This window comes from Oncorhynchus masou, chromosome 1, assembly GCF_036934945.1.
Source record: "Oncorhynchus masou masou isolate Uvic2021 chromosome 1, UVic_Omas_1.1, whole genome shotgun sequence".
Lineage (NCBI taxonomy): Eukaryota > Metazoa > Chordata > Actinopteri > Salmoniformes > Salmonidae > Oncorhynchus > Oncorhynchus masou.
Window position 1 is genome coordinate 64,865,004 of NC_088212.1, and position 110,386 is coordinate 64,975,389.

The window sequence follows — 110,386 nt, forward strand, 5'->3', positions numbered from 1 at the left end:
AGATGTCTAGCTGTTGGTAACAGATTCCTTCATACAGTATATCTCTCTCTCACTAGGGCTCATCCCTGCTTCCTGTGATGATGAATCTACTCCATCGGGAACAAGCAGGCGTGACCTCCCCCGCCTCTACCTCCCAGAATGCCATTACCCAGGATGCCGTTGGTCACATGGCCTGCCTGCCCTCGTTACTATCGCATAATTTGGCCAGCTGTCAGTAGATAGTGTACTGCTGCGACATCATCATGGTTGGCCTGGCGGAGAGGAATCCGTGATGACTCAGGGATCAGCACACAATTACACAGATCCCATAGGCCACTAGTCCTGTGTTTTGTAGCTACGCCATACTGACCCCCCCCCCCCCCCACCCCAATGTGTAACTAAGTGCCACATCTCATATTAAGAAGCAGACTATGTTAGACATCCTAAAAATGACCGGAAGACATGTTATCTCATTCCATTCACATTCACTCAAAATCAATTTTAATCCCTCAAATCTGTGCATGTGTCCAACATGGCATAAAACAAGACCCTTTGTAGAGCAGCCAGGACAAAATGAGATGTTCTGAGACTGGAGGACAAACCACAAATGACTTTAACATGCCTACTCTGAATGTATGATAACAGTCTAAAACTTTCCACAGACATTCCTTGTGGATGACAAGGGAAAATTGAAAGCAACAAAATGCTCAGACCGCTAACAATGTTCCATGACTGCTTACTGTATGTAAAGCAAGATGAGAAGCGATGGCTGTTAAGTGAGGACAATGTCAATTATGAGAATGACGTTTTTCTTTTTCACATAGATACACAATGTAAAATCCCCTCAAGGTGATTTGTTACTCTGTCATTGTTATGCTGCAGCCTCTGAGTCTGTAATGCCATCATGTCATCCATCACTCTTATCTGGGATGACATGGGCAAGAAGTAAATAGGCCTTTCCTCTATATTTAGCATCCACCATCATTAGTAGAAAGTCCTAAAAAGCCAAAGAATAGAGGATTGATTGCAGAGAATAATGCATCAACAATCCACAAAGGTAGAGAGCAAAGTAAATTACAACCCACAATTGAGTTTATTGTCCTAACCTTCATAAAAGTGACAAAGTGGCAGGGAGAAAAGCAACAAAAATGCTTAGAGTACAGGCTGCATTCTTTAGGTTGTTGTTGTTCTGAGAGGTTTATCTGTATTGGAACAGTGTACTGTACTGTACTGTAGGTGTAAGCAGAGTTTTTGCTGCATGGATAGATATAGTGTTGCTGTAACAAAGTCCCTGAAGCAGCCAGAGGGTTCATCTTTCAGGACAGAGGGTCCCGGGAGAAGAACAGAACGGCATGTTGGGGTATCAGGAACCCAGAGCGGCTCACTGAATTCTGGAACGCTCCCAAACTCCCAACAGATTGTTTCTCGACTTGGAGTGGATACTGAGATAGCCCTCTCCCCCAACTCTTATAGAACCCTGCAGCCTCTTTAGCTACCGCACTGTATGAAGGTGCTACAACCATATTGCTACAGTATGTGGGGTTGTTGAGCTGCACTGCCACTTAGACATACAATAGCGATGCATATTAAGTAGCTTGAAGACAATGCTTGAAGAGGACAGTAATGCTGCCATGACCTGTGTTGAGCTTGGCGTTCGGTTAGCTCATATGGTTGAGACGATTACCCTTTCAGGGTTCATTTCTCCATGGTGAAAACCACGCATGACACTGTGCTGGCCCCTTTTAAACACCTATCACACGAAGACAGCCGTTCCACATAGCATCCATGCTTTCCTCTGGTGCAGCTTTCATGCAATTGGCAGCAGGTCAATATTTTGAGACATGCGGAAGAAGTCTGGAGTTTCACCCGTTCCCCTGTGAGGAGGACTGAACTAATTGCATCATCCACCACAGCCAGCTGTCACAGCCACAGAAAAAAATACAGAATGAAAACAAAACAGAGATGAGACCTGAGATATACAAATGAAATGACCTGACATTCCCTATCTTTAATTTTGTTTTCCCCCTATGCATTTGGCAGAGGAGATAAGAAGGAAGGGGTGATGTGGAGGAATACCAATCACCAGCTGTGTTTATTCATTACTCTACCCATTGTGATAATCTAATGTTTATCTGATAAACAAAGCTGTGGGCATAGGTGTTCCACAGGGGAAGTAAACTGGGTTTTTTGGAAGGGAAAAATACAGTGGCCTGTCTGTACATCTGCATAAAAGTCCCCCCCTACTTCCTTAGCCTCCTGCACACACACTGAAGCCTAATCTTTTATTTAACAACCTGAATATCACAAACGAGTTTGTGCATCTTTATTTGTAACACTCAAAGGGACCAATCATTATCTTTTAATTACCACTACCCAATATTGGGAGCCATTATAGGAAGATAATTAATCTTCCACCATGGCAAACTACAGAGAGTGGGAGGGGGATTTGCACAACTGAAAGAGGAGTGGTGAGGCCCCGGTGCACAACTGAGCAAGAGGACAAGTACATTAGAGTGTCTAGTTTGAGAAATAGATGCCTCACAAGTCCTCAACTGGCAGCTTCATTAAATAGTACCCGCAAAGCATCAGTCTCAACATCAACAGTGAAGAGGTGACCCCGGGATACTGTTCTTCTAGGCAGATATGCAAAGAAAAAGTCATATCTTAGACTGGCCAATAAAAATAAAAGATTTAGAACACAGACACTGGACAGAGGAACTCTGCCTAGAAGGCCAGCATCCTGGAGTCACCTCTTCACATTGAGACTGGTGTTCTGCATGTACTATTTAATGAAGCTGCCAGTTTAGGACTTGTAAGGCATCTGTTTCTCAAACTAGACACTCTAATGTACTTGTCCGCTTGCAAAGTTGTGTACTACGACCTCCCACCAGAGCCAGTTTGCCTCCAGACGTGACGCTTGGCATTCAGACCAAATTGTTTTTATTTAACTAGGCAAGTCAGTTATTTACAATGACAGCCTACCCCAGGCCAAACCCGGTCCAATTGTGCACTGCCCTGTGTAACTCATAATCACAGCCAGATGTGATACAGCCTGGATTTGAACCAGGGACTGTAGAGACACCTCTTGCACTGAGATGCAGTGCCTTAGACCACTGCACCACTCGCAAGCCCTAAGAGTTCCATCTTGGTGTCATCAGACCAGAGAATATTGTTTCTCATGGTCAGAGTTTTTAGGTGGCTTTTGGCAAACTCCAAGGGGACTGTCATGTGCATTTTTCTGAGGAATGGCTTCCGTCTGGCCACTCTACCTTAAAATGCCTGATTGGTGGAGTGCTGCAGAGGTGGTTGTCCTTCTGGAAGGTTCTCCCATCTCCACATAGGAACTATAGAGCTCTCTCAGAGTAAACATCTGGTTCTTGCTCACCTCCTTGACCAAGGCCCTTCTGCCCTGCTTGCTCAATTTGGCCAGGTGGCCAGTTCTAGGAAGAGTCTTGTTGGTTCCAAACTTCTTTAATTTAAGAATGATGGAGGCCACTGTGTTCTTGGGGACCGTCAATGCTGCAGAAATGTTTTGGTACCCTTCCCCAGATCTGTGCCTCAACACAAACCTGTCCCGGAGCTCTACGGACAATTCCTTCGACCTCATGGCTTGGTTTTTGCTCTGACATGCACTGTCAACTGTGGAACCTTATATAGATATTTCCAAATCATGTCCAATCAATTGAATTTACGACAGGTGGACTCCAATCAAGTTGTAAAAACATCTCAAGAATGATCAGTGGAAACAGGACGCACCTGAGCTCAATTTTGAGTTTCATAGCAAAGAGTCTGAAAACTTACAGTGGGGCAAAAAAAGTATTTAGTCAGCCACCAATTGTGAAAGTTCTCCCACTTAAAAAGATGAGAGAGGCCTGTAATTTTCATCATAGGTACACTTTAACTATGACAGACAAAATGAGGGAAAACCCCCCAGAAAATCACACTGTAGGATTTTTTATGATTTTATTTGCAAATTATGGTGGAAAATAAGTATTTGGTCACCTACAAACAAGCAAGATTTCTGGCTCTCACAGATCTGTAACTTCTTCTTTAAGAGGCTCCTCTGTTCTCCACTCGTTACCTGTATTAATGGCACCTGTTTGAACTTGTTATCAGTATAAAAGCCACCTGTCCACAACCTCAAACAGTCACACTCCAAACTCCACTATGGCCAAGACCAAAGAGCTGTCAAAGGACACCAGAAACAAAATTGTAGACCTGCACCAGGCTGGGAAGACTGAATCTGCAATAGGTAAGCAGCTTGGTTTGAAGAAATCAACTGTGGGAGCAATTATTAGGAAATGGAAGACATACAAGACCACTGATAATCTCCCTCGATCTGGGGCTCCACGCAAGGTCTCACCCCGTGGGGTCAAAATGATCACAAGAACAGTGAGCAAAAATCCCAGAACCACACGGGGGGACCTAGTGAATGACCTGCAGAGAGCTGGGATCAAAGTAACAAAGCCTACCATCAGTAACACACTACGCCGTCAGGTACTCAAATCCTGCAGTGCCAAACGTGTCCCCCTGCTTAAGAACCTCTTAGAGATCGGGCTACTTTTTTCAACATTCTGTTAAAAATCGCGCAACATTTCAACGTCCTGCTACTCATGCCAGGAATATAGTATATGCATATGATTAGTATGTGTGCATAGAAAACACTCTGAAGTTTCTAGAACTGGTTCAATGGTGTCTGTGACTATAACAGAACGAGTTCCGTGGTCAAAATCGCAAGGAAACCTGATCACAAAATCGACAAAGAAAAAATCCATCCGCCAGTCTCGGTATTGTCTATGGCTTGCCATAAATGATGGGACTGGGCTTGCAATTCCTACAGCTTCCACACGATGTCGCCAGTGTTGTGATTACCAGAGCCCTTTATCCTTGGTCAGATTAGTCAATGGCACATCCTGTCTTCAGGTGCGCAGCTGGAAAAAATGTCAGTGAGAAAATGGACTTAATTTTGAAAACTTCTATCTATTGAATACAGATCGCTCCGTGATCAATTTGATCGTTTATTAATGTTTACTAATACCTAAAGTTGGATTACAGAAGCAGTTTGAAGTGTCTTGTCAAAGTTTATAGGCAACTTTTTTAATTAAAAAAAATAACGTTGCGTTTAAAAACAGTGTTTTTCCTGGATCTGACGATCTTCATAAATGGACATTTTGGGTATACAAGGACCGATTTAATTGAACAAAAGACCCAATTGTGATGTTTATGGGACATATAGGAGTGCCAACAAAGAAGCTCGTCAAAGGTAATGAATGTTTTATATTTTATTTCTGCGTTTTGTGTAGCGCCGGCTACGCTAATTCCTTTGTTTATGTCCCCTTCTGGTATTTCGGGGTGTTGCATGCTATCAGATAATAGCTTCTCATGCTTTCGCCGAAAAGCATTTTACAAATCTGAGTCGTTGGCTAGATTCACAACGAGTGTAGCTTGAACTGAGTACCCTGCATGTGAGTTTTAATGAACGTTTGAGTTTTAACGAGTGCTATTAGCATTTGGCGTAGCGCATTTGCATTTATTGTTGGCAAGGTGGGGCGATTGCGTCTCGGGTGGGCCAGAGAGGTTAAGCCAGTACATGTCCAGCCCCGTCTGAAGTTTGCTAGAGAGCATTTGGATGATCCAGAAGAAGATTGGGAGAATGTCATATGGTCAGATGAAACCAAAATATTACTTTTTGGTAAAAACTCACCTCTTCGTGTTTGGAGGACAAAGAATGCTGAGTTAAATCCAAAGAACACCATACCTACTGTGAGGCATGGGGGTGGAAACATCATGCTTTGGGGCTGTTTTTCTGCAAAGGGACCAGGACGTCTGACCGTGTAAAGGAAAGAATGAATGGGGCCATGTATCGTGAGATTTTGAGTGAAAACCTTCCATCAGCAAGGGCATTGAAGATGAAACTTGGCTGGGTCTTTCAGCATGACAATGATCCCAAACACACCGCCCGGGCAACGAAAGAGTGGCTTCGTAAGAAGCATTTCAAGGTCCTGGAGTGGCCTAGCCAGTCTCCAGATCTCAACCCCATAGAAAATCTTTGGAGGGAGTTGAAAGTCCGTGTTGCCCAACAACAGCCCCAAAACATCACTGCTCTAGAGGAGATCTGCATGGAGGAATGGGCCAAAATACCAGCAACTGTGTGTGAAAACCTTGTGAAGACTTACAGAAAACGTTTGACCTCTGTCATTGCCAACAAAGGGTATATAACAAAGTATTGAGAAACCTTTGTTATTGACCAAATACTTATTTTCCACCATAATTTGCAAATAAATTCTTTAAAAATCCTACAATGTGATTTTCTGGAATTTTTAATTTTGTCTGTTATAGTTGAAGTGTACCTATGATGAAAATTACAGGCCTCTCTCATCTTTTTAAGTGGGAGAACTTGCACAATTGGTGGCTGACTAAATACTTTTTTTGCCCACTCTATGTAAATAAGGTTTTTCTGTTTTTTTATATTTAATGAATTTGCAAAAACGTCAAAAAAACTGTTTTCGCTTTGTCATTATGGGGTATTATGTGTAGATTGGTGAAGATTTTTTATTTTTTTTATCAATTTTAGAATAAGGCTATAACGCAACAAAATATATTTGAATAGCTAATTGGCATTTTCTGAGAACTTTCCTTTTTCACCTCAGTGCAGGACATAAAAGGTATCATTTCTTTTGGAAAAGACAACAGCACTGAAAACAAATGGGCAAGATGCGGGATGACACTAGAGGCAAATGGTTTGAGGTTTGACAGCCCTGTGGCAGTTTGTCAGTGTCATTTTCCACAAGCGTCTCTATGCTGTCCCCACAAACATTTCATACAGGAAATAATTCATCTGCATCCAGAAGAAAGGGCGAGAGAGCGCCATCGCTGAATTAGCTATGAGATATCTCCTCAATAACTTCTAATCAGACTGCTGCCGTTTCCTCCACTGTAAACAAAAGTAATTACAGTAGATGTGATGGAGGGAGAGAAGGAGACAGCTTCTGCATGCTCAGGACCAGTGTCGAGCTAGCTAGCTAGCTGGCACTGTAGAGCGGAACACTTTAATTAGGGCCAGACTATCCCAGCACTACTGAATGAGCCTGACAATAGCACACGCTACACTTTCTAAAATAAGGCCTGCTGTGCTGCAGTTGCTAATTTTTTTCTCAATTTGTCGCCCACCAATATTGGTCTTAAGATTCACTTCAACGAAAATGCAGAAACACTGTTTGAGGAAAATCCTGTGTGTTACCTGGTTTCATGTGATCATGATTAAGATGAACTCAAAAAAAGAAATGTCCTCTCACTGTCAACTGCATTTATTTTCAGCAAACTTAAATATTTGTACAAACATAACAAGATTAAAAAACTGAGACATGAACAAGTTTTTATTTATTTTATTTTTATTTAACCAGGCAAGTCAGTTAAGAACAAATTCTTATTTTCAATGACGGCCTAGGAACAGTGGGTTAACTGCCTGTTCAGGGGCAGAACAACAGATTTGTACCTTTTCAGCTTGGGGGTTTGAACTTGCAACCTTCCGGTTACTAGTCCAACGCTCTAACCACTAGGCCACCCTTCCACAGACGTGACTAAAAGAACTGGACTAATGTGTTCCTGAACAGGGGGGGGGGGGCAAAATCAAAAGTAGGAAATCACGCACAGAACGAGCAGTATGGCTGGTGGCATTGTCATGCTGAAGGGTCATGTCAGGATGAGCCTGCAGGAAGGGTACCACATGAGGGAGGAGGATGTCTTCCCTGTAACGCACAGCGTTGAGATTGCCTGCAATGACAGCAAACTCAGTCCAATGATGCTGTGACACACCGCCCCCAGACCATGACGGACCCTCCACCTCCAAATCGATCCCGCTCCAGAGTACAGGGCTCAGTGTAACGGTCATTCCTTCGACGATAAACGTGAATCCAAACATCACCACTGGTGAGACAAAACAGTGACTCGTCAGTGAAGAGCACTTTTTGCCAGTCCTATCTGGTCCAGCGACCATGCTAATATATGCTAATATATGCATATTATTATTAGTATTGGATAGAAAATACTCTGAAGTTTCTAAAACTGTTTGAATGATGTCTGTGAGCATAACAGAACTCATATGGCATGCAAAAACCTGAGAAAATTCCAACCAGGAAGTGGGACATCTGAGGTTTGTAGTTTTTCAAAGCTTGGCCTACCGAATACACATTGAGATATGGATACAGTTCCTACGGTTTCCACTAGATGTCATCCGTCTTTAGAATCTTGAATGAGGATTCTACTATAAAGGAGGGGCTCATGAGACCTCTTTGAGTCAGTGGTCTGGCAGAGAGCCTCGGTCTCCTGACGCACGCTCCCGACAGAGTTACCTCTCGTTCCAATGCTTTTCTGAAGCCAAAAGAATTCTCCGGATTGAAAATTATTGATGTTTTATGTTAAAAACATCCTAACGATTGATTCCATACATCGTTTGACATGTTTCTAAAGGACTGTAACGGAACTTTTCGAGTTTTTGTCTGGACCAAATGCTCACGCCTCATGAAGATGGATTACTGGGCTGAACACGCTAACAACAAGTGGCTATTTGGACATAAATGATGGACTTTATGGAACAAATCAGTCATTTATTGTCGAACTGGGATTCCTGGGAGTGCCTTCTGATGAAGATCATCAAAGGTAAGTGAATATTTATGGTGCAATTTCTGACTTTAACTTCTTTTGGATAAAAAAAACGTTCCCGATTTAAACAAGATATTTTGTCATGAAAAGATGCTCGACTATGCATGTAATTGACAGCTTTGGAAAGAAAACACTCTGTCATTTCCAAAACTGCAAAGATATTATCTGTGAGTGCCCCAGAACTAATGCTACAGGCGAAACCAAGATTAAATTTCATACAGGAAATGGCCCAGATTTTGAATGCGCCAGGAATGAGCCTGCACTTTCTGTCGTTTCCCCAATGTGTCTGCAGCATTGTGACGTATTTGTAGACATATCATTGGAAGATTTACCATAAGAGACTACATTTACCAGGTGTCCGCTCGGTGTCCTCCGTCAAAGCGCGTTTCCATTTTCTTCAGAGGAGAAAGGCAACTGCCACGAATGATTTATCATCGATAGATATGTGAAAAACACCTTCAGGATTGATTCTAAACAACGTTTGCCATATCTATATTTCTGCTTTTTGTGACTCCTATCTTTGGCTGGAAAAATGGCTGTGTTTTTTTGACTTGGCTATGACTTAACATAATCATATGTTGTGCTTTCACTGTAAAGCATTTTTTTAATCGGACATGATGGGTAGATTAACAAGATGTTTATCTTTCATTTGCTCTGTTGGACTTGTTAATGTGTGAAAGTTACATATTTCAAAAAAATATTTTTGAATTTCGTGCACTGCCTTTTCAGCGGAATGTTGTCAAGCCTGCGCTAGAAAGATTAACAATTGACCACAGTGGGTAACCAATGTGTACAGCTGTCCCGGCGCTCTGTCTAACTACATCTAACCGTGTCTAATCACCGAGTGCAATACAATTTCGGGAACATCGAAAAGTCTACTTTCATGTCACTGCAATGCACTTCCAGAGCTAATAGAAACTTGCGAGGGAACAAAAAAAAACTGTGGGCTCGAAGTTGTTACACAAAAAACATCGGTGGAAATCTGTGGTAAAACAGCTAACAGTAAGTCTATCTTTTGTATTTGGAAAGTTATTTTTGGATGATTAATTAAGTTAGGTAGAGTGTTCAAGGTTTCCAAAAACGTATCACAATCAACGATCAATTCTTTAGAGATAGAGCATTTCAAACTTGAATGATCACATCAGGTATTCAAAAAGGATGTAGAATGACTCCAATGCTGTAGCATTTGGAGTTAAGAGAAGGGCTAGACACATGCATAGAGTACAACACACTAGCCACTTATGCTTACTTTCACGTTACATAGTCAGTCAGACAGGTAATGGAACAGCTAGACAGGCCTAAAACCCCAAGTTGACGTATTTGTAGACTGGCTAGTTGTTTTCCAAACAAAAATGTATAGGAGTCATAATGGACTGAACATTTTGATCAATTGCAATGGCTTCTTTTCTCCATTTCAGGATGTAATGCATCATTCTCAGTGATGCTGTGTCTCCACTAAAGATCTTAGTAACACAAAGAAATTGGTCTCTGAATAGGATGTGTGTTGTATTCATCTTCAGCTGAGTACTCCCTACTCACACTGGAGCCATCTGTTCACCCACCACCTCTAAACTGGTTCAACTACAGTAGCCTCAAGTCAACTTCAACTCACTGGTCCTCCCTATTTGAACAATGACCAATCATATTGTTCCTAATTCAACTTGCTTTTTGTTTGTAAATGTTCTGTTTTGTTATTTTATTGTTGTTTGAACTGAATTAGTAAGTAATAGTAATTAGTACCAACTAAACTTAGCAAAAAAAACAAACGTCCCTTTTTCAGGACCCTGTCTTTCAAAGATAATTCGTAAAAATCCAAATATGTCACGACTTCCGTTGAAGTTGGTGCCTCTCCTAGTTCGCTCGGCGGTCGTCGAAACCGGCTTTCTAGCTGCCAATGATCCATGTTTCTTTTTCCATTTGTAATGTATTGATTGTACACACCTGGTTCCCATTACATTATTATTATTTCCCTATTTAACACTCTGGTTCTCATTATGTTTTGTGCGTGATTGTTCCAGGTTCTGTGTTAGGCTGTTGTATTAGGGTTTGTGATCCCTGCGTGGATTTATTTTTGCAGATTATTTTTCCTGATTAAAAGTACGTTATTTTACCCAGTTCTGTGTCCTGTGCCTGACTCCGTTCTCACCTCTGCACAACTAACACATGCCAAAATAACTTCAGATCTTCATTGTAAAGGGTTTAACCTTTTCATTGTAAAGGGGTTCCGCTGCACAACATTCCGCTGAAAAGGCAGTGTGCGAAATTCTAAAATATTTTTTTAGAAATATGTAACTTTCACACATTAACTACAAACCTCAGATGTCCCACTTTCTGGTTGGATTTTCCTCAGGTTTTCGCCTGCCATATGAGTTCTGTTATACTCACAGACATCATTCAAACAGTTTTAGAAACTACATAGTATTTTCTATCCAATACTAATAATAATATGCATATAATAGCATCTGGGACAGAGTAGGAGGCAGTTCACTCTGGGCACGCTATTCATCCAAAAGTGAAAAGGCTGCCCCCTATCCCAAAAAGGTTAAACTGAGAATTCTATGGTTATATGGCTTGTGTTCTCAAGAGCTGGCATGTTCCTAAGAAGACAGCCTACTTACCAGGATCCAGGGTGAGCTCTGTCCTGACTCTCTAGTCCACCAGCCCAAGCAGGTTGCAATGTTCCTAGATGGTGACCAAAATAATATTAATAAACACAAAATAAAACAAAAAGGAAATCCATAGCAATCAAACAAATAAGGTAAGACCCTATTGGGACAGAAGGCTCCTCAATCCACCTCTCCCTCAGCCATCACCTGCCAATCCCTACTCTCTCTAGACAGATGTGCCTCCCACAATGTACCAATCTGCCGGTTTGCATGTCACTGATTTATCCGCTTGTTGCCCAAATCCCCTGAACACAAAATAGTAGCCAGGAAAATGAAGATCACAGAGGTTATTTTTAATGAGTGCATTCTGCAAATGGCTGGTTTGCATCATCTACCTTCACTAAAACAACGCAAAGAACACCTGCAAACTTTGGTTGTGAATTGCAGTGTTCTGGCATGTCTGCCTCGTGATTTGTTGGGGGAGTTGTCTGTCTGAAGAGGACCTCCCCCGGATTTTTTTTGCCCCCTTCAAAGTTACCAAGAGTCTGTCATTAATCCCAGACCCTAGTCACTGCTGTTGCCTAGGGTCTGGATTTCAGAGACTTGCCAATCCCCAACACATGAACAATCATCATGTCCTGGCTATCAAATCAATTCAAATTGTATTTGTCACATGCACTGAATACAACAGGTGTAGTAGACCTTACATTCAAATGCTTACATACAAGCCCTTAACCACAATGCAGTTTTAAGAAAATACCCCAAAAAAGTGAAAGATAAGAATAACAATAATTAAAGAGCAGAAGTAAATAACAATAGTGAGGCTATATACAGGGGTTACTGGTACAGAGTCAATGTGTCAATGTGCGGAGGCACCAGTGTCGAGGTAATTGAGGTAATTACATTCATGTAGGTAGAGTTATTAAAATGGCTATGCATAGATATAATAGAGAATAGCAGCAGCGTGGTGGGGGTGGGGGGGCAATGTAAATAGTTTGGGTAGCCATTTGATTAGCTGTTCAGGAGTCTTATGGCTTGGGGGTTTAGAAGCCCCTTGGACGTAGACTTGGCGCTCCGGTACTGCTTGCCGTGCGGTAGCAGAGAGAACAGTCTATGACTAGGGTGGCTGGAGTCTTTGACCATTATTAGCGCCTTTCTCTGACACCTCCATGGTTTCTGGTTGGGGTATGTACTTACTGTCACTGTGGGGACGATGTCCTTGATGCACTTATTGATAAAGCTAGTGACTGATATGGTGTACTCCTCAATGCCATCGAAAGAATCCCGGAACATATTCCAGTCTGTGCTAGCAAAATTCCTGCAGTTTAGCTTCTGCTTCATCTGACCACTTTTTTATAGACCGAGTCACTGGTGCTTCCTGCTTTAATTTTTGCTTGTAAGCAGGAATCAGGAGGATAGAGTTATGGTCAGATTTGCCAAATGGAGGGCGAGGGAGAGCTTTGTACGCGTCTCTGTGTGGGGAGTAAAGGTGGTCTAGAATTTGTTTCCCTCTGGTTGCACATTTAACATAGTGATAGAAATGAGGTAAAACTGATTTAACTTTCCCTGCATTAAAGTCCTCGGCCACTAGGAGCGCCACCTCTGGATGAGCGTTTTCCTGTTTGCTTATGGCGGAATACAGCTCATTGAGTGCGGTTTTAGTTCCAGCCTCGGTCTGTGGTGGTATGTAGACAGCTACGAAAAGTACAGATGAAAACTCTCTTGGTAGATAGTGTGGTCTACAGCTTGAGATACCTCAGGCAAGCAAAACCTTGAGACTTCCTTAGATATTGTGCATCAGCTATTGTTTATTAATTTGCATAGGCCCCCGACCCCATGTCTTACCAGAGGCTAATGTTCTGTCCTGCTGATAAAGTGTATAACCCGCCAGCGGTATGTTTTTAATGTCATTGTTCAGCCACGACTCGGTGAAACATAAGATATCACAATTTTTAATGTCCCGTTGGTAGGATATAGAATATGGGATTTCAGTTTGTCCCATTTATTTTCCAGTGATTGAATGTTAGCTAGCAGAACGGAAGGCAAGGGCAGATTAGCCACTCGTCGCCTGATCCTCACAAGGCATCCTGATCTCTTTCCGCAAAACCTATGTTTCCTTTACCTGCAAATCACTGGGATCTGGGCCTGGTCGGGTGTCTGTAGTATATCCCTCGCGTCCGACTGAACTCCTCATCCAATTTAAGTTGAGTAATCCCAGTTCTGATGTCCATAAGCTCTTTTCGGTCATAAGAGACGGTAGCAGCAACATTATGTACATAACAAGTTTAGAAAATTGTGAAAAAACTAACAAAATAGCATGGCTGGTTAAGACCCAATGAGACGGAAGCCCTCACCTTTGCTGCCATCTTGTACAGTCTCTCTAGACAGATGTCTCAGCACCTGACCAGGTAGCTGCTGCCCCCTTGGGATGGGAGGTGTTCAGTGGTCTACTTAGGGTCTTCAATACTTACTGCCTCTCTATCTCCGTGTGGTGTGAATAACTCAGTTTTATCAGGATCAACCATCCTTTAATATCTTACATAAAGACTTAGAAACAGTCACAGAATGTCTGGTATGGTTCTGGCATTGTGAAACTGATGAAGTTGTTGTTGGACATAGTGACAAGAAAACAAAGGCATCAAATAAAACCAAAGCTTTTGATCTTTACATTTACTGTTATTGAGAGGGACAGTAAAAACACATGACATAAAATCATACACTTAAAAGGATTTCTCATGGGTGTACTGCTTGGCAGCTAGAGCCAAGTGAAAGTAATACATTATTTTGATGCCAGATGAAATTGTATGCTTGACTCAATTATGATATGACATATCAACAGTAAAACATCTAGGAAAAGCTTTGATGCATTTATAAAAATGGGGGGAAGAAGATACATCAAAGGGAAATAAAGACAAGCAAATCATCCTATGACTTTATCCATGACATGCAATGTGCATTGATAAGGAGTCAAAGTTGCCGTATGTCGGCCTTTATAAATATGACTTTGTGCCCCAGGTCGTGCCCCTAATGTGACATATCTACAAACCTTTATGTCGAAACATGAATAAGCTCTTATTTCCTTAGAAGCCAAACATGCTCAATGGAACATGGGCCTATTTTACAAATTAGCTGATGCAATTGTTTGAAGTTCAAATATATATGAGGGTTTTTAAATGTAGAAAAAACACGTATGCATGAGTACAGATTCAGAACAAGTGAGACACATTTCATATGAACCCGATATTTAGTGGCCAACTGGAAACAGTATAACGTGTTCATTGGCATAGTTTTTTGCTGAGCATCATGTAAAACCCCTGACAGCTGAAATCTGTCACTGAACTCCCTCTCAGAATGGCTGTCTTTACAGAGACAAAGCCTTTGGAACATGAATGCCACAACAAATCGGGACATTATTACGATTCCACATCTTTGGCAGAGAGCAAATGCTGCATTTCACAATACTCTTAGATTAAAATGCCAAATCAAATTAAATAATGGCAGTTTTGCCTCTTTTTATAATTGTAATCTCTGTGGCACTTCTTCAGTCCATCCCTGTCCTCTAAAAGCGAGGCTCTGTCATCTGTCTTCTGTAAAGCCTCGTGTCAACAGTACACGTCCAGTAAGCCTGCTTACCATTCAGAGGGGAACAGAGTAGTGTTAGCGATTCACAGGTGCTTTCAAACTTTTTTTCCTTCCCAGCATGATTACATACTGATGAGGAATATTTATCTGAGCCTCTATTGAAACTGTTTTGTCCTTCAAGATATACCGGCCCGGAGGTAAAACACTATGAAAGAACAAACTTTCCCTTTTGAAAATGGAAGCCTCTCTTCTCTGTGAGCATTTGGTAAACTGTGGAGTACCAATCTCTCCCTTGTGTGACCTGATCACCTTTCAAATGACAACAACATTGATCTACTCTGACAGTACAATTCAGGGGGAAGCGTTGTAACATAAACATGCTTTCAAACCTTGTTTTCATGTTTTGATTGATGAGCAGCGTGTTCGATTCGGTATTTTTGCCCATCTCTTCCTCAGATCTGTCAATGTCTTGACAATCCTGACCGTTTTCTCCATGTTTACTTATTTCCTAAAAAATGTAGAGGTCCAAAGGATGTTGATGGGTACTGTTTTCCCTTTTAAATTCCCATTACAAAGTTTTAATAAATGGGCCTCTCTGTCATGAATAATTACCCAGAAAATCAAAAGTATCAAATCAAATTAAATCATAACTATTAAGTCAGTTCAAAAACTATGCTGGATAGTCAAGATTGGCTTTTGGAAATGAATCTTCACAAATAGTTGAATCGTGTGTTTTTCTCTGTCTAGCGGTGGGTATAACACCCTGGAGGATGGCTGCTACCAGTAGTTCTTCATCTATTATTGACTATATTGCGCTTTTTAAGCACCATGTGCTAAAGTTTCAAAGACACTTCTCTCGTCCCTTGGTTACCAACAGCTGTTTTATTGATTGCTTTCTTTCTCCATACTAAATACACAACTCAATCCCCCTGGTGAGAGGAGAACTATACAGTTTCAAATGTCGGCTGTGAGTTTTTCTCCATTGCTCAACAAACTGTGACATTCAGGTTAACTTTCCACTTATTCCTAACAACACAATAGAACAAAAAATCTGGCTACCTACTCCGGACTCTAGAAAAGCACTTGATGCAAATATGTTTACAGTGAGTAATTTTGATTTGAAAGTGTCTCTACAGTACAGTACACACTGGGCACAGACATCCGTTCAATGTCTAACTTTGATTTGCATTTGGTTGAGTTGTTAACTAACGGGAATTCAGTGTGAAATCAACAACAAAAAATTTCATTCTATTTTGGTAAAAAATTGGGTTATGTGATGACTTTTTGCAAATCTAATTAGTTTTCCACGTTGATTCAAAGTCATCAGATGGATTTTTTTTAGGTTAAAATGACATGGAAACAATGTTGATTCAACCAGTGTTTGCCCTGTGGGGTAGCTTCTCTGTTGGCACATTCAAAGAAACCTACTTCCCAATGAAAAGAGGCCAGACTCTGACATGATGAGTTATATACTTGAGGAGTGACTGAGAATCCACCTCAATATGAAGGGAAGTGGATAATTTATAGGGCTAACAAGCCATTCTGATTTGCCAAAAATCACAGAACCTACAGAGTGGAAGTGAAAGTGATTTGAAATTACAGCATTGTGCTATGTGTGACAGTCTTCCAAATGAATGAGGGCTCGGCGTTTGGTCCACTTGTCTCGCTAGAATGATTTTTCAATCTCAAGGTGCAACAACAGTGTCTAAAGAAGCACTCAGTGACAGGACCAGTCATTGAGTCTGGTGTAGAGTTCATGCTCCATCTACGCTTGATGGAATTGATGGGAGAAGGCCAAACTTACAGAGACATTGAAGTCTGAAGACGTTTGTATGAAATAAATAAATAAAAATGTATGAGTTTTGGTTTCCGTGTCCCCTGTTCGTTACTCATTCTAGCACAGTAATCACCACATGCCATCTGCCCCCTATTCCTCACCTGTAAGATTTAGAACTCCTTGCAGACATCCTGAATTTAGGGAGGCCAGGCAACATAGAATAGACTTTGAAGTAGAAGCTGTTTCAAGGCTGGCATTTTCTTTCTTAAATCCCATGACATTTCCTCAATGCTCCTGAATGGGAGAATGAGAGTGACACAGAGAGGGGGCAACCAAATAAACCCTTCCAAGGAGCTGAAGCCACTAATCTGTAATTTAATTTCAAGCGGGTGTCTGGGCCATGAGGACACATGGCAAGGTCAAGGGCTACTGTACAGAGAGCGAGAGAGAGATGTGGATTTGGAAGCACAGCCTTCGGTTTGAGCAACAGCTTCATCCAGCTTAGAAGGAATAGTGATGGGTTTGGGGGGGGGGCTTCCTTTCCTACCTCTCAGAGACAGCCAGCCTGTCTGTTCCACCAGCCCAACCGCAGCCACTTATTTCACACACGGCAGTAGCAAATACTCCTGGAGGAAATTCATTATTCAAACAACTAAGATGTTTGGGATGAATAAGCATCTGCAAGTCCCTAAGAACGTGAGAGCGTAACTGGCAATTTAACACGTCCGGCTAGATCCACATGTAAATGAAAGATTTGTATTACTTTTCACCATTATTCTTGTTTTCCTCATTATGTAGAGGAGTGTCGTCTGCAGATAAATCAGCTCTAATGGAGAAGTGGAGGTATGAATTGTGAGCAGTGTGGCTAATCCCATGGGTAAGGAGATATGTGTAATAGAGTGGACCTTGTTCTCCATGAACACACATGCAGTGGCCCTGGAAATGGACGCAATAATTACCAGTGACCGCTCGGGAACATTTTCACCATGTCTCTTTAATGCGAATCGGCACTGGGTTCTTTTATGGACGGCTTTGGCATTTATACGCACATTAACATTTGGCACAAGGACCTGCTCGAGTACCTGTATACTGTAACAGAACTTATACAATCACCCACCCAGCCTTCCAGCCTCCATCTTGAATTCATAAAACATTCCACCTTGGCAGTCAAGAGTAGCTGAGAAGAGTCCATGTTCATTAAAAACCTTACATATAACGCTGCTGTCAGGTCACTGAGAGAACCAGGGTGTATCCCATGCACCATTTGCAGTTTGTTCGAGCTTAGCTGGCATTCAATTTCAATTCCCCCAAGTTACTGAATATACGAGAGCGGTAGACACTGACAGGTACAAGTTACTCCACGGGCAACCATTAATTAGTGAGTCGAGGAGTAAATGGAGAGTTACACAGCTACACTCTGTCTCTGGCAGGTAGGCAGCTAGGGAGACGCAGATGGCAGCCTCAGCTTGGTCATCTCTTAAGCTGTTCACTTCCTATTAGAAATGAGATTCTGGGCCTCTCAAACTTCCTACCTCGATACATAGTGAAGAGAAAATGTTGTCCAGGTTCGAGACAGGGAGTCTGTCAAATCCAATGGCCTTCAAGTGGAGCTTCTCTTTAGCCTATTACATAGAAATGAATATGACTCCACACCCGCGTTCATATACTTTGTTAATCGAAGGAGTAGCAGGGGAAGGGAAATGTAGAGTGCTGTAATAGGACATGATGGGTTTATGTCTTTTTGGAAGCCCAGGAGGAAGTGGTCCTGTAGGGATGGGTATGATGGACTCATTGTCAGCTCAGTAAGGACTGGAAACTGTGTGGGTAGGAGACAGTGGAACCAGTCTCTCCGTTGATGGATAGGTGTAGTGGGATTAAATATAAGACTCATCGCTGTCTCACCGTCTGCCTCCTCACTGCTGAAAAAAAAAATGTAAAAAATATTGTGTTAGAGAGAGGGAGGTTGTCAGACCAAAACCTTATAGGGATTTGTGCTGTGGAGAAAAAACATTAGCGAGACACTTTCTTATTCCAACAGGACAATATTATGGTTTGTTCCTTTTGATGACTGCAACATCCCAGTCTTTATCCACTTTACCTGTTTTCCATATTACAGGTAACTCTTCTAAACTTTTAATGTAGTTTACCCACTCCGGTCTCAATAGACCCCTCCACACCACTGCTAATGCTACCACAGCAAATTAAACTGCTCTCCCTGAATCATTAAACTGGTTCGAGAATTAACTCAGACACACATGGTTTATAATGGGGCGGCAGGTAGACTAGCGGTTAGAGTGTTGAGCCAGTAACTGAAAGGTTGCTAGATTGAAACCCCGAGCTGACAAGGTAAAAATCTGTCGTTCTGCCCCTGAACAAGGTAGTTGACCCACTGTTCCTAGGCCGTTAAATAAAGGATAAATAAATAAAATAATGTCACACGTGAAGCTCTCCTAGTTTCAGATTTTAAAAAGCAATACAGCAGGGTATAACCGCAGAGGTTCAGTTTAGATATGTAATTAGAGTGGAATACCCAGAACTACCTTAAACATACTGCTCTGGATTTCCAATTGAAAAGAAAAGATTTCAAAAAAATTATAATTTGTTTACATTTTTCAGTAAAATTATAATTTAAAGATGAACATGAAAGGAAATATATATATATATATATATATATATATTTAAAAAATCAAAGTTTGAGGAAGAGGAATACTTAATGCATTATGACATTTTGCAATAGCCTACATGCTCTTTGTTCCAGAAAGGCCTCATCTCTACTTCCTGTCCAAACCTGTCATGCTTATAAAGCTCCTTTTGATTCTGATCTGTCTGGAAGGACTGAGATTGCAGACCATCAGCAGATGTAATACTCTTACGCTTGTAGTGTATGCTGTCTTGGTCACTTTGTCTGGAAAAATGGCTGCTGCCACTGTTTGGAAACGTCTCTATCACTTCTTAATCATTACATATTTTCCCCTGACTGTATCTGTGGCACGTAATATATCTCTATGAAGTGGCGAAACTGTAAATAAAACAACAGAGATGACTTGATGAATTATACAAGTCAAAAGAAGTCCGACTGTTGACATCTGAGTCCTGCCAGTTTCCTAGAGGTCTCTGTAAACTCGGTGGCTCTGGATATCCATATATATTAAACAGTAGCTCTCCATTTGAAAACTCACTCCAGTTCCCACTTTCCTTGCCTCCTCTCAGAGGGCAGTGCAGCTAGCCTCCTCTCAGAGGGCAGTGCAGCTTGCCTCCTCTCAGAGGGCAGTGCAGCTTGCCTCCTCTCAGAGGGCAGTGCAGCTTGCCTCCTCTCAGAGGGCAGTGCAGCTTGCCTCCTCTCAGACGGCAGTGCAGCTTGCCTCCTCTCAGAGGGCAGTGCAGCTTGCCTCCTCTCATAGGGCAATGCAGCTTGCCTCCTCTCTGAGGGCAGTGCAGCTTGCCTCCTCTCAGACGGCAGTGCAGCTTGCCTCCTCTCAGAGGGCAGTGCAGCTTGCCTCCTCTCAGAAGGCAGTGCAGCTTGCCTCCTCTCAGACGGCAGTGCAGCTTGCCTCCTCTCAGAGGGCAGTGCAGCTTGCCTCCTCTCAGAGGGCAGTGCAGCTTGCCTCCTCTCTGAGGGCAGTGCAGCTTGCCTCCTCTCAGAGGGCAGTGCAGCTTGCCTCCTCTCAGAGGGCAGTGCAGCTTGCCTCCTCTCAGAGGGCAGTGCAGATTGCCTCCTCTCAGAGGGCAGTGCAGATTGCCTCCTCTCAGAGGGCAGTGCAGATTGCTCCTCTCAGAGGGCAGTGCAGCTTGCCTCCTCTCAGAGGGCAGTGCAGCTTGCTCCTCTCAGAGGGCAGTGCAGCTTGCCTCCTCTCAGAGGGCAGTGCAGATTGCCTCCTCTCAGAGGGCAGTGCAGCTTGCCTCCTAATCCATCATAAAAATGAACACAACACAATATTTTCACACCTGCATGTTCTCATCGGATTCAAATCTACTTTTAGATATTCCCCCTTTGGAAATGCATGATGTGTGTGTTCAAACAGGGGGTCATTCTTATTGAGTCCAGGACAGCAGCATCCTGAAATGAATTTCAGAAATGAAAGACCACCCCAGACCTTTACCAAAGATTGTTTGGCTGTATATGCGACACGAGCATACACTAAAAAACTCTCATATCTTCACGTCAGACTCCTGACTGAATAGACTAGGAAGTTAACACAGACTATCCAAACTTGAAGAAAACTTTCTCTCTATCCAAGAGCTCCAGCAGACAGACATCAGGAGGACAGAACCATCCTATCCCACTTCTTCTTAGCAGGTTGAGACGCTGCATGCTGACGGACAGTTTCATTTACAGCCAGTGCAGGGGATTGCACACTAATTTACTCAGGCTATAGGAGACTGTTCACTTAAAGCAGCAGCGTGCTGGGTCCATTCTAATGAACCACTGTAAATCCACACTGCACTCATTTCAGTCCTCATTTGCATTGAAATGGAAGTGCCATATTTCATCCTCTTCCTTGGTAACCTTCCACCACGTATTTATATATTTGGAGAACCCTGTACAGGGAGCCACGGGCACGCTGTTTTCAGACATTGATGTAAATGACAACAATCTGAGTCATTATCAGAGAACAACTCCAGCTGGGGTGTTCTGACATAAACACAGACGTTTCCAGAAGTCAATATGCAGCTTTGGAGAGATCTTACAACGGACAAGGCAAGACAGGTTGTCCATAAGGCCTTATGAAATACAGAGTGTCCTTATAAAGATGTATTGAACACTTCATTTGTATACTTTGTATACATTTGTATAAATGCACTTGCTGGTGGTAAGCACACCACAATGAAATATTACAGACAATGATAAACAATGCTCAGAGTAAACCGTTCCGTCATACATACCCTCCAAGACGTCGCAGTCGCAGCTTCACTGACCGTCACCTCAACGCAGCCTCGCACACGCCAAATAAACGTCATATGTGCCTTTGCCCGTATTTTATTATGTGGTGCGATTTCCCCCTCCAATTTCCTCCAAGCCCCCCCTGGTGTTAATTATTAGGCTTCTTTCCCCTAGAGCAGCACAGAGCTGTGGAAGTGCATTAATCTTGATTCTCCACTCCAGTACAAAGCCTTGTTTGAAGAGACTCCTGTGGTAAGCCCCAACGGCGGAGTGATTCAGACTCAGAAGAAGAGAGGAGAGGGAGAAAAGAAAAGAGTCGCGGATCGCTCTGTGTTTACACTGGGAAACCTGGCCGCCTGGCAAAGCAGCATGCAAACCATTCGTCCCCTTCTTCCTCAGTGTTATAATCATCATCTGTATGATGAATATCAAGCTGTGCATCTGTGATGACATCAGAAGGGACCATGGGCTGTTATGGTTTATTGATTTGGTCTGTGGTGGAGTAATGAGGTCACTTTCATGTCATCATCCCATTCCCACTCAGTGGACTGATGGCTGCTGAGTGGACCTGTCGGTGTTCTGGGGACTAACTAGGAGCTCTACAATTACATCTGACCCATTTCTATGTTCCAAAATTGTCTCTCCAGCCATGTAATTTAATGGTCTGCTCACATTGCTTTAGTGTAATTACAAGGTTTTCAAAACATGTTCCTTCGTTAAAAATGTAGTATATAGTGAGCCTTGTCCATAGATCCTGTGTAGCTAGTAATTGGCGGCGAATCAATGTTAGTGAATTTTTGAGGCTACTATACTGTTCTGTAGCTGCTGGTCTGCTGCTGGCTGGTCACTCTGCTCGCTCTCATCTAATATGTTATCCACATCACTGCACAGATACAGACAGAAGCACACTCTCTGACAGACACGTCTACCGCCCTCACCTAGGATTTTATCTTTAATTAACACAGGTCATTCCAGATATTTCCACCAATGGAAAGACAGATATTGTATTACGATTTTCATTTAAGCCTGTGTCGGGTCAAATAATCATTAATTGCACTGTCATCACTGTGGCTGAGTGACAGAATTCATGAGAGCTCATTCATTTAAACAATCATAGTGTCTAGGTTGAGGAAGGTGATCCCTTTTGAAACATTCTAGAACTGGAAATCAGAGGGCTTTTAATAGCAAAAAATATTATGCCCTTGATTTCTTGTAAATCGTTAGTCCTCAGTTCTAGAATAGATTCTCATTATGAAATATAGTTCTACAGTATTGAGGCACTAAGCCCAGTTTGTCAACACAGTGATACACATCTTTCAGCTCTGACGCCTTTCATTTGGAGCCATGTATTTTCTCCCTGAGATTTATAACACTGACTCACATAAAAATATATCTTAGGCTGCATTTACACAGGCAACCCAATTCTGATTTTTTTTCTCACTAATTGGTATTTTGACTAGTCAGAGCAGCTCTGGAAAAAGATCTGATGTGAAAAGATCTGATGTGATTGGTCAAAAGACCAATTAGTGGAAATAATATCAGAATTGGGCTGACTGTAAACGCAGCCTCACAGTCTACAAATCCAGCATATTTGTGCCTATTCCCATTTGGGTATGCTAACTACTCTATTTACATTTCTGCCTTCTGTAATTCTCTTGATGTTCTCAACACACACCTTTCCTTTTCTGACAATAGTTTAGCAGTATGTATTTCATTTAACCAAATTAAAAGAACAGTGTTTCAACATAATTATACCAGCTCATATTTGAGATGACATTTGTAAAAACTGTAAAAATGTCTGAAGGTGTGTGCTACTGTGTACTGTATGCCAGTGGAGGCCTATATAAAAGTCCCAACCCCAGTAGGACACCTCATGTGGCCAATGAGAGAAGAGACAACAGTGCAGGTGCCAGGCTCCCGGCCCTCTGCCCCAGCGGGGGTGATGGAGGACGTGATGAATGCTCTGGAGGAGTATCTCTCCATCCATGTAATGCAAGAGGGATTGGACAGTCAGGCCAGGGGCATCAGGACAGCAGCAACGACCAAAGTGTTGCTGACAGCCAGGTGACACCAGAGCTCTGTGTTGTGTTGACTGCACACGACTCAGTACCATGTCACCATGATGGAGTGATAAACAGCCTTCTGGATCCATAGATCACCTGAGACGCTCCATATGTCATGTATATATGTGCCGCTGCATGCATACCGCAGCCCACCGCACTGCACTGTCACGGGGCCCAAAGGCATGTAGTGAGGGAGGAGGGAAGGTGAGTGGTCTCCATGCTGTGTACTACATACCCAGGCTCTCATCTGCATTATGAGTAATCTATGCTAGTTAATTAAATGAAGCCTCCTGTATTTTTTGGGTGCAAAATAGAAGAAAAATATCTCTCAGAGGAGCGGGGCTCTCTGTCGAGAGGCAAACAGAGCAGAACTCCTGCCGTGTTCATTAGCTGTCATTGATCAGTGATTCAGTCCCCACACTCCCGCTGCCTGCCACTGCACACTGATATTACGAGTTTCTTGTCATGAAAATCGTTATTAAGGTCCAAAAAAAAGTACAGCCAGCCCAGCAACTTTGGTCCTTGTATTTTATTTTTCACTGCACTATTATCTCCACTATTCTGACGCGTATGGCTCCGCGCCAATCTTCTACAAAATACTATGCAGTCAGTGATATTTTGAGCAGCACAACTATCCATCCTAGACCATCCTCCAATATCAATATGATGCAGTTTTCTGCACATCTCTTTATTGGCTTTTCCTCAGTGGTCATCATCAGGTATCTGGTGCTTGACACTTGGAGAAATGTACAGTACAGTATTATGCGCTTGCAGAGTCATTATCCTGATAAATGGCTGAGACAATAAGCTAAATAATGCACAGATGTGAGGATGAGGAGAGCGAGTCGGAGAGGGTGATTCCATAGCCAACACCTCCCAGGAGAGCTCTAGCCCAGCGTAAGTGTCCTGTCTGACATCATCAACATCAGACGAGCCTCGCCGCGGCGCTGAGACAACAGTAACCTGAGGAGCCGCGTCGCCGCCTGGCGCCTGCCCTCTCCCCAGAAACACCCAAAGGTCACACCGACACGCCAAGCGAAGCTTATTCCTCACCTCACGCCAGCTCTCTTGCTCTCGCTGTCTCTCTCACTCTCAACGACGAGCCACGGCACAGCAGCTATACTTGAAATGCTCCAGGAACCATTTCCCATTTTTATATCTCACTGTATTTCTTCGCCTAGTTATCTCTTCCTCATTCTTATAAAAAGGGAAGAGTGCGGCTCCTCAAAGTGATGTGTCGTCTCTGCTCCCTAAAACAGGACAGAGACAGAATAAGCCCCTTGGCCAACACTGTAAAACATAACAATGAGATAGATTCTTAGAGTGACAGTCCAGAGTTTAAGTAGATATACAGGGGAGAATTAAATCAATATTTTAGAGCTCTAGTAGAAAAGAAGGTTGAGAGGGCCATTATCTAGAGCTAATTGTACCTATAGGGCCTGTCCTACTAGACGTATTAATATCTACTCTCTCATTGGAATTCATTTGTGGTACTGGCTGTTGCTGGATGACGAGGCCATATCTGTCTCTCTGCCTCCTCTCGCACATTCACACTCACTGGATTTCCTTTATTCGCTTTGTGTCTGGCCTTGACAATTCATCCTCCTTCCATTGGCAGATATAATATCAGGGCATGTGTGCTGCAGCTCCCAGTACAATGGGATTCTGAAGTTCTCTTTGCATGACTCATTTGGAGTGATATGTCCTCCTGATTAACATGGATCATTAAATTGTGTCAAACGTACACGTTTATACTGCATATCTCACCATGCTATAGCCGATAACAAACGCAATCAGGCTGTCTATTAGCATTTTCTGGTAAAAGCCTACTAGCAGACAAGGTGAGTCTCCACAATGAATGCCACTTCTCTCAAGGACACACAGTCCTCTGTGAGGAATTACAGGAGATGCTTCACCATTGTTCAATGTTTCAGGGAGCACTCACTACGGCTAATTACTAACCATGGCAACAGCTCTCGATGTGAACACAGTATGGACACGCAAGGTGAGTGAATTCCATACCCAGTGGCCTGCAGTTGTTGTATGAAATATAAGAATGAAGCATAGAAAATAATAATGAATCACATACAAACAGATATATCAAAAAGGTGGTAAAAGGTTTTATGAAAACAAAAATGTCCCATGACACTAAAGCAAGATAATCAGATGCACTGAACTTACGTTATTTAATAAGACATGCTGCACTATGCATATATGAGATAATCTATAAAAAAATGGCCACAAAAATATTTAAATAATTGATTGGTGGTGATTCTGCAGGAGAATATGGTTTACAGGAAATTGGCCTGCGACAGTGATAGGACTGAACGTGCGGGCCCCAGACTGGGCACCCTCGTTGCGGGCCCCAGACTGGGCACTCTCGTTGCGGGCCCCAGACGGGGCACCCTCATTGCGGGCCCCAGACGGGGCACCCTTGTTGCGGGCCCCAGACTGGGCACCCTCGTTGCGGGCCCCGGGCTGGGCACCCATGGAGCAGGCACCGGACTGGCCCATGGAGCAGGCAACGGACTGGGCACCCTCGCTGCGGGCCCCGGACTGGGCACCCTTGCCATGGAGCAGGCACCGGACTCAAATCTACTGGAGGCCTGGTCCGTGGAGGAGGCACGGGATGAACCAGGCTGGGGAGAGCTACTGGAGGCCTGGTCCGTGGAGGAAGCACAGGATAGACCAGGCTGGGGAGACCTACTGGAGGCCTGGTCCGTGGAGGAGGCACAGGATAGACCGGGCTGTGGGGGAACACTGGAGATCTGGTGCGTAGCCTTGGCACCACTCTTCCAGGCTGAATGCCCACTTTAGCCCGGCATGTGCGGGGAGCTGGTGAACTGGGGAAACCGTGCGTAGAGCCGGCACAGAACTCACCGGGCTGTGGAGGCACACCGGAGGTCTGGGGCCAAGCTGGCACAAGACGTGCAGGGCTGGGGAGGCGCACAGGAGGCCTGGTGCGTGAGGCTGGCACAGTCTTCACCAGACGGCTAGCACGCACCTCAGGACGAGTATGGAGAGCTGACTCAGGTGACATCAACCCGAGGACACGCTCCGTGGGGCAAATGTCGTGCCTCATGCACCAACACAGCAGCTCTCTAATAGCTCTCTCCTCCAATCTCCCCATCAACTCCTTCACTATCTCTGCTTCACCTTCCATTCGCTCCCCTCCAATTTCACCCGACTGGCTCTGGTTCCGTCCTCGGCTCCGCCGACCATCCCTTGTGCCCCCGCCCAAAAGTTTTTTTTGGCTGCCTCTCCTGGCCACGCTGCTTGGTCCTTTGGTGGTGGGAAGTTCTGTCATGGGCATCGTAAGAAGTGGACCAAAGTGCAGCGTGGTGAGAGTACATTTTCCTTTTATTTAAAATGTTGCCAACAAAACAACAAACGAAGACACAACCGTGAAGCTTACAGGGCTATAGTGCCACTAACAAAAGTCAACTACGCACACTGAAAGGAGGGAAAAAGGGCAACCTAAGTATGATTCCCAATCAGAGACAACGATAGACAGCTGTCCCTGATTGAGAATCATACCCGGCCAAAACATAGAACTAAAGAAACATAGAAAACAAAACATAGAATACCCACACAAATCACACCCTGACCAACCCAAAATAGAGACATAAAAAGCTCTCTAAGGTCAGGGCGTGACATTGGCCCTCTCAGCAATTATTATTTTTTTGACCTGATCCAATCACTGTATGAATAAAAACATACTATGACCGTATATATACTGTCACGCTCTGACCTTTATTTCCTTTGTTTTGTCATTATTTAGTATGGTCAGGGCGTGAGTTGAGGTGGGCAGTCTATGTTTGTTTTTCTATAATTTTGGGATTTCTATGTTTCGGCCTAGTATGGTTCTCAATCAGAGGCAGGTGTCATTAGTTGTCTCTGATTTGAGAATCATACTTAGGTAGCCTGGGTTTCACTGTTTGTGGGTGATTGTCTATGTTAGTTGCTTGTGTCAGCACAGTTCTCATTATAGCTTCACGGTCGTTATTCATTTATTGTTTTTGTATAGTTTGTATTCAGTGTTCAGTGCTTTCTTTTATTTTAAAAATCATAATGAACACATACCACGCTGCATTTTGGTCCGCTTCATACGACGATCGTGACATATACGCACAATAAAGATATTGATATCACTGTCTTGACCCCAAATAACTTTGCTTTGCGTTTTTACAGCAAGAGAAACATCTGTATTATTTGCATAATAACATAATATGTGTGCATTGACAAAGCATGTGTCACCTGAAATGCAGTGTCAGCTCCTTCACTCCAGCTGGCCCTTGTGATTATTCTCCAAATGTGATGAATATAATTATAGGGAAACTATCCCATCATCTTATTAACAGATCCATGTCTTGAACCCCTAAACCTGCCCTATGAAATCCAGCTATTTTATGGATGGAAGGAAAATAAAGAGGAAGCTCTCACACTGCATTCGTTGCTTCCTTTAATGTGACAGGTTCAATCTTAGTTGGGTCAAAATTGATGGAAAGCTTCTGAAAAGCCTCTAAAAATATACATGAGCAATATCAAACATGCTCGTCATAATGAAAGAGGAAAATATAGATTTCACAGAAAACGCTGTTATAACAAAAACGTGCTTGGCATTCATAACCTCCCTCTGTCAGCTAGTGAAGCTTTCCTAAAATAGTCAGAACACGGTACCCAAGCTGGGCTTCCTGGCCTGGGCAGTCCTCTCCTTCAGGCCTAGGCAGGACCAAGGGAGTGAGGTGGAGCCTGACACAGCCTCCCAATGCTTGGCCTGCCGATGGGCCAGCCCATCCCTCTCTAAAGACAGGCAGCAGACCAGGGGCCACACAGGCCAGGCTCCAGTCACTGGGTGATGGATGAGGCCTCACAGTCTGCCACTGCATTACTGGTGTGATCTGTGGATGGTCCACCTGACCCTCACTACAGAGAGACAGGCAGACAGACAGATAGATAGACAGAGAGTATACTGCACTGGGCTGTTCTGTTCTGGGAGAGGAAATACACCACACCACACCATCCAGACACTCCATAAGTCTCTCTGGACAGTGTTGTTACACAGCTGCATGGTAGATAACCATACTGTACATCCTCTTCAGATACCAAGCTGAATACTATAAACTGAACATCAGAGATATTTCTCTAATAGTTAGATAGCTAGCTATTTAGCGGCTTGCTTTTTGAGGAGTGTGTATGTCTACATGGCAGGCAGGGTTGGGTAGGTTACTTTCTAAATGTAATCCGTTAGTGTTACTATTTACCTGTCCAAAATTGTAATCAGAAAAGTACATTTTGGATTACCCAAACTCAGTAGTATAATCAGATTACTTTCAGTTACTTTTGAATTACTTTCCCCTTAAGAGACATTACAAGAAGACAAACAGGATCCATAAAACGCATTTGGTGTGTCCTCATAGTGGTCTCTGGCTTGTGGTCAGAGAAAAAAATTAAACGTGCGTCTTTTCTCAATACTGAATTGAATGTCATAAAACTGAAAGGTGTCATAATGTATTTTTATTTATTTTCGCAAGATCCTTTCTGGATTTCAACATAATCCAATAAGTAATTCTCTAGTTTTTCAAAAGTATCTATAATCTAATTACTGTTTAGAGTAACAGTTTTTTTGTGTAATCAGATTACATGTAACTGATTACATGTAATCAGCAGTTACTCCCCAGCCCTGAAGGTAGTGTACTGTACTATAGGTTGGTGGGCTGAGCCGACAAGCATCATCCCTATAAATGATTTAAGCAGTCAAATTCCTCTCACTTTCTTTTAATGTGTTAGATAAATACAGTGTGCAAAAGATTGGCATAGTCGAATTCACTAAAAGGAGCACATAAACTGTAAGAAACAGGTTATAAATAGGCTGACTTGTTGAGGTCACGGAGACTATTATCAACACCTACGTGTCTGTCTGGCTGGGAGAGAGAGAACGAGCGAGAGAACGAGAGAGACAGAGAGAAAAAGAAAGTTGATGCTTCTCACTTTACAACCAGCATTTCTATTTTTAACTTCTTCGATATAGGGGGCGCTCTTTTAATTTTTGGATAAAAAATTGTTCCCGTTTTAAGCAAGATATTTTGTCACGAAAAGATGCTCGACTATGCATATAATTGACAGCTTTGGAAAGAAAACACTCTGACATTTCCAAAACTGCAAAGATCTTGTCTGTGAGTGCCACAGAACTAATGCTACAGGCGAAACCAAGATGACATTTCATACAAATGCCCCAGATTTTGAATACGCTGCCGGGTTGGAGCGAGCGGTCGCATCTACACTTCGGTGCGCAGGTAGTATAACTTTTCATTACATTTCATTATAGTACAACGGTTTGATTTGTCTAACCTTAGCAATTTCTTCTTAGCTAGCTACATAGCCATCTTTGTATCAAAGATAATTGCGTAATTATCGTATTTCGTCGTCCTAACGTAGTCTACACTGCTATCTGCCCAGCAGCTAGCTAACGTCCACCGTCTACCGAATACCAGCACTGTAGTAACTATTACACTCAACTGAACGACTTGATTAGTGTAGTGTTAGCTAGCTACATAGTTGTCTTTGCTGTCTTCGTATCCAAGATAATTGTGTAGTTTAGAGTGTGTAGACTTAGAGTGATTATCTTAATTTACCGAGGTTAGCTAGCCAGCTATTTGTCGTCCTTAACGTAGGAGATACTGCTAGCTAGCTAGCCAACAGCTAGCCAACGTCTACCGAATAGAACGTCAACAACCCGGTCAACATTCCGCTTCGCTCCACAGGTAGTATCACATTTTCATTTCACTTCATTACAGTACAACGGTTTGATTTGTTTGATCGTAGCTAGCTAGCTACATAGCCGTCTTTGTATCAAAGACAATTGTGTAGTCTAGAGCGATTTTCTAGGTTAGCTAGCCAGCTATTGTCGTTCTTTTAACGTAACGTAACGTAATCAACACTGCTAGCTAGCCAGCTAGCCCCCGAATAGCAGCACTGTAGAAACTATTACACTCAACGGAACGACTTGATTAGTGTAGTGTCAACAACGCAGCCACTGCCAGCTAGCCTACAAAGTCAACAACGCAGCCACTGCCAGCTAGCCTACTCCAGCAGTACTGTATCATTTCAATCATTTTAGTCAATAAGATTCTTGCTACGTAAGCTTAACTTTCTGAACATTCGAGACGTGTAGTCCACTTGTCATTCCAATCTCCTTTGCATTAGCGTAGCCTCTTCTGTAGCCTGTCAACTATGAGTCTATCTATCCCTGTTCTCTCCTCTCTGCACAGACCATACAAACGCTCCACACCGCGTGGCCGCGGCCACCCTAATCTGGTGGTCCCAGCGCGCACGACCCACGTGGAGTTCCAGGCCGATCTGCGGCCAACAAAGCAGAGTTCATCTCAGCCTATGCCTCCCTCCAGTCCCTCGACTTCTTGGCACTGACGGAAACATGGATCACCACAGATAACACGGCTACTCCTACTGCTCTCTCTTCGTCCGCCCACGTGTTCTCGCACACCCCGAAAGCTTCTGGTCAGCGGGGTGGTGGCACCGGGATCCTCATCTCTCCCAAGTGGTCATTCTCTCTTTCTCCCCTTACCCATCTGTCTATCGCCTCCTTTGAATTCCATGCTGTCACAGTTACCAGCCCTTTCAAGCTTAACATCCTTATCATTTAGCGCCCTCCAGGTTCCCTCGGAGAGTTCATCAATGAGCTTGATGCCTTGATAAGCTCCTTTCCTGAGGACGGCTCACCTCTCACAGTCCTGGGCGACTTTAACCTCCCCACGTCTACCTTTGACTCATTCCTCTCTGCCTCCTTCTTTCCACTCCTCTCCTCTTTTGACCTCACCCTCTCACCTTCCCCCCCTACTCACAAGGCAGGCAATACGCTCGACCTCATCTTTACTAAATGCTGTTCTTCCACTAACCTCATTGCAACTCCCCTCCAAGTCTCCGACCACTACCTTGTATCCTTTTCCCTCTCGCTCTCATCCAACACTTCCCACACTGCCCCTACTCGGATGGTATCGCGCCGTCCCAACCTTCGCTCTCTCTCCCCCGCTACTCTCTCCTCTTCCATCCTATCATCTCTTCCCTCTGCTCAAACCTTCTCCAACCTATCTCCTGATTCTGCCTCCTCAACCCTCCTCTCTTCCCTTTCTGCATCCTTTGACTCTCTATGTCCCCTATCCTCCAGGCCGGCTCGGTCCTCCCCTCCCGCTCCGTGGCTCGACGACTCATTGCGAGCTCACAGAACAGGGCTCCGGGCAGCCGAGCGGAAATGGAGGAAAACTCGCCTCCCTGCGGACCTGGCATCCTTTCACTCCCTCCTCTCTACATTTTCCTCCTCTGTCTCTGCTGCTAAAGCCACTTTCTACCACTCTAAATTCCAAGCATCTGCCTCTAACCCTAGGAAGCTCTTTTCCACCTTCTCCTCCCTCCTGAATCCTCCTCCCCTCCCCCCCTCCTCCCTCTCTGCAGATGACTTCGTCAACCATTTTGAAAAGAAGGTCGACGACATCCGATCCTCGTTTGCTAAGTCAAACGACACCGCTGGTTCTGCTCACACTGCCCTACCCTGTGCTCTGACCTCTTTCTTCCCTCTCTCTCCAGATGAAATCTCGCTTCTTGTGACGGCCGGCCGCCCAACAACCTGCCCGCTTGACCCTATCCCCTCCTCTCTTCTCCAGACCATTTCCGGAGACCTTCTCCCTTACCTCACCTCGCTCATCAACTCATCCCTGACCGCTGGCTACGTCCCTTCCGTCTTCAAGAGAGCGAGAGTTGCACCCCTTCTGAAAAAACCTACACTCGATCCCTCCGATGTCAACAACTACAGACCAGTATCCCTTCTTTCTTTTCTCTCCAAAACTCTTGAACGTGCCGTCCTTGGCCAGCTCTCCCGCTATCTCTCTCAGAATGACCTTCTTGATCCAAATCAGTCAGGTTTCAAGACTAGTCATTCAACTGAGACTGCTCTTCTCTGTATCACGGAGGCGCTCCGCACTGCTAAAGCTAACTCTCTCTCCTCTGCTCTCATCCTTCTAGACCTATCGGCTGCCTTCGATACTGTGAACCATCAGATCCTCCTCTCCACCCTCTCCGAGTTGGGCATCTCCGGCGCGGCCCATGCTTGGATTGCGTCCTACCTGACAGGTCGCTCCTACCAGGTGGCGTGGCGAGAATCTGTCTCCTCACCACGCGCTCTCACCACTGGTGTCCCCCAGGGCTCTGTTCTAGGCCCTCTCCTATTCTCGCTATACACCAAGTCACTTGGCTCTGTCATAACCTCACATGGTCTCTCCTATCATTGCTATGCAGACGACACACAATTCATCTTCTCCTTTCCGCCTTCTGATGACCAGGTGGCGAATCGCATCTCTGCATGTCTGGCAGACATATCAGTGTGGATGACGGATCACCACCTCAAGCTGAACCTCGGCAAGACGGAGCTGCTCTTCCTCCCAGGGAAGGACTGCCCGTTCCATGATCTCGCCATCACGGTTGACAACTCCATTGTGTCCTCCTCCCAGAGCGCTAAGAACCTTGGCGTGATCCTGGACAACACCCTGTCGTTCTCAACTAACATCAAGGTGGTGGCCCGTTCCTGTAGGTTCATGCTCTACAACATCCGCAGAGTACGACCCTGCCTCACACAGGAAGCGGCGCAGGTCCTAATCCAGGCACTTGTCATCTCCCTTCTGGATTACTGCAACTCGCTGTTGGCTGGGCTCCCTGCCATTGCCATTAAACCCCTACAACTCATCCAGAACGCCGCAGCCCATCTGGTGTTCAACCTTCCCAAGTTCTCTCACGTCACCCCGCTCCTCCGCTCTCTCCACTGGCTTCCAGTTGAAGCTCGCATCCGCTACAAGACCATGGTGCTTGCCTACGGAGCTGTGAGGGGAACGGCACCGCAGTACCTCCAGGCTCTGATCAGGCCCTACACCCAAACAAGGGCACTGCGTTCATCCACCTCTGGCCTGCTCGCCTCCCTACCACTGAGGAAGTACAGTTCCCGCTCAGCCCAGTCAAAACTGTTCGCTGCTCTGGCCCCCAATGGTGGAACAAACTCCCTCACGACGCCAGGACAGCGGAGTCAATCACCACCTTCCGGAGACACCTGAAACCCCACCTCTTTAAGGAATACCTAGGATAGGATAAAGTAATCCTTCTCACCCCCCCCCTTAAATGATTTAGATGCACTATTGTAAAGTGGCTGTTCCACTGGATGTCATAAGGTGAATTCACCAATTTGTAAGTCGCTCTGGATAAGAGCGTCTGCCAAATGACTTAAATGTAAATGTCTCCTTATATGGCTGTGAATGTGCCAGGAATGAGCCTACACTTTCTGTTGTTTCCCCAAGGTGTCTGCAGCATTGTGACGTATTTGTAGGCATATCATTGAAAGATTGACCATAAGAGACTACATTTACCAGGTGTCCGCTTGGTGTCCTCCGTCGAAATTATTGCGCAATCTCCAGCTGCGTCCACTTTTCCATTTGGTTCAGAGGAGAAAGGCAACTGCCAGGAATGATTTATCATCGAATAGATATGTGAAAAACACCTTGAGGATTGATTCTAAACAACGTTTGCCATGTTTCTGTCGATATTATGGAGTTAATTTGGAAAAAAGTTTGGCGTTGTAATGACTGAATTTTCTTTTTTTTTTCTTAGCCAAACGTGGTGAACAAAACGGAGCGATTTCTACACAAATAATCTTTTTGGAAAAACTGAACATTTTGTCACGTTCTGACCATCGTTCGTGTGTGTTTTCCTTGTTTTAGTGTTGGTCAGGACGTGAGCTGGGTGGGCATTCTATGTTGTGTGTCTGGTTTGTCCATTTCTATGTTAGGCCTGATATGGTTCTCAATCAGAGGCAGGTGTTAGTCATTGTCTCTGATTGGGAACCATATTTAGGTAGCCTGTTTTGTGTTGGGTTTTGTGGGTGATTGTTCCTGTCTTTGTGTTTGTGGCACCAGATAGGACTGTTTTGGTTTTTGCACGTTTCTTGTTTTGTAGATTGTCGTACTTTCATCTTTATTAAAGATGCCCAAAACTAACCACGCTGCATTTTGGTCCACCTCTCTTTCCCCACAAGAAAACCATTACACATTTGCTATCTAACTGAGAGTCTCCTCATTGAAAACATCCGAAGTTCTTCAAAGGTAAATTATTTTATTTGAATGCTTTTCTTGTTTTTTTTTAAAAATGTTGCCTGCTGAATGCTAGGCTTAATGCTATGCTAGCTATCAATACTCTTACACAAATGCTTGTCTAGCTATGGTTGAAAAGCATATTTTGAAAATCTGAGATGACAGTGTTGTTAACAAAAGGCTAAGCTTGTGAGCCAATATATTTATTTAATTTCCTTTGCGATTTTCATGAATAGTTAACGTTGCGTTATGCTAATGAGCTTGAGGCTATGATTATGCTCCCGGATACGGGATTGATCGACGCTAGTAGAGGTTAACTTCCTCCTGTATTCTTGTGTCACTCACGTCTCCCACAGACACACAAACACACCTGGTGCTGGCAGGTTAATGAGTCATCGCTACAATGGTTATAGGTCCAATGCAGCCTCAATCTCAATATCAAATCATAACATGCTATAATTGAGAAAAATCACGTGTTTCACATTAATTGGGCTTTAAGGGGGGTTAGGAACGAGCTGGAATATTCAAAACCCACTTCTAATGACATTGCACAGAAATACATTTGTCATGGCAACCAATGACCCTGTGATTTTGAGAATCAAAATATCAAGACTTTTCCCAAATTCCTGATTGTCCTTCACAGAATGAATGCAGCCTGAGGCTCATTACAGAAGCAGTTACCCACAGCCTCTGCAGACCTTGGGGCCTCGAGAGCACATACTGCCTCCTGAAAATACATTGCAATCGCTGGAGGGGGAATTGAAATGCAAAGACAACCTGATATGACACACACACACAGACACACACATGAAGGGTGTGTAATGACGTCGTCGTATGTGATTCTTACCTGTGTTCTTTTGTCTTTAGCTTTTCAGGGGGGTCATGGCTGAAAGACAGAACAACAGAGGAATATAAGCTTCGTAATGCCAGTAAGACAATTAGGATGATAGAACAATACAACATTATACAGTAAAACTGTTGGCTAATAGCAGCAGAAAGTGGTTCCCAGTAGCATGGGATGTGAACATGTATGTAGCCAGCCTTCATACCTTCTTTGTAATCTGTGGGTAGGGATGTTGTGGTGCCTGTATTACCGCCACACATGAGCCATGTGACTGTTGAGTCTCGGTAATCTCCTTTTATGCACTCTGGACATGCACTAGTAGTACCCAACTTGCTAACGACCATCAGGTCGCTAATGGCCTGGTACTCAGGGCTCTATTGTCCCTCTAACCACTCTGACATTAATGCAAATTAAATAGAAAATCCCATCAAACACATCATCAAAACAGAACGTGCTTTTAAAACCTCACCTCACAATCACCTCACTGTGATTGATCAATTTGAAGAAAGAAGTTCAACAACAGGTTGAAACTGAGTGGAAAACATGGTCATTGTGGATGTTGTTTCAAAGCCTAACACAATTAAATGGGCAGTGCTTTGTAAGGTGATGATTAATTCAAAACACCAATATGCATATTAGAGTTTATGCATACGCATAGGCCTGTGAGCCGAACCCAGCCCCGCCCCCCAAAAAACGGAATTAAAAGAATGATTGTGCCGTTTCTAGTCATTGCCTTCGAGTGTGGACAGTATTACTATGCATACTGGATGAACTAGTTACCTTATGCTAAGCACCAATCTTTCTATCCATGAATCAGGGAGAGAACGTACAGGCCTAGGTGACGCTGTTGGTTAATTGATTGTGCAGGACGGCTTACAGAGTTAGCCTACAATTATAGTGAATTTGTATTCGATTTTGAATAGCCTAGTAATAGGGCATTTTTAATATCTAATTAATAGGCTTTACTTTTAGCTACAGAATAATTCACCACCGTGCATTTCCACCTCCTCTTCTCTCTCCTTCATTCCTTTATCCATCACGCAGAGAGAGGGGCTGTCAACAGTTTAATGAAATGAGTTTTGGTGTGAATACATGTTATTATCGATATTCCTGATCCGATTTCACTAGGTTTCCCAAATGAAACACTTGGTAGTTGTAGGAACAGGGTTGGAGAGAGCATGGCATACAGAGTTTGGGCAGAATATCCCCTGTCGCGCAGCGAGAGGCTGCATGCTCCTCAAACAGTGTGTTGATGCATGGAGTGAAATTACCACAGTAGCCTGAAAAACGAACCAGCGGGAAAACGGCCTCCATTTGTTATTAAAACCTTTTGTGACTAGGGGGCAGTATTTTCATTTTTGGAAAAATAACGTTCCCGTAGTAAATGGGATATTTTGTCAGGACAAGATGCTAGAATATGCATATAATTGTCAGCTTAGGATAGAAAACACTCTAAAGTTTCCAAAACTGTAAAAATATTGTCTGTGAGTATAACAGAACTGATATTGCAGGCGAATGCCTGAGAAAAATATAATTCGGAAGTGACTCATCTTTTGAAAGCTCTGCGTTCCAATGTGTCCCTATTGAGCAGTGAATGGGCTATCAACCAGATTACTTTTTCTCCGTATTCCCCAAGGTGTCTACAGTATTGTGACGTAGTTTTACGCATTTACGTTGAAGAATACCCGTAAGCGGCTACATTGCGCAACTGGTCACCTGATGGCTCCCAGAGTGATTCTCGCGTAAAATACAATTGTCCCGGTGGATATATTATTGAATAGATATTTGAAAAACACCTTGAAGATTGATTATAAACAACGTTTGCCATGTTTCTGTCGATATTATGGAGCTAATTTGAAATATTTTTCGCCGTTTTCGTGACTGCAATTTCCGGGCGATTTCTCAGCCAAACGTGAAGAACAAACGGAGCTATTTCGCCTACAAAAATAATATTTTGGGAAAAAAGGAACATTGGCTATCTAACTGGGAGTCTCGTGAGTGAAAACATCCGAAGCTCATCAAAGGTAAACGATTTAATTTGATTGCTTTTCTGATTTCCGTGACCAAGTTACCTGCTGCTAGCTGGACAAAATGCTATGCTAGGCTATCGATAAACTTACACAAATGCTTGTCTAGCTTTGGCTGTAAAGCAGATTTTGAAAATCTGAGATGACAGGGTAATTAACAAAAGGCTAAACTGTGTCTCAATATATTTCACTTCATGAATAGGAATATTTATGTCCGTTGCGGTATGCTAATTAGTGTCAGTCGATGATTACGCTCCCTCATGAGGGATGGGGAGTTACTAGAGGTTAAAGTGCATATGGATGACCTGAACAGAGCGCAAGCCTTCTTTGCTACTTTCTCAAACATCAATAGCCTATAGTCAGTCGTATAATGCAGCGCCATATTTGATTTGATTTCTAAGACATTCTAAGGTTTATATCATTCACAACTAAAGTTGCCAAATAACTCTAAATCTAGTGTATCTGACCTGTTTCAAATCACTTTTATGCTCAACATAGCCACTTCATATGCGGACACTCGCTCCAGAATGGGAAAAATATCCTTTCTATTTTATTCAGCTAAGTGAAATTATATTATTCTTACTATACAAATATATAATATAAAATAATGGCACAGGACTTATCAGCATATCTTGTCTGCTAGCCAGATAACATACAGTAGTCCAACTGTTCACAGTGTTTCTTTAGACCTGCATAAATAACGGATTTATTGTGATGGTGTATATTCAATTTATTTTAGATTTGTTTTCATGAAGATGTTCCAAGAGCCACATCAGTGGCTCGGATGCATGGAGGCCTGGAGATGGTAAAAGTGTTTATGTTAATTAGAGGTCAATTACCATGAGACCAGCAGACTTTTGCATGACAATAACCGGCAGACAAAATGTCATGAGCGCCACAGTCCTATCTGTGGGGTTATAGGTCCAAAACATCAGACCACTCTGGAGGCTCTCACATTACTTTAGAGTATTTAGCCAACCTTATCATGACTCTCCCTAATGACCGAATGAGGAGGGATTACAATATAACGGTTGTCTCTCTCTTTAACCCCCACCGCCCCGGGCCACCGTCCCTCCCTCTCTCCTCTCCTCTCCTGTGTGTGTGTGCACCAACCTTGCCCAAGCTAACAGGAAGCAGAGGGCACAGTGCTTTATTTAATTAGCCACTGCAGCGGAGTGCTCATGTGGAACCGACGCGTGGCGCACTCTGGAACACGAAGGGGAGGCAGATCAGGGGAGATGGATAGACCACGCGTCGCCTCCCCCCATGGGCGCTTCACTGGGCTGCAGGGGTACGGGTCACATGACAGGGAAGGGCCAGATGACGTCTGTGGACAGGAATTCTTGTGACTTCTAATGCTTGTTGCTGTCCCCTAAAACCCTGCTTTACTAATGTAGAGCCCTGCCCCTTGATGTACTGTACACCTCTCTCCTCTTCTCCCAAAGACACATCCGATCTAGCACGCTCTATGAAATTACTTTAATATTACCCTAATATTCTGATCAGCGCTACATGCCCTCAATGGGCCTCCATGTTGTTGTGATGCAGAATGCTGCTGACTGCTTTCATTAGGTCTGACAGTGCTCATTATTCCATATGATTTAGGAGCAGCTATCCCTCCGTTATCTCTCTCATAGTGTGACAATGGCCTTCTCTTCCCCGGACCAACAGATAACCCTTGAGAAGAGGCTAAACCCTGCTCAGTATGCAAAACACACACCATTAATAGTTCAAAGAGGAGTGAGGGAAATCCTCTAGCAACACACTACCTAACAGGAGCTGGCCCAGTAGTACGGTAATATATGAAAAGCCAATGAAAAATCCAACACTATAGGGACACAATTAGCAGAGTCAGGTGCTGGTCTTCTCAAGTATTTTGATTATAGGAAAGGTCCCACCCACAAATTATTATTTTATCTTTATTTAATTAGGCAAGTCAGTTCAGAACAAATTCTTATTTCAATGACTGCCTACCTGGGAACAGTTGGTCAACTGCCTTGTTCAGGGGCAGAACGACAGATTTTTACTTTGTCAGCTCAGAGATTTGATCCAGCAACCCTTCGGGTACTAACCCAAACGCTCTAACCACTAGGCTACCTGTCGCCCCAATTATGCATGGAAGTAGGACAGAATATTTACAGTCCTCATTCCGATGCAATCGTCTTTTGACACCAAAACCCTATTCCCAGGAAGCAGGTTGATAGTGTTGAAGTAAGCACCCTCTTGAGGAAGGAGTGTACTGTACTGTATTAAACCAGAGAGGAACACAAGCAGAAGCACACAAGTTATGCAGAGGAACACTTAGCCATAGAGCACAGGGACGTCTGTTAATTAGCTCTCCTGAAGTTCTTCTGTGGCCCACATCCACTAATGAAGGAATCATAACGACTGTATTTACATATCTTTAAGAAGTAATATGTGACCACTGGGACAGCACATGAGAAGAGGAGCACCACAGACTACACCGGCTGCAGTGGCTGTTTAAAGAGAGGCCTGTCGGGTTTGACTGGGGCTGGGGACAGAGGCTGGGTCTGGGTTTGGGGAGAGAAGTGGGGACTGGGGAGAGAGACTTAGGCTGGGGAGAGAAGCGTGAGCTGGGGAGAGAGGCTGGGATTTGGGAGAGAGACAGGCTGGGGAGAGAGGGTGGGGCTGGGTAGAGAGGTTGGGGCTGGGGAGAGGGTGGGACTGGGGAGAGAAGCTGGGGAGAGAGGCTGGGAAGAGGGCTGGGGAGAGATGGGCTGGGGAGGGGCTGGGGAGAGAGTCTGGGGCTGGGGAGAGAGGATGAGTGTGGGGAGAGAGGCTGGGGCTGGGGAGAGAGGATGAGTGTGGGGAGAGAGGCTGGGGCTGGGGAGAGAGACTTAGGCTGGGGAAAGAAGTGGAGGCTGGGGAGAGAGGCTGGGGCGAGAGGTTGGGACTGGGGAGAGATGCTGGGGCTAGGGCAGGGGTTGGGGCTGGGGAGAGGGTGGGCCTGGGGAGAGAGGGTGGGGCTGGGGAGAGAGACTTAGGCTGGGGAGAGAAGTGGAGGCTGGGGAGAGAGGCTGGGGCGAGAGGTTGGGACTGGGGAGAGATGCTGGGGCTAGGGCAGGGGTTGGGGCTGGGGAGAGAGGGTGGGCCTGTGGAGAGATGCTGGGGCTAGGGGAGGGGTTGGGGCTGGGGAGAGGGTGGGCCTGGGGAGAGAGGGTGGGGCTGGGGAGAGAGGGTGGGGCTGGGGAGAGAGGGTGGGGCTGGGGAGAGAGGGTGGGGCTAGGGCAGGGGTTGGGGCTGGGGAGAGGGTGGGCCTGGGGAGAGAGGGTGGGGCTGGGGAGAGAGGGTGGGGCTGGGGAGAGAGGGTGGGGCTGGGGAGAGAGGGTGGGGCTGGGGAGAGAGGGTGGGGCTGGGGAGAGAGGCTGGGACTGGGGAGAGAGGGTGGGGCTGGGGAGAGAGGGTGGGGCTGGGGTGAGAGGGGGGCTGGCTCTCCTCTAGACTCCTCTCACCTTCTCCTCATCAGTATTACTGAGTACATCAGTGAGGATTGCAGCTGGACTCCAGGGTTGAGCTGATGTGTGTTATAGGATACAGGGCTTCATTTTCATGACTTTGTCGTTCTCCTAATACCCATGGTCATGGGAATGTGACTATTTCATGAAAGGACACAAAACAATGTGCAATCTTGGTTCCCTGAGGAAAGGGAGGGAGATGTAAGCCTAACGTGAGAGATGGAGATGTGAGAGTTTCTCTAGAAATCTTGTGTTCATGCCTTTTCCCTTTCGTGACGTGGTCGTTGAACTTTACTTTTCAGGTTTGTCATGGTTGAAGAGATTAAACAGCTATCCCACTGAATTGTGGAGGCTCTTACAAACACTGCTATGGGAATACACCAACTGTGATGTGACTGAGTCTGAGGCAGCTGCCCTAGCCGTTTCCTGTGCAGTGTATTAAAATCATCAAGATATTTAGGTTGATGAGCTATTACACCTGACGATCTAATGCGATTCAAGCGACTGTCATCCATCTTTCAGCTGTTGCCTTGGAGGATGCGTGACGTGGTCTCACTCCATGGTATCAGCATTATGGAGCATAACATTAGCTTGTCTTCAACCTTGATGGCAGGTAGACTAGCGGTTAGAGGGTTGGGCCAGAACCAAAAGGTTGCTGAATCGAATCCCCGAGCTGACAAGGTAAAAATCTTTCGTTCTGCCTCTGAACAAGGCAGTTTAACCCACTGTTCCCCGATAGGCCGTCAATGTAAATAAGAATTTGTTCTGAACTGACTTGCCTAGTCAAAATAAAAGGTTAAATTGACAGCAACTTGTCTCAGCAAGCCAGGTAGGAAGGTTAGTTCACCTCACAAACCAGAGACCATTTTCACATCTCTCAGCCTCTTCCTGATGATGCTTCCCTCATGAAAGAACTGGGTCACGACGACGCACTCTCTGCCAGTGCCCTGTTGCTAGGGCCTAGGCTAACTCCACAGAGCCCAGGATGCAGAGAGAGCAGAGCAGAGAGACAGACAGGGGCTAGTGGTGCAAAGAGAGAGATTGCAGCCCACTCCGAACAGTGTGCTGCTCTGGGATTACTGCAGCTAACTCTAAACTGCGCATCACGCTGAGATTACAAAACTCATTTCAGAAAAGAGGTGGGGGTTGGGGAATGTGTGTGTGTGTACTGTATGTGTGTGTGGAAGTAGAGGAGGGGGAATGGGTGTTGTTGGCTCTTCCAGCTGCAAGCATATCAAGGATTTCAGGCCAAGCATCTTGTTTGTAAAGCGGTACCCTTCTAGCTAGCTGCTCTAACAACGGTGAGGGGAACGCCTCGCCTTCCAAACGCAGAAGCCCAGGATGAGTCCAGGCTCCCAGTTATCACTGGTTATTGTTCCAATCAGGCTGGCTTTGAAAAGGGAGGCACGCTCTCCTCCGGACAGCTCATTAAGATAACACACAAATGCAGCTCCCCCATCATTCTGCATTTATTAAAGTGGGCTTCATTTCAGCTCCTTTGTCTCACACAGGAACCTCTCCCTTTGTCAGCACAATTGGAGCCAGATGGCAAAACAAAGCCGCTGTCTGGAGTGTTTTAAAGAGGTACCTCAGACGACAGAAGAATGAGCTGCTGAGCTCCTCTTCAGCTCACGCCCACCACCGCACGCATGGTGCACCACCACCCGCACAGGTGTGGCTTTTGAGTAAAAGGTGAGGGAGTTGTTGAGGGGTCAGGACAAAACAGTGGGTTGAGGTGGAGGGTCTTGGAGATCTTCCTGCTCCTAGCCAGGAAGGCAGCTGTAGGTATGGTGACCCTTCCAATGGCTGCAGAGTTCACTTTGAAACATTCATGAGACATGCATTAGGAAAAGGAGCCATTGTCTCCCTCCACTCTGCCCAGAGACCTTCCTTCATCTCTCAGCTTATTAAAATCACATAGTATTAACTGTGGCGTTCACAGGGAGGCTAAATAATTCAACCACACTAAAGAAGGAGTCAAATTAATAACTTTAAAGACATTATCGCTGGAGGGAGAGTCGTTCAGACCTGAGCTTGGTATCCACCATGGCCTTGACACAGAGCACAGAACTTGCTCTGCTTGCTAATTAAAACATTTATTCAGGACACAATAATACATATTATCTCACTACCGTGCTGAAAAACGTGCTTGGTGCTCAAACATTAGTACTGCATTTAGATATTGCACCGGAAGAAGCAGAAATCCCTTCCATGTACGTTCTTGGCAATTTCTGAATTGAATTAGAATGGGGTATGCAGGAGTAATGAGGAGTAATTAGCCTCTATGTGTATGGTGTAAAAATGCGGTGATGGTTGTTCCAGATGTGCCTTGGCTGACCTGTCTTAGACTGCTCCTCTTCCTGCAGCTCTTTGGCCTCTTCAAGCTCCTTGGCTGTGGAGAGAGAAGCCATCAGACCATTAAACACACAGATACACACACCGGGGAAAACACACAGGCACGCAATGCACTGTTCCTCTGGCTTTCATAAGGCAGCAGCTCATTTAAACCTATGGTGTGCTCATCTTTCACGGCTCAGTCGGAGGCTGAGGCTGCATGGAGCACTGGACCACAGCTGCCCCCCTGGCCTGGCCCACTCACAAAGACAGTAATCACATTAAGCTATGGCCACTGGCTCTTCTCTCTGTAAACATACTGTCAACTGGGCCAGGTTGACAGGAAGCACAGTGAAGATGGGCACACGGACGCAGACACAAACGTGCTCACACACACACACACACACACACACACACACACACACACACACACACACACACACACACACACACACACACACACACACACACAAGCACACAAGCACACCTACACACATGCACACACACTCCAAAAATCGACCAGAAACAGAGGAACCAGAGGACGGCTGATTTGAATTTTCTGACACCATCCTCATCCTCCATTGTGTTTGAGAGAGAGACGGCATTTTGTGTCAGACACTTACTGCACGACCCAGATTCAACTGATCATTGGTTCAAATTAAACACGAAGGCAACAATATTGTCTCTGAGGTTTTTTTGTACGTCTGCTGCAATTTACAAGACTGACGGAGAGAGAAAATCCTTGCAAAATCACAAAATCCCCATAATTGCAGCAGTAAAAAGATTGCCATGTTTCATTTAAATATATATGCTGCTTCTATTGTAATGCCCACAGTCCTTCATACATCGCACTATTCCATTTCCGTTCCACATTCCTTCAAGTCTATTTTGTATTCGCATTTTGAAAACACCACACTCAGAGAGTATGTGTATGCCCACAGGTTATAATTTCTCAGAGTGATTCATTCAAATCTCCAGCTTTTCAAGTGAGTTGTTTTCCCCCTTTCTTCGCATGGCACAGCTACCTATTTCTGGATCCCTCCTCAGAATGATTATCTGGGAGGATTTCACAGGAATCCATTTGAGAAGGTCACATATTTGAGCAGCTGCCCTCCTCTAAATTCTGGTGCCAAGAAGACATTTAGTCTAAACAAACATTCACTAGAAACTTTTACAGCATATGGGTTTTTTATAATGAAGACAGAGGGAATAGAATCACCGACCTCCTATCTCTCTCTCTCTCCCTTTATCTCAGCACTATGACATCACACTCTAGCTCTAAAAGTTGGTTAGAAAATATCAATAATGAATGTGGAGTGTAAATGTTCTGTGAGAGACCTTGAGCCGCCTCTCCTCAGTTAACAGCCAACACTTCCTGTCCTGACGGAACAACCTCTGACACTATGAGAAGAGCAGCCTCAAGGGACACTTCTACAGTACCAGGATGAAACAGGCCTTTCAGAGACGCCTCTATGTCAAAGTCAAAATGGTGGCTGCCATCCACTGAGTTTGAGTGAAATTTGCTCTGGCAAGGGGAAGCGGCCATCGTAAAACACTGAGATGGATTTCAGAGTTTAGGTCCAATATAAGAAGGTTATTTAAGTGATTAGTTACATCCCATACGCATGCAGGGATAAAAACAAGTGAGTGCAGCAACTGGATGAAGCACCTGGAAGATGGAAGCTCACAGAGGACAGATATCCCCTGTACCCAGGGGAGTGATCTGAATCATCCATGTCCCCACGATGACCTTCATCTATCACAGAGGGCCATTCGTCCCATGTCACCGACACATAACACACTCCACATAGCACACTCCACATAACACACTCCGAGGGTATGTCTGATTAAATCACACGCTCATTTGAATGTAAAATGAGCTTCAGGAATATGGTACACTGGTCCATTTACAGCATATGTTGGACATGTATGGTATACACATTCATTATGCAAGAAAGGAAGGAAGGAAGGAAGGAAGGAAGGAAGGAAGGAAGGAAGGAAGGAAGGAAGGAAGGAAGGAAGGAAGGAAGGAAGGAAGGAAGGAAGGAAGGAAGGAAAAAGGGAAGAAAAGTAAAAAGGAAGGAAGAAAGATGTGTACTGCAACAAATACTAGAATAAATTGAGCTTTCATCTCCCAGACTCCAATCCCACTTGCTGCTCTGCCCGGTTAGGATACACATCCACTGCTCCATATACATTATGACAGGGAAGAAAAATGACTTACTATGTTTTGGACTATTTTTGACCCCTCTACCCTCACTACCCAGAGTTTCAGAGGAGAGCGTCAACTTCAATCTGGCCAAACCCAAGAACACCATTAAAAGATAAGACAGCCTCAATTAGGTTGCGCTTTCCTTCTTCCTGCAGTTCCAGCAGCTGTGAATGTGCACTTCAACACATCTCCACATCTGTATTCATAAGGTATCAATTTATATGGGTGTGCGAGTCTGCGTGCTACGTGAAGAAGTCAGTGTATGTTACTCTTCAACTCGGCAAACAGGGATCATGAAGAACTTGGAAACATCCACAGACAGAGAACAGAATGAGACTTAACCTCTCATTTAGTTGAGTGGTGCACCACCAGTTTATCAACCCTCTCTCTCTACTACTACTGGAGGAGCAGCCTGCTCCTTCTGGTTACTGGAGAACAGGTCTGCGACCCCACAAGACCTTTTGCTCATGGTATGGAATCAGTGTTTCCCCTAGGATTCTTTTCAGCAGCAGAGTGGGGGGTTAGCGGCCATGAAATTAATATCAGGGAAACACTGGGAATGTATTGTAATACTCTATCCCTCTCTCTTTCCGTTTCATTTTGATTTCATATGTTCCATCGAGCTATAATTATTCTTGCTTCTGAGTGTGTGTCAGTTCCAGATGTATTGTTAAACCCCAGGGACCAGTGCAGACACGGGCTGACCTTTATTTAAACATCTCCTTCACACGGGGCACATCTCATTACAGCCAGGCCACCGGCTCCCCACCATACATTCTCTCAGTCAGTCCCTGCTCTGCCTGCAAGCCGTCCCCAGCTATTCAGTAGCGCTAATTATCAGACTCTTCTAAATGAACTTCCTGCAGACAGACGGGGTCACAGCATCCCTTCACGGCAGCAGCTAATCTCATATACATACAAACACTGTCTGGGTGTTAAGGTTCTGAACCAGTTGTCCAAGACACTGGCACCTCATGTTAACATGTCATCCCTGCTAACCACCACTCTCCTCCCGCTGTCATCCCTGGTAACCACCACTCTCGTCCCGTTGTTATCCCTGGTAACCACCACTCTTATCCCGCTGTCATCCCTGGTAACCACCACTCTCCTCCCGCTGTCATCCCTGGTAACCACCACTCTTATCCCGCTGTCATCCCTGGTAACCACCACTCTCCTCCCGCTGTCATCCCTGGTAACCACCACTCTCATCCCGCTGTCATCCCTGGTAACCACCACTCTCCTCCCGCTGTCATCCCTGGTAACCACCACTCTCCTCCCGCTGTCATCCCTGGTAACCACCACTCTCCTCCTGCTGTCATCCCTGGTACCCATCACTCTCCTCCCGCTGTCATCTCTGGTAACCACCACTCTCCTCCCGCTGTCATCCCTAGTAACCACCACTCTCCTCCCGCTGTCATCCCTGGTACTCATCACTCTCCTCCCGCTGACATCCCTGGTAACCACCACTCTTATCCCGCTGTCATCCCTGGTAACCACCACTCTTATCCCGCTGTCATCCCTGGTAACCACCACTCTCCTCCCGCTGTCATCCCTGGTAACCACCACTCTCCTCCCGCTGTCATCCCTGGTAACCACCACTCTCCTCTTGCTGTCATCCCTGGTACTCATCACTCTCCTCCCGCTGTCATCCCTGGTAACCACCACTCTTATCCCGCTGTCATCCCTGGTAACCACCACTCTCCTCCTGCTGTCATCCCTGGTAACCGTCACTCTCCTCCCGCTGTCATCTCTGGTAACCACCACTCTCCTCCCGCTGTCATCCCTGGTAACCACCACTCTCCTCCCGCTGTGTCTTCCACATAATTTGGGCGCCAGTTTCACTATTATATAGGTCATCTGCAGGCCTACTCTGTGAGGGTTTGGGAAAATCATTGGCAGTCATTTTGCATTTGAACTAGTGTCCTCAGAAGGGTCTGAAAGCAGGACGGGTCTGTACATTATTCACCTCATCAACTCTACACACAATAGAAAAAAGAAAAGAAAACTCTAATAACTCTATAATAATCTCTATTTTAATGTCCAGGGGTATTATATCATCAATGTTTCTCTCTCAATTTCATCACTTTTGGCTCTAATAAAGTTTTCTCTAATCTTCATACTGTTATGCTTGTGCAAAGACGAAAGAAAGCACCCAATCACACCCTTCTTTAACCTTGGAAGATTCATGTGGGATTTTAGGAGTTGTGAGGCCGCCCAACTATCTCCATTGAAATGGGTGTTCAAGTGTAGTCTCTGCGTGTGTTTATGGAACGGCTCAGTGTGTTCCTGTGAAAAGTGTTGTTCAGAAAGACAACAGAGCGGTGCTGTTGAGACAGACTGCAGAGTTGAGTGGGCCTGCTCTGTCCTCCTCACAGTTGTTCAGACAGACAGACATACAGACAGGTACCTGCTCTGTCCTCCTCACAGCTCTCCTTGATCTTCCTACGGCAGACTGCAGCCAGGGCGATGAGCAGACCCAGCAGACACACAGCCAGGCCCACCGTCACCCACAGAGCCACCGGGGGAAACACCATGTTCTGACCTGGGAGAGGGGGAGCGAGAGAGCGAGAAATGGGGAGGGAGGGAGATAGAGAAAAGGAGACTGTTACAGTTAGTAGAGAGGAGGGCACGCAACATGGTCATCACCATGACTACCACCACCATCATCTTCACCAGTGCTATGGCTGCCTATCACCATCCCTATAACCATCACCATCTTATGTGCCCTAACCATATCATTATTGTCACTATATTACAGATTATCATCATCATCATCATCACCCTCATATCATGCCTGTATCCTCTGTGCTTCAGGGAACATTTTCTTTATTTGAAATGAACAAGAGGTGGTGATTCATCAAGATCCCTTTAACAAACACTGGAGTGTTAAAAACATGGCCAGATGGCAGAGATATCTCAGCAGTACTTTGTGTTGTCTTTTTTTTTGCCCACCTCCTCTCTCTCTACCCAACAGCCTTGGCACTGCGAAAGAGGATGTGGGCACTAGGTATCCTCATGCCTTCTGCTGCGTTCACTATCTGTCATCTGGAGTAATGATGCCCAATGACATCACTCAGTTTTATCCTGTTAATCATAAATATAAATAAAATATGACGTTACATATGTATAATTCTGATGTTACACTGCCAACGTAAAAAGAAAAACAGAGGCAGAGCATTTCTCTGACGGTTGCGAGGATGACTGTCTATCAGACAGCTTAGCGCATAATTCACTCTAGAGAGACAATTAAATATCAAAGCGAGAGACAGCATCTTGACAAGATAAAACCGACAACAAACTGGTCAGCAAGACAAAGATATTGCAGACATCCCCACATTTCCCCAGGGCATTCCAATGTAACAGAATAAAGTTGAGATGGAAAAACAGCTTGAGACACTAAATAGCTTGAAGGCTGGCTATAATACAAACTGGCCTCCTTCAGAGAACCCACTCTGGGAAAATAATTGTAAAAAGTGTTGAAATTGACTAGCGTTGGGATGGAGAAATGACCAAGCATCTGTAAGGACTTGGCAGAGGACAGACGGAGAGGACAGAGACACACTATTGCACAGCCAGGATGGAGGTCAATAGAAAGTCTCGTTCCTATTGAGGGAGAGAGAGAGAGAGAGAGAGAGACAGAGAGAGAGAGACAGAGAGAGAGAGACAGAGAGAGACAGAGAGAGACAGAGAGACAGAGAGCGAGAGAGAGAGAGAGACAGAGAGAGACAGAGAGAGACAGAGGCAGAGACAGATACAGAGAGAGAGAGAGAGAGAGAGAGACAGAGAGAGAGAGAGAGAGAGAGAGGGAGAGACAGAGAGGGAGAGACAGAGAGAGAGAGAGGGAGAGAGAGAGAGAGAGAGAGAGACAGAGACAGAGACAGATACAGAGCCAGAGAGAGAGAGACAGAGAGGGAGAGACAGAGAGAGAGAGAGAGAGAGAGGGGACTGCTGTCCATTGCAGTGGATGAGGAGGGCCAGGAATGTGTCATAATGGTAGATGAGACAGGATGCAGAGAAATGGAGAGCTCTAGGGGGGGCAGTAGGGGGGGCATTCTCTGAGTAAGACAGAAAGGGTTCTTTTCACTGAATTTCACCTCCTATCTGTTTGTTTACCTTTATTTGGCCAAGTAAGTTGAGTGTTTGAATCAAAACATGTTTTGACAGTATGTGGCCATGAGAGCCTTCATAAGTATGTGATTATTGGAACACATTATGGGAAGCAAGATTATGCTTAACCACGTAATCCTATTTATGATTAACCATATTACATGGCTATTGTATGATATGCCATGAAGAATCATAGGATATACACAATATATATTTTTGGCATATATTTATATATATGATGCGATCCTGGTGCAATATCCAATCAAAAACAATCAGAGTGACTGATATTGTTTAATATAAGGATGTTTGGGTGGACCATAATCATCATTGAAATTTGATGTAAATGTCTTTGCTGGATGTATAACTACAGACTGGCTTCTATTATCCCCTGTTCAGTCCAAACCCATATCAACAGCAACATGTCATATAGAGAAAGGAGAAAACCTAGATAGTCCATCTTGTCATTTTGACAAAGCAGTATATAGTTCCTTGGGCCAACCATGACTGATGGACTCCACTGCCTCTCTGTAGAGCTCTTTGCTCTGTGCTATTTAAAAAGATGACCACTGTATCCATGTTAATACCAAATGCAAAGGCCAAATTACAGATGAATGCTAGGTAGTACCATGCTCTGCTCGCTGTACTCTCTGATTCGTGCATGAAGTGTCCACATAGAGCTATAATAAGACAGAGAAGTAATGAACGTGTCTGGCACTTTGAAGCAGAGCGGAGCTGTGCTCTCAGCTTCTCCCTCTCTCTCACCCCACGCTCCATTCTCTCAATCCCTAAGGGCAGGCTGATCAAGACAAATGTCGTAGTCGGCTATCATTTCAGCGCTGGGGCCCCAAAGGGCTGAGGGATCATATTTTTCTTTTTCTCTTGTTTGATGATGTGATTTTGTTTTCTTCAGAAAGAGATTTGTCCCTAATGGCTCTGTTTACCTATCGTCTCCTTCCCCTCCTCCAATTCCTTCTCTGCTGGGGTGAGGATGGAGTGTTTTGGGCTGCCTGTCACATCATTGAATGTCGGGAGATTGCACAGCTGCAGTAATAGGGCCACAGAGGTGCAACTTCTGGGCTCTGCATTGAACTCAACACATACAGTTTATAGAAGCAAAACACAGGTCTATTTATGGAAACATCACTTTACAGCAATTAAGCAATTACAGTGAGATGAGACTTGGAGTTTGGACCGGTCTACAGCCCTTAAATATTATCAGGTAGGTCGACTTGGGTGTAGGTGTCGAAAGGAAGTGAAGGCATAAGGTAAAAATATATTTTTTTTATGGGAGTGAATGGTAGTATGATTAAACACCACCTAGATATGGACTCTTAATAGAAGGCCTGCATGACCAAGAAATACATTTAACTCCCCATTCATTCAATAAGACACACAGGGGGCCTGACGCAGGCCAAGCTGAAGGTAAAAGCCCAGATTGACATTCATTTTCCTGGAGCCAGAGTGTTTTAAGTTCAGCCAGTGCCTACAGTGGAATAAAGTGCTCAGTCCTGGCCTGTCGTCTCAGATTGTCTCAGTTCTACAACGTCATGACAGACGAAGGATCAAAGCTGCTTTCTCTATCTGCGGGTGTCAGCTGAGTTTTACATGCTCAGGACAAAAAACACCTTCTTAACTGGGACCGAAGGAGAATAATGTCCCCTGACAGACAGACAGACAGATAGACACCCCACCACAGGCTAACAGGAGCCCCAGGGCTCATTCCAGGCAGGCTGGGGAATGAGGAGGAGCATAGAGGGGGTCAATAAGCTTGTTCTTTCATTGTGAGGCTAAACCAAAGGCCTGGCAGCCCTGGCCTTCAGAGCTGCTCAGGGCTGGTGTGATGTGTGAGGATCAGGGGGCTGCAGACAGACAGTGGTTCAGTGGGGATCACAGGGAGGCAGGGTGGACTGGGGGATAGCCCTAGGGTGGAGGGACACTGAGGCCCACCCCTGCTGGAGGGCCTAAATACCCCAAGGGCCCAAAAAAAGAAGTCAAGGCCACACTACAGAGAGGAAGAGCAGGCATGAGAGAATGGAAAGAGAGTGCGAGAGAGAGAGAGAGCTCTACAGGACTGTTAAAAAGCATTCTGCATCTCTACAATGATGAGTGATGAGTCAGTTAAAGGGGCAGGAGAAATTCATTGCGTGATTACACAGTATAACACAAGAGACAATGAAGCCGTCGAAACGAACGCACGTAAAACCCATTGGGACAGTAGCAGCTAGTCGACCTAAATCACATTCACAACCCAGTCTGCTGTGAATAATGTTCACACCTCGCTGGGAACAACAGCTCTGCAGTCACCAATCAACAATCAATCCATCAACAATAAGCTGTCTGGTGATTTAAAGCTTTATTTCCTTCCCTACATTTAGAAGTTGCGAGATCTGGGAGGACTGTGATAGACTGGCAGTGATAATAACAACACTGAAGGAAACAAGGAGCCAGAGCAGTGTCAGAGGTCAAGGCTCGGCCAGACCAGAAGACAGACAGAGAGAAGACAACATGATTTCCTTTTTTATATTATCTGGGGGAATCATTTAATTTAATGCCCGACTTTGAGTTTGTTTCAGACTCACACCCATTGTCACAGTTCATCACGGTCAGAGAAGGTGATCAAAACATTGCCATTACAGCATGAAAGGGCTAGCTGCTCGAGGTAGCGCTGCCTCTCTGCCGCCTGTCCTCTGACTGTCCCCGGGTGCATATCTCACAGAAAGGGAGGACAAGGAGGAGCTCACCTCACCGGGAGAGGAAAAACTTGGCAAACTGAGATGGATGAGCACAGCTTTCTGTCCTGTCAGCATCTTTGCACTGAGCATTCTCCTCCTTTTCTTGCATTTCAATGAATTGCTTTTCGGGCTAGATACCACAGAGCTGTCTTATTGGCATGCAGGGAGGGTAACCACCCCCTCTCTAGAACAACCCAGCTCACATTTACTTACACAATTTGTCTGACATTATTGCCCTGATTTGATGCCGTGGTCTTGTGGAAAACACAAAAATATGACGCGCATTTTGGAAGAATGTTTTCAAACACCACTGGACGTGTCGGGCGGTGTTTCGTGTGTGTGTGTGTGCATGTGTGTATGTGTTTGCCTCTGTGCATGTGTGTGTGGTGGGTGTGAGTGACTGGGCTGGAATAGGAATAAGGCCTGCATGCAGTACCATTAGCCCACTCTCAAACTCTAAGCTGTCTTTCATGCACATCAGGAAGTAGCTTGTGACCTTTCTCCTAGGATGTATGCTTGGCTCTAGGTTCCCTGCCTTTACTTCAACATTTAGCACAACTCTGCAGAGAATTTAGAATAGTGAGTTGCAGTGGGAGGTCACCTCCTCGCCGCAATGAGTTTGACTACTGATGTGATCGATCCAGAAGTGAATACCAGTCCAGTGGCCCTCCGACCCACCCTGCTGCCTTGCACCTCAATGGTCACATTCCCTTCAGACAGCCTGGATTGAACATGGAATGGCTGTGTTTGGGTTACAATTGTTTGATATTGCCTGTACTGAGGTAGACCTAGTCTCCATGTGTAGGCAAGTCACACATATTGAGACATTGTCCCCATGGGCCTCCAGATTAACTTCTCACTAAGACACTAGTGGCTCACCCTGCATAAAGACTAACCTACAGACAGTCAGAGCACTCATAATAATGAAAATGTACTTTCATCTCCCATCCGTTTCACTATAATTCAATACAATCTCTTTAAAAAATCCCTCCAGATAAATATCCAAAATGTCTGACTGTGCTATAAAACATTGCTTACAAATATAAAAAAAATAGGGCCATAAAGAAATTCCCAATCTTATCTAGCGCCTAGTGAAAACAAACTGTCGGCATCAGAGGTTTTGGTTTAATACTCTCACAGCTAGGAATGATTTTCAGTGTAACACATCCATATAAATACTGGTTTGGCCGGTGCATTTAATCAGTGCGTGGGGAATCTAATCCTCAGGTCAATTCAGTGGGGTGATTTAAAATCTCATTCCAGCAAGGTTAACATAATTTTATCATTTACCATGTACTAGAATCAGACTATATACAAGGTAGGATGGCTAATGAAGCATATTGACATCCTAAGCATGTTCCAGACTGAGGGAGGGAGTGAATGTGTGGCGGTGGAGTTGACAAACACAAGCCTAGTATGAGAAGAACTGGGTCGACCAGCCCTAGCTCCTCACAGGTAGCCTAGCGGTTAGAGCGTTGGGTCAGTAACCGAAAGGTTGCTAGACCGAATCCCCGAGCTGCCAAGGTAAAAAATATATATATGCCGTTCTGCTCCTGAACAAGGCAGTTAACCCACTGTTCCTAGGCTGTCATTGTAAATAAGAATTTGTTCTGAACTGGCTTGCCTAGCTAAATAAAGGTAAAATAAAAACAGCTCCTCACTGCTTGTCAGCTCTGCCGAGACCTCCATTAAAAGCTCCTCTGACATCTCTTGCAGCTGACAGAGACTCCATCACGTCAGCATGCCCTCCTCTCAGGAGAGACTGGCATTAAGATGTCGGAAGAGGCAGAGTGGACTATCGATTTTTCACCACTTCCATTTCGTGCCTCCTTCGGCCGTAACAGCTGAGGCAAACTTTAGGTTGCAATAATCAGTTTAACAAGTCTTGTTCTCTACATTTTTAATTTGTTTTTCAAACAAGGGTCTGACTGACTACAAGAGGGCGGAAGATGTGTAGGAGGGAATCGCTAGTGACAGCTATCAGCACCTCTGCCGACAATCTGCCGGGCTGATCGTGTCTGAGATGAGTGGATAGGCAGAGAGCAAATAGACAAGGCCGCACTGCAGAGAGGAAGAGGAGGCAGGAGAGAGAGGGAGACCATTTGAATGGCTACTGTCAAGTACAGCCCTACACCTAACCCTATAGCCTCAATGTTTTGCAGGAATAAACACTACCAAAAGCCACTCTGATTGGCTCTTCGGGCATGCAAGTTCTTTACCAGGATCTATTTAAAGGTGTGAGAGTTAACACACGACAAGGTGACACCCCAGAGAATATCATCATCATCACAGACTCCACTATCTGATATAGTATAGCATGAAAGGTTGATGTGTTTACCCCCCCGCCACTCAGCAATATCAACATTTGTAGACACCCACAACATTAAAGATGTTCTTGCATCCATCCTAAACCCTCAGTTGAGTGAGTTTGTTCTTTAGTATGCCTTCTCCTCTCTGCAGTATCACTAGGAGAATATATAATGACAGGATTTCTTAAAAAGACATGCCTCTGTATATCTTTGCCTAAGGCTCTCATTATAAAACAACATTTCTCATTTTGCTCTGCTGCAGTCTTTGGTGGTTACTGAAGAGATGAATATTCTCAGAGCACTCAGCAGTAGCTGGCTACGACCCTGCCACTGCCTCTGTATCAGGCCAGCTCTGTCTCTACCAACCACACAGCTGCACATCTCGAGGAAACAGCTACTTATTCTCACATTCACAATAAAAACAGTCTTAATAAGAATGATTTGAACCCAAACATAGTGGTGCAATCGGTTGTTTCTTGTTTCCATAGAAATGCAAAGCAATGCATTGGAGTAAAAGATGCTAATTGGTGACTTCTTCTACTGCATGACTAATTTCCTAGTCTTAAATACAGACTTTTGGGTGGGTGGTGATAATATGGATGTTTTCCTCAGCTGACAGGGACATAAGGTCCAAAAAAGGTAGATAACAGAAGCCTTAGTTTGTCAAATGTACTTAAATTCAATTTGTATGTGCGTATGAGAGAGAGAGAGGAAGAGAGGAAGAGAGGAAGGGAGAGGGGGAGAGAGAGAGGGAGAGGGGGAGAGAGAGAGAGAGAGAGAGAGAGAGAGAGAAGAGAGAGGAAGAGAGAGGAAGAGAGAGAGAGAGAGAGAGAGAGAGAGAGAGAGAGAGAGAGAGAGAGAGAGGGAGAGGGAGGGAGAGAGGAAGATAGAGGGAGAGGGAGAGGGAGAGGGAGAGGGAGAGAGGAAGATAGAGAGAGGGAGAGCGAGAGAGACTTGAACTGCTTGGCAATTGACATGCAGTTTGGCTGTGGATGTGACTTCCTTGAGCCTCCGCTCCACTGAGATGGCAGAATAAGGTGGAGGAGGTCTGTAACCTCCACTTCCACTCAGAGCATTACTACACTCACTTCTTCCTTCACCCTTCACTTAAAGAGCATGATGCTCCTGGCTGCTGCATTAGAAGAGACCACAGTATGAATACCAATGTCAAGCTAAATGTATTTTAACACTCTCCAACATTTCAACTTTAAGACTGTATGCCATGAGACTACCCTGGTTTACATCGTGTAAAAATGTTGTCCGTCAGCCGTCCACCAGCGGGTGGTCTCTAAAACACAGCGTGCCGAACGATTGGCAGACGAACACCAGATCAACATATGGTGCGATGTGTGCGATCCTTAATTCTCTGTCATGCTGAACAAGAACCAATACTTTAATTCGAGGACAGACATTAGTAGCATACGGAAATATGGCAATGTGAAATCTGCTCAACACATAATCCCATTGACCATTATATTATGACCATAATGGTGAAATCTTTTTTTTTTTTTACCTTTATTTAACCAGGCAAGTCAGTTAAGAACAAATTCTTATTTTCAATGACAGCCTAGGAACAGTGGGTTAACTGCCTGTTCAGTAGCATAATGACAGATTTGTACCTTGTCAGCTTGGGGGTTTGAACTTGCAACCTTCCGGTTACTAGTCCAACGCTCTAGCCACTAGGCTACCCTGCCGAATGGTGAATTGTTGATTAATTCATGGTGATAAGTATGCCAATAAAAGGAGTAATCCTAACCTAACTGTTCAGACTGATGCTGTTCTGAAATGTTTTTCAGGGCCATAACAACCAATCATATTGCTGAGGCTTACAATGTGTGGGCTAATCTTAAATAGTGTGTTACTGCTATTTTTCAGCACCATTACCACAGTGTCTGATCATTAGGCTACTGTACGGCTTCTGGGAATCAGGGCCCCAGGCCTTTGAAGCCACTGGGAGGTGTTGTTGTTCTCTCTCTCTCTCTCTGCACTTCTCTAAATAGAAATTAACTGTGTCTTATGCGATGTTCCATCTTAAACACATGCCCTCCAAATCCTTCATTAGCTATATAAATAGCACACTGCTCCCTACTGTTGCATTAACTACAAAATATACAAGTATGATCTATTACCATACCCAGGGGCGCAACTTTCACTGGGGATGGGGGGGGGTCATGTCCCCCCTTCATTCTGAATTTTGGACCGTGGACACCACAGAGTGGGCTAACAGGCTGTGTGAAAGTAACGCTTCTGGAAGGCTGGCTGGCTGGACCAGCACGGGAGAGTTGAGCATAGTTCAGTGTGTAAGTGTTGTGCTGTTTCATCGAGTTGTGAAAGCAAGCAGAGTAGAAACGGTCTACTCTTTAGTGTACTGATGTAGCTGGCAAGGTAAACTGAATACCATGCACTCCTAAATGTAATTCCTCTGCTGGAGGTGTAAAACACAAAAAGGGACATATTTGCCTATGTGTTTGTCTTGTGAAGGCTGGCTAATTTCTGGTATGTACTTTTATTTCAGCCTGTCTACAGATTCGCCCTTCACTCCTGTTTTTGTTTGCTTGTAAATGTTGATACTGGTGACTAATATCTGTAGAAACTGTGTAACGAAGCTGTGTGGCTCAGTTGGTAGAGCATGGTGCGTGCCACGCCAGGGTTGTGGATTGGATTCCCATGGGGAACCAGTACAGAGAAGAAAGAAAACAAGTATGAACATGTGTTCACTTGCTACTTACTGTAAGTCGCTCTGGATAAGAGTGTCTATAAAACATGTATAGATGCTAAGAAATTCATTGGAAGGTTGGTTATCCTCCCACGATGTCAAGTTATCTATCACCAGATTTGATTTATTACAAGATTAAAGGTATACTGGGCAACTTTCATAAGGTCGGGATGCCTTATATGGTATACAATATGACTAAAGGTGTCTGTATTGAAAACATGCCCACGTCTGGGGAGATACTTATTTAGGCAATCCTTAGCTACTGGGTTGCTCAGTCCTGGCCCTCAGGGTCTGCCATCCTGGGAGTTGTCATTCTGGCCTTTTACGTAACACACACAAAACCAATCAATTCATGTTTCACTAATATCCAAAAGCTGAGTGGGGTGTGTTGGTTTGGGGTGCTGCAGGGCCGTAGACCCCTAGGGACAGCTATATTGTTTGCAAGTAAAAAAGAGCTTTACAGTACCATTAGGCCCATGATATTAATTATATGGAGGATTTGCGGTTTCTGTGTGTTAATGTATATTTGAGGTGTACAGTATGTGTTTTTTGTTGACTCCAAACCTTTCCCTTGGGAATTAAAAAAAATAAAGGTGGGAACTGGGAAGGACATTGTGTTGGGAGAGAGTTGAGTTATTGACTAGACTGGTGGTGTCGTGCGTGCAGGCAACTTGGGCTGGCTGGGCTGTCTGGCTGAAATTTGATATAGTGGATGTCTTAATATAGACAATCAAAAGTCTTAGTTTTGTTAGGCTATTGTTTAAAGGTGGAACACAATATGTATTATTGAATTAACTTTGATCTCGTTCAGGCTTATTAATCATTGAAACATATTTAATAATGATCTCTTACCTAGCTTGTGTAAAAATGCAGGAAATGAGCTTCAGATGCACCCAAAAAAATTCTGTGGGAGGACCCCTGCCAGGTTATGTCCCTTCCCCCACTTCTAAAACCAAAGTGGCCCCCCTGACCATACCCCTCAAGTAATTTTGAATCAAAAGGAAATGGAAACATTTCCAAGTTAGTATAGCACAGCCATACTATAACTATCACAGTCTCCGGCAATATCATGGTTGCAGACGCATGATATGATGCATTTGACTCCTGAAGGAAGAAGTGTATCACCACTGCAACCAGGACCTTCACCAAGACCACACTGAGTGTACAAAACATTAAGAACACCTGCTCTTTCCATGACAAATACTGACCAGGTGAATCCAGGTGAAGGCTTTGATCCCTTATTGATATCACTTGTTAAATCCACTTCAATCAGGGAGGAGACAGGTTAAAGATGGATTTTCAGCCTTAAAACAATTGACATGGATTGTGTATGTGTGCCATTCAGAGGGTGAACGGGCCAGACAAAAGATTGAAGTGCCTTTGAACGGAGTATGGTAGTAGGTGTCAGGTGCACCGGTTTGTGTCAAGAACTGCAACACTGCTCTTTTTATTTTTTTACACAACAGTTTCCTGTGTGTATCAAGAATGGTCCTCTACCCAAAGGACATTCAGCTTACTTGATACAACTGTGGGAAGCATTGGGTATCAACATGGGCCAGCATCCCTGTGGAACGCTTTCGACACCTTGTAGAGTCCATGCCCCGAAATTGAGGCTTTTCTGAGGGCAAAGGGGGGGATACAACTCAATATTAGGAAGGCGTTCCTAATGTTTGGTATACTCAGTATATGTGGCCATAATGTTGTATGTGCTTCCATGTGCTGTGATATAATGAACAGAGGGCCTCAGTCTTTACCTAGAAGTAATTTAGCAGAGGTGTAACTAATCACTACCAGTCATTTATCTCATCCCCATCTCTATAGCCAGCCAGCCAGCAGGCCAGCCAAGAGTCTAACAGAAGGCACAGCCTATGGCTAAAGCGCAGAAGACTTGACTTGGTAGGCATTTAGCTCAGTTGGCATAGGGCTCAGATATATACCGGTTGCTCTGGAAAGTCTATCCGGAAATTGTCATGCTCTCTGTGTCTAATGTAGGATCATGCTGGAGCAGCAGTTTGAAATTCAAATGAAGTTGCATTAGTCCTTAAGCCTTGGGTTGGTTATTTTTCGTTAACAAAGATATTAAAACTATCTATCTTATTATGGATTTCAATATCATTTCGCTAGAATCTCTTTAATTTTACCTTGATATTTCTCTCAAAGCCATTTTTGCTACGGATGCCCGCGGTAATGTTTTTAAGGAAAACATAATGGAATTGCATCTTATTTGATAACGAGGGATGTCTACCGTACACGGTTGAGGCCCCAAATAACCACAGACATAACAGAGCCATTGGAGGCAACAATGACACGAACAACGGCATCAGAAACCTTCACTACCGCAGTAGACTACAGCTTTGCTGCTCATCCCCCAGCAGTACAGTAAATGGCTGGAAGTAGGCAGACAGATACATTATAGATATGACAGGCAGTATAAGTCGTCATTTCCCTGTGGACAGTTTCTCTGTAATGAGGTGCAGGTTGTCATGCAGGCGTTTAGAGGCGTGGGGTTGGGGAGGGAGTCAGAGACGAAGGCAAGCATGGCTAAAGAGGACCAGCCAGACCAGCAGGAAGGAGATGTTAATGTGACCTGAAGGCGATCACTCACAGCTTCCCTCTTTCCACACCGGTCACATTTGGCTATGTCAAAGATGGCTGCCATGTTCTAATCAATGCTTTCATCACAAATGTACAAGCATAATATTTGGTTTCGAGAGTTAAAGGGCTGTGATGACACAGTCCCTGCAGAAGAAGGCAGATGACTGCAGTACTAAATGTTGAGTCTACTTGAGTCATTTCAATCACATTTACAGACAGTAAACAAACTCGTTTGAGTGGTTTAAGTCCATGCTGCAGGGTGGGAAGTAAGAAAAGTCCTGGGCCAGTAACACACCTCTACAGGGAGACGGACACACTAGCTCCATGCTTAACTTTCATTCATTTCACACTTTGTAATCAATTACTGGTCTCTAGAGCTATCAGTGAGGTGAGCTACCTTTTCCAGGAACGGGCCCAAGTCTCTCAGCGCCTCCTAATTCAAAAGACATTACAACGCTAGACAATACTCTTTGTGTATGGGTGGCCATTGATTTGGACTGTTTCAAGGCACCAGAACAAAGCGATTTACGGAGGTTGCAAACATATTTTGTGGGACAACAATGCATGGTCTTATCTGGTGTAGAGTTTAAGCATAAAAGAAATGGATATGAATAATTAAACGACCAAGCCTTTGAAGGTATGCCCAACCGTTTTCTCTGGGCTATTCTCTGCCCAATGTCTCTCAAAAGGCTGCACCTAATATGATTTGAAATCGTAAAGCAGAGGCTGACGCCAGGCCTCCAGAAACCAATCCCTCTTACAGGATAAAACAGCAACTGTGTGAAATGTACACTGCAGGCCCCTTGGCTCAACCCCACTGATAGTCAGTCCCCCCTCACTGTGACTCTGGGAGGGAAATAAAAAATGAGCCTGATCAATGACAAAATAGGGCCTTTGCCCTTTTACTGCAGCCATAAATATAATCTGTCTTGAAGAAGAAAGAAAGCAGGAGAGGAGTACAGGGCGTAAAGAGACAGGTTCCCTTCAGGCTCTGGGCAGGCATAAAGATGTCACAGTACTCCACAGTGTGGAGAGGAGAGGAGAGGAGAGGAGAGGAGAGGAGAGGAGAGGAGAGGAGAGGAGGACGTGCCCAATGTCATGCCATGGTGGCCTGGGACTGGGGCCGTGGACACTTATAGAGTCATGTACTGGTGATGGCTCCCCTGTGGTGAGGGGGACCACACAGCAGGCCCAAGCCCCCACACGCACATAGACTACCAGACAGCCACTCACAGCAGAGGTAGTCAGGCCGCAACGCTCCAACATTGTATTTTCAACTGCAGACATAAAATACATTTTGACATTCAGCCATCGCAAAGACCTTTTATGCCAAAAGGAGAGAGTGAAGACGACAACAGTGAACAGGAACAGGAACACATAAATCTCCAACACAATGAGAGGGAGCTCATTTTATCTCTGTGATTGTTGAGATGCTACAAGAGCAATGCAGTGAGCAGGAACTGGCCCGGCCCTAATCCCTCATTCAACCCAACAATCCCTCAGAGCTGCAAACGACAAGACTGAGAGCATGCCAAATAATACTGTGAAGCCATAATACAGGGATAAAACGTCCCCATGTTGAAGGCAAGGGAGGGAGGAAAACATTCAAACAACTTAACAACTCAACATGGCAGTGACAGGAGCAAGTGGCCCTTGTTCATAATCCTGAGAGGAAATAATGTCCTTACAAAGACTGCCATTGGCCTACCTGCATTTGTTTTAGACTGCTCCCCCCATTACTCCATCTGGTTGTTGTTGTGCTAGGGGGTCGTGATAAGATAGTGTATATTAAGGGAGGGAGGGAGAGAGAAAGAGAGAGAGAGAGGCTGAGAGAGATGGAAAGGCTGCTCCCCTCGCTGCTCTGCTGACAACGGATTCATTCAAACTGCTGTTTTCCTCCTTTTCCAAAGGCTTCGTTAATTTCATTTAAATTAGCCCTGTAAAAAAGTTGAGTCGAGAACAAGGTGTAATACAGTGTTTTGTTTTTAGCTTGCTTTCGTTTGCTTACTTGTTTTTTTTAGGCTTGCGTAAGCTTGGCAAGCAGGGCACTGGCAGGTACCAATTTAGACGGCAACATATGTCAGGAACAAGCACCCAGAACAGGTAATAACACAGTCAGGGAAAAAGGGAAGAGGCTAGCACAAATGTAATGAAGGAAAAACACAGCAAAGCTTTATGCTGTCTGCTGCAAATGGAAAGGCTGTGCTAGGACTGCCCATTAGCACCTGTGTGACACTGTCTCTTCTGCCTATTAAGAGTAATGTTGGAGTGTGCATGGAGCTACTGAGGCGTGGATGTGAGTGTGAAAGGGAGCGAGGTGTAAAAGTGTGTGTTTGAGAAAGAGGAAGAGATAAAAACAGGGGGAGAGAGAAAACGTGAGAGAGAGAAACAGGGAGAGAGAGAGAGAGAGAGGCTGAGAGAGAGGGAGAGGCTGTGAGAGAGAGAAACATGGAGAGAGAAACAGTGAGAGAGAGAGAGAGAGAGAGAGAGACTGAGAGAGAGGGAGAGGCTGTGAGAGAGAGAAACATGGAGAGAGAAACAGTGAGAGAGAGAGAGAGGCTGAGAGAGAGGGAGAGGCTGTGAGAGAGAGAAACATGGAGAGAGAAACAGTGAGAGAGAGAGAGGCTGAGAGAGAGGGAGAGGCTGTGAGAGAGAGAAACATGGAGAGAGAAACAGTGAGAGAGAGAGAGAGAGAGGCTGAGAGAGAGGGAGAGGCTGTGAGAGAGAAACATGGAGAGCGAGAGCGAGCGAAACAGTGGGGGAGGGAGCGATAGAGAGAGAGAGAGAGAGAGGATGAGAGAGAGGGAGAGGCTGTGAGAGAGAGAAACAGTGGGGGAGGGAGCGATAGAGAGAGAGGGAGAGGCTGAGAGAGAGAGAAACAGTGGGGGAGGGAGCGATAGAGAGAGAGGGAGAGGCTGAGAGAGAGGGAGAGGCTGTGAGAGAGAGAAACAGTGGGGGAGGGAGTGATAGAGAGAGAGAGAGAGAGAGAGAGAGAGGCTGAGAGAGAGGGAGAGGCTGTGACAGAGAAACAATGGGGGAGGGAGCGATAGAGAGAGAGAGAGGCTGAGAGAGAGGGAGAGGCTGTGAGAGAGAGAAACAGTGGGGGAGGGAGCGATAGAGAGAGAGAGGCTGAGAGAGAGGGAGAAACATGGAGAGCAAGAGAGAGAGAGTATTGCACTGTAATTCTGGTGGAGAGTTGGTTCTTTCGGAGCAGGGGATGAGGCCTCCCATGAAGTTGATGGAGCTGGCCAATCCTCTGGAGAGCAGAGCAAAGCAGATTGGACGAGCTCAGCAGCACAGCTTGGGCGATCTCCCTCTCTCCCTCTGTCTCCCTCCCTTCACCCATTTACATTACATTTACATTTGAGTCATTTAGCAGACGTTCCTATGCAGAGCAACTTGGAGTAAGTGCATTCATCTTGAGATAGCTAGGTGGGATAACCACATATCTCAGTCATAGTAAGTCAGTTTCTTCTCAATAAAGTAGCTATCAGCAAAGTCAGAGCTAGTAAGGGGAAAAAGTCAAGTGAGAGTGTTTGTCCCTCCCTCCCTGTCAGTGACTCCATCTCCCTGCCTGCCTGTCAGGCCCTGGTGCCACGTCTCAGAGCTTAGCAAACACTCTCTGCTCTCGTCTCCATCTCCCTCTCTGTCATCAGCCCAAACCTCACTCCCCCTCTCTCCTCCCCTCTCTATCTCGATCTTATCCTGCTGCTGGGAGCTGCGGAGAGACAATGGTGCTCTCATCCGCTGAGCAGAGACAGAGGACTTGGGCAGTGACAGGCCTAAACCCCCCACCGCCACCACAGCCATACTGCCATCTCTCAGCTCCCACAGTAGGGATACATATCTAAAGCTCTGCGTTCTGCCAGCGGCGCTAAAAATGATATTAGTCAGACAGCATGTCCATAAAGCTCAAAGGGCATTATTATTTTTTGAGGATAGCAAAGTGGCAGAAAGGGTGGGCAGGGAGGGGGAGCAGAGGTGGGATTTAGTCTGTCTTAGACTGAGCTGCTCAAACTGCCTCTGCTGCTTTCAGCCAGGAGGATGGTAGTATAGCCGAGCAGGCTGGGGAGGCAGTGGAGGGAGAGGAGGCTGAGGAGGGAGAGAGGAGGCTGAGGAGGGAGATGAGGGAGAGGAGGCTGAGGAGGCAGAGAGGAGGCTGAGGAGGGAGAGGAGGCTGAGGAGGGAGAGAGGAGGCTGAGGAGGGAGATGAGGGAGAGGAGGCAGAGAGGAGGCTGAGGAGGGAGAGAGGAGGCTGAGGAGGGAGATGAGGGAGAGGAGGCAGAGAGGAGGCTGAGGAGGGAGAGAGGAAGCTGAGGAGGGAGATGAGGGAGAGGAGGCTGAGGAGGCAGAGAGGAGGCTGAGGAGGGAGATGAGGGAGGGGAGGCTGAGGAGGGAGAGAGGAGGCTGAGGAGGGAGATGAGGGAGAGGAGGCAGAGAGGAGGCTGAGGAGGCAGAGAGGAGGCTGAGGAGGGAGATGAGGGAGAGGAGGCAGAGAGGAGGCTGAGGAGGCAGAGAGGAGGCTGAGGAGGGAGATGAGGGAGGGGAGGCTGAGGAGGCAGAGAGGAGGCTGAGGAGGGAGAGGAGGCTGAGGAGGGAGAGAGGAGGCTGAGGAGGGAGATGAGGGAGAGGAGGCTGAGGAGGCAGAGAGGAGGCTGAGGAGGGAGATGAGGGAGGGGAGGCTGAGGAGGGAGAGAGGAGGCTGAGGAGGGAGATGAGGGAGAGGAGGCAGAGAGGAGGCTGAGGAGGCAGAGAGGAGGCTGAGGAGGGAGATGAGGGAGGGGAGGCTGAGGAGGCAGAGAGGAGGCTGAGGAGGGAGATGAGGGAGGGAGGCTGAGGAGGCAGAGGAGGCTGAGGAGGGAGATGAGGGAGGGAGGCTGAGGAGGCAGAGAGGAGGCTGGGGGGAGGGAGATGAGGGAGAGGAGGCTGAGGAGGCAGAGAGGAGGCTGAGGAGGGAGGTGAGGGAGGGGAGGCTGAGGAGGCAGAGAGGAGGCTGAGGAGGGAGATGAGGGAGGGGAGTCTGAGGAGGCAGAGAGGAGGCTGGGGAGGGAGGTGAGGGAGGGGAGGCTGAGGAGGCAGAGAGAAGGCTGAGGAGGGAGATGAGGGAGGGGAGGCTGAGGAGGCAGGGGAGGCAGAGGAGGGAGAGGAGGCTGAGGAGGGAGATGAGGGAGAGGAAGGGGAAGGAGGCAGAGAGGAGGCTGAGGAGGGAGAGGAGGCTGAGGAGGGAGAGAGGAGGCTGAGGAGGGAGATGAGGGAGAGGAGGCAGAGAGGAGGCAGAGAGGAGGCTGAGGAGGGAGAGAGGAGGCTGAGGAGGGAGATGAGGGAGAGGAGGCTGAGGAGGCAGAGAGGAGGCTGAGGAGGGAGATGAGGGAGGGGAGGCTGAGGAGGGAGAGAGGAGGCTGAGGAGGGAGATGAGGGAGAGGAGGCAGAGAGGAGGCTGAGGAGGCAGAGTGGAGGCTGAGGAGGGAGATGAGGGAGAGGAGGCAGAGAGGAGGCTGAGGAGGCAGAGGAGGCTGAGGAGGGAGATGAGGGAGGGGAGGCTGAGGAGGCAGAGAGGAGGCTGAGGAGGGAGATGAGGGAGGGGAGGCTGAGGAGGCAGAGAGGAGGCTGAGGAGGGAGATGAGGGAGGGGAGGCTGAGGAGGCAGAGAGGAGGCTGGGGAGGGAGATGAGGGAGAGGAGGCTGAGGAGGCAGAGAGGAGGCTGAGGAGGGAGGTGAGGGAGGGGAGGCTGAGGAGGCAGAGAGGAGGCTGAGGAGGGAGATGAGGGAGGGGAGTCTGAGGAGGCAGAGAGGAGGCTGGGGAGGGAGGTGAGGGAGGGGAGGCTGAGGAGGCAGAGAGAAGGCTGAGGAGGGAGATGAGGGAGAGGAGGCTGAGGAGGCAGAGAGGAGGCTGAGGAGGGAGATGAGGGAGAGGAGGCTGAGGAGGCAGAGAGGAGGCTGAGGAGGGAGAGGAGGCTGAGGAGGGAGAGAGGAGGCTGAGGAGGGAGATGAGGGAGAGGAGGCAGAGAGGAGGCTGAGGAGGGAGAGAGGAGGCTGAGGAGGGAGATGAGGGAGAGGAGGCAGAGAGGAGGCTGAGGAGGGAGAGAGGAGGCTGAGGAGGGAGATGAGGGAGAGGAGGCTGAGGAGGCAGAGAGGAGGCTGAGGAGGGAGATGAGGGAGGGGAGGCTGAGGAGGCAGAGAGGAGGCTGAGGAGGGAGAGGAGGCTGAGGAGGGAGAGAGGAGGCTGAGGAGGGAGATGAGGGAGAGGAGGCAGAGAGGAGGCTGAGGAGGGAGAGAGGAGGCTGAGGAGGGAGATGAGGGAGAGGAGGCAGAGAGGAGGCTGAGGAGGGAGAGAGGAGGCTGAGGAGGGAGATGAGGGAGAGGAGGCTGAGGAGGCAGAGAGGAGGCTGAGGAGGGAGATGAGGGAGGGGAGGCTGAGGAGGGAGAGAGGAGGCTGAGGAGGGAGATGAGGGAGAGGAGGCAGAGAGGAGGCTGAGGAGGCAGAGAGGAGGCTGAGGAGGGAGATGAGGGAGAGGAGGCAGAGAGGAGGCTGAGGAGGCAGAGGAGGCTGAGGAGGGAGATGAGGGAGGGGAGGCTGAAGAGGCAGAGAGGAGGCTGAGGAGGGAGAGGAGGCTGAGGAGGGAGAGAGGAGGCTGAGGAGGGAGATGAGGGAGAGGAGGCTGAGGAGGCAGAGAGGAGGCTGAGGAGGGAGATGAGGGAGGGGAGGCTGAGGAGGGAGAGAGGAGGCTGAGGAGGGAGATGAGGGAGAGGAGGCAGAGAGGAGGCTGAGGAGGCAGAGAGGAGGCTGAGGAGGGAGATGAGGGAGGGGAGGCTGAGGAGGCAGAGAGGAGGCTGAGGAGGGAGATGAGGGAGGGGAGGCTGAGGAGGCAGAGAGGAGGCTGAGGAGGGAGATGAGGGAGGGGAGGCTGAGGAGGCAGAGAGGAGGCTGGGGAGGGAGATGAGGGAGAGGAGGCTGAGGAGGCAGAGAGGAGGCTGAGGAGGGAGGTGAGGGAGGGGAGGCTGAGGAGGCAGAGAGGAGGCTGAGGAGGGAGATGAGGGAGGGGAGTCTGAGGAGGCAGAGAGGAGGCTGGGGAGGGAGGTGAGGGAGGGGAGGCTGAGGAGGCAGAGAGAAGGCTGAGGAGGGAGATGAGGGAGGGGAGGCTGAGGAGGCAGGGGAGGCAGAGGAGGGAGAGGAGGCTGAGGAGGGAGATGAGGGAGAGGAAGGGGAAGGAGGCAGAGAGGAGGCTGAGGAGGGAGATGAGGGAGGGGAGGCAGAGAGGAGGCTGAGGAGGGAGATGAGGGAGGGGAGGCAGAGGAGGCAGGGGAGGCAGAGGAGGGAGAGGAGGCTGAGGAGGGAGATGAGAGAGAGGAAGGGGAAGGAGGCAGAGAGGAGGCTGAGGAGGGAGATGAGGGAGGGGAGGCAGAGAGGAGGCTGAGGAGGGAGATGAGGGAGGGGAGGCAGAGAGGAGGCTGAGGAGGGAGGCAGAGAGGAGGCTGAGGAGGGAGAGAGGAGGCTGAGGAGGGAGAGAGGAGGCTGAGGAGGGAGGCAGAGAGGAGGCTGAGGAGGGAGAGAGGAGGCTGAGGAGGGAGAGAGGAGGCTGAGGAGGGAGGCAGCCTGCCAGCCTGCCTGGGTTCATACAAGGACTGCTGCAGCTGCTGCCTCTTGTCTCGTCCATGGACGCTGGATGCCAGGCATCTCTTTGTGTCTGTTCCAAGTTGGATCCTACTGTATCCTGCTGCTACATCCATCAATATCCTACTACCAACACACATTGTGGTCTCTCTCCCAACAGCTGTTGAATCAACACATGATACGGTCAGTCAGGGCTCAAGCGGGACATGACCTCTTCTAACCTGCACCGAGATAGTTCAGTTGCAAATGGCAGTATTGTGTATGCAGTATTTAGCCAGGCAGGTGTTGTGTCCTGGGGGAGGTATTACTATTGACAGTGGTGCTAATGATGATGGCGTGGTTCACAAGCATAACTTCTTAACCCATACCGTCTCAACACATGGCTCCACACGCACCCCACACACTGTTCCGTACAGTTAGAGGTTCATTGTCTCCAAATTAACCTTGTCAATCTATTTATTTTCCCAGGGGAGAGTTGTATTACTATTGTAATTTTTCAATCAGAGATTGAGGAAAGTGTGAAATTTTCATGTGCTTGTTCTCCCTCCCTCCCCTCTCTCTCTTTCTCTCTCTCTCTCTCCTATTGGGTAGGGAATAGTCCATTTGGAATCTTAAGGAGATTTCACCCCTCCCTATAATAGGATTCTCAGCCTGCCTCAGTCTGGTGTGCGGTGGGTGCAGTGCTGTGATTATCCAGTATATTTACTATATAAACTCTGCTCAGCACACACTCCAGAAGAGTTCTGCTAGGTCAAAATTAATTACAGAAGTTGTTAAGCATACAGCAGCTGTTGTAAACAAATGCAAATACATTTTCATATCAAACAAGCCCCTTGTATCCCGGCACACCAAAAATAAATCTGCCACTTGTTTACTAACAAGTTAGGCCATCATCAAGCTGTGCTGGTTAGAGTGAGATAAATTAATATTCTCCAACTAGCCCCAGAGCGCTCAGATCCTGGCCACTCCATGGCTTTAATCAAAAGCTTTGCAGCTTTGTCTCTGGGTTTGTTCCATCCTTTCTCTCTTTCGATCTCTCATTTTCTCTCTCATCCCTCGGTCTCTCTTTCTTCTTGGCTGGTCTATTCCCTTTCATAGGTTGGCTGTGTTATTCTCCGTAGCCTTGCCTGGTTTTTCTCTAGGACAACTTCAGAGCGTGGGTAATTCCTTCCTTTCCACTGAGCTGAACAGATCACTTTTTGTTATCAGCAGGTTTCTGCGCTCGACACAAACTGCCTCTCTGTGGAGAACAAAGGCTTTCCACTAGTCTAACAGAACAGGTGCTCTGCTGGGTTTCAGGTTGGATGAGGAACAACTGCTCAGTCTGAGAGGAACTCTTCCTTGACACACCGACTGACGAAGATCACAACCATACCTCGTTCTCAGTCCTTTCATACTGCTTCAGATCATCGCTCCTATGTCCATTTCCTCCTCTGCTCTGTCAGGATTCACCTCTATCTTCCCCATCACCTCTACAGATCTGGACCACTGAAATAACTCTATGATCTGAACCAGTTCACCGCCTGAGGCAACGTCTAGAATGCCTTAGACAGGCACCTAGTCAGCCTTACGTCCTCTCTCAACAGAGAGAACATATCTATGTCCTTTACTAAAACTACAAGATGCAACCGTCTCCAGTAGTTCCATTTTTATAAAGTCTATTGCAACATGTAAACAGTAATCATACTATGGTCTTAACGGCCATAGTTGTTGACTTGTTTGTTGTTGACTTGTTGACTTCTTCATGTCATGTCTCTTCCTACTGTGGATTTAGCTACATTGTAATACCCCGGAGGCCTTGTCATGACTGTAGAATGTGGAGCTGTGGAATAGGCCATCAGGCTCAGGGCCCTGTCGGCCCCAGCAGCACGGGAACAGCAGTCATTTCCCAGCCCAGTGGAGCGGCACTTACTGACCTGACACACACAGCACACAGACAAACACACACGACACACACACTCCCTGACCTGGGCGTAGGGTGACCTCCCCCTCCCCAGCTCTGCTCCAGCCCACAGAGCAGGTTCCGGCCACCTCTTCTTATTTATGAGCCATTTCACACAGCACTGCTCCCATTAGAGAGCCAGCCTTGGCTGGTCAGACACACACTAAACACTCCAAACGCTAAACATTACGTACACCAGTAAGGCAGCCTGGGGACAGGGGGACAGGGACTGGGGATGGGACAGAGAAGATTCCAGGTCCACCACACAAAGCCACCACTCACACAGTCCAGGAAGAGAATACACCACTCACCCCAAAAGAGCAATGTAAACATATTGACCCACTTCCTGGTTGGCAGACATTGACTGTAGCTTCAGCTGAGAGACAGGCTAGAGCTGGGAGTCTGCTCTGTAGGCTGTACAGCTGCTGCACCACCATTATTATTACTTCCATTTAGCTCTAATATTATTGTATATCCTTTATCACCTTCTAGCATTACCAAATGTCAGATGAGTAGTTATTTTTGTTTCATAGGAATCATCTGGGAAATAATTACCCACTGATGTGATTTAACGATGTGTGGAAACTGATGGTTAGGCTTATTGGAGCATAATTGAACATTTCATTATTTCCCTTCAGTTCTGTGGCGCTCTGAACAGCGAGCTGAAAATTCAAGGCATAACATTTGACTGACGGATTGATTTACAAATGCATACAAGACTTTAATAGGCAGCTGTGCTCCTGTGTGACTGAAAACAAGATTATCCTGAACTGGCAACATTAAAACACTGTGGGAAGTCTCTGAATGTTAGCTTGTCAACTTTCCAGAAAGTAGGCTCGGGCCTTTGTTAGGGGAAGAAGGACAGCAATGGGACACACAGATACGCATAGACACACTAACACACACACACACACACACACCTGTGATGGTGACGGAGGCGTGGCCGTCCTCGCCCAATAATGGGTTGGTCAGTCTGCAGCTGTAAGTGCTATTGGGCTCCAGGGTGACAGTCAGGACACTGAGCATGCTGAACAGCCCCTCCTCATTGGCCACCAGGGAGGTGGTGACGTTGTCTGTCAGGTTGTGCCCGCCCCCGTCCTGCCACAGTACGTCAGCCTCAGGGTAGCCACCGTACGCCACGCAGGTCAGCGCCACCTCGTCACCCGGCCGCAGGTTGGAGTCTGGCTCCAGGGTCACCAGAGGCTTGGAGTAGGGGGCTGAGGGGGGATAGAAGAGGGGACAAGAACAGACACACACAAAGTTTTAAGCCAAGTCGCCAGAAGCTTGGAGTAGGGGGCTGGAGGGGGGGGGGGGGCAGAGACATACAGAGTTTTAGCCAGATTATCACCAGTGAGGGACACCCAGGGAACTGTTTGACATGATTCCCATTAAATTGTTAATTACATTTAGGGAGCTTAGCATAACATCGAGCTTAAGATCCCAGAGACATCATTTGCAGCATATCCTGGTGCTCCCTTCTGTCCTCCTTCATCTCCTCCCTGAAGAGAGCCACGGCTCTGAGCCAAGCCGCCTCACAATACAACGCAACCACCACAGCCTGGCCCGGCCCGGATGGCGGGCCTGGGGGAAATAGGCACGGCTCCGAGAATCTGGGACTGCTGTGCTCTGTTCAGGGGTTTGGCAGGAGGGGGCGTGCGGTGAGGAGGTGAGGGGGGTGAATCCTCAGCCTGGAATGAATTCACGGCTCTCCAATCCCCTGAGCTAAAACACAACCAGAGAGGTGGCGGGCAGAGAGAAGAGGCTGTATTCCCTGAGCCAATCATAACACAGCAAACAATGGGGAGGACAGGGAGGGAGAAGAAGGAGATTAAATAACTTCATGCGAGTTGCCTTTTGAAAAGTGGACTCTCTCGCTCTCTCTCTCTCAGCACTAAGACGGAATGTCAGCCTGCCACTAACCTCCCTGGCTATCCATTTGACTGACAGGCAGATTTCCACAGAGACCCATCATTTTCTCAGAGCACTGTGGGAAGGGAGCTCTATGATGTTGTAAATGCCAGCTAAAAATAATACATCTACGAATCGAATGCATGAATAGGGGACAATTTGTCACTGTTTGAGCTACTGTGTCATTGTTTATCTTTTCTCTACCCAGACTAGCCAGCCAAAAGGAAACCTGTTGAACGTTAACACTGCTGAATGCAAATACATCCTTAGAGGAAAGGACCAATTTAACAACAAAACTTGGAAATTAGTTGTGAGGGAGGGAGGAGTTCACCAACACTGTGTGTGAAGCCATGAAGAATAATTATAAATAAAAGTGCAATCAGTTGAGATGATGGTCCTCTGATGGAACAACCACCTTCATCACCGAGCTGTTAGTAACAATCAATCTTGGCAGGAACTAAAATCAAAGCCAGTGATTGACCACAACCAGAGGACCACAATCAGGAAGTATCGACCAATCATGTTATCGTACATCCCTGATGGAACTAAGTGTTTCATGACCAATTTCTGAGTTGTGTTAGGCATCGATCCTAAAGGTCTCGCATGATTACCAAAGAAGGGCCTGTGATGTGTGATCAAATTGCCCTCTAGTGGCCTCATGCATGGAATTATTGAATCATTTAATAATTGATAAACATGAATAAAAAATTAAAATATTAAAACGAAAATCCGGTGTTTCTATGTCAAACGGTTTTGTTATAATTCAGTCTTCTGTGACGTAAACTCAGAAAAAAAACAAAAGTCCCCTTTTCATCCCCTGACTTCACAGATCTTCATTGTAAAGGGTTTAGACACTGTTTCCAATGCTTGGTCAATGAACCATAAACAATTTATGGACATGTACCGGTGGAACAGTCGTTAAGACACTAACAGCTTACAGACGGTAGGCAATTAAGGTCACAGTTATGAAAACTTAGGACACTAAAGAGGACTTTCTACTGACTCTGACAAACACCAAAAGAAAGATGCCAAGGGTCCCTGCTCATCTGCGTGAACGGGCCTTAGGCATGCTGCAAGGAGGCATGAGGACTGCAGATGTAGCCAGGGCAGTATATTGCAATGTCCGTACTGTAAGACGCCTAAACAGTGCTACAGGGAGACAGGACGGACAGCTGGTCGTCCTCGCAGTGGCAAACCACGTGTAACAACACCTGCATAGGATAGGTACTTCCAAACATCACACCTGCGGGACAGGCACAGGATGGCAACAACAACTGCCCGAGTTACACCAGGAACACATAATGCCTCCATCAGTGCCCAGACTGTCCGCAATAGGCTGAGAGGGGCTAGACTGAGGGCTTGTAGGCCTGTTGTAAGGCAGGTTCTCACCAGACATCAAGGGCAACAACGTCACCTATGGGCACAAACCCACCATCGCTGGACCAGACAGGACTGGCAAAAAGTGTCTTCACTGATGAGTCACGGTGTTGTCTCACCATGGGTGATGGTCGGATTTGCGTTTATCTTCAAAGGAATGAGAGTTACAACGAGGCCTGTACTCTGGAGCAGGATCGATTTGGAGGTGGAGGGTCCGTCACGGTCTGGGGCGTTGTGTCACAGCATCCTTGGACTGAGCTTGTTGTCATTGCAAGCAATTTCAACGCTGTGCGTTACAGGGAAGACATCCTCCTCCCTCATGTGGTACCCTCCTGCAGGCTCATCCTGACATGACCCTCCAGCATGACAATGCCACCAGCCATACTGCTCATTCTGTGTGTGATTTCCTGCAAGACAGGAATGTCAGTGTTCTGCCATGGCCATGGCCAATTCCATTGAGCACGTCTGGGACATGTTGGATCGGAGGGTGAGGGCTAGGGCCATATTCCCCCCCCAGAAATGTTCGGGAACTTGCAGGTGCCTTGGTGGAAGAGTGAGGTGACATCTCACAGCAAGAACTGGCAAATCTGGTGCAGTCCATGAGGAGGAGATGCACTGCAGTACTTAATGCAGCTGGTGGCCACACCAGATACTGACTGTAACTTTTGATTTTGACCCCCCTTTGTTCAGGGACACATTATTCAATTTCTGTTTGTCACATGTCTGTGGAATTTGTTCAGTTTGTGACTCAGTTGTTGAATCTTGTTATGTTTATACAAATATTTACACATGTTAAGTTTGCTGAAAATAAACACAGTTGACAGTGAGAGGACGTTTCTTTTTTACTGAGTTTAAATAAAGTGTAATATTGGGATGCAAACTAAAAATGGAATACATTTCAACTCTATATCTGACATGGTACAAGTGTCTTCTTTTTTTGTTGTTGCTGCCGATAACCATGTGTGAGAGGTGTATACTTTTGTTTCAAAGTAGATTTGTTTAAGACTTACCAAGAAACACTCTGCGTGACCCTGATTTATCCCACTGCAGTAAAAGGTTAAAGAGGGGACTCTACTTCCTGTATGTGAAGCCCTTGAGGTGTCTCCTTCTCCTCACCTCCTTTTCAACCGTATTGGAAGAGACGATCCACGGTCCTCATCCTCTGACCTTCTTCTCCAATATGTTTTGAGACAGGATTCGAGGAAAGATGTATCGAGAAAGATGTGGGAGCTATAGGCCAAGCATTGGTCCGGCTTTACCAGTCTGAGGTCGTTATTGTAAAACTTAAAAAAGAATGTGTTCTCAATGACTTACCTTGTTAAATAAAGATAATAAATGAACAGACTCACCTGCTACCTGGAGCAGTAGGGCTGCACTTCCGTAGTCCTTCACCCTGACGAAGCAGGTGTAGCTACCCTCATCGGCCACCCGGACCCCTCTCAAGAGGAGCGAAGCGTTGCCCTCGCCCAGCTGAGAGGGGTACAGGCTGGTGCGGTTGGCGTAGTGCTCTACCTGGTCTGCCAGCTGGTCCTGGCTAGCCCAGTAGCTGTGCACACTGCGCTTGGTGTCCGTCAGCTGCCAGAAGACACTGAGGTCAGACAGGTTGAAGGGAGAGGCGTGGCTGAAGGAACAGTTGAGGGTGGTGTCCATGCCATACAGCGCCACCACTGGCAGCTCTGGGACATACACTTCCAGGACAGCTAGATAGGAGAGAGAGGAGAGAGAGCGAGTATGTCAACAACAGCAAACATAGACCTATGTGTTTAGCCATGTAGTGGAGAGAGATGTCTAAATAAGCTTTAGGGGGATGAATGAACTGCAATAAAGATGTAGCTCCTAAATATCCACTTGGAGACAGTGGTGAGTTAATAATCTAGATAGTGGCCTGTCTGGTGAGAAAGAACACTCTCCATCTCTCTCCAGTGTTGTGTCTCCCTCAACAGAACACTGGGCTAAGTTGCTCAATGTTGAGTGTGATTTGTATTGTTTTAAAGCGGAAACCCTCCTTAAGGCATCTGATCTCCAGACTGTCTAGACTGGATGCTTCTGTTCTCTCCTCTTCTCTCTTCTTCTGTTCTCTCCTCTTCTCTTCTCTCCTCTCCTCTTCTCTCCTCCCCTCCCCTGTCCTCCCCTGTCCTCTCTGCAGCCAAGAGCAGGCTCTGCATAATCATTCTGGCTTAGTAGCCATCTCAGACACCACAGAGAGAGGAGGCTACAGCTAAACCATTCTCAATTTATTCCTGTCTCCACTTCTACAGGTCTGATTGTGTGATGAACATCAGGACAGAAAAAGCCATTCCAACCCCTGAAATCCCCCTGAATCTAGTGTGATGCAGCCTGTACTTGACTGCTGCTATTCTTTATGAGAATCGCTTCTGTACTCATGTCTTTCAGATTTAATAACAATCACACACTTTTGCATGAAATAGTTGTGATTGAGGTGTAACAATTGATTTCCCCATTATCAACAAACAACACTTTCCTCCGAGTGCAATCCGTGGATGAGGATGCTCAGTCAAGGCAAAGATATTTTGGTAGACACCAAACCTCACAGGAGAGAGACCCCACATTCACCAATATCCCCCTGCACATCTATAGGCACACTGCCACCTGCTGGATCCTCATGTAACTACAGGCCAAAGGAAAACTTGGCAAACCATCCACCACATCCAGAAAACCATGGATACAGAAGAACAACAATCCCCAGTAACTAACTAATACGAGAATGTCATTCTAGGTGATGCACTACAGTTCCTCCCAACCCCTGTGAAAATCACAAAGCAGCTGTTAATTTACTGACATTAACACAGTGGTGTGATGTTTTTCTATAGCCCCATAATGTGACTACACTTCCTCTGCCGTGCCACAGCACAGTCGACAATCCAATGCAGTAATAATGGCATACTATTACAGTAGCAGGGTTTATTGTAGGGCGGTATGGCTGTCTACTAGACTAACGTTCCAGTAGTTTGTGTGTGTGTGTTTTTGTAGTGCTTTCTGGGTAATGAATAGGCAACAGGCACTTTGGTAGGACTCTAGTGGAAGTGATGGCCCCCACAGAGGCATGCACACAGAGGAGGGAGGAGACACAGCAATTAGATCACTTCCGGAGCAGACCGGAATGACTCACTCCAATGGGTTCACAGAGGAGGAGAGAGAGGTGAGAGGGAGGTAGGGGGAGAGAATTGGAGAGGGGGAGAGAGGGAAGAGAGGTGGGAAATGATGGAAGAGAGGGGAGAGGAAGGAGAGTGAGAGGGCAGCTTTGAGCGTGCACTTAAAGATAATATCAGGAAACAAGCCAGGAGGGGAGAGCACTGCAGCCCATCGCTAATCCCCTAACTCAGGACAGGGCCCAAGTCAGGCAAGAGATAGGTACTCATCCCTCTCTCCTTCAATCTATTTCTCCCTCTAACCAGTGACCCTTTTCCTGGTACCGGTCTGGTAAGGGTGCGCAGGACACTGGGGCAGCATGTTAACACACTGACAGACATTCACAGACAGACTGAGAGCAGCAGGAGAGCACAGTGTTTCACACCCACTTCACTGCACCCAGGGGGGAGGGGCTTTTAGCTCTGATGTCATGGAAACTGTGAGTAAGCATCTGATGTCCTGGGTTGGGCAAACTGGTATTGTTTCTGCTTTTAACTTCTAGAAATCTCCAACAAACACAAAACAGTTAGCACAAATACTGTAGTATTTGTGATAACTGCTTTGGGGGCGGCAGGCAGCTTAGTGGTTAGAGCGTTAGGCCAGTAACCGAAAGGAAGTTGGATCGAATCCCCGAGCTGACAAGGTAAAGATCTGTCGTTCTACCCCTGAGCAAGGCAGTTAACCCACTGTTCCCCGGTTAGGCCGTCATTGTAAATAAGAATTTGTTCTTAACTAACTTGCCTAGTTAAAAAAAAACATTTGGTCTAGGAGGTTGTGGTTGAAAAAGTGTATTGTGAGAGGTGGTGTCTCCCTATTTGAGGGAGGAGGGTTAAGGGCTCTCCCCGGCCCCCTGAGAGGTGATAAAGAGATGCTCAGAGCAGAGAGTGGTGGAGGGGGGGGACGGCAGGGCAGATTTACACCCTGCTTTTTGTGTTTATGGGCCCGGCTCTGTTTGAGTGCCTGTGAGAGAGACAGAGCCGTGCACTTTCACAGCCGACATGAAATAAAGTCATTAAAGCCCCGTGAGCGCTGGCTGGCACTCTTCCCTCAGAGCGGAGCGCCACGCAGGCAGGGAGAAAGGAGGGCAGACATACAGGCAGGGAGGAAGAGGCAGGTAGGCAGGCAAGCTACAGTGGGGAGAACAAGTATTGGATACACTGCCGATTTTGCAGAATTTCCTACTTACAAAGCATGTAGAGGTCTGTAATTTTCATCATAGGTACACTTCAACTGTGAGAGTCGGAGTCTAAAACAAAAATCCAGAAAATCACATTGTATGATTTTTAAGTAATTAATTAGCATTTTATTGCATGACATAAGTATTTGATCACCTACCAACCAGTAAGAATTCCGACTCTCACAGACCTGTTAGTTTTTCTTAAAGAAGCCCTCCTGTTCTCCACTCATTACCTGTATTAACTGCACCTGTTTGAACTCGTTACCTGTATAAAAGACACCTGTCCACACACTCAATCAAACAGACTCCAACCTCTCCACAATGGCCAAGACCAGAGAGCTGTGTAAGGACACCAGGGATAAAATTGTAGACCTGCACAAGGCTGGGATGGGCTACAGGACAATAGGCAAGCAGCTTAGTGAGAAGGCAACAAGTGTTGGCGCAATTATTAGAAAATGGAAGAAGTTCAAGATGATGGTCAATCACCCTCGGTCTGGGGCTCCATGCAAGATCTCACCTCGTGGGGCATCAATGATCATGAAGAAGGTGAGGGATCAGCCCAGAACTACACGGCAGGACCTGGTCAATGACCTGAAGAGAGCTGGGACCACAGTGTCAAAGAAAATTATTAGTAACACACTACGCTGTCATGGATTAAAATCATGCAGCGCACGCAAGGTCCCCCTGCTCAAGCCAGCGCATTTCCAGGTCCGCCTGAAGTTTGCCAATGACCATCTGGATGATCCAGCGGAGGAATGGGAGAAGGTCATGTGGTCTGATGAGACAAAAATAGAGCTTTTTGGTCTAAACTCCACTCGCCGTGTTTGGAGGAAGAAGAAGGATGAGTACAACCCCAAGAACACCATCCCAACCATGAAGCATAGAGGTGGAAACATCATTCTTTGGGGATGCTTTTCTGCAAAGGGGACAGGATGACTGCACCATATTGAGGGGAGGATGGATGGGGTCATGTATCACGAGATCTTGGCCAACAACTTCCTTCACTCAGTAAGAGCATTGAAGATGGGTCGTGGCTGGGTCTTCCAGCATGACAACAACCCGAAACACACAGCCAGGGCAACTAAGGAGTGGCTCCGTAAGAAGCATCTCAAGGTCCTGGAGTGGCCTAGCCAGTCTCCAGACCTGAACCCAATAGAAAATGGAGGGAGCTGAAAGACCGTTTTGCCCAGCGACAGCCCCGAAACCTGAAGAATCTGAAGAAGGTCTGTATGGAGGAGTGGGCCAAAATCCCTCCTGCAGTGTGTGCAAATCTGGTCAAGAACTACAGGAAACGTATGATCTCTGTAATTGCAAACAAAGGTTTCTGTACCAAATATTAAGTTCTGCTTTTCTGATGTATCAAATACTTATGTCATGCAATAAAATGCAAATTAATTACTTAAAAATCATACAATGTGATTTTCTGGATTTTTGTTTTAGATTCTGTCTCTCACAGTTGAAGTGTACCTATGATAAAATTGACAGATCTCTACATGCTTTGTAAGTAGGGAAACCTGCAAAAACGGCAGTGTATCAAATACTTGTTCTCCCCACTGTAGCAATGGCCCTGTTAGATGCTCACTCCCCTCAACCCCTCCGCTCCCCTCAACCCCTCCGCTCCCCTCATCCCCTCTGCTCCCCTAATCCCTGGGCTGTCTCTTCAACCCTACCTCAGCTCAACATAACAGTGATGCTGTCAATGGGCCCTGGCTAGCCTAGTGCTAAGCTCACCAGTACAGATGCAGCCTCAAGAGTAGTGATGGGGTAAAAATCTACACAGTTCCATATCAGGATAGTAGTGTTTTCAGCTATTTTATTTCAAAACAATTTGTCACATGGCTCTCTCTCATTCCTCTGCAGCAGACATGTGGTGAGCAATATGTTTGGACCATGGAATCACAAAATCCCAGTATTGAATCGCAAAACATATAGAATCGTGAGAATCGCAATACATATCGTATCAGCACCTAATAATCGAGATAATATCGTATTGTGAGGTCCCTGGCAATTCCCAGACCTACACGAGAGCCACCCGGAACTTGTGAGCTTAGATGAATGGTTCGCTGCACGGATATCCCTGCTAGTACAGATTAGCCCCGGCTAGTGCTAAACTAAGCTATACAGATGAGTGGAGAAGAGGGGCTGAGGGGCCTGCTGAGTGTGAAGCAGTATGGCAGGCAGCAGGCTGACAGGGGCCGGAAGGAGAACCACAGGCTTCATACATAGGCAGCTGACAAGGTGACACAACAAGGCTCTTGGTAAACAAATTCCTTAGCCACAGCGGCAGTGACATTTCACCTCCGTCCTCCAGACGCAGGCAGGTGCACACAAACACAGCCAGGCATACGCACGCACCCATACACACACATACACACACACACACACACACACACACACACACACACGCAGAGGGCATTGTTATTCAGCTCAGTCCTGGCTCCTGACAGCTCCACAGCACTGTGAGAGTCAGTCTTAGACACAGGGCATTCTGACACTACAATATTCACTGTCATAGTACTGCTCCACAACAGACCAGTCCCAATTAGCGTGTTCAGTGACACCCACATACACACCTATACGCAGGCACACACAAACACATTAACATCTCACTCTGCTTGCGATCACTAAAGTTGAATTCACTCGGTTCAATAGAATGTACCCCCATATCCACATCTAGTAGAATGCAATACATAGCCTACACATTCAGTGTTGATGTTCCATTGCCATTCAGCTGACCCTGGTCAATGGAACACAACCCTAAACAGAAATACCTAAACCTGTAATAACCGGATCCCTTAAATAACCTGGGCTGTTAAACACAAAAGGGCTTCAATAAGACCACAACTTCCATCTCCCTCCAGCTTCTGATGCAATAACCCACACTGTTTAATAACCCTGGTTCATATCTGCTTCGCCAATAAAGGGGCGGCAGGTGGCCTAGTGGTTAGAACATTAGGCCAGTAACTGAAAGGACGCTAGATCAAATCTCAGAGCTGACAAGGTAAAAATCTGTTGTTCTGCCCCTGAACAAGGCAGTTAACCCACTGTTCCCTAGTAGGCTGTCATTGTAAATAAAAATGTGTTCTTAACTGACTTGCCTAGTTAAATTAAAAAAAATAAAAAGACACAGTAGAACTCAAGTGTCAAGTGAACTGTGCTTAATAACATTGAACAGCACATAGGTTATCACCTACTAGGCCAATAGGCACCTTACACAGAGGTTAAATGACCCCTGCTTGATAACAGATGGCAGAGCTGCCAGGACTACTGTTCATTTGAAGATGTTAGGTGTACATGTTCAGAGATATGGTAAAGCCTCTTTGTCGAACACGGCATAAAGGAACAGCCATGATAAGAGTGCACAGACATACATACCCTGGAAGGCAAATTGTGGCGGTAATATTGACTTAACTAAGTAAACACACACAGGCAGTGTAGTTAGTGTTCTGTCTGGCTGAGTAGTGAGCTGCTTAAAAAGCTGTGGCAATAATGCCCCCATTGGGTGGTAAACAGTACTGCAGCTACAGACATGTTGGTCTTTACACGAATGGCCCACCTGAATATCTAACGAACAGGAAGTTCACAGATGTTTGGTGCCCTTTCACAACAGCTATTCTTTCAGTAAATGTTGTTGTTCAAACATAACAACTGAAGCCTTTCTTCAAAGCGTTTCTAAATCACACTGCCCAAAACCTTTCAAATACGTCCAGGGGAACACAAATAAAAACCAACATCTGGAATACATTGAGAAATGTAGTAGTATTTTAGACATGGTAAGCTTAACACTGCTCGGAATTAGCCCTCACGACACATAGGGAATCTATTCTAAAGCTGAGCCTTTCCTCCCCTCCTGAAAGAGAGACACAAAATGGAGGGGATTATGTAGGTCTCTGAGCCTTGAATAATGGGGTCACTCGTGACATTTACCAATTTAACACTGTCTCCCCATATCTGGGCTACAGTCATCACAGTGTGAAAGCCATCTCTGTCTGTGAGAGATATATGAGGTGCAGATAGCTAGTGGAGCAGACAGGAGCTCAGGTTGCTTATTTTCAGCAACGTAATAAATCAAGATGCACCACACTTCCTTTCTCCTGACTCTGTCGGTCTATCTCTCTTTCTCCCTCTCTCTCTTGTCGTTTATGCTCTCTCCATCTTCTTCTCTCCACAGACAGGGCGGGCGGGTGCTTTATCAGGGGGAGCTGGTCTCATATCCCGTCAATAAGCTGTTAATGGGCTCTGACAGGCAGATAATGGGGGGCCAGTTGCAGAGGAGCTGCCTGGGAGATAAGGACAAGCCTAACCTTGCTCCACCACCTGCCTGAGAGAGAAGAGAGAGCACACAACCTGGGATGAGTATGAGGAGCGAGCCATAGGAGCAAATCCATCCCAGCAGGAGAGGGGGTGGGGTGGATTTGAGTTTGTGCAGCTTAATCCAAATGACTGGGGTTAAGGTGAGCCTATACGCTATGCATACGAGCCCAGCTAAATTGATCAGAAAGCAAAACTGTATTATTGTAGGGGTGGCAAAGGTTTGGGTTCTAATCCCTCAGATAGACAAGTGTTTGACACCTACTGGCCCTGGTAATAACCAAAGCCATGTCTGGGAGGGCAGAGTCCTTGCTCAAATCTCAGGCTGCAATTTTGTTCTGCCTTATGAAGGGGTCGGGCAGCAGTGGATGTCTACATTAATGCAGGTGGTGAACAGGTTAAAGGCTCAGTGGCTGGGGCTGTGTGTCTGGATGTTAACCTGAGCCGTCTCCTCCTGAGACATAGTGACCTCACTCAGGGCCCTGTAACCATGGCAACACCTGACCCCGCCTCTCCCGAGACACAGTGACCTCACTCAGGGCCCGGTAACCATAGAAGCACCCGGTAACTGTGGTAACAACCTGTAGGTAAGTGTCTCCTCTCTCTGTGTGTCAGGCAAGGAAGGTTCTTACTCAGTCCCAGGAAATGATGCTGCTTTCCAGGCACAGATCAGAGCGGTGGTGGTGGGTCATTCATCCTGTTCATCACAGCCCACTAAACACAAAGATACTTGGCTCCAGGCCCCAGCAGCCCCCAGGCCCAGCTCAGCGCTCACTACGCAGAACTGCAATCTCCACACGTTACCCGCATCAATGTTTAAGCGATCCCACAAGATAGCTTTTTTAGGACTTGTTCAAATAATCATGAGGTGCTTGATGGGTAATGCACTCTGTTTAAATGGCTAGGCTACAGTGCAGAGTGAGCAGGGAGAGAGAGGGAGGGGTGAGCAGCTCAGTGCAGGAGCCAACCTGCTAGTAGACTGACTGGGCATTATGTATGCATCGCAGCGGAAGCAATCTTTGTCGAGCCTGTCCTCGATTGTTTTTAAAAGGATACTTCACTGGCCACAATCAAATTAGCAAGAACATCACTGATACGGGGTAATAACCCGAAATTGAATTTCTGCGCAGGCCAAAGAGTCCCCTCTCTACAGAATCAATTGCTGTGAAGAGAAAAGGAGGACAGGGAGAGGGCATTCCTAGTTAGCAGACCTCAAAGGGTACACCAGAGATGCGGGCGTGAGCAGGCTATTTACACGCTTCAGGGCCTTGCCATAACGTCTGCCGCTCTCTGACTGCCACACTAGATGTGATCTATTCAATTATGCTAATTAATTAGAATTTCCTCCCAGCTCTCGTCATTAAAACTGAATCCGGGTCAGCTTGTCATTTTAGCATTTGCATGAATACAATTTCCCTTTTAACGTGGAGATGCTAAGAGCAGGTGGGCGCAAGCAGCAGCAAATGGCAGAGGCCTGGCAGGCTGGTGGCAGTGCTGACAGAACAGAGAGCATGACAACAAGCAATTAGCCAGACAGCATCCTGCTAATGCTTCTGCTTTACACTACTGGCTCTACTGCCTCTCAGCTGCTAATGCTTCTGCTTTACACTACTGGCTCTACTGCCTCTCAGCTGCTAATGCTTCTGCTTTACACTACTGGCTCTACTGCCTCTCAGCTGCTAATGCTTCTGCTTTACACTACTGGCTCTACTGCCTCTCAGCTGCTAATGCTTCTGCTTTACACTACTGGCTCTACTGCCTCTCAGCTGTTAATGCTTCTGCTTTACACTACTGGCTCTACTGCCTCTCAGCTGCTAATGCTTCTGCTTTACACTACTGGCTCTACTGCCTCTCAGCTGCTAATGCTTCTGCTTTACACTACTGGCTCTACTGCCTCTCAGCTGTTAATGCTTCTGCTTTACACTACTGGCTCTACTGCCTCTCAGCTGCTAATGCTTCTGCTTTACACTACTGGCTCTACTGCCTCTCAGCTGCTAATGCTTCTGCTTTACACTACTGGCTCTACTGCCTCTCAGCTGCTAATGCTTCTGCTTTACACTACTGGCTCTACTGCCTCTCAGCTGCTAATGCTTCTGCTTTACACTACTGGCTCTACTGCCTCTCAGCTGCTAATGCTTCTGCTTTACACTACTGGCTCTACTGCCTCTCAGCTGCTAATGCTTCTGCTTTACACTACTGGCTCTACTGCCTCTCAGCTGCTAATGCTTCTGCTTTACACTACTGGCTCTACTGCCTCTCAGCTGCTAATGCTTCTGCTTTACACTACTGGCTCTACTGCCTCTCAGCTGCTAATGCTTCTGCTTTACACTACTGGCTCTACTGCCTCTCAGCTGTTAATGCTTCTGCTTTACACTACTGGCTCTACTGCCTCTCAGCTGTTAATGCTTCTGCTTTACACTACTGGCTCTACTGCCCTCAGCTGCTTTACACTGCTCTACTGCCTCTCAGCTGCTAATGCTTCTGCTTTACACTACTGGCTCTACTGCCTCTCAGCTGCTAATGCTTCTGCTTTACACTACTGGCTCTACTGCCTCTCAGCTGCTAATGCTTCTGCTTTACACTACTGGCTCTACTGCCTCTCAGCTGTTAATGCTTCTGCTTTACACCACTGGCTCTACTGCCTCTCAGCTGCTAATGCTTCTGCTTTACACTACTGGCTCTACTGCCTCTCAGCTGTTAATGCTTCTGCTTTACACTACTGGCTCTACTGCCTCTCAGCTGCTAATGCTTCTGCTTTACACTACTGGCTCTACTGCCTCTCAGCTGCTAATGCTGCTTATGGAGCCTGGATGCTAGGCCTACTTACTGTCCTGGTGCTACTGCTGGTGCTTGCCTGTTACCTCAGAACAACCCCACTGAGAGTACTACTACTAGTCTAGTGCAATTCAGGGTTAATAACGGCCTCCAACTCAATCATCAAGTTTTTAGATGACAGTGGTAGGCTTGATAACCAACAATGTCAGAACCAAAACAAAAGAGATGATCGTGGACTTCAGGAAACAGCAAAGAGAGCACCCCTCATCCACATCGACAGGACAGCAGTGGAGGTGGAAAGTTTGAAGTTTCTCGGTGTACATATCACCGACAAACTGAAATGGTACATACACACAGACAGTGTAGTGAAGAAGGCACAACAGCACCTCTTCAACCTTCTGAGGCTGCAAAAATGTGGCTTGTCCCCGAAAACCCTCACTAAGTTTTACAGATGCACAATCGAGAGCATCCTGTCGGACTGTTTCACCGCCTGGTACGGCAACTGCACCACCCACAACCGCAGGGCTCTCCAAAGGGTGGTGCGGTCTGCCCAACGCATCACCGGGGGCAAACTACCTGCCTTCCAGGACACCTACAACACCCGATGTCACAGGAAGGCCCAAGCCACTGCCTGTTCACCCCACTTCCATCCAGAAGGCGAGGTCAGTACAGGTGCATCAAAGCTGGGACAGAGAGATTGAAAAACAGCTTCTATCTCAAGGCCATCTGATTGGTGAACAGCCACCACTAGCACAGAGAGGCGGCTGCCTACCTACAGACTTGATATCATTGGCCACTTTAATATAATAAATGGAACTCTTGTCACTTTAATAATGCCACATTAAGTATGTTTACATATCTCGCATTACTCATCTCATGTCTATACAGTATACTGTATCCTTCACTATCTATTCTATACTATCTTTTGCATCTTAGCAGCTCTGTCACTGTTAGATATTAGGTTTTGTTGTGGAATTGTTAGATATTACCTGTTAGATACTGCGTCACTGTCGGATCTAGAAGCATAAGCATTCCGCTACACTCGCAATAACATCTGCTAACCATGTGTATGTGAGCAATAAAAGTTGATTTTATTTGTATTAAAAGTACACTAAGTATAACAAACATTAGGGACACCTTGTTTCCCAAATCGTCGGGGCATTGACTCTACAAGGTGTCGAAAGTGCTCCACAGGGATACTGGCCCATGTTGACTCCAATGCGTCCCACGGTTGTGTCAAGTTGGCTGGATGTCCTTTGGGTGGTGGACCATTCTTGATACACACGGGAAACCCAGCAGCATTGCAGTTCTTGACACAATCCGGTGTGCCCCGCACCAACTACCATATCCCGTTCAAACGCACTTACATTTTGTGTCTTGCCCATTCACCCTCTGAATGGCACACATACACAATATGTTTCTCAATTGTCTCAAGGCTTAAAAATCCTTCTTTAACCTGTCTCCTCCCCTTCATCTACACTGATTGAAGTGGATTTAACAAGTGACATCAATAAGGGATCATAGCTTTCACCTGGTCAGTTTATGTCATGCATACTCAGTGTATATGTATACTGAAACAAAGAAGCCTGTCACCGCCACATAAAGCTGTTATTCCACTGGGGACGAGCACCTCTGCAGAAGAACTCAGCTGTGCTGAGCAACATAGTCTTATTTTACGCACCAAGACAATGTTACACACCAACAGCTTAGACGGGGACTACCTCTGTACTCAACTAGAGGTTGTCTTGGGAGAGTGCAGCGGCAATGTGGCAGCCTCAGAGTGTAATCCTGTGTGGAGATAGGGGTATTTAATGGTGCAGCATAGGAGTGACACTGATACGGTGATTTAATGGCGGAGTAGAGGAGAGACACTGTAGAAGACAAGTGGGATTAGCAAGGACCTATAATCCTAATCAGAGACCTACTGGAGACAACAGGCCCAGAGGACCACAGGTCTCACACACAGATACAGACACACACACATCAGCACATACACACGTGCACACCCACTCACTATTTCCACATGACAGTCTGTCTCTATCGACAGACTTTCAAAGCACATGACTTAGTGTATGAACTAAAACATGCTGTACAGTGTTACCTAATACTGTAAGTCCTTAATTCAACAGTAAATTCCAGTAAGTAAATTAAGGACAATCATATAGTTTGTGAGGCAAAAACATTATGAACTATAACTTAAAGAGATCAGTCCGAGAAGCCTCCTTCCCTCCCTCCCAGTAAGAGGGCCGAGGCAGCCGCCACAGCCCGTAATGCGCAGGCCAGAGACCCATTAAGCTGGAACAGTACTAGACCCTAATGAAGCCCTGCTCCTAGCTCTCTCACTCTCAGAGTCTCCGTCTGGCTGCTGACTCCAGCACACTGCCCTGAGCACTACAACAACCCTGCTGCCTAGTGCCCAGGCTACACCAACCACAACTCCCCCTTCTTACTGGAACATGAGAGGCTGACTCCCCCACCACACTCTCTGACTCACTGGAGAAAAACTACACTCTTTGCAAGTCTCTTCTCAGGCAGGACCTCACCCTACTAACTACCCCAGGGCTCCATTCTAGCTCTGGCGAGAGAAGGACAAACCCAACAAATTTTCCTGTCCAAATCTAACTTTCCGTCTGTTAAGTCACAACGTTCTAAATGTTCCCATTCTGTAAGGTTACTTTTTTTTGCACTGTTAAGAATATTCATTTGAGCTGTTGTTTTGTCTTCCTTGTCATTTATTTGAAGGGAATGACTAAAACCCCTGTTGAGCGTATTGTTTAGATGGCGATGGAATTACACTTGGTGGTAGCTTTGATCTCTGGGTAATGGTGGGCTTTGGAGGGGGACAGGGGGACATCACCCACCGAGAGCTTGCACAGCAAGCAGAGTGGGCAGCAGGAGGGACAGCATGGTCTTCCTGAGGGTCTCGGCAGCACGGGTCAGCCTCGTCAGACACAGCACTGTGGAAACAAACACAGAGGCATGATCTGATTCACTCTGGCCCAATTCATTTAAATATTACATTTCAGACATGAAATCATCAAAAGAAAGACAGGTGAGTGCAAACAGCTACCGCTCATGTCAACTAAATCAAATGTCAACATTAAACCAGCGGTTGTGCTGTGGGAAATTCTGCAAGAGAGAGGGAAAGAGAGAGAGAGAGAGAGACAGAGAGAGAAAGATAAATAAAAGAGAGAGGGGAGAGTGAGGGAGAGAGAGAAAGCCAGAGAGAGAGAGAGGGGGAAAGAGAGAAAGAGAGACAGAGACAGAGAGATAAATAAAAGAGAGAGGGGAGAGTGAGGGAGAGAGAAAAAGGCAGAGAGAGTGAGGGAAAGAGAGAGAGACAGAGAGAGAAAGATAAATAAAAGAGAGGGGAGAGTGAGGGAGAGAGAGAAAGGCAGAGAGAGAGGGGGAAAGAGAGAGAGAGACAGAGAGAGAAAGATAAATAAAAGAGAGAGGGGAGAGTGAGGGAGAGAGAGAAAGGCAGAGAGAGAGAGAGGGGGAAAGAGAGAGAGAGACAGAGAGAGAAAGATAAATAAAAGACGGGAGAGTGAGGGAGAGAGAAAGGCAGAGAGAGAGAGGGAAAGAGAGAGAGAGACAGAGAGAAAGATAAATAAAAGAGAGGGGAGAGTGAGGGAGAGAGAGAAAGGCAGAGAGAGAGAGGGAAAGAGAGAGAGAGAGACAGAGAGAGAAAGATAAATAAAAGAGAGATGGGAGAGTGAGGGAGAGAGAGAAGGCAGAGAGAGAGGAAGAGACAAACACCATTGTAAATACAACCCATATTTATGTTTATTTATTTTCTCCTTTGTACTTGAACTATTTGCACATAATATGACATTTGAAATGTCTTTATTCTTTTAGAACTTTTGTGAGTGTAATGTTGGCAATGTTAACATGTGTTTCCCATGCCAATAAAGCCCTTAAATTGAAAATGAATTGATATAGAGGGACAGATAGGGAGAGAGATAGGGAAGAGTGAGAGAGAGAGAGAGAGAGAGAGAGTAAGAGAGCAGTACACAGTACTAGGCATTTCTTTCAGGTCATTAGAGCTGAGTGAAGGGAACTTCCATTCTGACAGGAAACAACTGAGTTATTCATCTAGTGGCTTCAGGACGCCCACCAGTGGGAAAACATTAGAACTCTACTGACTCCTACCACACAAAACTGTCTCCTGTCTTCCACCACTCTATTAGTGGGAGACGGCAGAGACACTGTGTTTGTGTGTGTGTCAGGGTTTCCGTTAGCCAGTAATAGCTGGCTTTTGGCCTTAAAAAAAAAATAGCCGAAAAATACATATTTTTTTATTTCATCATCTTTGAAATGCAAGAGAAAGGCCATCATATAATATTGCAGTTTAGGAGCAATTTAGATTTTGTCCACTAGATGGCAGACGTGTGCGTGCAAAGTTTCAGAATGATCCAGTGAAGCATTGCAATAATGGACAATATTTTGTATCAATTCTGCCAAATTGGTCAATTGATGATATGGTAATACAACATTTAAGTTTACACACTACAAGGAATGTCAAACATGATGGAGCATTAGCTTATACAGTTCACTAACGGGCAGAGTTATATATATTTAGTATTTGCTATTTTATTAGGAACCCCATTAGCTGTTGCTAAAGCAGCAGCTACTCTTCCTGGAGCCAGAGACAGCAGAAGTTCAAACTGTAGAACCCAGTTCCTACATTTGAATATAAAACTTGATTTTATCAAACAAAACTACACTACATTTTATCTCTGGGACCCTATGGATGAAAAATCTGAGCAAGAATACTGAATGTAAGTACATTATTTACCTTCAGAGGTGAATGTGTATCAAACTAGTTGCCGTGATAAAAGTTTGTTGTTATTGTGCACTTTCCTCAAACAATAGCATGGTATTTTTTCACTGTAATAGCTAATGTAAATTGGACAGTGCAGTTAGATTAACAAGAATGTAAGCTTTCTGCCCATATAATTGTTTGCTACTTACAACGTCATGCTAATCACATTAGCGCACGTTAGCTCAACCGTCCCGGTATAGGGACGCCTGTAGTTAACATTTTGTTTTTGGACAATCATTTCCTCCTCCAGTTTAGATGGACGTCATATTCTATTTGTGTCTCCGATTCTCATAGGCCTATTATATGGACAACGGCACTTTTATTGATCTGTTTGTCGGTGTCAGCAGAATAAACTACCCTGTAATTTGCCGTATTAAAAAAAGATTCTGCTAATGTCTCCAGTCATACACATTAAAGTGTAGAAGAAATGCATAAAATGTTTTTTTCTTCCCATGCAATGAAATAAGAAACGTATCGGATATACCCTATAGCCCACGCCTGTAAACTATACGAGCTCAGCCGTGATTAACCGGTATTTTTTGCAAACAGGGATTTAAATTATATTATTAGCCTAAATTATGACTATCCAATCTACTCATCACATTTCAAATATAGTAAGATATTTTACATACGTTTGCAAATGCAATGATGCATGAAATGCTTTATTATAATGGTGCAGTTTTATGGTGAAAATATGCTTCCCCAAACCTGAAACTCACGCGCAGTCTATGCATAGGCTTGGGGTTTGGCGGTTCGTTAGTCGTGTTGTTGGCTGAGGAAAAGTACATGTGGACAGTAATTCTAACATCTTCAAAGTGTGCGGTAAGAAAGACATGTGTTATTGCATCCTCGACTGGCATGTTCTGTTAAGATTCAATTGAGTAATCTAAATGTGATTTCTGTCATTCTGAGCACCGTGGGTGGACGCCCTAATCAGGTTACGCACCCAATGCATATGGGTCAGGTAAATGTCTCAAATGTCCAGTAAATTAAAATGCTGCAGGTCAAATGTCCGGGGCCACGTTTTCACAACGGAAACCCTGGATTGTGTGTGTGTGTGTGCACTAACAATGACCCACATAAAATTGGATAAGGAAAATTAGAATAAACACTATAAAATGACAGCAGGGGCACAACAATCATGTGAATATAAACTTTTGGGGATACTGTACATAGACGGGACGGGTGGACACTGACCAACTAGTGAAATACTCCCATAAAGCCCCTGAAAGTACATGCAATATTACAATGAAATACTAAAACTATCCAGTATACTATAATAGCACAGACCTCACAGACTGGACAATACTGATTATGATTAAAAGGATACTGTCTACAAAAATGGAATTATGTGAATAGTTATTCTATTGCATATTGTGCCAGGTAAACAGAGATCTGTTTCCGCTCTGTTATTTAATTCCTCATTTCCCTTTGGCATATAGTATATCCTGTACTGTATTCTACCGCAACACTCATGCCCTCTCCTGCCCGCTATTCTATCTTCCTCCCTTCCTGAATCCTGACACAGCTATCATACCCTGCTGACAACCCCCAGAGAGAGAGAGAGAGAGAGAGAGAGAGAGAGAGAGAGAGAGAGAGAGAGAGAGAGAGAGAGAGAGAGAGAGAGAGAGAGAGAGAGAGAGAGAGAGAGAGAGAGAGAGAGAGAGAGAGAGAGAGAGAGAGAGAGAGAGAGAGAGAGAGAGAGAGAGAGAGAGAGAGAGAGAGAGAGAGAGAGAGAGAGAGAGAGAGAGAGAGAGAGAGAGAGAGAGAGAGAGAGAGAGAGAGAGAGAGAGAGAGAGAGAGAGAGAGAGAGAGAGAGAGAGAGAGAGAGAGAGAGAGAGAGAGAGAGAGAGAGAGAGAGGAGAATTAGGACTATAAGGGGTAATGCCAACTGGGTTCAACATGACGGCATGGTATCAGGTGGCTTGTGGGTAGGCAGGCTGCAACATAAGCAGACAGCACAAAAGGGAATGGTACACTAAGAGGTATGGTTAATGCAGCCTTCACCTATGGTGACCAGATTTGTCTGTCCACAAAGATGAAAAGTAGAAGCCTCTGACACTCACTTCGGTTTGTACTGCTATTAACAACGTTACTGAGATAGAACAAAACTAATCCCCACCACATACTCCATCATAACCAATGTAAACATAGCCTACCTCTTACAGTTAGAGAGCTAAATGCATTTGTAATACATTAATTACAAACACTTTCCAACTATCCAGGTTTGTGCATCGCCAAATGTTCTGATTCACATCAACACTGCTATGGTCACCAGCTTAATTCCTTGGCTTAGATGAAAACCCATGATGAAAGACTTTCCATGAAGTCTCCAGATGAGCTCAGCAGAAAGAAAGGATGTGGGAAGCAAGGTAACTTCCACACAAAGCTACTTCCATAATAGGACTGTTCCCTGGACCCTGGCTGTCTGTCAGTCTGTCTGTCTGTCTCCCTCTGGTCTGGACAGCTGTACAGCAGGCAGCAGCAGCCAGCCCATAATTAATTTAGCACACTAGGACTAGGGAGCTCACCATCTAGAAATATTTGCCCTGATCATTGGCTTCAAGTTATTCATGGCAAGGCTGATGCATTGTATGTGTCATAACATACACTGATGGTATGCATAGAAAACGTTACAACAAACAGATGACATACCTAAGAGCTTTTCATAGTCACAAGTCAGATTTCCTGACACATTGTTCAGTTCCTGTATAATTCAGCCCATATGAACTCAGACATTCTTGAGAATGATTGGTACGCAGTGTGAAAGACACTGTCTGTCGAGGCTGTCTGGTATTCCCCCTGTCTACCTTCTACACCAGGACTGGTAAATCCCACTTTTTCCTCACTCCCTGCACTACCCAGCTTATTTTGGCCAACTTAATGTCAGAGGTCAGACAGATCAAACTAATTTGACCACACCTGCAGCATGAGACATGCATGGCAGGAATTATTTCAGCACACTAACGAGTGCAATAAATCTGTACTCTTATCTTCACTCGGCAGATCCATTTACATTTGTTGTGGATATATAGGTTGTGGTATCACATACACAAATGGTATTACCTAAACTTAAGGTGTTTGCTGGGAAAGTCTGATATTGCTCATACTTTTCCCTCCATTTTAAGTATCAAGTATGTCTCTTGTCTTTCCCCAACGTCAGTTATCATTTCCTCTGTAGCCAGCTTAGTATCAAAGATTGTCGTATCTCTCCAGGATGCTGTACCTGCCAAGAAAGCCCAGCTGCTCTGCTCTGACGGTCATGTGGTAGACATCATCAGACCGGTGGTTCTGAAGCCCAGTCCTCTAATGTAGCATTGAACCACTGGTCTGATGATAACTCTACCCTCAAGGAGAAATGAAAAGCAAAGCCTTATATAGAAGTTTAGACATTGAGATATGGGTAAAGAAATTATAATTGCACTGTAACCCTCTGTAAAAACAACAATGACATTACATCGGCTTGGTGAGTGAACTTTTATTTGATAAAACCGATTCTAAGTGGGGAAAAAGTGACAAAGTAAAAGTACAAATTGTTGCTACAGGGAAATGAATGATAGGGTAGGTACAGTATGTCATTGTTTGGGAGTCACTGAAAGTCCTAGACATCCAGGCTGATTGTGTCATTCTTGGTGGTGGTTACCTGTCATATTCTAGAACAGGGGTTCCCAAACCTTTTCACTCAGGCAAACCCCCCTTCCAGAATGGGGGAACACCCCTATTTGATCTGGACATTTCTAACAAGTTATAAATAGCTCTCTAAGGTCTGCAATGACTGACATGATAAGAGGAAAACTGCTGATGCGCTACCCAATTTCGAAATTGCACCTTGTATTTTCTACTATTAAAACAATCAGGAGTAAGTTGAAAGCCGGACTAAGTTCATTAAACGCTCCACAGTTTAAGAACCTTATCATATTTTATAATCCACCAGGTTGTTTGCCCTATGTTGCCCTGGGCCTGAACCTTTTCCCCCCTCCCATCTCTGTGATGGGGTAATGCTGCTGTGTGTTCCAAGTTCCAACCACAACGGTCCCAACAAATAGGAGACCACCCACTGGGCACAGATGTCAAATCAAATCAAATTTGATCAGTCACATGCTCCAAATACAACAGGTGTAATAGACTTTACAGTGAGCCCCTAACCAACAATGCAGTTTAAAAAAATACAGATAAGAATAAGAGATAAAAGTAACAAGTAATTAAAGAGCAGCAGTAAAAGAACAATAGCGAGATTATATAGAGGGGGGTACCAATACAGAGTCAATGTGCAGGGGCACCGGTTAGTCGAGGTAGTATGTACATGTAGGTAGTAGAGATGAAACGGTATGAAAATGTCATTTCACGATTATGGTGAACAAAATTATCATGGTTATCAGTATTATCCAGGTGTTGTTCAAATGTGCTGGAAATTATCAAAAAGTACTGATGCACACACTGAAATCATTTCACCAAGTTTTATACTGACATCCAACAAACAACAAATACAATGATTAGTACTATGCACTTTTTGTGTGCATAAACATTAAAATAATAACATAAACATTAAAGATGGCACCATGTGGCCATGAGAGGTAAAAGTTTCCCTAGTGCAGCTTTAAATGAATACAACCTTAAGTAAGCAAGTCAAATAAACAAACAGCAACTAAAATTAGCAGCACTCACGTTGTAGTGAGGCACGGCAACCTTCCTCAGCCGCAGAAAGCCAGGCCTCTCAACAGTTTGAAATGACATCATGTCCTTTGCAATGTAATATGAAAGGGCTGCAGTGAGGTCTTGAGCATTTTTTGATGTGGGTACATAAGCAGCCTGCCTTTTTAAATGCTTGATCAAGTGTGTCACAACTGTAGATGAGGAGCGACCAGTAGCATCACTGGGTTTGCAAGCTGCAAGCCCACTATGTAAACAAGGGAATAGCAAATGTATTATTATTATTATTATTATTATTATTGGTGTTGTTACGTTATAATTATAATTATTCACTTACACACACACAGTCTATCTTCTGTGTTGCATTGAGTATATGCAATGACCCCATGCATAAATACAAATGAGTCTTAAGAAGGCAGTGATAGTAATTGCAACGAGCTCAACAATTGACATAAATAGAGGAGTCTTGAATAGGAGTCGATAGTGTTTCTCCTGTTGGAACACTTTAAACACCAAGTCGACGTCTACCGGATTTGAATTGAACATAATATTTTGCTAGGGTGACTAAACTACATAACGTGGTATCGTGTGCACTGGGCGAAGAGTCCGCAGACTCACAACGCATACATCAGCAGAATAACATGCAGTGTTTTTACAAGAGTAGGTAACACTGAAAGCTTCAGTTTACATTATTGACAAGCTATTAGCAAGTTAACCAGACAAACCATGACATTTTCCCCCATTCCAAAGTCCCCACATCATGCATTAAGCTAAAAGTGAACTTACCTTGCATTCACTATAAAGTAGTGCGTGGTGGTCAAGAAGCTGACTCAAGAGATTTGAAGTGTTGCCCACTTTCGCAGTGATTTGTTTTGCATGTTCTGCAGACAGGGTGACCATCTTCAATTAAGTTTCCCTCAGCACTCTTGTAAAACCATAAATACGACCACACTTCCGATTTGGTCCTCTTAGAAGGCTGAAAAAACTCCCGAGCACTGTCAATGCCCTCTGCTGTGTTTTCACACAAAACTATTATTTCAATTTCAAACGGTAATACTAATCGCTGGGAATTTTACTATGGTTGATCGTGAAACCGGTAACCGTTTCATCCCTAGTAGGTAGAGTTAACTATGCATAGATGACAACAGAGTAGCAGTGGTGTAAAGAGGGAGAGGGGGGTGGGGCGATGCAAATAGTCTAGGTAATTGACTAAACATTCAGGAGTCTTATGGCTTGGGGGTAGAAGCTGTTTAGAAGCCTCTTGGACCTAGACTCTAGTACCACTTGCGTGCGGTAGCAGAGAGAACAGTCTATGACTAGGGTGGCTGGAGTCTTAGACAAATTTTAGGGCCTTCCTCTGACACCACCTGGTATAGAGGTCCTGGATGGTAGGAAGCTTGGCCCCAGTGATGTACTGAGCCAATCGCACTACCCTTTGTTGTGCCTTGCGGTCGGAGGATGAGCAGTTGCCATACCAGGCAGTGATGCAACCAGTCAGGATGCTCTCGATGGTGCAGCTATAGAACCTTTTGAGGATCTCAGGACCCATGGCAAATCTTTTTAGTTTCCTGAGGGGGAAAAGGATTTGTCGTGCCCTCTTCACGACTGTCTTGGTGTTTTTGGACCATTCTAGTTTGTTGGTGATGTGGACACCAAGGAACTTGAAGCTCTCAACCTGCTCCACTACAGCCCTGTTGATGAGAATGGGGCCGTGCTCGGTCCTCCTTTTCCTGTAGTCCACAATCATCTCCTTAGTCTTGGTTAAGTTGAGGGATAGGTTGTTATTCTGGCACCACACGGCCAGGTCTCTGACCTCCTCCCTATAGGCTGTCTCATTGTTGTCTGTGATCAGGCCTACCACTGTTGTGTTGTCTGCAATCTTAATGATGGTGTTGGAGTCGTGCCTGGCCAAGCAGTCGTGGGAGAACAGGGAGTACAGGAGGGGCCTGAGCACGCACCCCTGTGGAGCTCCAGTGTTGAGGATCAGTGTGGCAGATGTGTTGCTACCTACTCTCAGCACCTGGGGGCGGCCCGTCAGGAAGTCCAGAATCCAATTGCAGAGGGAGGTGTTTACTCCCAGGGTCCTTAACTTAGTGATGAGCTTTGAGGGTACTATGGTGTTGAACGCTGAGCTGTAGTCAATGAATAGCATTCTCACGTAAGTGTTCCATTTGTCCAGGTGGGAAAGTGCAGTGTGTAGTGCAATAGAGATTGCGTCATCTGTGGATCTGTTTGGGCGGTATGCAAATTGGAGTGGGTCTAGGGTTTCTGGGTTAATGGTGTTGATGTGAGCCATTACCAACCTTTCAAAGCACTTTATGGCTACGGACGTGAGTACTATGAGTCTTTAGTAATTTAGGCAGGTTGCCTTTGTGTTCTTGGGTACAGGGATTATGGTGGTCTGTTTGAAACATGTTGGTCTTACAGACTCAATCAGGGACATCTTGAAAATGTCAGTGAAGACACCTGCCAGTTGGTCAGCACTTGCCCGGAGCACACGCCATGGTAATCCGTCTGGCCCCCCAGCCTTGTGTATGTTGACCTGTTTAAAGGTCTTACTCACGTTGGCTACGGAGAGCGTGATCACACAGTCGTCCGGAACAGCTGACGCTCTCATGCATACCTCAGTGTTGCTTGTCTCGAAGCAAGCATAGAAGTGATTTAGCTCGTCTGGTAAGCACGGGAAACTGGGCAGCTCGCAGCTGTGTTTCCCTTTGTAGTCTGTAATAGTTTGCAAGCCCTGCCACATAAGACGAGCGTCGGAGCCGGTGTTGTATGATTGAATCTTAGCCCTGTATTGACGCTTTGTCTGTTTGATGGTTCGTCGCAAGGCATAGCAGGATTTCTTGTAAGCTTCCGGGTTAGAGTCCCGTACCTTGAAAGCGGCAGCTCTACCCTTTAGCTCAGTGTGAATGTTGCCTGTAATCCATGACTTCTGGTTGGGGTATGTACATACAGTCACTCGATGCACTTATTGATAAAGCCAGTGACTGATGTGGTGTACTCCTCAATGCCATCGGAAGAATCCCAGAACATGTTCCAGTCTGTGGTAGCAAAACAGTCCTGTAGTTTAGCATCTGCTTCATCTGACCACTTTTTTATAGCCCGAGTCACTGGTGCTTCCTGCTTTAATTTTTGGTTGTTATCAGGAATCAGGAGGATAGAGATTTGGTCGGATTTACCAAATGGAGGGCGAGGGAGAGCTTTGTACACGTCTCTGGGGGGGGGGGGTACAGGTGATCTAGAATTTTTTTCCCTCTGGTTGCACATTTAACATGTTGATAGAAATCTGGTAGAACTGATTTAAGTTTCCCTTAATTAAAGTGTCTGGCCACTACGAGCGCCGCCTCTGGGTGATTGGTTTTCTGTTTGCTTATTTCCTTATACAGCTGACTGAGTGCGGTCTTAGCCAGCATCTGTCTTTGGTGGTAAATAAACAGCCACGAAAAGTATAGCTGTAAACTCTCTAGGCAAGTAGCGTGGCCTGCAATTTATCACAATATACTCTACTTCAGGCGAGCAAAATCTAGAGACTTCCTTAGATTTCGTGCACCAGCTGTTGTTTACAAATATGCACAGACCGCCCCCCTCAGCTGCTATTCTGTCTTGCCGGTGCAGCATATATCCCACTAGCTGAATATCCATGTCATCATTCAGCCACGATTCCGTGAAACATATGATATTAGTTTTTGATGTCCTGTTGGTAGAATATTTGTGATCGTACCCCGTCTAATTTATTGTCCAATGATTGCACGTTGGCGAGTAGTATTTACGGTAACGGCAGCTTTCCCAGTCGCCTTCTCCTGATCCTCTGTCCTCTGTACCTGCATCGCTTCCTCTTGCAAATAACGTGGATGTCAGTCCTGTGGTGTGTTTGGAGAAAATCTTGTGCGTCGTCTCTGTTGTAGAAAAAATCTTTGTCTAATCCGAGGTGAGTGATCGCTGTCCTGAAATCCAGAAGCTCTTTTTTGCCATAAGATACGGTTGCAGAAACATTATGTACAAAGTAAGTTACAAATAATGCGAAAACCCCCCCACATATAATAGCACAATTGGTTGGGCGCCCGTAAAACTGCTGCCATTTCTTCTGGCGCCAGTTTCAAGCTTTACAGTCTATAATTAAGTTTGGATCAGTGGGTGCTCCTCAGAGGAGGAAGGGGAGGTCCATCCTACTCATGATTTTCAGATAAATAAAAATAGTGAAACATTAAAAAGTTATTATTTTTTAGATACAACTATACTAAATATATTCAAGTTACCAAATTACTGATGAAAAACACAATGAAGGTCTACAATAGCCTCATAAGCACTCTCAGGGGTAGCACCACGGTGTAGCCGTAGGACAGCTATTCCCTCCTACTCTGGGTACATTGACTTCAGTACAAAACCTAGGAGGCTTAAGGTTCTCACCACCTTCTATAGACTTACAGTACAGAGTAGACGTCAACCGATTCATCGGAATGACTGATTAATTAGGGCCGATTTTAAGTTTTCATAACAATCGGAAATCTGTATTTTTGGACACCGATTTGGCCGATAAAAACAAATGTACACCTTTTTTAACTAGGCAAGTCAGTTAAGAACACATTCTTAATTTTCAATGATGGACTAGGAACAGTGGGTTAACTGCCTGTTCAGGGGCAGAACGACAGATTTTTACCTTGTCAGCTCCTGGATTCAATCTTGCAACCTTACAGTTAACTAGTCCAACTCTCTAACTACCTGCCTCTCATTGCACTCCACGAGGAGCCTGCCTGTTACACAAATGCAGTAAGGAGCCAAGGTACGTTGCTAGCTAGCATTAAACTTATCTTATAACTTATAAAAAACAATCAATCAATCATAATCACTAGTTAACAACACATGGATGATGATATTACCAGTTTAGCTAGCGTGTCCTGCATTGCATATAATCGATGCAATGCAGGGGGATGATTTAACAAAAGCGCATTTGTGAAAAAAGCACAATCGTTGCATGACTGTACCTAACCATAAACACCATTGGCTTTCTTAAAATCAATACACAGAAGTATATATTTTTTAACCTGCATATTTAGCTAAAAGAAATCCAGGTTAGCAGGCAATATTCGCCAGGTGAAATTGTGTCACCTCTCTTGCGTTCATTGCACAGAGTCGGGGTATATGCAACAGTTTGGGCAGCCTGGCTCATTGCGAACTAATTTGCCAGAATATTACGTAATTGTGACATAACATTGAAGGTTGTGCAATGTAACAGGAATATTTAGACTTATGGATGCCACCCGTTTTTTGTGTGTTTTGCCAGCAGCTCTTCGCAATGCTTATGACTTCAAGCCTATCAACTCCCGAGATTAGGCTGGTGTAACCGATGTGAAATGGCTAGCTAGTTAGCGGGGTGCGCGCTAATAGCGTTTCAATCGTCACTCGCTCTGAGACTTGGAGTAGTTGTTCCCCTTGCTCTGCAAGGGCCACAGCTTTTGTGGAGCGATGGGTTACGCTGCTTCGAGGGTGGCTGTTGTCGATGTGTTCCTGGTTCGAGCCCAGGTAGGGGCAAGGAGAGGGACGGAAGCTATACTGTTACACTGGCAATACTAAAGTGCCTATAAGAACAGCCAATAGTCGAAGGTATATGAAATACAAATGGTATAGACAGAAATAGACCTACAAATGCTGTAACTACAACCTAAAACCTCTTACCTTGGAATATTGACGTCTCATGTTAAAATAAACCACCAGCTTTCATATGTTCTCATGTTCTGAGCAAGGAACTTAAACGTTAGATTTTTTACATGGCACATATTGCACTTTCTTCTCTAACACTATGTTTTTGCATTATTTAAACCAAATTGAACATGTTTCATTATTTATTTGAGGCTAAATGGATTTTTATTGATGTATTATATGAAGTTAAAATAAGTGTTCATTCAGTATTGTTGTAATTGTCATTATTACAAATAAATAAATAAAAATTGTCCGATTAATCGGGATTGGCTTTTTTTGGTCCTCCAATAATCGGTATCAGCGTTGAAAAATCATAATCGGTCGACCTCTAGTACACAGTTATTATGACAACTTGCGGAGGATGTCCTTCAACCTATCAGAGCTCTTGCAGCATGAACTGACCTGTTCTCCACTCAATCAAAGGATCAGAAAATGAATCTAGTACTGAAATCATAAGCTACCGCTAGCTAGCAGTGCAGTGAAAAAAATGTGGTGAGTAGTTGACTCAAAGAGAGCGATAAAGACAATAGTTGAACAGTTTTGACCAAATGAATTTCTTCAAAAATTAAGAAAGAGCATCAGAGAGAGATACCTATATTTCATTGTATTTTTTCACCTTCGTTTCACTTACTTAGTTTAGCCTACTCAAACACCTGGCTCTAACAGAGCAATGGTATTTATGTTACCTAGCTAGCTATGGCTATCCAACACTGGAACTCTTCCAAGTCAAGGTATGCTTTCGGTTTTGAGGGTTTACTAGTAGCTATGTTGACTATGACGTTAGCTAATATGGTGACAACGAAGTAGGCTGTGTGTAGCAGTTAGCGGTTATGGTTTGGCTTGGAAAGGTTTTATTGCCTGGTCACAGACAGCTGTTGTGTTGTGCACGGAAGTCCACAAGCAAAGAGAAAAGATGAGAGGAGAGTGGGTAGATGCGAGAAGGAATTATACAATGAGCAAAGTAATGATGCTGTTTGTATGTGGCTGCTATGAAAGTGAACTGTGTGTGTGGGTGATGAGAGGTGTACTCATTCCGCCAATTAAGTTGAAAAACATTTCTTAAACGGAAGCAAGTAGAACGAAATGGGGATAAATCTACCTGAATTTGTCTGTTTCATTTAAGAAGAGATCTCAGTAAGTTCTTTGGTAAAATGTGATATACAAAACCGCCATTGGGACATTAACTTACTGAGACTTAAATCAATGTTACTTAACAGTGTATTAATTGTTAATGAGTTTCTTAAACGGGTCTATTGTCTTTTGTTCGAATAAGATACAGTAGTAGCCATATATCCAATCATGCGGCGTTTCTGCTTCATTCACTCCAGCTGTTGCTTACATCTGCAAGCACAACGAAATGTTCGTGGCTCATTCTCAAAATCAACAGAAAATCGAAACGACGCGTTATTACATGGTTACTACACCACGTTTCACTTAATTTTCTCTGACTAATGTAAATAAAAAATTGTGTGAAAACTTACCATGTTAGGGGAACGCAACTTATGAATCACCAACCATCCAGCGGCAGTGATTTGTTAGACAAAATAAGCGCTAATAGTGTTCCCTTAAACCCTTTTGACTTGACAAAGTAATAGTTCGGCTACAGGAATTGAAAAACCTTACATTCAGCAGGATTCATTCGATTCTAAGAAACCACTCCCATACGGTGCTTTGTCCAATATGATGTCACGCGTACGACAAAAGTGTTTGCCCCCCGACCCCCACCACTGGGTAATGTTAACCCTTTATTTAAATGTTGTATTATTTAACCTTTATTTAACCCTTTAAGTTGAAGGCAAGCATACAGTATATTAAACACCTGTGGTGCTCGTCAATTTTCATATTCTATAATATTTTGTACATCTCAAGTTCTTCATACACAACTGTATCGTTTTGAATATACTAAGGCTAATAATAATACGTGTGAGACCTTGATTACACATTTTTGTCTGGTGAAGGGTCATATGCCTTGATGAAAATAACAAACTGGATAGGCAATAGTGTTGTATGAACTAGATGCCATTGTTGAACTGGACGTTTGCAATAAATGTCACTACAACAAAGAGAGCTGGTTTTACACTGCAAGAATATTCACTCTTTGTCCCAGACATGAAGGCTGGATAGCTGTGTTGGAAAGAACATCCTGAGCCAATGCATTCAGCAGGAAAAGTAATCTGGGTATTTTGAGACATTAAGGTTTCCTGCCTTTCTCCTCAACAGCTGCTCTGTTATTATTACGTTTTGATACTCCAAGAACACATTAGACACTATCACTTCAAAGGATGTTATTTCGCTACACCCGCAATAACATCTGCAAAATATGTGTGTGTGACCAATAGAATTTGATATGATTTGATTTTGATTTGATGGGCTCTGCTGATCTCAGCTGTGTGAGAAATTGTGCTGGATGCAAATAATGAACCCTTCTGCACCTAAATGAATAACACAATCTTACATCTGAATCCTGTCTGACCCCTGATGCTTCACACCCTCCTGACAATACCTTGGAGTCCATAACTTACAAACTGTTACTTTCGTTTTCAATATCACATTTCATTGTTATTTCCTAACAACAACAAGGAACATTTTTATTTCAAATTATGTTTTGATAAAAGCCTTAAAATCAATTCCGTTTTTTTGTTTCATCTTGGGGTCAAAATGACTCCAGCTGGTAATAATCATGTAAAATATGTTGGAAGTTTGATGTGCAACAAGGGGTGTGGAGGGTCTTGAAATTGCTGTAGAAAATGTATAGTAAGTTAGAATTGCTACATCTACATTGCAGTTGTTGCATTTTGCTTCAGAAAGGACCGTGATAGCAGATAAATTATACATTCGCCATCAGATTTGCCACCAATGCTCCTTATGGGACACATCACTGCACTCTATACTCCACTGTAATCTGGTCATCTCTGTGTACCTGTCACAAGACACACTGTTTGATGCTTATTTATAAAAATCCTCTTAGGCCTCACTCCCCCATATCTGAGATATCTGCTGTAGCCTTCATCCTCCACACACAACACCCGTTCTGCCAGTCACATTCTGTTAAAGATTCCCAAAGCACACACATCGCTGGGTCGCTCTGCAACAAACAAGCTGCAACAACAAACGAGCTGCGACAAACACTCAAACTTGGCGGTTTTATCTCAATCTCTTCATTCAATCATGGTCAGTTGACAGTTGTGGCTGCTTTGTGTGATGTATTGTTATCTCTACCTTCTTGCCCTTTGTGCTATTGTCTCTTCCCAATAATGTGTGTACCATGTTTTGTGCTGCTACCATATTGGGTTGCTACCATGTTGTTGTTATGTTGTGTTGCTACCATGCTGTGTTGTCATGTGTTGCTGCTTTGCTATGTTGTTGTCATAGGTCTCTCTTTATGTAGTGTTGTGTTGTCTCTCTTGTTGTGATGTGTGTTTTGTCCTATATTTATATTGTATTAATTTTTTATTTTAAATTTTTACTTTAAATCCCAGGCCCATCCCCGCAGGAGGCCGTCATTGTAAATAAGAATTTGTAAATAAGAATCTTAACTGACTTGCCTAGTTAAATAAAGGTTCCATAAAATAAAAAATACATTGTTGCCATCATGTATATTCCATTACTTCCGCTTTGGTCAGCGTGATTGTGGACCACGTGAATAACACGGAAGCAGATCGTGTCAACAAAGCAAATCGTGAGTCTGCAGTACAATTTTGCAATGAGTTTCATGTAAATCCATTCGTGGATTTCATACGTTTAAGTGGATGCCATACGAACGTTATTTTTGAAAACCTCATCCAAACGGTCTTTACTTGCTAAAAATGTTCATGCCTAATGTTAGTGGCATTATAGAAACGATAGCTAACTTGCTAGCTTAATGGCTAATAGCTAACGTTAGCTGTACATATCAGAAGATTAGACATTACTTATCCAAACTTTAGCTAGTTTTAGATTCTTGAATGTGGTGCTGACTTCACTGTGTTACCAATGTTGATTGTCGTCGTTCCTGTCTAGCAACAACTCATGATGTCGGAGTGGCACCTGTCATTGAAGCTGGTGGATCAGCCCAAATCCACCTTCCACTTCCCTGAGACGATGCCTGGAGACGTGTCTCCCGGCGGGTACCGAGTCTCTACTCTGAAACAGCTCGTTGCAGCACAGCTTCCTGATTCCCTACCGGACCCCGAACTCATAGGTTTGCATTGCAGAAGTGAACAACTCACATGTCAACTAACTTAGCTAACTTCTGTACTGTATGTACTGTCTAAAAGTGTTTTTATTTATTTCATATGTCAGAGCTGGTTCACTGTGGTCGCAAGTTGAAGGACGACCTGACTTTAGACTCCTGTGGGATCCAGCCTGGATCCACCCTGCACATCCTCAAAAGGACCTGGCCTGAACCAGAAATCAATCCAGGTGGGTTTTGGCAGACTAACTCTAACCCTCTTAGAAGCGCCATGTCACTAGACATTTTCATGTATAAGGTTACTTCTATAAAGAACCATTAATTTATCTCTCCTGTCTTTCTCCCTTTGTCTGTAGAGCCAGTGAACAGGACGACTGCAGCCAGGGAGTTCCGTGTGCTGCAGGCAGCCCTCCACTCCAACTCCACCTACAGAGACTCGGTAATAACATTGTTATGATGTTGAGAATGAAAATGTGGGGTCCAAAACGATTGAAAACCTTGATAAAGATGAGCAATAATGAATCTATAAAATACACTGAACAAAAATATAAACACAACATGTAAAGTGTTGGTTTCATGAGCTGAAATAAAAGATCCCAGAAATGTTCCATATGCACAAAAAGCTTATTCCTCAAATGCTGTGAACAAATTTGTTTACATCCCTGTTAGTGAGCATTTCTCCTTTGCCAAGATAATCCATCCACCTGACAGGTGTGGCATGTCAAGAAGCTGATTAAACAGCATGATCATTACACAGGTGCACCTTGTGCTGTGGACAATAAATGGCCACTCTAAAATGTGCAGTTGTCACACAACCCAATCCGACAGATGTCTCAAGTTTAGAGGGAGCATGCAATTGGCATACTGACTGCAGGAATGTCCACCAAAACTGTTCCCAGGTCATTTAATGTTGATTTCTCTACCATAAGCCGCCTCCAATGTTGTTTTAGAGAATTGGGCAATATGTCCAACAGGCCTCACAACCGCATACCACGTGTATGGCGTTATGTGGGCGAGCAGTTTGCTGATGTCAACGTTGTTCGCTACGGACAACAAACACAATTGCATTTTATTGGTTGCAATTTGAATGCAAAGAGATACCGTGATGAGATCCTGAGGCCCATTGTCGTGCCAATTATCTGCCGCCATCACCTCATGTTTCAGCATGATAATGCTCTGCCCCATGTCGCAAGGATCTGTACACAATTCCTGAAAGCCAAAAATGTCCCAGTTCTTTCATGGCCTGCATACTCACCTTGCATACTCACCAGACATGTCACCCTTTGAGCATGTTTGGGATACTCTCGATCGACGTGTAAGACAGTGTGTTCCAGTTCCCGCCAATATCCAGCAACTTCGCACAATCATTGAAGAGGAGTGAGACAACATTCCACATTCCACAATCAACAGCCTGATCAACTCTGTGTTACGCTGCATGAGGCAAATGGTCACACCAGATAGTGACTGGTTTTCTGAGCCAAGCCCCTACCTTTTTTTTAAGATATCTGTGACCAACAGATGCATATCTGTATTCCCAGTCATATGAAATCCATAGATTAGAGCCTAATGAGTTTATTTCAATTGACTAATGTCCTTATATGAACTGTCAGTAAAATCTTTGAAATTGTTGAGTGTTGGGTTTATATTTTTGTTCAGTATAAATAATTAAAATACTGAGCTATATTTTATGCTCAAAAGAATGGGAAAGTTATATTATTTTATACAAATACAATTGGTCAGAGAAAGATAGTTTGTTGAATTAGTAATACTTTTTTTCTCAAAAGGTAGTGTTCAAAATTATTGACACCCCTACATTTTTTTATAAATAAAGTAGTCAAAGGTGTAATATTTGGTCCCATATTCCTAGCTCGCAATGACTACATCAAGCATGTGACTATATAAACGTGTTTGATGCATTTGCAGTTTTTTTTTTTGTGTAGAGTATTTTGTGCCCAATTGCAATGAATGGTAAATAATGTATTGTGTCATTGTGGAGTCACTTCTTTTTTATTGTAAATAAGAATAGAATATGTTTCTAAACACCTCCACATTAATGTGGATTATACCATGATTACAGATAATCCTAAATGAATTGTGAATAGTTCTGAGTGAGAAAGTTGCATAGGGTCAAAGATCCTACCTCCAAAACATGCTAACCTCTCACCATTACCAATAACAGGGGAGGTTAGCATGTCTTGGGGGTAAGATCTTTGACCCTCTGTAAATCTCACTCATCATTATTCATGAATGTTACTTGTTAAATAAGAATATGTTTATCTAGGCAATTGTATTAGTATAAAACAATATCATTTCACAATGTTTTATTTATCATACAATATAGCTCACTATTTGAATGATTTACTTTATACGGTCATTATTGCTCTTCTTTATCAAGGTATATAACTTAATTTGCTTCCCCAGGTGTTTAAGATGCTGACTAATAAGGAGTCTCTAGATCAGATCATTGTGGCCACGCCAGGGCTGAGATCTGACCCGGTAGCGCTAGGCAAGTACTGATTAGCTCTGTCCGTTATGACATGACATCATCCTAACCATGTCACCAAAGAGGTTATATCTTACAATGCTATTATTCTGAATCATGCAGGAGTGCTTCAAGACAAAGATCTATTTGTGCAATTCACAGACCCTAACATGCTGGATGTGTAAGTGTTTTTGTTCCATATACTGTAGAATGACTTTGTCATCCCATGTTGTGAATGAGTAACTATACTGTGGATTTGTAACATTAGGGATAATACAAATTATTAAATGTTTTGCTTTGCAGGTTGATCAGTTCTCACCCAGCCTTGGTCAATGCCATCATCCTGGTCCTCCACTCAGTGGCTGGCAGCATGCCTGCTCAGTCCAGCGCCGGCTCCTCCCGCAATGTCTCCTCCAGCTCCTACAGTGACATGCCAGGTGAGTATCACACTGGTGGACACTACAGGGTCGTGTTCAATAGGGCAGACCGTAAAAAAAATGGTTTGCAACGGGAAACAAACATCTCTGATCTTATTGGACAAGGTTAAGGTAGCACCTATCTGTTTCATCCTTTTTCAAAACGTTTAGTCCCTACTGAACACGACACAGTAATGGCCACATAAGTCTGTCATTCACCATCACAAATACTGGAACATGTATGACATTTGCTTTGTCTTGTCTGCAGGAGGGTTTATGTTTGAGGGCATGTCTGATGACGATGAAGATTTCCAATCGGTGAGTCAATCTAGCTGGATTGAGATTTAAAATGTAAATATAGATGGAATATAGCTAACACCATTGCTATGTGTGTAACTAGGGAAATCCGGCAGGCCCATCCAACCGAACCGGGGGCCCAGCAGGAATGCGGCCTGTGTCCCTTGGCCATAGTGGAGCTACAGGCCCTCGACCCATAACACAGAGTGAGCTGGCCACTGCCCTGGCCCTGGCCAGTACTCCTGAGAGCAGTGCTGTTACTCCCACTGCAGGGGCTCAGGTAAAGAATGGCCCATAATCCTCCCTCAACACATACAAACACACTCCTCTACCAGTGACAAAGAGCAGACACTTTCGCTTCTAGCTGCGTGCCCTTTGTTCTGTGTTGCAGCAGGACCCCTCATCTGGAGTGCCTCCCATGCCAGCAGGGACTCCTGTCAGCAATGACCTTTTTAGCCAGGCACTGCAGCAGGCTCTACAGGCCTCCAGCATGTCCGGCATGTCCTCTCTGCAGGTTAGTCTCTTCTCCTTTCCCCCTCTCCTCTACTCTCTCATTCTCTCCTTTCCCTCTCCTCTCACTGTGCTACAGGAGCCGCGAGGACAGACCAGATCCACAGGTCTCGACCTTTAAAGGACAACACTGTGGATAGAAGCTGTGCTGTTAATCATAATGCCTGTAGCAATGGCACTCGCTGCGTTTCTATTTGGTCTCTCTCTAGCTGGAGTAATGACAGCCTAAACCTCAATGTCTATGACTGTCTGTTTGCCAGTAGTTTTAAGGCTAGCTTTGTTCTACCGTCTTATAGGGGCGTTGGCAGTCCCAGCTGCAGCAGCTGAGAGACATGGGGATCCAGGATGAGGAGCTGATGTTACGGGCGCTGCAGGCTACAGACGGGGACATCCAGTCAGCTCTGGAGCTCATCTTCGCTGGAGGGCCAGGACTCTGAGCCAAGCCAGGGCCCTGGGAGAGGAGAGTGCAGGGGGAAACGTCTCTACACAGACCCAAGCTGATGGCTCTGGTCATTCTGCCATTAAGTTGTGATATGGACACTTATATAGACACAATGCTTCAGACATGAAGACCTCATTACTACTCCTCTACCCTTTCATACACAGCCTAAATGTAACAACCTTTAAATGGCTGGCAAAACATTTCTTATTTTTGTTTTGGACTTGTAATAAAGATAAACATGTACCTTATCTACCCCCGAATCTGACTGAGTCATTTAAAGGAGGTTTGGTGTTAGCCCCCGAAGGCTTTAATCTCATCGCTGTATGAATACATACATAATCAGAGGGTTGTGTTCTACCAGAAATCTTTGTTGACTCAGATCTGCTATAAAATATGCATTGGAAGAAAGCAGTGTTGAGAAAGCAGTCTTGAGTCTAATTGTAAATCATACAGTTGTACACTAGGTGGCAATGTATAACCACTTTCCATAGTTCCTTTGCAATTCCATTCAATAGAGAAATAAGGAGTAGAAATTTGACAAATATGGCTAGCTAATGTTTGAACTGATTCTGAAACTGTTTCAGTAGGGCTGCCAGATCAATAAACACATAATACAAATACTACTATTTGACTATTTTGTGGTTTGATACAATTCTAAACTCATCCAACATGTATAAGATTTATTACATTTTTACTCTTAACAGCTGACATTATGCAAACATTGTACTATAGAAGGATGTTATTGTGTCTGAGCTGAACATGGTCGCCAGGAGCAAATGGACTTGCTCTTTATTCAAATGGGTTTGCTCTTTAAACGACCAGACCCATTTTGTGAACTGGTTTGTCTCATTGTCTCCCATTGGGGTGCTGTGGAAGAATATGACAAATTGTGTGCCCCCTCACCCTACCATTCTCAATCTTCAGTAAATGACCTGCTTAGTTTTAGAACTGCATCTTGGTGCATGCGGCTGCTCAATCAGTGAACGGCCCTTTCATGAGCGCAGCACCCAAACAGTGCTTTGTGTCTTTCCCGTACCAATTACCATTTTACATGCCATGCACACCTGCTGGCAATTTCCCTCTGAATATCTCCTACAGAGTTTCAAAGGGAAGGTCTCTCCCTGGACTCTTCAGAACTACTTCAAATTATGTCTAGTCTTCAATTGGTTAATACAACATTTGACTGCCTTTCAAGCCAATTTAAGTAAATAATGATGCACCATATGAATTGATTTACTGTAGGTTTATTAGAAAATATATTGGTGTTCTTTGTTTGATAGATCACGTTAAAAGCATTACAGTAATGGTATAGGTATTGTGATTATTAAACAGAAACCGTTTATTCTGCTGGTCATTGCCTTGTCAGACCTATCCTCTTAACTGCAGCAAGCATCACATCCTCAAACCTCCAACAATATACCGCCACAACATCCAGGGAAGTTGCCATGGAGATGCATTTATCTGATTCAGATGGGGATATGTAATCACATTGCACATCTTCACATATTGCTGTCATTGCACTACATTTAGGTTACAAACATTCTTTCTCTTTTTTTTCTCCACTCGGAGGACAATGCAAAGAAGATGAAATGCCTTCCTCATCTGCCCCCTGTGCTGCTTGACATCCAAATGGAGGTGGAAGAAGGTGCTGTCTAGACAGATCTGTTCAGTTTGTACCTGTGGCTGTATAGTGACCTCTCTCCCCCTTCTGTCCATGCAGACAGGCTTGTGTGGGACCTAGGGGGGATGAGGGTGCAAATAGGGTGTTATTTGTGGATGAAGGCAGACAGGCTTGTGTGGGACCTAGGGGGGGATGAGGGTGCAAATAGGGTGTTATTTGTGGATGAAGGCAATGTCTTGGCTGGGTAGGAAACTGCACTTAATCAGTAGAGTCACTAATGTTTGACAAACTGTAGAGGGACAGAATAAATGCAGGGAAATAGGGGAGGACAGTCATTCCACCCATCCTTTCTCTCCCCATTACCCCTGTCCCCCAGAGTCTTAGGTCATTATAGCTCCTCTTTTCTCATGTATTCGGCTGCTCTGTGAATGCCTGACTATATGCAGACTGCAGACACAGCGACTCAACCCAGGTTCATTGCGGGTTCACATGACCCTGAGAAGAAAATTACCTTTCATGAGTACAGCAGCTCCAAGCTCTGCACCACTCTGCTACAGCTCTCTTTCATCTAAACCAATGTTACGACAACATAGTTGGTTGGAAGAAGCTGTAATTCAAAAAGGAGGACAATAAACTACATAGAAAAACCCAGCCACCAGTCTCTGAGTATAGTGGCTTTGCTCTGCAGCAGACAGAACTATCCACATTGTCCAACACAACATTGACCTGTAGATTCAGGGATGGATTAGGACAGTCCTACTTAATTATACTCTATGACTACACAGTGGAAAACTCTGCAGCCATAATAGACCATTTACAGCAGAGTAAAAGCTAAATTAATCAAACTGCCAGAGACTGCAGAATAATAACAGGTTTCACTTTGGGTCACCTCCTCACACGTGTCAGAAGGGAATTGGAGGGGAGTTGCTTTATTGTCTCCCCATTTTGTTTTTGTCTTTTTAAATGATGCAGTTC

The 110,386-nt window shown here is 45.2% G+C and overlaps 2 protein-coding genes across 6 annotated transcripts; one reads left to right on the forward strand and one right to left on the reverse strand.

Annotated features, from left to right (window-relative positions):
* Positions 1 to 15,689: 15,689 nt before the first annotated feature.
* LOC135548133 (CD276 antigen-like) lies at positions 15,690 to 101,141 on the reverse strand. 2 transcript variants are annotated; one of them, XM_064977425.1, is made up of 8 exons: positions 100,954 to 101,141; positions 87,159 to 87,254; positions 74,234 to 74,584; positions 70,520 to 70,816; positions 47,995 to 48,129; positions 43,380 to 43,433; positions 35,542 to 35,580; positions 15,690 to 18,524 (listed from the first exon to the last, which is right to left on the reverse strand). In XM_064977425.1, the coding sequence occupies exons 2-7, from the start codon at positions 87,202 to 87,204 to the stop codon at positions 35,558 to 35,560; spliced, it is 906 nt and encodes a 301-aa protein (XP_064833497.1). In that variant the 5' UTR covers positions 87,205 to 87,254; positions 100,954 to 101,141; the 3' UTR covers positions 15,690 to 18,524; positions 35,542 to 35,557. The 2 variants fall into 2 exon arrangements, with proteins under 2 accessions (XP_064833497.1, XP_064833505.1); XM_064977433.1 differs by lacking the exons at positions 87,159 to 87,254; positions 100,954 to 101,141 and adding an exon at positions 77,221 to 77,281.
* A 1,931-nt stretch (positions 101,142 to 103,072) lies between these two features.
* LOC135548143 (ubiquitin-like protein 7) lies at positions 103,073 to 108,042 on the forward strand. Of its 4 annotated transcripts, none has more exons than XM_064977448.1 (11): positions 103,073 to 103,151; positions 103,472 to 103,652; positions 103,754 to 103,873; positions 104,000 to 104,082; positions 106,065 to 106,149; positions 106,249 to 106,306; positions 106,429 to 106,562; positions 106,810 to 106,859; positions 106,942 to 107,118; positions 107,230 to 107,352; positions 107,645 to 108,042. In XM_064977448.1, the coding sequence occupies exons 2-11, from the start codon at positions 103,481 to 103,483 to the stop codon at positions 107,783 to 107,785; spliced, it is 1,143 nt and encodes a 380-aa protein (XP_064833520.1). In that variant the 5' UTR covers positions 103,073 to 103,151; positions 103,472 to 103,480; the 3' UTR covers positions 107,786 to 108,042. The 4 variants fall into 4 exon arrangements, with proteins under 4 accessions (XP_064833520.1, XP_064833538.1, XP_064833529.1 ...); XM_064977466.1 differs by having other exon boundaries at positions 107,233 to 107,352; XM_064977457.1 differs by having other exon boundaries at positions 103,116 to 103,151; positions 103,451 to 103,652.
* The last annotated feature ends 2,344 nt before the right edge of the window (positions 108,043 to 110,386 follow it).

What these genes read in the sequence shown, in the direction of transcription:
- LOC135548133 (XM_064977425.1), bottom strand. Translation starts at nt 87,204, where the DNA reads ATGCTGTCCCTCCTGCTGCCCACTCTGCTTGCTGTGCAAGCTCTCG. An exon ending in CTGTGAGGAGGACAGAGCAG is followed by an intron (nt 43,434 to 47,994) that starts GTACCTGTCTGT and finishes CTCTCTCCACAG; the next exon opens with CCAAGGAGCTTGAAGAGGCC. An exon ending in AGAGGAGCAGTCTAAGACAG is followed by an intron (nt 35,581 to 43,379) that starts GTCAGCCAAGGC and finishes TCTGTCTTTCAG; the next exon opens with CCATGACCCCCCTGAAAAGC.
- LOC135548143 (XM_064977448.1), top strand. Translation starts at nt 103,481, where the DNA reads ATGATGTCGGAGTGGCACCTGTCATTGAAGCTGGTGGATCAGCCCAAA. An exon ending in ATCTGACCCGGTAGCGCTAG is followed by an intron (nt 106,150 to 106,248) that starts GCAAGTACTGAT and finishes TGAATCATGCAG; the next exon opens with GAGTGCTTCAAGACAAAGAT. An exon ending in GACCCTAACATGCTGGATGT is followed by an intron (nt 106,307 to 106,428) that starts GTAAGTGTTTTT and finishes TTTGCTTTGCAG; the next exon opens with GTTGATCAGTTCTCACCCAG.